Raw genomic sequence first — 144,179 nt, forward strand, 5'->3', positions numbered from 1 at the left:
CTTGTTTTTGCAATGACGATCATTCGCAAAGAAAAGGGCAAAAAAAATGCACATATTTTCAGCATATAACCTCATTTAAATACGTGCAAATAGCACAGAAGCATCGAGACGTGATTTGCTTGGTAGCACAGTTAAGGGTACGTATTTGGGGTTTTATTTCACATAGGCCATCCACGCCTCAGTTTTACCAAAGGACACCAAGGAGACAGCTTTAGCCCATGACTTTTACAATGCATTCAAATTCTTTGAATCGGATCCAACAAAAGAAGCTGCAATGACAAGAACAGATTTCTTTCACAATCCCCTCAAATGTGTGGTTTCAGTTGAAGCTACTTATACAATAAAGCTCAGAAGCTGCTGCCAAAAGAGACATATAGTGCCGTGTTTTTTTTATGTGTAAAAGGGGAAAATGACACTCATGTTAAACAAATCAGGAGCAGCAAGGAGAAACGACCTGGTCGAACGTGTGTGAGATCAAGAGGATCCTCCACACGGCTGAGTTAGTGTGTGGTGACAGCTCGAGTGAGTGGACTGGCCCGCTACGAGGCAGCAGCGTCAGCGGAAATGACATGAATACAATTGATCTTGGCTCCTCCGTTGGAGCGACCTTGTATATAAAGTCTGACAAAGGGTCAACAGCTTCTTCAGGAGAGGGGAGTCTTCTGCTCTGAGCTCCAGACGTTAAGAAGAAAGGAAATGCCATGTGGGATGGAGACGACACAGCCATCACCGCACACATTTCCCTCTGAAAAAGAAGCTCTTCATGTAAGTCCCAAATCCCCCCTGCGCTGCCATTAAGCAATTAACGCAGGTGGAACATATGGGTGCTGCAGACTAATGTAATCACTTATGCAAATGTAAAAAAAAAATCAAATTCAGAGGATTAATTTCGGCACAAACACGTGCTGTGAGAGATGTCACGTTTATCTCATGTGCAGATGGAGATCGAGACGATGGTTTCATCAAGTATGCCTGTCTCACAATTTGCATGGTAGATGTAACTTTTAGAAACTTGCTAGCTTTACATATGATATCACTGTTCAGATGACTAAAACTGAGATCAATCTAGTCATAATAATAAAAAAAATAATAATAAACTTTATTTACTTTGCACTTTTCAAATCAAGGTAACAGAACAGGAGGTAATGAAACAGTTCAAAAATACAGAAATACCAGTATGCCAGTCACTATATATATATATATATATATAGTACCAGTCAAAAGTTTTGACACACCTTCTCATTCAATGGTTTTTCTTTATTTTTATTTTTATTTTTTTCTACATTGTAGATTAATATTGAAGACATCCAAACTATGAAGGAACACATATGGAATTATGTGGTAAACAAACAAATGCTCAACAAACCAGAATATGTTTCATATTTTAGATTCTTCAAAGTAGTTGAATGAGAAGGTGTGTCCAAACTTTTGACTGATACTGTATCTGTATAAATATATACATATACATGACAGTGTATGCAGTTACAAAAATGTGCGTTATGTATTATGAATAAGGCTAGTTACTATGATCACACAAATCCTTTGTTTGTAAAATCTGATGTTATAAAATGTAATATTTGGTATATTATAAAATAATGCAAACAATGTTCCGAGCTAAAACAAAGTCACTCACAGACTGTGTACAAAGTTTTTTTTCAATACACGAGTGTAAATATGATTTGAGAGATGTTTGTAAATTTACCGTTCAAAAAGCTAAAAAGGGGATTAAAAGAAGATTCATTTCTATTGTTGGGGTTAAAATATGGAACAATTCTAATATATATGTAAGAAGGTGTAACTCTTTTTTGGTTTTCTAAAAGACTGTCTATAAAGCTATTTTTGAGGGATACAAGTCGGAATGAAATATATTTTTTCTTTTCTTTTTTATATATATTGTTTTCTTGAGGGTGGCTTGATTGATGGGAAAGTAAGATAGGCATATATAAGCTTAATGCTTCTGCCTATGCCTTTTCAGTTATATTGTATACTATTATATAGGCTGTATACACTGCATTGTGTGTGATGACTGAATAAAAAACATTAACTAACTATATATATATATATATATATATATATATATATATATATATACCCCTAACAGAAAGACAACATCACCTTTGAGGCTGATAGATCTCCAGTTACAGCACCCACTACCCATTGGTAGTGCATGACAGCTCCGCCACCATTGGTTTATGTACGCATGTGTCAATGAGAGGAAAATTGTCAATGCACCCATAAAAGACAAAGCGATTGTGACCATAAACTCATGTTGACGGTCCCAATGGCTGGTTTCAAGTCTTTAGTAGAGCATGATGTTCATTTAGTAAATTATGGTCCAATTTAAAGTAATATAGAGGATAAAGTAGGGGATTATTACATGACCTCCTCGCAGATTGAAAGAATGCACTCAAATCAGACTTAATAACTCAAAGTGTGCATTACAATTTTTTCATTTCCACTTAAACCATTGAAAATCTGTCCAACTCCTACCTGCCTTTTATCACGATGGTTAGCTCAGATTTTATGAGGTTAATAAATTAATGTTTACAATAGATTTCAAAGTCAACATGTGAGAAAGACAATTCTTGAGATAGTTTAACCTGATTGTTTTTTGTTAGTCTCCCTTTGGCCCCTCAACTGCAAAGCCTTGTGGGAATTAATATTTGGAGTCTGTGGTCAGAGACTCCTTCTATCAATCACACAAATTGCCCCTCACCTTGCAATATTCATGATAATGCAACCAATGACACAGCGTTAATTGCATCCATTTCTCACCTCTTCTGATGCTCTGACACACAGATCAGGAAGAGGCCGGATTCCTCTCGCTGCTGCTCACGCTCAATCCATCATCCTTCATCCTTTGTGTGATGGATGCTACATTCATGGAGCATTATTTCAGCTGTTTGTACCCCTCTCTGCCATTCCCAGTTCATTCCCAGTTCAGCAGTTCATATGCAATTTGAATTTTGTTTGGTAAGCAGACACAAACAGAACTGTTGTGCTCAAATGCACCAACCAAATCAGTTTTTGTTTTTGGTTGATGCATTGCCTTGCTGGATTTCCTGCGATTTTGCAAGTAAGATCATGCAAGATAAAATGAAAATCCATCTGGCAGCTACGGCGTGGTTAAGACGTATGTGAGACGACAATGGCAGCTCAGGAAGAGGTTAGCTGCAATGTAAACCCTCGGACGACTCCTCACTGTCAATGTTCGTCCACTGAAAGTGCTTGTTTTTGCCACTGCCAGGCACAGATTATTAAAAGGGTCTTCATGAAAACGACCCTAGGAAGTAATTAAACTTTTTTATTTTCCTTTCGCTTGATCTGGCCTGTTTGTTATTGAGTCATGTGACTTGTTTCCTGAGGACAATGGTTGGAACGTTAGCGAGAGTTGGACAGGGTGGAAAGCTTACATATAAACACCCCAACTTTTCATGGTCACGTCTCTACACTGCATGATGCTTCTTCCTGCATGGGCACGGTGTTTAAGGAGAGACTGCTACTGTAAAGCAGTTCATATTAGTAAAGTTTATAGAACAGGTTCGAGAGACAAATTAAATCAAATCCGGCAAAATAAAAAATTAGCAGAATAAAGTTTACTTACTGAACAGTTAAACAAATTTCCCTTCTTTAACTTGTAAAGCCAAGGAATGGGCTCAAAGCCTTCCTCTCAAAAAACTCTTCTAGACTGATGCCAAAACATTTTTTGTGAGAAATAGCAGGTGGAAAAGATCACTGGTCAAACTGGGGTGAACCTTCCAGGCAGACAGCCACTAATCCGGTTATTCCATGCTTTAAAAATACTCCACATGGGTGTAACAGTGAAATGAATCATTGCCTGTTCCTGCAGCAATGTCTTTATGTCGGAAAGAATTCAGCAAAACTTCTGCATTTCACTAAAACATCAGCAGAGCAGAACTCTCTATCATTTGATCCATTTAGTTGACCTTTCCCCGTAAATCACAGCTGAGCAATCTGATCGAACTCTGCAGAATGTTGGGAAAAAGTTTTCGGACTACAATGCAGAGTGTCCTTTTTGTGTAGCTGGGAAGCATCTCTGTGCCGGCTGCTGCGTGGTCTTCACTCAGCCTCCCCTGCAGATGTGCGCTGCAGCTGACAGCTGCGCCAGTGGCTGAAATAGAATGAGCGATTGGAGGCAAACATTTCTCGTTAACAATTACAGCTGAATAGTGATCTGAAGGTTAATTTGGTAATCAGTGCATCTGCAGTAGCTACAACAAGAGATGACATTCGTCTTTGAATGAAGAGACAAGGATGTTTCCCAGCTGAAAAGTTGAAAAGGATACAAAAGTGAGTTATTCAAACAGTAAAAACTAAAATATATATAATACCACATTTGATTTGTTTTAACTCTATTGGATTCATTACTTTTACAGGGCCGTTAAATTTTGATTTAGTTTTGAGTCAGATTCCTTGGCCTGTTGGGGCTGTTGGTGCATTTTATGAGGACATCGCACAGGGGTCGGGGATCATCACTCCTCAACCCCCAGCCAAATTCACAACTTTAAAGCACTTATAGATTGGAATCCAAGTCAATAATCACGGTCAATGAAGATGGTTGATGGTTTATCTATCAGAATACTTGCCAACCTCCAGACGTAGTAGCCTAAATGTTAATGATTATTAACCTAACACACTTTAAAAAGTGTGGAAACATCCTTAAAATGTAGCATCCTTCTAAATGGACAGTTCCCTTTCTTTCAGACAATTTCTTTAATGCTAACTAACTGAATTCTGTTTGGTGTTGAATGATGCTTTTATATAAGTTATTTTTGGCAATTTCTGTTTGATGAAATGGATTCCTTGTTCCATTTCCAAAGAATAACACACGCTGTTTAGGCTACATCCATAGAAAGTAATGTGCAAGCATGAATTATTTGGAAATATGTTCTAGTTAATTGTTGTGATTGTCTTCTGTAGCTCAGTATGTAGGTACAGCTCTACTCTTTAGGGGTCCAATCAAATGCAAACTGCCTTGACACAAATTGTTGGCACTCTATGTAAATTGTGCAGAATTGTCACCAAATATCAAATCAAAGCAGAGGTCGTTGTTTATCTGGCCTCCGAGGCTGACGACAGTTCTTTAGCACCATGCGCAAACACACTGTGAAAGCTAGTTTACATTCAATATACCCCGTCAAGGTCATTAGGGGACATGTAGGCTATACATCATAGCTGGTGTCTGTAAGCACTCCAGTTTTGTCTGACAAAGTGAACACTTCTGCCCCAATGTGTGATCCAAATTCTGAGAGTGGAGAGCTTTCTTTTTTTTTTTCGGCAGCTTTTTCCATTAGACCCATGGGGGGAACACCATACTAGGATCAATACAGGCCCCATTAGGGACCCCTATTGGGTCCTGGCTTCTGAGCATCGACCTGCCCACCCCACGGTCTGTGAAGAGACCCTACAGGACCCCGTCGGGCTGCCACGGTGGCTCCTAAAGGTTGCATCCCTCCCGTGCATTCTAGCTGAGCGCGTCATCATTACAGTCATTACTGGGATAGGCGCGTTTATCAGCTGTGTTTATTCAAAATCAAGCTTCCTGCAAAAGGGGGGGGGGAGACAACCAAGCAGCTGTTCGCCAGTAAGACCGGACTATTATGCATTCAGCATGAGAGCCGCAATGAATTGTGGCTGATTTTCAGAGGCTTTCCAAACGCCATCTTGCAAATGTGCTTGTGCAGAAAATAAAGCAGGGGAAAAGGGACAGCTGTTAACAATCGCTGTTTCGTTTTATGAAAATCTGCAGAATCTGCGCAGTCTAATCATTCCTAAAGGGATGGCATGTCACGCACGTTATATATCAGTTTGTAAGTAATCTCCTGGCAGCGCTTCCACCACAGCGACTGCATAAATACTCATCTATTATTTTGTTTGCCCGTCTCCACTCACCCGGGCCCTTTTGGGATCCTCCATCTATTCATTCTTCCATGAATAATGCGCCGCATCTCATGTCAGATGGAAAGATAATAGTGTCACAATGCTGGCCCACACATCTCCCGCTCAGCACAATTTACAATAGGCCATTCTGTGATTTTCCCCCGCCACTTCATGCCTCACATTGCTGCCTGGTGAGAGGGTGATTTTGCAGGGAAGCACGTACTGACCTTACACGAGCACACACCCAGTCAAATCACTCTTGTTGACTTCGAACTGCTGGGATGCTACTGATCAGTCCTGATTGGACCGCTTTTGCACGCTTACTGCAGCTCTGCTCACAAAATGCCGGTGTTGCCTTAAGGGAGAATGAACTTTGCTTGTGGTGAACCGGTTGTTCGACTTGATATGCAATGAAAACTGTCAAAGAGAGGGGAAATACATATGATATCTGAACACAACATTTAACTCATCCAATGCATTTAGGAGCAACATGTGGTTCAGTGTCACGCCCAAGGACACTTCGACATTAATAATAATAATAATAATAACTTTATTTATATAGCACCTTTTAAAAACAAGGTTTACAAAGTGCTTTGACAGACCTGCCAGCAAGACAGTGCACAAGAAACAAAATGAAATAACAAGTGACAATCAAATAAACAAATAAACAAACAAAATAAATAAAATAATAAAATAAATAAAATAATAAAATAATGAAATAAATAAAATCAAGTGATAATGGTAAAATATAGTAAACAAATATAAGATAAAATACCAAGACCAAATGAAAATGAACCAATAAAACGACGACATCACATAAAAGCCAATCTATAAAAATGTGTTTTAAGAAGTGATTTAAAAGAGATTACTGATTCTGCAAGCCTTATCTCCTCCGGTAGGTCATTCCAAAGCCGAGGGGCCCTTATGGCAAAAGCACGGTCGCCTTTGGTTTTCAGTTTCGACATTGACAGTAGGAGCCGGGGATCTAACCACATATGTTTCAATTGCACATTGTTATAACAATAATAGTTTCTTATTATAACATGACAAGCTTGTATGTAGTAATGACGTGAAAATCTAGTTATAAAGTGAAAAAACATCTTGGTATAACAATAACTTACCATGTAATATGTGCAAAATCATGTTAAATAGTATATTGTTATAACAAGGAAAGTGTATATATATATATATGTTATAATGTGGCAATATCTTGTTGTAGTGTGAAAATATCTTATAACTTAGAATGTTGTATAAGCTATAACAAGATAAATAGCATATTGTTACAATAAGAAAAGTTTCATAGCATAACCTGTGATGTTTGTATGTATTAATAGCGTGAAAAACCATCTTGTTATAAACAATAACTTATCATGTTACAAACGCTTTAACAAGATAAATAGCATATTGTTACAATAAGATAAGTTTTTTTATCAAAACGTGACAAGTTTGTAAGGAGTAATAATAATAGTAAAGATTTTTCACATTATAATGTCAAATTGATCAGTTTTTCTTTTTATGGCTTGGCAGCAATGTGCTTTCTGCATGAATTATTCTGGGCTTGGCAGCCGTCCCTCATTATTTTTTTGGGTGAAGGAAGTTGTCTGATTTTGAATCCGACTTAGTAGCACTGATGACATCAAGAATAACTATATAGAAATAGACAATGTTCTCTCTGATGGTCATGTTTACTTAGGCGGGTCATATAGAGGCGTCAGTATTAAACTGAGACCAGTTAAAATATCTTTAAAGTAAAAGTAACAACAGGAAGTTATTAGGAGTGTTTATCAATACCAATAACACAGAGATTACTTGAACAGGTTTGGAAACATTGGAGTATATCTTCTGAACTACTCCTATGTGGCGAAAAAATGTCACATGCCTTATGTTTCTGTTTCCTCCTGGCAGCCGAGCCGGTACCACATAGAGCTCTAACAGTGCTGTTGCAGATGAAGAGGATTTTTTTCACAAAAATCTCATTCAGTCCACTTTTAGTTCCAATCAAAACAAACATGCAGCACTTGTAATTAGAGTGAATATCAACACATAAACTATTCCGTTTTTTCCAAATGTCACTGCATTATTGCCACCCAAGTGAATCAGTTGAACTTTTCCAAAAATCACTCCGTGGTATTACAAAAGCCATTCAGTCTGATCATCAACAAAGACTCCTCTGCAAGCTGTTGAGGTCTGTATAGATGGCAGCAATTGCTGAAGACTGCTGTTTATTTGTGCCTACCAATAATACAGACCATCACCATTTCAAACAGGAATTACAAAAATCAAATCTTTCTCATACTTTTGTTTAGCTGCTCAGTAGACACTGGTACCTGCATGGGCAGGTTAACATATTTCAGGGCCCTAGTTTAAAATGGACTGTGGGGCCCCTTTTATAAGGGTTGCACCGATTCCGACTTTTTCAGACCCAATATCCATACTGATACCTCGGCTTTGGTTCACATGAAAACTTAACATTGGTTTGACATAAACCTTGTTGAATTGTAGTTAGAAATGAAAAGAAAGTTGATGTCAAAATACAACCAAACACATACCTTAAAGTAAGTATTATATGTCAAATTGATGTTAGCATTAGAACATATAGCATTTTGGTCACCCAAAGTCACATCCAAAGATGAAAAATGTTTGGGGCCAGCTGGGCTTATTCTAACCCCAATCATGAACTTTTCCTAAGCTTAAATACTTTTGTAAACCTAAAAAACTTAGTAAAACTAAGTTAGAAAAATGTTTTGAAAAGACACTATGTATGTAATGTGCTGATGCTATCTGGGTTCTTGGGGCGTCATAGTTGTCGGGATTTGACTAGTTGGGAGTGAGAATGTGTTGACAATTTAGCATAAAACTGAACTAATTATGTCAAAACGAGATTTTGACACAGGGAACTGCTTGAGGTCGTGCCGTCAAAATAAGGCAATATGTAGAACCCATTTTAAGGCCCTAATCATGTTTGTTGATATTGTGCTAACTCACATAAGTGCTGCATATTCCAAAACAAATTTTCAATAAAATGACAAAGAAATAGGCCTGGGGTTTTAACGATTCTGGGGCAGCTCCCCACTTTAACTGGTTGGTAATTCAGCCATGACATTATTCTCAAACCAAATTATATTATATGTTATATTGTAAGGTTCTATGTACAACATTCAAAGCATTAGTTTAGCAGCCAACAACTATTATCTATGTAAAGATATTATGGACTAATGTATACCTGAGCAGAGGAGGCAGACACTCTCCCTCTGTCTGTGTTGAAATCCAAGCTTTCTTCTATACTAAATACAATATCTGCTCATTTTGTTGCTGTGCCACTTCAGTGACCCTGAGTTAGATCAATAACATAAATCTCATCTCATTTTGTAATAAATAATAAATACGACACTATTATGGCCAAAGATTTAAGAGCACTAGGAAAAAAAAACTCCCAGTATATTAAAACATACATTAAAAAAAACATGAGAATTCTACATTCCATCTCTGGTCTGGAAAAACTATTACTGTAATAATAGTTTTGATGGGTTTAGGTTTGAAATAGAACAAACAATGAGACAAAAATATCATGGCAATAACACAAACGAGATGCTACACATCTAATTACAGCATGATAGGATGCAAACGCTTAACCCCATTTACATGGCGGTTGTGGTCGTGATTATCGTAGCATCAATATACTGTAATACAATTTCCATGTAGTGCATTAGTTTATGCGATGGGTTTTATTTTAATGAGCGATCTGCCGGGCTGGAAGCAGAGCTGAGCTACTCTCAGCGAGGAAGCGAGCTAATGGCAGCAGCACCATCACTCACTCTGCTCCACTGTGTCTTTGAAGAAACCATTGTATCTGCCAAATCCATCAACCCTTTCCCACAGAGGCATTTGCCAGCCGGCGAAATTGATCATCCACCTTGGGGATTGCGGACCGTAACGGGTGTGGGGGAGGCTGAGGGGTTGAGGGGGGGAGGGGCATATTTTACTGCCTCCTTAGAATACTTACTGCAGGACGGTGCCACAGCCCCCCCAGGCCATAAAGAGGACCCCATGAATCCAAGGCGAGCCAGGGCTACTCTCAATCAGCCCGAAGCATCCTGAGACACTCTGAATACAGACATTAGATGAATCGGACTGTAGCTGCAACACTTAATAAGGATGAAATTTCGTTCTGAGAAGAAAAGCAGAATGGCGTATGTATCGTTCTTCTAGGTAGGGTGCATTAGAAACACATTATCCTTGTGATTTGCCAGGAACAAATGATTGAAATCCACTTGTGGTGTACTTATCTATGCTATTCTTTTTTAATGACAATATTTACTGTCGGTAAGTTTCTCTCTTTGGAAAAGTTGTTTTATTCTGATTTTGATAGACTTTCAATTTATTACATATCAGTTGATGTACGGCTGCAATCCAACACATCTACATTGAAAACTAATATAGATTTTAACAGCTGTATACAACTAGCCCTGTATGGGTTTAATATGATTGCTATTATCGTTGTATGAACTGGCTCAGGTTAAACCCTTTTTTTCTTTGCCTAGTTTGACAGATTTACCAGCGTAAAATGTTGCGAAATTGCTGACATTTGCTAGCTCCGGCTTACATTGAATTTTCTGTTAGCACCTGCCCAAACCGTCAAGCGTGTTTTTATTCCTGCGCTAATGATGGAGGTAGCAAACAAGTGTTGAATCTGGCTTCTTTCTCATCACCGTTGAGGTTTGCACATGTGCAGCACCGATCAGACAGGATGTGGATGGGATCGGGTATAGCGAGTGACAGGTGTTTTTGTTTTTCCTGTGTAGCCTAGCTGATAAATGATGTGATACGGTGATCACCGGGGTGAAAGTCCTGTGCGTGTTTGACACACCCCTCCAGCCCAACTTCCAGGCTAAATGCAGACTTTATAGCTCTTCATAATACATCACGTCGTTTGCACTGAGAACGCCCTGGGAATTCATAGAAAATATGATCCGGACCTGTGTGGAGATCACCAACCTGCTCTCAGAAGATTGTATCGGATGATTTAACGCCACTGCTCATTATTTACTCATTTTTTCTCAAGTTGCCGTTCAGATGCCCTTGTCACTCAGGGTTCTTAATTACATCCGCCGTAATTGTTTATGCTGATTTGAGCGCCTTCGGAGGAATGGGAGCGCTTTGTACTGAACATATATGGTGTTTATCCTTCTAATGATGAAACCAGAGAGAAGATTAAGCCGAGAGACAATGTTTGATTTTCAGATTATTTTGTTGACTTCCGACACATAGAGCCCGAGTAGCTTCTTACTCAGGATTACACACAAGATTAAAAGGAAAATAAAGGCAAAGTTCTGCTGTTTGGAGAATCAAAAAGCACCTCATCATCTTCAACACTGCACACAGTGAGTTTGAACAGCTCTGATGGTGCGTAGTTATGATAGTGATGCATTTGTTGTTGTTTGAGCTCTGTGCTAGGATTTGAAATCAGTAAGAATACAATTAAAGTTAATTTGACGGTGTTTTCTGTATATCCACTTCAATTAACCAGTGCAACCCTCTTTATACATTGGCCTATACAATATGCCTTATACCTTTCGTACTTAATCCCCCATTTTAAAGAAACAAAATCTATTAAAACCACTTCCTGCCCTTGTGTGTTTCCCTCCTGTGTGATTACCTCCCCTGCCCTGATTAATTTCACCTGTCCCTCATTACCCTTCCTCCTTTTATCTGTGCCAGTTTGTCTTCACTGTTTCAGAAAGCCTTCCAACCTGAGTTCCCTGAGTATCTCCTGGTGTTATTTGACCATATTTCTGTATCTTACATGTAACCTCTGCCTAGAGTTTTTTTAAAGCCTTTGCCTGATTCTTTTTTTTACTGTAAACTGTTTTTGTCAAGTAAGAACTTTAATTTGGACTCTTTGTCTGTGAGTCATCCATTTGAGTCATGCAGCACCGTTGCCAGTGCTGCATGATAGCTTGAGGCCAACCTGTAACAAATGGGAGACCACAATATTGCGAGAGTAACAGTATTAAGTACCAATGTAAAGGAGTGTAAAAATATTCAGATGCACAATCATGATCACAATTATGCAGAAAAGCATTGTTTTAACAGAGATAAAGAAGAGAGTATTCACTCACCAAATGTATTATTAACATTTGAATTAGTTTTGGCCCCAAAAGAAGAATTCATTGATTCAAAAGTTTGTTTAGTCAATGTCCCCACAGTGTTACATGCCAGTGGATAATACTGTTGGGACCATTTATTTTTAAGTCCAGGTTATTTTAAGTGACCCTCGATCATTATTGAAGCACAATGGTACATTTGGGCTTTAAATATTTTGGGTAGCTGTTTTTCTTTGGGCCCTCTGCAGTCTACTCAGTGGTTAGATTGAATAGGTTTAAACTGTGATCTGTTAGTCCTTGCTACATTCAGCTTATATTTTAATAGTACTTACACTACACACTACACTACACTAACCATCTATTTCTATTGTGACCGTTTAAGGTAGCTGTAATGTTATTATAGATTATAGTTGTTCAATAATTGTACTGGAATAAAAAGTATATTTTCCTCTGAAATGTAGTGGGGTAGAAATATGAAGTAGCTTAAAAAATAGATACTCACGTAAAGTACATGTACCTCTAAAAACCTCTAAGTACAGTTCTATGGATATGTAGTACAGCATTACATTCCACTACTTGTGGAGTGTACTGCTGCTGCTGAAATGTTAAAACATTTTTTTTATCTTGTACCAGTGCAGTACCCATTCAGGTGGTTTGGGGCCTGGCATTTCGGAGCGAATGCTCGTAAGGAATAACACAATACAGAAATAATTACATAACTTGCCTGCAAATATTATATTTCTAGGGCAGATATTGTAAAATGTAGGAACTGAAGGAGTGGATCTGGTATGCGCTGCCTTTGTGAAGGTTAAAAGGAGTCATAAGGCTTGCAGTCCTGGTTGGGAGTTTTTATTATCCTTGTTTAAAAAAAGGGCCAACTCAACCATTCGGTTCAACGTGATTGGTTGATGCCTTTTATTTGCGATTCAAAAGCTCAGAAAAATAAAACGTTTTATCTGCGTAATATTCACGCTCTGTGTTGTCAGTTACTAATGAAAAAAACAACAGTTGGAAAAAATATGACGTGAACGTGAATAGCACGATTCGCACGGTTGTAACGCTAGTGTTAAGGACTCGCTGGGGACAACATGATGTGTCAGTTGGTGGAGCCCTGCACGCCCTTGGATTTGGCGCAATACACCCGCCAAGGGTGAAGTACAACGGACGAACTGTATGAACAGGGCCTAGCATATTAAGCTCACACAGGGCCTTGTATCCACTACGTATAGGATGAATGTCCTGCCGGCTGCAATGTCCAGAAACTAGGGGGACTATATTTTCTCCAATTTTGCAAACATGCAAAAAACTGTATTAACAACTCGGTCTGATTACCATCACCACTTAGGAATTAGAAACTTTCAACAATATCCGCAACATAATGAGAATGGATTGATGCTCCCCTCCTACAGGCACGTCGATGGCTAAACTTTTGATGGAGCACCAAATCCTTTTTAGGATACAGGGCCCCTTTCCCCAGAAATCGGCTCTATTTTTCTTCAAGACAAGGGCAACAGATTAGGCGTGAAAAGTCTACTTTGTTGCATCTGTAAATACCACATTATATTTCCCCAAAGGACACACCTGAACTGTGAAAAGCAAAAGCCTTTGTTTTCTAAATGGGTCATGATCTGTTTTCCCTGTGGAATCTAACAGGTATACCATTAGTCAGGCACGCACGTTCCTCCTAATCAATTTACACAGTTTAAACCATTCATCTCCATATCCCCGGTTGACTTCTATATTCGATGCAAAATGTCAGATACTGTAATGATGGCGAAGCGGGGCTCAGCATTATTGCAGAATTGCCAAATACAAATGATTTCTTTCCTGCTCATCTTCCTCTGGCAGTCTGACAGGTTCCACTGTTTTTCTGTGGCAGTGCATCAGTTTACGGAGAGGATGTAGATGAAGACATTTGGATATGTGAAGATCCAATATGTGATCCATTACAGGGTGGTGATAAGCCAACAATGGCATCATAAACAACTGAAATATTTATCTGCAATAAACTAAGCTCTATTTCTACTTTTGTGTGAAGGGGTAAAGCCATACCTGTAATGGTTACGTTGGCACGGTATCTGTGCCAGAGCAGATATGAGCCCTATACTAGCGAGAGCTGTTTTAACTCACACAGGCTCCGCCCTTTGGACTTTATGGATAATACTCTCATCCAATCACAAACATGCATCTGCCCATTGGAAATCTGATAATGGGTAGCTGGCCAATGAGGACTTCTTGGTTATGTTAAGAAAAAGATTGTTGTTTCGGTTAAGATAAGTACGTCCGCGATACAACGTTAAGTACATTATAGGTACATAAGTTAGGTGACGAATGTATGATAAAATAAGTCATGGTTGACTTTTGGTTTCACGTCGCAAAAAATGTCCTGGGTGAAAGTCCTGTGTTTGTTTGACCGATCCATCTAACCCGTCCTCATCTATATTCAAACTTTGTCGCTATTCAAACTACGTCACCGGGCTTCCTACTTTGATCAAACATGTGAATAGATTATAACAGCATTCTGAACCTACTAGTAGGTGTAGCCTGACTCTTCTAACCCATTCAATCGGCCGGTAACATTCAAAGCCTACAACCTAAATTGTGGTTGTCAACGGCAGGATGTCCTAACCATACATCCGGCTTAGAGGCAAAATAAGTAGGAATTTCCTCAAAATGTATGGAATGACTCACACAAAAATGATCTCTATCAATCATCACTTCCAACCCACTAGAAGAGCGTACTCCTGTATTTTCTCTTTTCTTTTCATTTTGCTGTGTTTCTGGATGCCAAACCCCCGTTGAGTCATGCTAATTTATCAGTCAGGCTTCAACAAGTGCTCAAAAATAATGGGTGAGTTGTTTAATTCTTTTTAGAAATATTTGGGAAATTTCCTACTGAAGAACGTTTTGAGGTATGGATCATCTCTGGTTGCCAGCCCATACCATACTATACTACCAAGTATACTGATGACAACCTTAAAAAAAGGATATGCTTTTGCACCTGTTGTTATATTTAACATAAAAACTAATGATTCATGGATTAGTCAATCAGAATGATCGGAAATGATTAATCATCATTCTTTCATATCAAATAAAATTTTACAGCAATGGGTTTTCTCACCACCGGTTACAAATCATGATGTTGTCATACTGTGATCAGTGCAGCATGACTCTTAAGTTGCATGTTCTGACATGCTGAACCTGGGGCAATAAAGGGAAGGGCCACCACTTCAGTTGGTTCAGCAGTTCAAGCCTAGAGAAGACACGTTTCTGTCAACAATTCCCGACACAGGAGAGATAAAAACAATACAGAAACCTCTTTGTAATATCTATGATCAACAAAGCTTTGTGTAGCTTTCTCACAACAGCATGCCAAGATGCACAGGTGTTCAGACCTCAGAGATAACATTTACCACACATGGCCTTGGATGAATGGTAGGATTTTGTCTTCGATGATGGGCTCGAACAAGTTCTCTTAAATTGCCTTTAACACAGTCAAGAGAACCATCTCATGTGGAATGCATTATTATGTGAATTTAGCAAAGAAATGGAGAACATCGATTGTGTTTTTACCCAGCTGTTGAACTTGAGAAAATCTGAGATACGTTAAAGTTAAGGTACTACCAAAACTTTTCATTTATATATTAATGAAAGAAAAATGGGACAAGGTGCAATGTAAACAGACCCAGCAAATAATTAAAGATGTACATGAAGTATATGACTTCAATGTCACTAGTGGCAGATGGAAACATCATCTTTCCTAAAATGTTTTGAATAAACCTGTTTCTATCACGTTTTTAACATGGTTTTTCATTGTGTGAGATTTTACTGAAGCTTTAATAATATGTCGTGCTGCCTCCTTCTTGAACGGTTAAATGGCACCGACTGGAGAATTAGCGCCACCAAATGTTTCCCTCAACGAACCAGCTCCAAATATTCCGTAATGGAAGAAAACATACTCACTCAATTGGCAGTTTCTTTTGCAGATTTCTGGAGGTTTGGAAAAACTTGACCATACACACAGAGGTGAGTAAACCTCTGATCCAGAGCTTTTGGCAATATGAAATGATCTTCAGCAAATGGATTGCGCTAATTGTCATGAAAATGAACAATTGCTGTTGCTAACACTTTTACCAAAGAAGAAGTCCCTTTGAAAAGTGTTGATTATCAAGCGTAACAAGGACCCTGAATCTGGAAATGGATGCTACTGTCCTCTGTTTTCATAAAATGTCATCAGTAATTTGGGTGAATCAACCCTGTAAATGCAGTGCTCCCAAGCTGCAGCTTTGCTAAAGCCTTGGTTATATTCCAAAACGGGGCACTTACAAAGACAGCTATGGACACCACAGACGTGTACTAGTCAGGGGTGAAAGAAGGCCGATACGGTCCGTTACCAAGCACCACTAAAAGATTCACATAAGCAACTCAGGAACCAACCGAGGAGCACATGAATGCATCACTGTCCATCATCTCCCAGTACCATTCTAGTTTTCTTCTAAATGGTTCCAGTTTCGTTGTGTTTTGTGCCCACAGACCTGCAGGTTTATAATTTGTTCTCGCTGCCATTCCAAAATTGTTTAGTCAACCTCCTGCAGGCAAACAGCAACTTGTGCTGCGGCTGACTATCTGTCTAGCTGTCTGATATCTAGCGCTGTGGGTTTTTGGCAGCCAGTAATTTCTTGCAAAAATGACAGACAAAATAAGTTGTGTTGCTTCAACAGCATAAAAGTGTGTGTGAGCATCTTTACTTATTTCCTAAACACACACAGTGCTTGTAAACGGTTCGAGAATATTTAGTTGTATTTTAGTTGTAATTCAATTGTATTTTAAAGAAAACAAATCTTTATGGATTTGAACATTTTGTCAGCATTTACTAATTTTCTCGTGGCACTGTCACCATTTAAATAAATAATTTGCTGTACATGATATCACATGTTTTTAATGTCATTCTACACCATACAGGCCTTTAAAATGTTTAACACTGACCCCAGCGCACATAAACGTATAGCTTTGGCTAAAGCCACCTAATGCTAATCCTGAGATATCTTTGACAGTTAAAACAGAACAGAAGGAACAGTGTAAAGTGAGTCAAAGTTGGTCACAGATTAAGAGTAGGTTACCTTTTAAGATAAGTATCCAGTTTTAGATTTTAAAGCCAGACCATAAGACAAATCACCAGAGCACTACTGGACTTTCAGACAGCAATACTTCTGTCTAGATGATCTATTAAGCAGCATAAGACTGTGCAGTTTAAGTTAATGGGAAGCGAGGCCTAGCCACAGAGAAATACATGGAACGAAGCCAGATTCATGTGAAAACCAAACTCACGGAGAGAGTGGAGCAGAATTGGAGACGGCATGTTGAGCCACTTCTGGACTTACTAAAATAAATACTAAAACTGCTGAAATACATGATCAGGATGGATCCATTCAAGCTACTTCAAAGAACTGGAATTTCTGGAAGATTAAAGTACAAAACAGGACAGTTTGGAGGACTGTTTGGACAGCCTTATCGTGCATGCATGTGCAAACAAGCTCGCGAGCATGTCCAAAACCTCCATGGCAGCTGCAAGGGGAAGATAAATAATAGAAAATATGTGTTGAATACATTTCCTTCCTCCATAAAACATTTGTAAAGCACATGTTTTGAAGACTTTAAATCCTGCATTGTTTACATGTCTGATGGCGTGCAGTTTTCTTCTTCTTCCATGCCTTTGTTGGCACAATGCTTGGCTCTTTTCTTGCACGTTACCGCTGCCAACTGTCAATCAGTGGAATACTGTGAAACCAGCCGCAGGAAGTGTCATTTCATCGCCAATGTGTGCGTGCCATCCTCTTGTACGTTTGCTTCCTAACAAAACGTCCTACCATTGGTAAAAAAATACTCTAGATACCTTCAACAAAGTAATGGTTTTGGTTCAATATGTATGTGTGTTACGTAACTTAAGTTCAATAATTAAGTAGATTATGTAGGGGCGCTCTTATTTTGAAAACCAGTCATATAGTCATAACATCAGCACATAAATAATGACACTTAGATGAACAGGTGTGTAGTGAAGCCTTCCCAGCATGCACTGGGGCAACAGATTTAGGGACATATGCCCCATTTTATTTGTGTTTCAGTATTGTTCCTGCTGCTTGTGTTTTACATTCTGCTCCACAATGTTTCCAGTGATGCTGGGTGCATAAATAAAGTAAGGTTTTCCCTAATGCTCATTCATTGAGTTGTTGTGTTGGTTTAAAGCTCGGTGCTGCTAATAAATCTCATGTTTGACCTCAGCCAGGGTTCTTCATTATTGGAAGCTCTTGCCAGACACAAGTCCTAACTTACAATAATGGAAATAAAACAGGGCTATCATTTTTTAGAATGCATTTAACTGTATGGACAATTTCCAATGTGGTTAAATAGGCTTTTCACACTGCATATTTTAAGCTATCCTTAGCCTGGGGCTAAGAGTAGACCCTGGGCTAACTTGGCCCCTTTTCCCAACGGCTATACCATTCACACAGCACTTCTAATAGTTGTGGGTAAAATGTCTGTAACAATTGACTACTTTTTACCTTCTAGCATCACAAACAATTTCTTTGTTACTTTAGCCATGTTTCACACTGCCAACTTTTAGCCTTGTGTTTAGGCCATTTTCCAGACGATAACCCTGCAAACTCAGTGCTTACCCTCTTTAGCATGTGTGAGAATTGTATCAATGTGAAAAGCTGTCTCAGCCCGGGGCTAACAGCTCCCTTAGCCGGGGGCTAAGCAGTGTGAAAAGCCTACAATTGTAGCATTCAAAGGAATAAATGTCAATGGCCATGTGTTCTCTTTCCATTGATAACATAACATAATTGTTAAGTTTGGTTAAATGAGTTTATGTTGTGGGCACTTTACTCTAAAAAGTATTGGTCATAGCTGAGAAAATGAGGACCAAGCTGAAGTTTTGAATATTTGGATTTAGGAACAAAAACAGTAGATAGATTTTGAGCTGACTTTAACAAACTATAGTAAGAATACATTTAATTTACTACAAATACAAACTGTAGTTCTAAATATGACCAAAACTCACATGGCTGTCTGATCTCAAGATTATTAATCTAAAAAATTGTGATAAAGTGAACACAACATCGGGTATGAAAATGAGTTAGAGTAATGATGAAAAAAACACTGCAAAGGACACCCAAAACTTCTATAGAGATTGTATTATATTTCCAAAAATATATGTACAGTCTATTACAAAGGTTACAAAGCAAAAAGAATTGTCTATGTAACAAGAAATTGTCTAATTAAATGATCTTACAGTTCTGCTGTTGGGGAAAATACTTTTGACCAGTGGATATTCTCAATACTTTCATCACAGAAAAATAAATAATAAATTGACAATTTGTATTACTGTACAACAAACTAAAAATCAAAAACAAAGTCAAAGTAAAGATGGAAATCCTATCAGCTGTCTTTGGTCCTAAATGAAAAAAAAAAAAATATGTACAACTGAAATCTTGATGGTTGACAATAATTCATCTGCAAGATAGAAAAATATAGTGCATTTTCAATGTATTCAGAGCTCTCTACTGAGTAATATGTGTAAAAAACAATATAAATTAAATGTACAAGTTTTACAATTAGTACATATACAAAGATCCCCTCAAATCTCGTCCCTCTCCGACACAATCAACAGTGCTGCACTCTTTGGAATCATCCACCGCCTCGACCAAAGCGGTGAAACTAATTTCCAACTGCTGAACCACAAAATTTGAAAAATAACTTCATACTTTATCTGCTATTCCTGATTCCAACCAACCTCTCTACATCCTGTATTTTTTTTTTTCCATTTCTTTTCCCATTTTGTATTCTTTTTTGTGTTTTTGCTGAAATAGAGCCACAACAAAACTTTTCTTGTCCAGAGTTGAGCAACCTGAAGTTTAAAAATGTGGATGAAACAAGCTGAAACGGACAATAAAGTGACTTCTGGCGGTGAAGGTTACAGGTGAGTGGGACGTCGAATCGATTGCATCCTGGCCTTAATCTCAATTTGGCTCGAACTGCTGTTTCCCCAACACAGGAAAAAAAAAAATTAGGACAGAGGCATTCTACCCTGGGGTGTAAAGGGGCCTCCAGGGGCCGGGTTTTAAAATCAGAGCGGGGGTGAGAGAGAGTGCTGCCTGCGAACCAGGGGAGTTTTGTGCTGACTGAATGACTTCATGCCGGTATTCAATTCAAAGGTCTGGCCAAGGCCCAATTGCTGAGCTCTGCTGTATGGATAAAGGGAGGGTGTGTGTGACACAAGGGGGGCTCAGAACCGGTCAGGACTAATTCCTGGTGTCTCCTGACAAAGGTGAGTCCCACAGTTGAAATGGATCCAACTATACATCCCACACTAAGCTGGATCATTCTGAAATCGCAGGTTACGTTGGGATGACAAAATGCAATCCACAATAGCTCTCTCAGGGATTTTACGTTCACTTCTTAAAAGTAGGGTTTAGGATGATTTTGAATGGTGTTAAAAGGTTATGAATTCATCCAAAATGCTTCAGAAGTGATCAAAAGCAATTGGCATGTACTACATTTTGATCATTTTAAATAAATCCTTGCATCTTTGTCAGTGAAATCAACTTATTATGTCACCCAGCTTAAATAAAAAATTGATGAATAAATCCACGGAAGTTGTAAAACTGACCAAGCTGTTAAGGTCATTCTTGAGGCAAAAGTGACAAACCCTTTTTAGTTTGTAAACACTGATGACTACCGTAAGCGTGTGCATGCAGTTTGGCAACAGATGTATAGAGTAAAGCAATAACTTATCTAGCCATGCAAGATAATTAACCACCCAATATTACAAATGCAACCTATAGAAATTATACTACGTTTTAAAACGGGCACTACAAACATGAGCATTTTTGATCAGTCCTGTGGTAGAAAACATATTCAATAGCTTGCAACCATAGGTGTGGTAAACCAAAACACATGTTGCTCTGAAACACTTGTGATGCTGCCGGGGTTCTGTAGAAGTCTAATGTTGGAATATCGATTCTGACAACCAAACTTGCAACAACCAGACAATTTGATGCTGGTAACAATTTAAAATTCAATGTTAAAGCTCGCTAACTCGTCTGGATGCGCAAGCATATTTTTGATGACTTCGGCTGTAGAAGGGTCTATACATTTTGCATTGTAGGGGTCGATGAGGTCTGAGCGGGCCATTGGCATCCAGCCCAAAAAGTATGACAATACGTGCTGACAAATGAATGTGAACATATAGTCTTTGCAGCCGTGCATGTATGGTGTCCACATCCGTTTTAAGATTCTAGTCCCTTTTATAGGTTACAGACTTTACTCAACATTGTCTAGGCAGGCTTACATCAATCTTGCAAGTGTTTTCAAAGGAACCTGGCCTAATGTGGATGAAGTTTAAGAGATAACCAGGAGAATGAAAAAAGCTAGTAATGGTTTTACTTTTCGTCAGTGAGGGAGAATGCTTTTTCTATGCATTCGAGATGAAAACACACAGATGTATCTCAGGTTACAGCAGCAGTAGAAGACGTGGTTGTAATGGTTTTCCTCTATGAACACCACTCCTGTTTACGTGACAGCTGAATAAATGCATTTTCTCATGAAAGAATACTGCACTTAAAACACTCTCAACATGGGAACGTTCTGCTTTTCTTTTTTTCCCCTTTTGCATTTGAAGTGGAGACAGATGGCACAGAATAGGTTGATTGGCTTTCGGCACATCTTCTGCAAAGCCCCCTCGTCTCTGTTCTCCACACAAAAGACGTATGGGAGAAAAGAGGAGCAATCTTAAGAGACACTTAAATGCATGTTCTGTCACATCCACGCCGGTGAGGGATGTGTGGCTGGGAAGCGTGAATAAATATGGGAGCCGCATGGCATGTCTACGGAGCTGGGGCGGTGGGGGGTTTATAGGCGCTATCTGCATCCGATTGGAGCTCTGTCGTTTGGTCCTGATTTCCCAGACCCAAAACCCTGAAGGGGCTCTTTTGATTTCTGGACAACGCGTTTGGTTTCGGAAGATGATGTCAGCATGGCTAAGTGGCACCTTTCTAGAGTTTCGAACAGGGCCTCTTTCATCTCTCCAGCCACCCAATTCAACATTTCCATGCCGCGTTTGATTTTCCACCAAACGTTTTAGCGTATCGCAGTGGCAAAATACGACATGATTGTTTCTTTTGATGACTTGGCACGGCCGACTTCTCTAGCATTTTTTCAAACTGTTATCGGGTCAAAGAGGTACATTCCTTTCGTTTCAGGCAATGACTGAATCTATTCCAAAGGGTTCGTCTCAGCACAGCACACACATGCTATAAAACCTAGCACCTTTTTAAAAAGAAAAACATCTTCAGACGAGGACCATTTCTACCTGGTAATTATTGCTCTGTTTAGTCCGTCTCTTCCTTGACCATTCACTTGTGGCATTAAACGATTTCACCAGTTCATGTTCCAGATAAAAAGACATCACACTACAAGGAAAAAAAATAGGGAGCTTGTCCACCCTTTAAATGAATGCAGAAAGCATTGCCACTGAAGTGCCTAAAATAGTGGCAATACTTAATCTAACGCATTTTTTAAGGCAGTATTACATCGTTCTTGGATCCACCCTTTCAAAATTGTACTTGCAGCTCGACAATGCACCGAAACGAACACTGTGCAACATGATGGCAAATCTATTTGTGGTGGCTTCAATTTCAATCAAATCTCTCAACGGTGCTGCAAGATCCTACTCAATAACCATGTAACCGTTCTGTGTTTTCCTGTAGTGAACACTAAGACAAAGGATATTGCTACTCTGATATAAAAGTATTTTGATTCGAAGAACAATTCGCCTCCTCAGTGTTGCACACTTCAGGAAATTCCTTAATACCTAAAAAACAATTGAGAGGTTGAAACCACGTAGGAAAAAAAAACACTCCCGTAGGCTGTTAAACAAGCACAAGAGGTTACCGTTTTCACTTCAACAGCACATGAAGGGAAACACGAGTCACTGCAAACAGTTCAAACAGTCCAGCATGTGTCAGCAGCACAAAAAGTACCTTTTGATTCTGCGCCTAAAAAGTTCCCTCTGCGTTTGGATAAAAGAGAGCTTACCCTGTTGTCAAGTCCAAATAGAAGAGAGAGAGAGAGAAAAACAAAAAAACTGCTGCGTGGGCCACAACGTGTCATTGTGGCAGACAGATAGAAAATCAACAAATTAGAAAGAAAAAGAAGTGAAACCACCGCAAGTAGAGACATTGTTTTGTTGTTTTTTTTGTTCTTTTTAAAGGAAATCCATAGCCATGGTGTGCACTTAAGTCATTCATTAAATTAAAGAAACGGAAGTGCCAAACTCCTTTCCAATGCTCCATTTGATATGTGGTTGAGTTCATAAGCGCTTCCCCCCCAAAAAATGAAAAAAAGGTGGAAAGAAAGTCATCTCTTCCAGGTAGTTTCTTTTTTTTTTGTTGCTGTTTTCTTTCTCGCCCTTTTCCTCTCTTGAGTGCCCTTTTGAAGAGGCGGACCGCAATCCTTCACTGAGGAACAAAGGAATGATTTCACTCCAGACACAGCCGGAAGAGTCAGACATAACAGATGTCCGTTTTTACTTCGACGATTATCCCGCTTACGTCCCAGGCACTGCTCCAGATAAGTTCTGTTTTTCTTTTTTTTTTGTGGGGTTTTTCGCCCCATCCGATGCGGCCCCCCCGGCCCGGTTCGTCACACCTGGACACCCGTGCCGTGAAGGTGCAGCATCTGGGCTCTCATAGTCTGTATGCTGCTCATGATCTTTTTCTGATGGCCCACCAGCGTGATCCCCAAGCTCATCACGTCCCTGGGAAGACAAGACAAGACAACACATCAATCAATGCACTGGACCACAGTAAAGGGGCAAAACAAGTGCCATTTACAGCCTCCGCTTTTTCATTATTGTGAGTAAAAGGTACATAAAAAAAGCCGCTAAAACGCAGCTGGCTAGTTTATGAATCTCAATGATACGTTTTTAACATCCATATCGAGGATGATGCAGCAAAAAAAAGTATGATCAGAAGTTTTGTTTTATGTTGGGAAGTATGTTTGGAAGTTCATTTGAACCCTTGACAATTTATAGGAATGCGGAGACAAATGTCGACATCTGATGGTCAGTTGGAGTTCTGAGTAAGAACTCAAGGGCAAACCACAGTCTGGGCTGACGCTCACATTCAGCCGCTGTCAAAGAGCAGGAATGCAATAAATAAAGTTCATGTTTGATACGGAACTGTGAAACACCATAAATAATGCATTGTTTCACTTGTTGTTATTCAGTTCTTAAATCCCACACGTGATATGAAATTGGGTGTTCAATTTGACCACAGAGAATAAAACTTGCTTTACACTGTAAGATTGTGGATCAGTCATTAAGCTTTGCAATACATTTTCAGAATGTTCTGATTTTGTCTGAGTGTCACTCGTAGGTGGTCTGCTAGTGAAAGTGAAGTGAAATTGGTCTGTGGAAACAGAGTTTCTCAATGACCCTCGGATTTAATTTAGTTTGGTCTTTGGAAATGTGTTTTTGACTTTTTATTCACACAATTGAAGTTACACATTTTCTGAAATATTTGTAAGGCAGTAGTTATTGTCGTATCAATTATCTAATACTTATTATGTTAAATTCCTTATTATTTATTTTATTCATGTATTTATTTATTTACTACTGACAGACTTAATTGCTTGTAAAATCACAATCACCGAATGTTTGCTTTCATTTAAAAGTCAATGTTATGTAAAAATAAATGAATAGTAAATTAAGCCACAATAAACAAAACTCAATTCTGTATGTGGATTTTGCCTTTAAAGTCAATACGTATAGGGAGGAACTATGCCATCTGAGCCCCTAGAGGGCTTTTAATGTGAAACATCTGTGCACATGTTGAGTTTAAATAAGGGTAGCAATTATAATACCACAATCTAGAAAAGATTAGAAATACTCTTTCTGATATAAAGACAAATTCTGAGCAACAGACCAGTGTGTATAAGAAGTCTCTGTTGTTGAACTCATGGAATTAGTGCTGTAGAAATGTACATTACCTAGGTTTTATCAGGACAACAGATAAACATGGAGGTCTTGAGTTTACATTGACAGTGAATTTAAACAGGAGCAAATCAATGAACAGAGAAGCATTTTACTAAAATATGTTTAGTATATACAATGTTAAATTGTATATAGGACAGAAATGAAGGCCTCTCTAAAGTTCTCTAAAGTTTGGGTAAATAAAGGCCTAGGCCAGTCATTGAAGATGTATGAAAACTTAGAGAAACTCATGAACCTCTTTAGTGTGGATGATATTAATGTTTTCTACTGATGCTTAACCACTTGAGGGCTTCATATCTACTTACTCGATTGACATCCTGGCCACAGATTCCAGGGAACTGTAGCCAGCCGCTGTGAAGTTGTCTCTGTATCGCTCCATCTTGATGGCTTCCAGCCACTCTCCCACTGAGCGGAAAGCGGTGAAGTCTGGTGTGCTCTGATCCAACAGTGGACTAATTGGTCTGCGGGATGAGCACAGAGTGATGTTTATGTCTCGTGTGAAAGGGAAACGTTCCGCTGAAAACACAATCAAGCAGGAGACGAGACAAAGTGACGACCAAAGGCATCCAGCGGTGCAGCAAATTGCGAGAGTGGGGGGGAGAAAGAAACTAACTGATTGGAGGCTTCAATCAATAATATTCACAAAGACATGCAGCGTGTCAGCTCGCTTCTGAAAAATATTTTTGTCAATATCTTTTCAATCTGATTACATTCCCCACATACAGTCTCCATATAATAAAGCACCTTTTAACCAGCTGTAACCTCTCAATCTCACCTCTCAAAGAATGTTCTGACTGCAAATAGAATTCATCTGACAAACGTCAGAGTGAGGTCTGGAGTTCCCACTGCACTTTAAAGTACCGAGAACTCATTACAGAGATTGATTTAAAAGCCCTGCTATTGACCATAAAGCCATGGAAGCTGCTTTGGGGTATCGATCCCCCAGGATTTATCTTTCATCTGTGAACTACAGAGGCTAAATCATCCGCTGGACACTTTGGATCATCCACTAATGCACTAAAATAAAAGTTCAAATTCTTTATTGTATGAAGCCACATTTTTTAAATGATTCATTTGGGGTTTTATTCCCTCACCTTGTACATGTTCCCGCTGGGGTTTTCAATGTGTTAGGGTTGCGGATCATCTTGTCAAGGATGCCAACTATCTGATCGAATTTGGGACGTTCGGCTCTGTCTTTCTGCCAGCAGTCCAGCATTAGCTGATGCAGGCCTGGTGGACAGTCCATTGGGGCTGGAAGACGGTAGCCTTCCTCTATTGCCTTTATGACCTGGGAAATGCAAAACAGATGGAGTCATTAGTATAAGCACTTTGTATCATTAGAATGGCAAACCTTTTGGTATCAGCCATTAATATCTCCCTGAACCTCACCCCAAGACTTTGGTATCAGCCTTTAGCATCTCCTTTAACCTAACCCAAAACCATTTAGTATCTTCCTAACCCCAAACCCTTTGGTATCAGCCTTTAGTATCTCCCTAAACCTAACCCCAAGCCCTTTGGTATCAGCCTTTAGTTTCTCCCTAAACCTAACCCAAAACTATTTAGTATCAGCCTTTAGTATCTTCCTAACCCCAAACCCTCTGGTAAGTAACCTGTAATACCTCCCTAACCCCAAACCCTTTGGTACTAGCCTTTAGTACCTCCCTAATCCTAACCCCCCAACACTTAGGTATCAGCCTTTAGTATCTACCTAACCCCAACAAACTTTGGAATTAGTCTATAATACATCCCTAACCCTAACCATGTACCATCTTTATCCTAACCCCAAACCTAACCCTTTAGAGTGAGCCTTTAGTACCACCCTAACCCTGAACCCTTTGGTATCAGCTTTCAGTATCACCTTCATCCCAAATCCTTCATAATTAGCCTTAAGTAGCACCAGAAGGGTGAGAACAAGCAGATATACATTTAACATTTTATTCTAACCTTTCAAGGCACTACAAGGTCAAAGTTACATTCTAAGTATTTAGTACCTTATATGCCCCATGAGTAAACAAAGGACTATATTTATGCAGCTCTGTAAATAATACAAACAATCTTTTCACAGTGCTTTTCAAATCTAATATATTATCACTCTGCATCACGCATGCAGTTTAGCACAGAGTTCATTAAAAGTCAATGACGTGAGAGCATTGGGTGCAGCGGGCACTTTCATTTGATTTGATTAGCTCCCCTTCCTTTATTGTGTGGATAAGGAGCTGTGTATGTTTCTGCATATATTCATCAGCTCTTTCAGTCAGGACCGCTCAGACGGGAATGACTCATGGAGGGAAAAAAGATGTCAAAACACTGAAACCGTTGGAATAAAGCAAATAACGTTCTTCCTGCATTCCCGGAGGATGTTTGCTGACATCTTGACAAATGCAAAAAAATTCTGACATTGATGTCTGTCAAGTAGCACCCCATACGGCACTTTAATGCCCGGCCATCTTGTTTAGCATTTCCAACATCTGATTGTTCAATCAGCAAGTCTCTGCTTTGGAGCGCCAGAGAATCTTAATAATGTTTAGGCCTGATGCTGTGGGTGTTAAACACCATGCTCCATATAGGAATCTTGAGGCCCGCACAAACTCTCATCTTGCCATCTACCATCAATCAAAATGTGCCAAATGTCGGACAATAAGGGACAGCTTTGAGTGGTCCGGCGCAGTAGGACTCCCTCAGTGGGAGTTGGCAGGAAAGCTGGCGACAGCACTCAGGGAACTGCGGGTGAGTTAATCATTATCAGCAATTTGTGCCATTTGTAAAAAAAAAAATTGTGGGACTGTGTTCTTTGAGGAAGAAAAGTCTGGGCAATGTCAGGAGTCAGCTTTTACGATTTACTTGATGGTAAGGCACTTAAAAGATACATTTTCTGATTTAATTACAGCACCTAAAAGATCCCCCGACATCAGATGTTTCACATCATCAGCAGTCAGGTGGGAGAAGATTCTTTTTTTTCCCAGTTATTTCAAGAGCTGCATTGCTTGAGCTGAAATATCTTGTTTCAATCGTGTTGTGCTTGACGGAGGTTTGACTTAATTAAATTCCTTCTATTTAAAAAAAAAAACTTGTTACTGTTGTAAATATCCAACATAAATCGTGTTCAATTCATGTACAACAAGAGAGATGTGAATTAATTCCCTCTCTTGCAGTAAGTGACTGTAGTGAGGTCTTTACATATTTCATTGACGGGTGTCAAAACGCCTATCAAAGGGATAAATAAAGAAGTACTCTATAAACTTTTGAACTGCACTTCATAAAGTTGGGGGGTTTGCGAGAGACAGATAAAAAAGTCAAAATCAAAGGTATTTACACAAAATGATGGCGGCAGCTCGAAAAAAAAAATGGATCCTAAACTTCCCATAATACAACCCATAACATATTCTCATTAAACCCTCCCCAACTGGTAAATGACCAAGGGCACCTGTGTAATACAAAAAGTGGTGTGATAATGGCCAGTTGATGCAGCTGCATCAAACTTTTTCATGTTGATGTGTAAATTTGGTGATTTGCCCCTTTAAATTTAGAGGGTGTCAATGTCTTTACATACTTGACTCTCATGTCTGAAACAAAGCAACGAGTGCTATGCAAACTGCTAAATATGCTTGAGTTGCTGCCTGTTTAATAGGTTCAACACTGCTACTCACACTGGTTTCACATTTCCATAAGTAATTATAAACTTTTAAGGGCATTCGAATCAAAAGCCTTCTGCATGACAAATTCTTTCCACTCCTGTTGTTTATATTAATAATAGCGTCGAATCCATGTTCTCAGGACTTAATTTCTATGCATGTCCCATTCCGGGTCTGTTTCTCCTTCAAATGGATTCAGACTGCGTGATCATAGCAAGACTTCTTGAACAAATTAAGCGCAAGGTTACCGTCCTGGCCGAGCTGTTCTCGTCAGGGTCAACCACAAAGTGGGAGTTTTGTTTGTGATTTTTATGTTTTAGTGGAATGACTTCATGAGATATAATGAGGGATGGATCTTGGGAAAGTTCCCGCCCTGTTTCCGATGATAGTTGGTAAAAAAAACGGTGTTCTCCCAGACTGTGCTGTTATTTGTAAGCAACACAGGATATATGTTTTAGAAACTCATTGAATAAATGATTGAAAAGAGCTAAAATGCTAACATTTTTCTTTTTTTCTTTTTTAGCTCAAGGCAACATCTTCAAAATCACTCGTCTTTTCTATTCTCTTTTTTGGGTGAGAAAACTCTTTAAAAATCAGCACATATGTCTGTTTTTTAATGGGTGTTTGGATATGAGTTAGTCCATCAGCAGAATGACAAAGTACCTCAATGGCTTCATACCAGGTAGTAACTTACATCTTGATTGGACATATCCCAGTAGGGCCGTTCCCCATAGGACATGACCTCCCACATGACAATGCCATAACTCCACACGTCACTTGCAGAGGTGAATTTGCGATACTGTATGGCTTCTGGTGCGGTCCATCGGACGGGTATTTTGCCGCCCTGTTCAGTAAAACGCAGGTCAGTGGTTGGAGTAAAGATCAAATTCATTATATCCTGCATCTTCCCCTAAAAACATCAATTAGAGAGAGTTTCACAGTTACACACATGGTACAAAACACAAAGAAATAACAACTTTCCCACAATCTTGAGCTAAAATACACACATGGTACAAAACACAAAGAAATAACAACTTTCCCACAATCTTGAGCTAAAATACTGCAACTTTCTAATAAGGCATTCCTTTATAAGGTGAAATATGTGGCTTAAGTAAGGGTAAGCTAATCATTTATTAATGTTTTATGTTCCATATTGTGAATGCCTGGTGCATTTGTAATAAACTCACTGTACACGTAAAAAGAAGGTAAAGACCTTTCCTAAACCTTAAGTTGTTCTTATTAATGACTTATAACTGAGTTATAAAGCATTAGTTAGTGATTAATTAACCATAAATAAGACATAAGTTACAACTTCTGAACCCTTCGTAAAGGGTGAATTGTCAGAAAGTTGCACCGAGACATATCTTGTTTTGCAAATTAAAAATGGTGCAGACAACTTGGGCGTGCACCATTGCCTCGGCTCTATTTTCATGCACGGGCTGTGACTTGATTAGAGGATTCAGACAGGGCTCTGGCTAGTGAGAGAGAGAGATAGCAAGCACTTTAATTGACTCACAGTTGTTGTGTAGACAGCCTCGGGATCGTCGTCGATCACCCTTGACAGGCCGAAGTCGGACACTTTACATACGAGATTGCTGTTGACAAGGATGTTTCGCGCAGCCAGATCCCGATGGACGTATCCCATGTCGGAGAGGTATCTCATTCCCGCCGCTATGCCCCGCAGCATCCCCACCAACTGGATGACTGTGAACTGGCCATCGTGTTTCTACGCAGACATAGAGAGAGAGAAAAAAAACAAAAAAACAGGCGGGTCAGCCGTCTCCGCTGACCATGTGGGTAAAATGTAGGTCACAGCACTGCAGCATCTCCTGCTCAAGATTTATGATATTTATGCGACGCACAGATCCTACTGCAGACCGCCTGCTCTTTGGGACACTCTCTAGCACAGTGGTTCTCAAATGGGGGTACGTGTACCCCTGGGGGTACGTGAAGGCACTCCAGGGGGTACGTGAGATTTTTAAAAAATATATTTAAAATTAGCATCCATTCAAAAATCCTTTAAAAATTGTTATTTAATAAATATTCAATAAAATATAAGTGTAAGTTCATAAACTGAATTTAATGCAACAATGCAATCGTCAGTGTTGACAGTTTAATAAATCAGACACTGATGGCAGAGTGCTTAGTATTACATCTTTCTTTCAACCAAAAATGCTTTGCGCTGGTTAGGGGGTACTTGGCTAAAAAGGTATTTCACAGGGGGTACATCACTGAAAAAAGGTTGAGAACCACTGCTCTAGCAGATGCAAAAGGGAAAGTTACAAAAGATGCTCTTCGAAGGTGACACTCACCCTGAGGAAACCATCTAATGAGCCGTTCTCCATGTACTCGATGACAATCATCACGGGCTTCCCTGGTGAACAGAAGAGATGGAAAATGAAGAGGGCGATCAATTCATAACAGAATTTGTTTGCTAACTAAATGCTTCACAATAAACAACCAATGCCCGAACTGCTTTAGAGTTATTTTTAGTCGCGCGTATTGGCTTTTAATTAAAAGTTACCATCTGCTCCTGTTATTACAGTGCCTAAATGAGAAAATGTTAAACAAGGACTGTGGCTAATTTAATCAGATATAATATCACTCTGACTACAATGCTTTTACCTCCCAAAGCTAAATATGCTTTGATGAAACTGATCTTGCAGGATTTTTAAGGGGAGACACCCCAAGTGAATAGGGTAATAACTCTAATTAATAAATGCCACCATGAAACTTCCCCCAGTTCATCACTTACATTATAACAGTTACTTTATTGTATTACAGGCTTTTCTGAAATTGCATGTCTAAATAGAAATTTGATACAATATCTTATTAAATATGTGCTGATTTCTATACATTTACAGAACAGAAATCTGAACATTGGATAAAGCCAGGTTCCAAATTTTTGTTTCATTTTGTTGACATATTAGAGTCAGAGGTTTTTACAGAGCGAATTTTTGATATCTCTTTGCATCACTGAATAAATCAGAAAGCACTGAGATCGTCAATAAAAATTGAAATGTTCGCAATGTTGTTTGGAATGAAATGCTCGGCAAGCCAGGCTATTAATAATAAATGACCAAAAACCTTCAAAATATGGATAGGAATGAAAGTTTGGTGTAGCTAAGTGCTACTGAAGTGGAGATTGATGGCTCAGAGGGATAAAAAACACAAGACTTAACAGGTGAATTGGATAAAAAAATTAACTAACTGATACAACCATGAAACTTTCCCTGTTGTATTACCAGTTTTCTGCAAATTGTATTATTGAATATGCAAATTATGCATAATGTCATGTTAACCTAAGGTGAATTTAAGAGAAATCTAGAGATGAATTAAGACCAAGTAGTAAAATAAACACCTGATTGTGTACTTTGGATGATATCTTTCCACTAGTCTGAAAGAAGACATGTCATGATGCAGTGCATGAAAAACAACGTTTTTTTTGCCCTTGAGTGTCTCACCTTCAACCCGTCTCATGGCATCAACATTGAGCTCACACTTTATATGTTCATTTCCCCCTTCAAGTGTGATTACCTCTCGTCACGACTCCCTCCAGATGCACCACGTTGGGATGGTCGAACTGGCCCATGATGCTCGCCTCGCACAGGAAGTCCCGCCTCTGCTTCTCCGTGTAGCCCACTTTCAGTGTCTTGATGGCGACCGACGCGTCCCGCTTCCCGGGCAGCTTGAGCCGGCCGCTGCACACCTCCCCGAATTCTCCTGTGTCGAGAGAAACCGTTAGTGAGTGAGGTGTGGTTGGGGTTAAAAATATAGAAATGAAGCACGTCACAATGACAAATTTATGAGTGTATTTTGAGACAAAGCAGCTGTGCAGCGGTGGAATACAAATTGGGAATGCGACATCTTGTTATACTCTGGGGAGTGTAACCAAGACCTATATTAAGACACGCTTGTGTTGCATAGAAGCTGTCATTGACCGCCTCTGTAAAATCCATGTGGCAGCAATTTCTCAGCTGTGGAAAATATCTCAGTGACTGCCTCTACCAGACGCAACCCACACGTTAATTGCAATAACTTTTTCCCCGTTTGCAATGGCACCATCAATATACAATGCATAAAGCCGTGTCAAGGTGTAAATATCTGGCTGTCAGTGTGATATATGAGAGCGCGGAGTGACTAAACAGCAAGGGGCTGAGAGAAATGGTGAAGGTGCTCACCTGCTCCGATAACCCGTTCAATTTTGATGCAGGAGGCGTCCAGCTCCTTGGCAAACTGATGGACGGCCCTGTTGGGGTCCTCGTAGGTCTCAGGGTCAATGTAGGTCTTGGTGCCTGGAAATTTAACTGTAGAAAGGTAAGAGGATTACTGTTATGAATAAATATGCATGCTACGCACCGGCGGGCACTTGACAGGCAAACGATTACTTAAACCCAGTGATTCAGAGGGAATTGCTGAGCAGTCAGAGAGCAGTGTAAAAAAAAAACCCCAAAAACTGTTTCTGTGCGGGAAAATCCATCACAAATGGGAAGCAAAGATTTAAGTAACCCGTAACCTGAGACAACCTCACTGAAGAATAATCTGTCCCCAACGGCTATGTTGGTTTATTATTATAGAACATTTCGTAAGGAACCAAAGAAAGGCTCTACTAATTTGAATAATACAAACAGCTGAAAACTCAATTGCTTAACCACCTTTAAAATCTTGAAGGGGACATATCATGAAAAACTGCTCATTAGAGTATACCACTAACGGCTTGAGGGCTACCTTTGCAGAGGTGCGAAATCTTTTCTCGCAAGCGAATCAGAGCAGACATGGCTTTTCAGGAGCGGGGCTTTAAGGGACAGGCGCTAAAACTGATCGTTTCTGATGTGGGTGAATACAGGTTTAAAGTATTAAAGCATATAAACATGTTCTAGAATAACTCAAAATACAAATATCAATCTGACAATGAGCATGACATGTCCCCTTTAATGTTGAATTCCACTTCACATTTTTCACTTTCAAAGCCATCTATTTGGATTTATGTGGTTTAAATACCCCTCTTTCCTTTTACAAGAAGGTAAATTCAATTTTTTCTTTAAGATTTTTTTTTGTTGTTGTAGGAATCCAGTTGGAAGATTCAAATATCCAGCCTTTCCTGTTGCTGAACTTGTCTTTCTTGGGTCATACGATGAGCCTGATAGGGTAGTTTGATCTGGTGTGTTCAGGCTCAATCGTGGATTGCCCCAGCACTAATGTTCCAAGTTTAAATTAGCCATTTTGAATCCAATTTGAGCAACCAAATTGATTTTTTACCTTCATGTGAATTTTCAGCTCTAAACGTGACCAAATGAATATGTGCAACTTGAATAAAGTTGAATATTTTAGCTGAGTTCAATCTTAAAATAATGTTGACATAAGCCACATTCAGGCATGGCCATAGATACAGTAGAACATTGCATCACTCCAGTAATTTTTTACAGTAACACTGTTATGAGAAGAGTTCATGAAGTGATAGTAGTAGCAGTTTGTAACCAATAAGGAAAACAAACAAGGTTAGAGGGAGGCCAGAGATGGGGTAGGGGGGGTTTACACTTTACACAAATGAACAGCAAATTACAGTATTATGCACTATTAGGCAAACACATCCACTCACAGGGGCGATTCAGCTGTGCATTTCAAATTCCACTGATAACAATAGGACCTGTCAACTTTAAAATTTAATGAGCTTCAGCCATAATACACCCGATAAACGTTGGACCAAAACAACAGAACAGAGCAGAACTGCAAGCTCATCCGTATGGAGAGACTCTTACTCTCCGTATGGAGGAGAGGCGACGCGGCCAATGCCAAACGCCGTAAATACAACAAAACTATTGTGCTCCGGCGAGGGGGACGCCAGCAGCCCAGATTTCCCTCCACTTGGTCCCATAATTGTTTCGTCCAGCCGAGATGTCAGCGGATCTGATAGGAGATGTCTTATCGCGGCTTCCTAGCCCGCTACATGGCAGACAAATTGGGTCCGCATGTTGGATTTGTGCTATCTGGCTTCTGTCGCCCTGGCAGCCTCTCGTCATTTGATATTGCACGGCGGATCGCTCCATTAGGGGCCAGTTGCCGGCACTTGAGTTTTCTCCCAGTTTTTTTTTTCTTCCTCTTCTGCAGGCCTGAGGTAGATCTGTCAGATACTTAGCATCAGCCAAACCGGGACTCGCCGACGCTGTTTCTGCTTTAGCCAGTACACATTGTGACACCCCCATGACCCTCTTGTTTCCAAATCAGCAGTTTGCCTACAGCGTGGATCATTACGGCTCCACTTGGGGAAGCAGTCTGCAGCTGCATCTCCAGGGGCATCATTAGGGGTGGTGTTAAAAGAAAAACACTCTTACCGATAGAAGGGGCTTAGAAGGAGCACCTTCCACAGAGCGTGCACCTGAAGCTCCATTCACTCAGCAGGGGTGAAAGTAGATTGAAGTTCCTGAGTACTAAAACTCCAACCTTCATCTCTTCATATCGTTATCATATAAATGTTTTGATGGCCACATGGAGTAGAAAGAAATTACATGACATCATGTAGAGCAAGTTATTAACTAAAATTTGAAAGTCCCACAAAATCATTTGGGATTTCAAATTTATAACAATTTGTTCTGTTTTAAACGACAACTAAATTCATCTGCCAGCAGAGTGACAGAAGTCGCAGGTTGATTGAACTACTGTCTGTGATGTTGGAATAAAACTGGAGTAAAACATCCCAATTTATTATAACATTTTACTTGTGAGTTTTTTGCAAGAAACCCACAGCACTTGATATAAGACAGTCAGCTGCAGCAGAAGCTGACGTTTTCTAGCAGGAGGCTAACGTAACAATTTTGTAAAAGGCAGCAAGAATGGATTAAAAACAGTGCGGGTCTGTGGTCAGAAAACACACCGACACTGGAACTATTTAAAAGAATACAAAATGACACGATGACGATGGTGCATTCACATCCTCGGATAGTCCCATTTTCCAGAGTTGGGTCTTTTTTTTACCGACACTGACGTGTTCAGGAGCTTTAATGTGGAAACAATATGAATTCATTTTCCCAGACGAAAACACATTTTTCCAAATGTTAAGACACCACATGACTGCAGCGCTAATTCCCTTGTTAGCTTAAGTGAAAAACATGTACAGACAGACAAACTGAGCTGTAAAAATAACCTCCTTGGTGGAGGTCACTGACCATATTTTGCCGTAACGTTAGCAGATGTGTGTTCTTGTTGAAATGGGATAAGTTATGTATCATGAACGTTGGTTTTTGGCAGGAAGCGGCAGTCCACCACCTCCTTCCCAGTACTGCCGGACCGTAACCGCCCTACTTTCATCCCTGTCGCTCACTCAAACCACCTGAGTTATGTCTCTTTTTCTTTCTTTTTTTTAAGAGAACACTCCCTCCTCCACGGGGTCAACCTCTCCTCCCTCCCTGACAGCTGTCACATTCACGCGTTGTAGTTCCCCAACGCCTTCATCTCCACAGACTGAGTCCAGCCAATCAGCTGGGCAGATGTTCGCCTGATTGTTCCCGGCTTTGACTCGAATCAAATGAACTGGGATCAAACGCTCACGCCTGTGGGTGTTAATGTTTTATTTTTTAATTTCAAGGCACCCCATCCTGTTTGGCATGCAGTGTGATTGAGATGTCCCTGTCTATGCATGTATGTGTGTGTGTGTTTGTACACAGACATGTGTGTGCTGATGAATGCGGGCACTCACACTGGAAGTAGAGCTCCTCGTCTCCCTCCTGATCTGCTTTGCTGTACCCGCAGTGCCTGCACGGGGGGAGGGAGAGGAGGGTGGGGGGGAAAGAGGTTGGCAGAATCAACTGATTGTGCGGAGGGAAACGAACGCCCTAAATTACAAGAATTTTTAATGCGGCAGCTAACACCGCGCATCACAAATCCTTCGAGGGAAACCCAGCTGAGGAAGCGGGAGCTGTGAACCCCCGACAGCCTCCACAGCCTGGCTCCACATATCTAAGCATGTCACATATCAAATAAATGCATACGCGGTAGAGGACGGTTCAACACGTCTTGTAATATTCACTTTTGCAATATGAACGTGTTGAAGGTTCCCCTCGAGCAGGTGTTTTTGCTACACAAAGTTGGTCTTTGAGCACGAACTGGGGGAAAAAAAGAAGAAAAAAGATGGATGACGTTTGGAAGGTGGAATAAGCCACAAGTGATGGACATGCACTTACTGCTGATGAAGTGACACGTGTGCAGCCTCGTCTCCACTGTTCATTCTGTTCAAACAGAACTCTGATGTTAAGGCCCTGTCGCTATGTCTGCAGCTATTTATGAACTATTTCGACTCAGGAAAAAGGTAGTAAGTGGGCCTTGACTGAAGATGTAAGTGTCAAATTACTGTTCTTAGGATCAAAAAGGAAATCTCTATAATATTTTTTTAGACTAAATTTGGCAAAGCTGTCAATTGACAATTGCGGTATAGAACACTGTAGATTTATCAAAAAAAGAAATAATGTTTTTTTTAAATTGAGGATTTTTTTTTTGCCTGATTGTGATTTTCTGTATGTTTCTGGTTAGACAAGAGTGCCTGTGTTTGAGAGATGCAAGAACAACTCTGAACATGTGACATTCTATTCTATGGTTTTCTTATAAATGTACTGATGATGTGAAACATACAAGCCAATTTTTACAGATATTATAATATACCCGTCACTTGTATTGTTTTTTTTCTTCTGGTGGAGTAGCTAATATAGATTAGCTCAAAAAACACAATGAAAAGTGTATTATTGTGCATTGTGTTTTGCATGGTCTGCATTAGCTGATCTCTAGCTCATTTTGTCGATTGTAATTCATTTTCTTACAAACTTTCATCGGAGATAGAGCTATCACTGGAGGGTGAAAGTCACCCTGTCACCAGTTTGAAGCTGTATGACATCAGCTTGACTTGACTTATGACTCAGAGAAGAAGAGGGGGGCAAGCTGATTCTGATGAACCCCAGCATTTAAAGCAAGTTCTTATGAAATGCCATTCGTGCAGATGAAAAACATAAAAATCTGTGCCATGCTTCATCCTGCCTTCCGGATCTCAAACACTCTCTCTCACACACACACACACACACACACACACACACACACACACACACACACACACACACACACACACACACACACACACACACTCACAGACACGAATGCAGAGCCAAAGCTCTCTCTCACTCTGGAGTACTTGTCTCATAATGGCTCTGCAAAAGAAATAGCTTAAAAATGTTGTCAAGGCTGGAAGGAGGGGGTGGGGGGATGAAAAAAATGATGCATAGCCCATTAGCACAGCATGCCACAAGATGATGGGTGTGCACGTGTGGGCTTGTGGGCGTGTGTGCATGCGTGTTGGCGTGCGCTTGTGTGACGGCAACCGCGGGGGGGCGCGGAGGCCCGTGAGTGACAAGAGAGGGCTAATTTGACAAGCGCAGACTCACAGGAGCGGAGAGTCAATGGGGCCCGCGAGAGCGTACCTTCTCCCGATGATGAAGCCGAACACCATGAACACCAGGATGATGGTCCCCGCCACGGCCACCACCGCTATGATGATGACGGGGTTCTGCTCGCTGGAGACGATCGCCGCTGACGAGATGGACACACACATATACACACACACACACACACACACACACACACACACACACACACACACACACACACACACACACACAACAAACAGACGGACAGACATGCAGAAAAAGACAAAATTCAGTGTGAACTTTTAGCACATCAAACAACCACAATCGGTGGGACATAAGGCGTTGAGATTGATAACTCCCCACCTCTTTTTCTCCTTCCCTCTGAGGAAGTGGAGGAGGAGGAGGAGGAGGAGGAGGGATTGCTTCTATTTTTGAGCCGTCCTCATACACACGGCTCTACTGTTTCAGAAAGTGGGCTTAATAGTCCCAGACGGCGACGGCCGATGCCCTTCATCTCACACAAAGACACATTCAGGTTGGATTGTTTCCACGTTCGGAGCTCCCACAGTGCTCGGGGCTGTTTTGGTTTTTTATTTTTTTGCGTCGACAACCTGCCGATCGCTTCCGAAGAGAGGCAATCGCAGAGGAGTCGTGTAAAGTTGATGCAAGATGTGTGTGCGTGTGGATGAGAGGTTTCATGCATTTTAAATCAAGTGGTTCTGCACTGTATAAATACTTGGAAGGAGTTAATTTCTTTTATTGTTCTCCTTTCTGTGGAGAGGGGGGGCTGAAATATGTGGGGACGTTCAATCAATTGTTCCAAGCATTGACAATATACCAATTGTGTGGTTTTTTGGAGGGGGGAGGGGGATTAAGAGCACTCCGCTGTCATATTGCCGGTTTCCCCTCTTGAGGCTACACTGCGCTGGTCAAGGACACTTGGACCGGACTGCAAAAACTTCTAACCTTGTCACACGGACACGCTCTGCATGCGGCGCGAGTAATTAATCTGTCCTTTTTTTTATGCAGGAATGTTGGATGTAAAGTGTGGGGGGGGGGCTAGTTAGGGTGGGCAGGTTGGATGTTAGGAGCCTCAAAACCAAATAGAAATTAATGAAAAGTCTTCTTCGTTTTTTGTCTCACTCAGGGAACCAAAGCGTGTTTCTCCAAAATGATGATATTCCTTTCTGTAATGTGGCACATACAATGTTTTTTTGTTCCCCGTTTTGGCTTAATTTACAGATGCTAAAGATTTGAATTATTGTTGCCTCATACCTCATGTGAATTCATGCCTACATTGTATATTATAATACCAGACATTATGATCCATAACACCTCGGAGCAGCATCTCTCACCTAAACTCCCCGATAACATGCTGCGACACTGGGGGCAGAGCTAATGTAGCTGATTAGATTTAAATGAGTTTATCCTCATGACGCTACAGTAGCTTGTCCTCGCGCTTTGGTGATTTCTCCCATGGTGTGTTGTCAGCACAAAGTCTAACGCAATTTCTGTTTGCTTTGCTTGGAAGCAAATTATTTCCCCGGGCTATTACTACAGGGGCTGGAGACGCTAACAGGTTGTGCTTCAATTTGGAGTCCAGAGTCTGGGTCCCAAAACTATGGGATGATATATAGGGCCATGGTCAGACTCTTGCTCCTTCAGGTGCTCTACATCGGAGCGTTTGGAAACAAAATGATGTTCTCAGTGGACTTTTCATTGGAAAGATGATCAGACGGGTGCTAGAAAACCAGGGTGAACACTGAAGAGGTGAAACGGTATCAAAGGATTTTTCTCTTAATGCCAAACCTACATTTTTCTGCTTTAACTTTCATACAGTTTTTAGGACACTAATCACATTGAAAATGTAGAACATATTTTTTAATAAATATAGAAGAAAGTATATCTATGCACCTCATAAAACTACAATTAATAGCCCAGTGATTTTATTGGCTCTCTGCACAGAACTCTTGCTAAGCAAAGACAAGGAAATACTATCAAATTGTTAATTTAAACCAGCATGCATATTACTTGTTTAAAAATCAGGCTGTCGAATAACAATAAAGTATGAATCACTTATTTGATCTTTCTCCGAGACAGTTAACGGTGCTCATTTTGAGGCACCCCGCATACAGACAAAAAACTTCTCTTTGTCCTCTTAAAACACACCTGCCTGGAAGTAACGAGGCTATTTGGCAAACCAAAAAGGTGTGAAAACTAAAAAGATAAAATGAGGACACTTTTATTTAGTATCCAGCAAGGTGACAAAAACAAGCACACCCAAAAACACGGTGCAGGAAGAAGAGGAAATATTGTTTATGTCGGTAAAAGTACAGTCTTTGTTTGACGAAGTTAGCACACAGTGAGCAATGGACTTCAAATAATAATATTCACAACTTGGATTAATTTCTATGACAATCTGTATTCATTCTTCTTTCAATCTGTGGACCGTTATCCACTAAAGGAATATATATAATCGAGGAATGGGCAAATACTTAAAAAAAGTGGTGACTTTGAAGTGGTCATAAAGTTTGTCTCTCTTGATTACCATACCGGTAAATCTGAATGAAATATACTTTGGTGCTCATGGCATCTTGACAATTAACTGAAAGATTTTCAAATTATAAGAATTCTTAAGCCATGTATTGCTAATTGTCTACATCCTTACTATACATGACACATGAGTCATCCACAAGTAAAGCAGTAGTAGTTGGAAACGTGTGTGGTGGTGCATGAAATCCTACCTGTGGCCTCCTCCTTAGTGGTTATCTCTAGTCTGGGGCCGTAGGTTCCGTATCCGGCCTCTGTGAAGGCCCTGATCTGGAACACGTAGGCTGTGCTGGGCTTCAGGTTGTTCACTGTGGCTGATGTGGACTTGGACCTCACCGTTGAGTAGACCCGGTCCTTCTGATCCTGCGCAAGGAATAAACCATGTTTAATTCAAAAAGTGAGATTGTCACCACATGGATGAAATAAAAGGACATCCAACTGCTGTGAGTCCATTTATAGTCCCACTGTCCGTTACAAATACTGCAGATATACTTCAGGGGATGTAATAACCTGCCCTAACCAAAAGGAATGAATGTGATTTAACAATGACTTGTACAATGAATCCAACTAGATTTACGGTGTGGTAATGTAAGATGAAACCATTCATATTTAGTCGTCATTTTAATATTCACTTTTAAAGAATCTCGCAATTCCATATGTATCATGGTACAGGGGTTACAATATATTGCAATTACTTTATGATGACTGGGAAAGTATAAAGAACAGGCCGCCATGTGCATAAAAAGGATCTGAATTTGCATTTATCACAGTCTCTGTAAAATCCAACATCATAGCACTACTTTGAGAGGACATATATACTGAGATGTCGTATATCTTAGTCACTACTTTATTAAATTTACAATCTTTGCACGTAAACTATTCATTCAAATTATCGAAACTGTGTTTTTGAAAATTGATTCAGTATCACAAGACATATTGCGATACTTGATATTTTCCCCATTCTTTTACACACCTAATTAGTATCATACGTTCTAAAGTTGTGCATAGCTTATAAATAATGTATTAGTTATTGCTAAGCCACAGAGAGAACCAGGCATTTATTTAAAACAGTCTTTGTCTCCCTTTTCATTTCACTTCCTTCACATTTACCTGTTGTCTTGAGACATTCAGTATGATGTGCATTTCCACAGCAATTAATCCGTCAGTACAACCGACATGCCATAATCACTACTCTGCTCTTCTGAGTTGCTGTTTTCTTAGAAATACTGTTTTTATCCACAGTTTCATTCCAAACGCATCTTCTTCGCAGTTTCTTTCTATCGCTGTTCAGCTAACTATATGGAAACTTCCTGCCCAGATGTTTCACATTAAAAGCCTTCAGTTTTTCTGTTGAAAACACAAACTCAATACAAAATCCAATCAGTGCTGTGAAAGTGTCTCTTATGCTGAAAGTACCATATAGCCTATTAAGCTATAGGAAAAAAAAAATATAGGCTTAATTTGAGAATTTACAGAATTAAGAAAACTTCACAAAAATGTTTTAGCATCTCTGTGGATTATCATCTCACCATTAGGCAGCCTGCAACCTAGAGCTCATAAACACACGTGACAAAATCTTCTTCATCAAAGGAAATCCATTTGGATGCACAGGGCTGCACGCTTTGTGTACGTGCTCGTCAAACTGTAAGTGTATTTTTGCTCTGCGAGGGCCCAAATGGAATGCCAGGATCTTTTAGGGGGTGTAGTTGTTGTTTCCAATTTTCCACTTTTACAGCTGGGCAGACCGCAGCCACGGTACGTGACATAGGAGACTGATTCGTCAGTGGGTTTTTTTTTGCGAGAGTCTGTGGCCGGCACAGGACTGGAGTTCTGCTACACCCCTGCCTTTGATTTTCGCTGGGTTAAACTCGCTCCATTAAACCTTTGCTATAAGGAGCCAATGTGTTCAGACTTGAAACGTGGGGGGGAGGGGTTTGTCAGTAAAATATACGAGGAAGGAGATAACGGTGACGGATTACTAATTCTGGCAGTGCGGCAGCCACGGACTATGTGTGTGTGTGTGTGTCTGTGTGTGTGTGTGGGGGGTTGGCTGTGAAGGCCTGATTAAAATCTTATGAGCATCTCATTCATTATTGCAATTACGAAACAATGAATGCACTTGCAGGAATCTTGTGAATTCCACTCACAGCCGAGCGGCAGATAGAATACAAAATGAAGAGTCGGCGGAAGTGAATTTGAAGATGGGCCGAGAGATGGAAGGGGAGGTGGGGAGGGGGCATTTCGGAGAGAGAGAGAGAGCCAATGGACGCAAATTAATCTACTGCGGAACTCACCTTTTCGTAGTATTTGATTTCGTACTCCGTGATGACGCCGTTGGGTTGCTGGGGCTCCTGCCAGGACAGCTGGATGCTGCGCTGCTGCACTTTCTCCTTGATGACCTCGCTGACCTGGGACGGAGCTGTTTGGGACAAGAAGAGTTCAATGAGCCGGGGGCTAAAAACTGACTTTAACCAACATGAACAACATTCACAGGGACACTTCTCAATGTTTACGCCTCATGATCGAAATTTAAATCGCAGAGGATAGCTGTTTACCCCAGCCAGTGGAAAACAAAAAATTGTGGATTGTGAATTGAAATTCAGCTCAATTTATTTCAACATTTCCAGCGGGAACAAGCTGACGCTTTTCTCTCTCTGATGACAGATCTATTGAGAAATCCTCTCAGAGGGATGTACCTGTAACCTTCCGACATCAGTCTTATGCAAACCGATTGTCTCTGGCTCTTTGCGTGACTCATTTGAAGTGTCTGGCTGCCTGGATTAACTGCTGCCACATTTAGATTCACTAAACAGTCTACACACTCACACACACACACACACACACACACACACACACACACACACACACACACACACACACACACACAGTTCCATCTTTTAGTTGTCAAGGTGAATGATAGTAATAACCTGAGCTGGAATTTAAAAGGGGCATATGCACATTTTTCAGGTCCATGCCTGTAGTTTGGGGTTTCTACTAGAGCATGTTGACATGATTTGATGTTCAAAGAACACTTTATTTTTCTCCTACTGTCCGTCTGAATATGCCTGTATTCACCCTATGTCTGAAATGCTCCGTTTTAGAGCCTGTCTCTTTAAGACACGGTTATGGTGCACCTTTGCAAAGGCAGTTCTCTGCAAAAAATAAACAATGAAGCTATTTATTTGACAGTGTAATGATATCATACTAGCAACACTACTACAGTTGTAATGTGTGCATCTGTACACGTCCTGTGTCCGTTTTAAAATGAAAGCCCTCCAAGCCTCTTCGTTTGGACAGAATCTCTTCATTTGTTAACACAAGGTCTTATATTCTGTAATATTTGCAGGACAATATTTGTTGTGGAAAATGTAGCAACTTGCACGGCTCTATAAATTAATTGGCTTTTATGTGGATTGTTATTTAGAAATGAGCACTCTCTTTTTAACTTTTTCAGTCTAAAATAAATATAAATGATATTACAATGAAATTACCTGAAACATTCTGGTAATTTCTAAAAAAAAACTCTATGTAGAAAGAAGGGCAGGCGACAGAAATGCTGTCGGTTTGGAGACCACAGCAATAATATACACAGCTATCAAACTAAGCCATATATTAAATGTAATTTAGGGAGCTCTTCAACCTGTTTCCAAAGCAAACAAACTTTTTTCAAGCATCATCTTAAAATAAAAAATAGTCTTCTTGATTTTTGTGCAGAGTTTAGTTTTTTTTTCCACTTGTTTCCTTGAAAGTTCTTGAAAAGAGTGTATTTTTTATTAGAAACAGTCATACTACTCTTACTTAAGAAGTTTTTGCAGTGTGTCACCACTGCTTCTAGTTCTGCAGTTGTGCCTTTCGGCTTGTGGTTCAACTTCCATTACCTTTACATCATCAGCATCTTGAATATAATCACCATCATTTTTACAGCACTTTTCTTAAAGACCCCAGTGAGAAAAACAAAACAAAAAAAAAACAGGGAAAGCTTTTTGGCTTACTAAACCTCACCCCAAGGAGATGATGCTTTAAAAAAAATGTAATCTCCACTTTAAACAGCCTCAAAATCCATTCTGTAAACACACTGTGAAATCGTGATGACTCATGCTGCTCTCGGGGCAAAAGCATATTAATTAACGCGTCTTAGAGAGTTTGAAAAAAGACGTCCTGGGGACGACGTGGACTCCGAAGTGGGAGCCACTTGTCAGAAGCTGCACTTTGATTCCTGTTTTCCCGGGTCTCTCATGGATCGGAGACGTGCTTTTCACATGAAAGGGGAGCTTGTGAATGACGGATTCACACCAAAGGAGATGGGATATTTTAAATGATGGCGTGATGATGTGAATTGGGGTTGATTTTTGAGCAATTTAACAAATGATGAAACACAACAAGCTTATGTTTCTCCACGGGCGTACCATATGGCTTTGAAGTATGTTTTAAAATCTGCAAGTTACAGTCTCAACCCTGACTGTGAACAGCGTCCAACAGGAGACAAGACCTCTTTCCCTGGAAGTTCCATGCCCAGTGACCCAGACTTCTAATGCAGCCTGACCCTAGATTGTTTTAAGATGACCCCGCCACTAATGACTCCGGCTGGATTAAAACCTCATTAGGCCTCATCGACATTCCTGACAGCGACGCAAACGACAGCGGACACCCAAGACCTTGTCAAAAAAAAAACTGCTGTTGTGACATGTTCCCTCATAATCCACCCAAAACACAGGAACAATGCATCCTTTGTCTGCGCATGGCGGACGGTCAAAGGGGACGATTGAGTTTTCCCTCCCCGAGTCACAACAAGCAGTTAGTGCAGCTTAACCTCATCCAATTTGGCTGCTTTCTTCTGCCCTCATCCAGACGGCGTCCTTGAAATATGGACCTCTCCTAAAAGCGGGTTTTTCAAGGTTTATAGGCACTAAATGATGCTTCTTGTCTGTGTTTACTGCTTTAATCTGACATTTGCTTTCATCCCCTGCAGACTTTTTTGGCTGCAAAGAGAAATACTACTTCAGACAGGATATATATTTTCTGTTAGGACTTGAGCGGCCGTTGAAAGAATGGATACATTTAGTTGCGTACTGGCCCAGCAGTCTGTTTGTATGCTTGTAAACTGAGTTCTGCGAGTGTTTTTATCTTTTATAAGTCTTCATTTGGAAATTAATACATTGCAACATCCATTTAAAGTACCAAACAAGAAATACATTTCTGATTGTATGGCGTTTCAGGTTAAAGATTACGCAACATGCAGTGTCAAATACAAATCTCCTTCAGCACCGTAAAGTGTATATCTTCTTTTATACTTTGGGATTTTTATTTATTTTTTCTTCTTCTCTTATGAAAATCAATCAATAAGAAAGAAAAATGGAGAACTGATGCTTATTTCAAGAAGTACAAAAACAAACACATTGATTCACCCCAAAGCTGCTGATGATACTATCCAAACCAAACTCTTTGCTTTAATCTGCACCGCTTCCCACCATAGACGAAACATACTGTAGACGTGTTCCTGTTGCCAAGTCTCACACTTGCCTTTGGGCTTGTCTGCATCCAGCTTTGGCCTTTAACTGTTTAAATGGGTTTGAAATGTCAAACATGTCTTCATCTAAAAAGGAAGATTACTTGGAATGGACACAAATAATTTATGACCAACACAAAACTATGAAGTTCAAGGCTCAATCCAGCAATTTAGTGTTTAAGTTCCATGAAGTTGGGGGACTCACAAAAGAATGATAATCCTGATTTTGAGTCCGTAGTATGTCTTAAGCTTCAAAAACACTTGATTCTGCACTTCCCATGAAGAAATTAGACCATGGATATATAGAAAGAACTGGATGCAGCATCCAACGTGGGCTCCCATTCAATCCTATGAGAGTTGCTCATTGGCTTATGAATTGGAAAAGTATTTTTGGGCCTAATGGTGTCAAATGTCCCTTATTTACTAGTATATATGAAGTCTTATAATGCAATGCAACTTTGAAGTTGACGCAACTGCAATTTTGTTGTGCTTGCAAAATAACAATAAAGTTCTCGATTGATCACTTGATTAAGACTGGTTCCTGTTGCCAAGTCAAACTAAGTATTGATCTTTTTTCTGCCTCTAACTTTGGCCTTTTACTTCCTCAAATCAATGTTTGAAAGGCCACACAAGTGCATATGAGTAATTTGCACTCTTGTGCTAATTGAAGCAAAAAAAATTATGGCTCTTCATTTCTAAAAAAAACCCACATAATTAGCAGTGATGCATAGTTGTCAAGCGGCAGCAGGTATATTATTGCTTGATCTGCGCAGTCAGGGCGCAGCATGATGAGCCACTTTTCCCACACAGCTTCTTCTCCCTCTCCAGAGTGTGACTCAGGCAGCAGATCTGCCCCATTTACCCCCCTTTGGCCCGCGGCTGTATAGCGGCGATGACTCAGCTCAGCCCCGCCCCAACCTTTCACTCCCTTTAACCCAGCCACGGGGCTGACAGAGAGCCCGGAGCCCCCTTGTTTCCACAGAGATCATGAGATCAGCGAGTGGTATTAGTACCATGCGGGGCTGAAAGGGCTATCATGATTTTTTGGGAATGGGAAAAGCGGTCATTCTCAAATTCACTGGGGGGTTTTGAGCGAAGACCAGATTTGAATGTTAATTCAAAAGTAAAACCTGCTCCTCTGGCTCCTCTCCGTCTCCCCCGTGGCTCACTCAGGTGGTCCATTAATGACAAACCGGATTTCAAGGGGCCCAGGACCAGCCAGCCACTCTCTGACTTTCAACATACCTGTGGAGCTTAGCGTGGCGGAAAATTGTATAATTGTCATGCCGCTCTCTAAAGAGACTGTTTGGGGAAAGGCATTTGTGCATCCATTTTGCAATATTAGAAAATGTGTCAGTGACCCCTAACACCTCCTCCTGTAAAGCTAACTGATCCAGAAGCCCAGTCGCTCACCGTGCTCTGCATCTGAGCGTCTTCTGAATACATTAGACGGCGCATTTTAATATCCTCCTCTTTCACTCAGCCGTCTGATTTTTGGACTCCGAGGCGGAGGAGCAGGTTATCATTACATAACCATCTTTCTCCGCCTGCGTGCTTGCGTCACGGACCGCAACCGACGCTATAAACTAATTTATTAATTACTGCTGATTTCAGGACGCCGTCGTGTGTCTTAAAGCCAACGGTCGCCGTTGAGGTGCGGAAGATTGCTGCCGTTTGATAGTGTTTGCAAGGTTTTTAACAGGTTTTTAATTTGAGACAGGAGATTACAATGTCTCCTAGGGAAAATAATTATAATAAAAAAGAATCCTTTGGGCCCAATATGGGCACATAAACAAACGTAAAGCACGGCATCCTTTCAATTCAAACACCGGCTAAGGGACGTGTTTGACAAAGGAAACTGACTGTTACACTAACTACTGGATAAAAACACGTTTGACACATAATAATGAAAGTCCTTTCATCATTTAAAGATTGCATAGTTCAGGAATCTACGTTAACACACTTGTTTTGCCAGCTGGCTCTGCTCTCCATCACAACACATCAAGTATTTCACACAATGACAGCCATTGATGGCTTTAACATGCTGGATAGGTACCATTCAGTTTCCTCTGTCGCCACTGCAGAGCTGAATATTTACAGTGCAGGGGAATGTGCTTGCTAGACTGAAGCCTTTTTTTTTTCTTTTTCAACACATCATCTCCAGCAGCCCGTGAAACAAAAAGCCTGGCGACAGTTTAGTTTGGCTGGCTTGACACTAACGAGGTATGACATAATCAAGATTACTTCTACTCCGTGTTGTGACTCCCATAACCGGGCAGAATCAGACTGCTCTTAAATGTTGGCATCTTTGGGGGAAAAAAAATTGACATATGAGGAGTAGGCTCAGCATGATTGTTACGGATACAAATAGTTCTCTTTGATGGGGATACAAATAGTTCTCTTTGATGGGGATAACGAGACATGACGTTAAAGGTGCACTCAAGCAATTTAATATTAGACTTCTATAAAGTTGGCAGACTCACGTGAGACAGGTCAAAGGACAAATGGTCAAAATTGAAGCATCAGGGGCTGAGATATGCCGACTTTTAGGCCCCATCACGAGGAAAGCAACTTTAATACCGCATCCTATATTTCCCATGATGCAAATTTGTCACATCTCAAACTACAATCAGGGGTGTAAAAGGCCTTTGAAATATCCCTTTATATTTTATATATCCTGACTTTTTGTCCTTAGCATGGAGACAGATCCAAAACGACTGGATCCTACATTTCCCATAATGCCACCAATAGCATTGTCTTGTGCATTGTAAATGCAGTGTTTGTTACCCAGGCTTTCTGTAGATTGTTGCCTGAGCTGAGACACCCCTTAATGACATCATCAGGGGTCATTTTCTCAGACTTGAAAGGACCCGACAAAGCTCCTCCAGAGCCACAGAAGACTAGTAAACTGACTTTTGTGTGTAAAATTGGTGGGACTGCCCTTTTAAGGTTAATGCCAGGCAGTATTGCTCATGGTTAAATGAAAACCACTTAAGCTGAAAATAAAGACTTCGCTCAAGCTGAGAAAAAAAGAAAAGAAAAAAAATGCTTGCATGAGTTGAGGATTGTACGTGGGTCGCTGGATTTGAAAGCAAATGTATCTTAGCAGTCAGCTCCCCACCCCCCTCCCCCCCTTACTATCCACCACTGTCTCAGAGTCAAACTGCTGTCTGCTCCTCTAAATGTAATGCTCTCCTGGTGGGGATCATTTGTCTCTCCCTGCACAGAGGATGCAATCTGCATTTTAAGACGGCAACCAAATTTCATGCGACCCCCAGCTGCTTTTTACAGCTGGAAAGCCTGCGCATGTTGGTGCGTGGGTGTGCGGCGGTTTACTTATCTATGTGAACCCTGAAGAAAAAGTCTCTGTGCGTGTGTTTGTGTGTGGGGGTGGATGTTATTCTGCATCCAGCGACTCTCCACCTGTCTTTTGGAGCTGGCCGGACTGAAACTGGCTTGCAGCTTAGCTCTGAAGGCCATTCATCCAGTGACTGGATAAAAAACAGAATTCCGTTTAGTAACCGCCGGTGAGTCACACAGTAAAGGATGGAGGACAATAATAGACCAGGGCTCTGATGAATGTTAACAGAACTGTCATAACTGGTGTGACAAGCTTCTTGCTCTTGGGCTACCAAGCCGGTGTCTCGCCGGTGGCATTGAGACTCTGCACGGCATAGCGTTTCAGCCAGCCGCTGCAGGCCTGCAACATGTCATGTCCGCTTGGATGCGAATAGGGAGAAAAAAGAGAGGACTGATGCATTCAGCAGCGCTTTTCGTTTTGTCACGATCATTGCTTAACCGTGGAGTTTGTCAGAGAATTTTAAAGGCCTTTTCAACCTTTCCGTAGTTCTAAGAACATAGCTCAAGGAACTGCACCTTTAATGTTGGTAGTTGGTACCTTCCCAGCAATAGAGCGACCATGAGTGACTTAAGTGTATGGTGATTGTTTGAGCACATGAGCCAATGCAGCACCGGCAGCCAACATTTCAAAAACCTGTTAGCCTTGTAAACATCAGACAACACAAACAAAAGCTTGTAAGTTAAAAGAAAGGAAGAAAATATCAACAAATGGACCGAAAGTCAAGTCCAGAAGTAAACCCACTGAAACAACTAGTGGGAGCCGAAGCTTAGCAGGCTAACCAAGTAGCATTAGCACAAAGGCTAGCCCATTAGCAAAAAGGTTAGCCTAGTAGCACAAAGGCTAAGAGTTATCAACGGCAACTATTTAGGTAAGTCACTACGAACAACCAACAAGAAGACATTTTGATGCAGCTAAAAGTTTTAATTCAATGTTTAAAGCTTGATTACGTCACTTCCATTGCCAACATGCGACCGCATATTGTTGATGACTGTAAGGCTGTAAAAGGGTCAATTCTTTCTATTTTCTGGCCAACAAACAAAGGGAGGTGTTCTCAAAGAGAAAAGTCTTTGTGTCCCCTCTCTTCTTAAAACAAACCTACACCCTTGTATATTACCCAATATGATCAATCTAATTCCTGTACAAGCTCTCCAATAGAAAGATCATGTGGATTGTGGCCAAACAATAGACAAAGCTGCATCGTGTCCTCCCATCAACGGCTAATGGTACCATCTCCGGAACATTTTGATGATCTGATGATTCCTATTCACTGCCAACACTTCTGGTGGAGGCGCACGAAATACCCTTGAACCAAGTGTGTTTGAAAATAGAGTTTTGAAAGAGCCGGGCAGAGGACGGAGCTCTCGCTGCATAACAATGCCGGCTGAGGCGGGGACACCTTTAGTGACCATGCAGGAGGGTCAAAGGCGGCCCCGTTTGAAAGCAATTAGCTGGGCCTGATATGAAGGAGGCCTAGGCTGGGTCTTTCATGTTCCATAGGGCTGACAGCTCCAGAGGTGACGGGATGATTATTAATACTTTTCTGACGCTTTCACTACTGACAGCTCAAAACAGCCATCAAGTTTCCCCTCATTATTTTCCAGTTCAAGCACCCTCCTATCATATATTCCCATCAATTCTCTCCATCAACAGAGAGGTTTCAAATTCAGTTGTCTAATTTCTTTCTTAAGCGCAATAGTCAAATGCTCATCAAATGATGGCTGGATGCGTTTGGCCATAAAGGAAATGCATTTGATGTCAATTCCTTCTCTGGCTAATAGAATCTCTCCTTGAATTCTCCCTGCACTCAAGCAAGTAAATGTTTTCTTGGTGTGTGATTTGCTGAGTGCATCGCCCACGCCTAACAGCTTAAGTATAGCCCCTGTGTGCTGCCGTGAAGCCAGGAATCAGAATCACAGTGGAAGGTCAGTGGGGGGAATTGCATTCATGCTACACCGACATGCACACACAAGGCGCACTGTGCATGATTGCTCCTCCAATGCCTCCTGACAGGGAGTTCATTTTAACCCCGCCGTGGTAGCTCCGCGCGGACCCTCGTATAATATCAAAATGCCATTCGGTGGTGTAACAGATGCAGAAATCATTGGTCAGCTATGTTACATAATTGTCGAGCCAGCGGGGACCCCACTTACTGACGAGGCACTCAGCTTTCCTGTGTCAGTGTCCAAATTAGGGAGCAGGGCTGACAGCCTATCATCAGCCACTCTTAGCACACTCCCTGATTTCTGCAGCTAGAATGGGGGGTCTGCAATCGGTATATCTATTTTTTCACTCACGTAGGGCAAGAATAGAGTTATCGCGACTCCATTGTAGCATGGCCGACATTTACATAATCATAACCCAGTAATGGTGAAATGATGGCCCTGTTCACACTGGGCTCTAAAATGCATCTCGGGGGGGTCCTTTCATGAAATGGACAGGTTAACACGCAGGTGCGAGTGAACCAAGAGTACACTGACAAATAATAAGGCTCACAGCGTTTGCCTTTTTTCTTCCAGGTTTTTACTGAAAATAGACATAATTTTTTAAAGGCAAGGTTTAAGATATTACTCCAGATTGCTGTTAATCTGATTTTATGACAAAAAAAGAGCTATATTCCTTTTTTTAACATATATGACAACAAACAAATATCCTTATTATGTCATCTGTGACAACAACATATGTTGGTTTGTATTGGACAATGTAACACAACAGACAATTTAGCAATAAGGCTGTAATCATGATATATTTTCACGATAATTATTACAATTTATATTTAATTATATTAATCTTCTATTTATAGATTTAGTTACCGTTTTCACCCCTTTCAAATTTATTATGGAGCAGATATTACATATGGAACTCAAGTAACAGAAATACTGTTTGCTGATGGTTAAACAAGTAGTTTCGTGGGATTTGTGAACCCCCCCAAAAATATATATGCACCTTTTTACAGCAATGGCGATGGCTAAGGCGATGCCTACGATGTAGTGGCTGTTCATAGAGTTTTTGTAGGCAGAGAAAAAAAGGATTCAAAATATCTTTATCGAAAATAAATCTTATAACTATATACTATTGTCAATTGGTTAACAACCTCAAATTGCCAAAGGTTGACATTGGGTGAGACCTTCTGAAAGGCAATACAAAAGGGCCTTCTGAGCACAGGGACAGGCATAGAAAAGCCATGGTAAAAACTATTCTCAAGCTGTATTGCCAACTGAAAATATAAGTGTCTCTCACAGATAACATAAAACATGCGCACTGGAGCAAACACGATCACAAGCGATCAGCTGAGACGTATTCCAATAAATGCCAGGTGTGAGGTGTAATTTCCCCCTCCGTCTCGCAGGAACCAGGTCATGTTTTCAGAAAGTCATAATGATCAGCTGGACAGATGGGAAGCAGCCATATGACTCAAAGGACAATGACATGGAACATAAATTCAATGTGCACTGCAGCTTGATTGTGCCAAAAACCATGTGTTTACCATGCACATAAAACTGAGCCCCTTGATTTAAAATACTTAACCGCTCACGTAAGGAACACGGGGCCGCCAAATAAGAACATTTGTTGACTTATTCTGGCAATCATAATTATAGTGACAATGCACAGCAGGCCGACATGTGTGTGCTGGATGCAACGTGATGTGAGGGTGGCGGCGCGGAGAGACGGAGCCAAACGCTTTGAGGTGCAGGGCTCATTTCAGGGAGGTCGCCGGGAATAAATGACAGGGTCAAAAACAGAGGAAAGAGCTCGGCGAGGTTTGTAAATAAACCTCGTCGTGTTCCAAGACAAAACGTTTACCATCTGAACCCACTTAATCAGAGCAAATCCCCGGGAACTGCCTGGCTGCATGACGCACAGCCTGATATCCTCATTCTGGATCGGCCCCGAGTTTACACCGAGATCGGCCGGAATTCATCGCCCAGACGGTCCTGATGAAGTCATAAAAAACACGCCATGCTTGTCCACGTCCCCCTTTTGATGGCGAGCTGTGTTATAATGATGCTATCTAACTCCCTGCTCGGCACGTGGACCGTCAAGGGAGAATACGCTGGGAAACAAACACACAGGCGCAGGCTGGATGAGAAATGAAGGCTCTGGTACTTGTTATAATGTACACGCTTGGTGTTGCTTATCCGCCGACTCGCTGACCTTTCCGCTACGAGCAGCTGCGAGGCATGTCTTTTCAAATACATGACCGGGCTAAGCAGAGATATGCGTTTGCATACACAGTGGCTTTATCGTTTATCTTAATAAAACAAAGACTGCGTCTGGGTAAAAAAAAGGGCCTGGACGTGGTGGCTGTGGATATTTACAGGAGCTGCTAAGCAGCCAGCCGGCCTTCCCCACCTCTTAAATGTCAAAGCACAGCCCGAGGGCCCCCTCATGCTCCAATCTAAGGCCCTGATTGGACATCTGAGCTCCATGGGGATTGATAAGCAAGATAATTCACGGAATGCGCTGTGCTGCGGACCGTCGGCGCACACCGGGTCAGGATCCTGAGGCACTGCTATTATTTCGAGGTTTCAACCCCCATAGTCGCACTTATCTGCGGCTTCACACAGAGGCAGCTGCTTCCATTCCCTTATTATCGCCGAATAAATCTAATGTTTGGCATCCGGCATGGGGAATATTCAAATAGCAAATTGAAGCCACCGCCGCCGTTTTGCCGAACGGGGGGGAAATATGATCGCTGAGGGCTGGCAATGGTAAACATCTGTTTATTCTAGAAATACCTCTGTCATCAGGATGGTGATCATATTAATCAGTGCTCATATGCTCTTTAATCACAGTCTTGGAGAGGCTCCATGCCAGGGAAATCATATCCACGGCCCCTCCAGCCGCCTCTGTAATTTTGCACAGAGCGGTCCAGTCCAACGCGCTGCTGATTGCCAACAGATCTAGGCCAGGCCTGCAGCTCCTCGCGACGCCATAGGGCTAAATCAGATCAGAGCCTGAGACAGGTCCAACAAGAACTTGCACAACTGCTGCTGCTGCGGACAGTTGTGCAAGGTGCAGAATGTTGTTCCCCAGGTGCTGGGTTGCGAGCACTTTGAGTCTGTCAACAAGTTCAAAACTCATGAAGTGAGAGCCACGCATTCCAAATTTTGTTATTCCAGCAACTTAGATGGCATTTTGATGTTTCATTTTATGAGAAGGCAATGAACAATCCAAATGCATCTGATTCACAAAAGTAAGAAAAGAGCAGTTGGCTGTTAAACCCCACTGACCTCTTCAGTACGGACTCATGCTGTGCAGTCAAGCTTTGTTCAGACCTACTATTATTGGAAGATTTGGGCAAAATTTTTGCAAAGACACCAAATATGGCGGGCTGAATGTTGCGAAAATGTGGATGAAATGATGAACAAGACATCTAAAATATTTCCATTTCATAAAATAGTAAAACCAAGGCTGGATTACCAACAAGGCAAAGTGGGCAACAACCCCTAGGAGCTACAAAAGCCCAAGTTCTCTGTGTGTCAGCTGGCTTGTGTTAATGTGATGAATTGCACATTTATTTAGAAACAGGCATTAATAAAACACAAAAGGAACATCTTGTTCTGAAAAATTGAATCCAATGCATAAGTGCCTTAAACCTGCATTATTTCTAATGGCCATCAGGGGCCCAAGTCTATGAGAAATTGACCTTAATTTTCACTTGATTTATCACCAAATACACAACAGCCGACGGGGCGAGTAGTATTCCTGGTTAAGAATGCTAGTTGGTCTCTGGGCCTCTGGGCAAAATACAATGGAGATATCATATGTCATCTAGACAGCTGAAACAGGAAATAATTAATCAATTAGTTTAGAATTCATAAACAATTGGTAGAAATGTGTTACTCATCTAAACGGAACATCTTGATGAAGCATTGCCTTCTGATACCCTTGTGATTCTGGTGTCTCTACTTTAAATGTATTCAAATTACCACAGGTACAGACTCTGACTTTACTTCTTTTATTTTTTTCTTTTAAACAAATCCCACACTGAGCCAATAAATGTCTGCTTCAAAGCTCACAACACCTAATTCTGCCTGGGAAAAAAGAGAAAGCTGAGGGCGATGATGACCGGAGAAAGTATAGAACTCATTTGACTGCACTCTGGGTTCAATTTCGACCGAGTGCATCTGCAGGAAATAGAGCGGTGCATAGCCAGAGTAAATGCACCTGGTGATAAGGGATAAGACTGGAACGCCCAGCCGACTCAGCAGCAGCCCTGTAATCAAGGGGAGGACCTGATGCTGGCAGCCACGCTCATGATGAGTAACCCCCCCCCCTGGCCAGACACTCCAGACAGGCCTCCAGCCAGACAGAAAAAAAAAAAAAAAAAGATTGCACAAAAGCCTACTTAGTGGCTGACTGTAGTTTTGGGGATTGGCTTTTTCTGTGTCTGTCATCAGCGCTGAGCTTTTCTATCACTCATCTGTCTGCTATGAGCTCACTTGATGTCTTCTTTATGCTCAGACAAAGAGCAAATGACAGGACGTGAGGGGAACCAGGCGGCAGCGCAGGAACGCTCACGACTGGGTGTGTTCGCCCCTTGCACTTGACAACCCAAAAAAAAAAAAAAAAAAACACACGCCAAGCACATTTGTCCCGGAGGAACACTTCTACGCCGACGACAGCTCGTTCGTATCACCGCGCGTAAAGTGTTGATCCGTTCAGTGATTGACCTCCTGAGCCATGTCTTTTTCTTCTTTATGTTCTGTTAACTTATGGAAGCAGCTAACTGATTGTGATTAATGGCCACCACGCACAGGCAGAGACAAGCAGTGACTCCATGTCTGTGGGACTTATGTGGGTTTTCATTTTTTTTTTTTGAAACAGCAAAAGTGTCGGTTTGCCACAACTCGCTGCTTGTAACAATCGGTGTAGATCAAATTCATAACTATGATTTATTATCAAGTGTCACGGAAAAGCTGTTTTTGCGGGTGCTAAAAAGCAGCAGAGAGCTGATCATTTCCAGACTCGGGGACAACGAAGCCTGCCCTCTAAAAAAAGCCTCGGAACGCTTTTTTTTTTTTTTTTTTTACCGAAACTGCGCTGAGTGATCGGCCGCTTGTGGAGACAAAGCCAGCTCTCAGGTTTTGCCCGGCTGAACTCGGCACCGATCGGGCCCCCGGGCTCCCTGTGCCCTACAAAAGGCACGTCCGTTGTCCTTTGTCCCACCTACGCCCCCCCACCTCCCCTATCCTGGCTTCCAGGGTAAGTGACTGGCTCGTAATCGCCGGGCAAAGAGTCAGATTCGCTGTGTGGAGAGACGCCCAGTAATGCTGTAACACCTGCTAGACAGACAAAAGAGGGCACCCACAGAAAGCCTCTTTCCCATTCTTTTTCCTGGCATCATAATGATGCCAGGCTTCAGGAATGACCTGTTGTGACCTTTGACCGGGGACAGAGAGAGAGAGGAGGGCTAGATGAGGTGGGAGATGCTGCCATGTGCTTTTCGTGTTAAAGGGTTAGTCTGCCCTAAAGCAAAATCTTGGTTAATGGTCAATGGGTCAACTGTTTATGGTGTTTTGAATAACTACAAGCCTGATTTTTACCACTGACATACAAAAATGTCTATAAAAGCTGGTCCTGAATTATTAGCTAATCTTAAAGGAGCTTTCTTAATGGCTAGAATCCGTCGCAGCCACAAGACTATTCCATTCAGGGTCGTGACTTTCACTTTTTCCTCCCACTGTTGCTCTCTCCACCAGTGCATTAAAACTCACAGCTGACAGCAAGAAGTTCACACCACTTGTCATTCAGGCTGTCAAAAGCTTGGGGAATGTAGGAAATCACTTACTCAGTGCTCACAAAACTGTGAATATCCCGAAAAAAAGGGGAAAGAAATTAAAATATTATATATTCAGTGATGTGTTGGAGATCACAGCTTGGTGATACGACAGAGCATCTGCAGCGTTGCATTTTCATTTAAAGCTTATGTTTATATTCATAATTCTAAGCAGATATGTTTATTTAGAAAAACACCTGCATCATCTTTGAACCTTTTTAGTTATTTTATCTGTGAAATCATTTTGCTGGGAAAAACAAAAAAACTTTCAAGTTCTTGGCGGCATGTGTGTGTGTGTGTGTGTGTGTGTGTGTGAGTGTCGAGTGAACAAAGCCTCATTCTTCAAGAGTCTGAGCGCTGGCTCACTATCATTATAATGATGTCATTATTGCAAGATAATTAGCCTTGAAAATGTATCTCGGGAAACAATCTCATAGCTTCTACTTTCCCAATCCAGCAAAGTGTCTCTGTTTCGCTGCCAACTATATATTGGACTCGATAATGACTCGCTTTCTCTCTTTTGGCTGGTTACAGGAATTTACCTCGCAATATCCGCCGTGATCACTTCGCCTTAGTGCGGGTAATACGAATAACAGGCACTCCTAATGAGATGTCAGAGATCATCAGCGAAGCCAGGGGAGGAAATGGCGGCGATATTGAGAAGGACTTCAAAAACAACACTGTGTGCTCGGCAACATAATACACCCGCCGCGCTCAAGGTGGCACCTCGTGGCTTTAAGGAAAGGGTTGGTTTTTTTTTGTTAGTGCTCTATTAGCTGTAGAATGTCTTCTCATTTCTGCTGTTTCGTGGTCTTTGTGGTGAGCTTATGGAGGGCGGCTTTAAACGACAGAAGCAGGGAACAGACGGCAGTAAAAAAATTAATGCGGGCTGAGCAGATGACTCGCTCTCCCAAAAAAGCCCATGGAAAGTAATGTACCTCCTTGAAGTCTGATTAAAGTTTGCAGATTGGCCAGACAAAAAAAAAAAGACTGAATCTGTACTTAACTATGTTGTTTTTTTTCTACAGCGTTCTATTTTCTTTTTAGAGGGGGAAGAAAAGCAGGTACGAAGTTGTCAAAGTGGTTCTTTAAGAAGTTTAAAAAAAGAGTAATATTTCTTAATCTTTCCCTGCTGCAAATACCGGGCTGTGGTCAAATAAATTCCCAGGCTCCACATGGATATAATCAGCAGTCGATGCCTTGAACACACTGTGTTGTCACCGTAAAACACCCGGCCTAACGTAACTCCCATTAGTCACACAGGGACAATTAAAAAAGCAAACAAAGCTGAAAGTCTGAATTGCCTTAATCCTTCAGTATTGAACTCAAGAAGAGTTTGCTGGGACCATACATATCTATATAGCGGGCTGCTGTGCAGAGCTAGTGTGGATTCAGGCTCAGAAAGCAGCAGCAGGGGGTGGGGGGTGGTGGGGAGGAGAGCTTAGGCTGTTTGTGATGCAGATTCCACACTAGAGGATGGACCACCAGCAGTGGGGAGCACAAACACACACATACATACACACTCATACAGTGTGCTGGTTTGTCAGTATATCAGGGCTGAGCACCAGCCTCTTGGTTGTGTCAGTGTAGCCCCCCCCCCCCGGCTCCAAACGAGAGGAGATTGATGGCACCTGGTTAGAGGGGCACTGATTCCAGAGATCCTCCCTGATTGGCTGCAGACAGCAGATGACAGAACAGAAAAGATCATGGAAGACAGCAAACTGGTTGGTCTGTCTGTGTTTTTTTTTTTTTTTTTTAATTGTCTGCAGAGAATCCAAAGTGATAGACCTGATAAAATGGTTGATGTTTCTACTTTTTGTGGCCCGTCTTAACAACTCCATTTGTTCCACTCAAACTACCAACCATCCTCAAGTTTGAAACACATGTATGCACATACAGAGTGTAGATTCTTATTTTATAAAACCCTGACAAGATTCATTAACTCAACCTAACTTTAGCCCCCAAAAAATTCATGTTAAAATGAATCCCCAACATACTTTGACAGCTATTTTAGTTGCAATTTGTGAAAAATAAAAGTTTAGCAAAAAGATAATTTCGAAAGGATAAGACACAAAGAAAGTCAAAGTTTTGACATGATACTTAAGAGTCAGTGTCTGTGAGTATACATGGATGGTTCCTCTCCAAATTAAGGCCAAATAGGGGTGAAGCACCAGTTGAAATTGGGCCAAAGCAGCTTAAAATTACGGGCTCGCAAATTGAGAGACAAAGCCTGACATCCTGATCAAGGCCTTTGGCTAGGTGTCGCATCATTGTTGTTTTTCTTGTGTATTGGTGGCGGGATTTGCCGCTACTGTAATTGGTGATCTCTGTCTGATAGGCGACCAAGAGACGAGGCTTAAGACTTAGTGGGAGGGCCCGGGCACCAGTTTGCTTTTCAGGGGTAGCGCTGAGCTTCTCCCAAACCTCATCCCAATTACCCTCCGAGGGAACAATGACAGACAGTGGCTTTTTGCCTCTTTGTGTCAGACGTCCGGCATGTTTGCTTAGCGTAGCTCCAATCCACTTTGTCACCAGTTAATTGGAGAGCGGTGAGTTATTCTAATGCAAATGCCAGACATGTTCACACAATTTAAAGCAAGCTCTACCTTCAGTTATTATGAGGTGCGAAAATAACAAAAAAAAAAGGGTGATGGCAGTCCGGGGGCGAAGTCTTCCCCTCCGGCAGCACACTGTGCATATTCTTTCAGTGTGTATTGGGGGCACTGACTTTACAGTGTGAATGCACTCGTCGACAGTGGCTGTCAGACGCTGCACACTGAATTCATCCCAAGTTATCAACTGCGATTTAATTTCATCCAGACAGCCGAGGATGTTATCTGTAATGTGTCAGATTAACAAGCCCATGCAGCTGAAATGCATCCAGTCGGTGCATTAAGTCACCGAATCTCGCAAGCTGGATGTAATTTAATTTAGCATAATAGACAAAATCAAATAACGTTCTGACATTAATAAGTGATTATCTCTTTTCCTGAGCACTAGAGGAGTGTTTTTACAAAAAAAAAACCTGCCTGAAAGCACAGGAGGTCTCCCGCAGGCCCTTTTTTTTTAATTCAGTCTCTCATCAAGACGTCTACTGCCAAAGTATACCGGTCTTAACACATTGTGACATACTTTTTGGCGACGCTCAACGGCGAGTCGCCAGTGCGATGGGGAAATGATTTGGGAGGAGTTTACCGAATTTAATTAGCTCGGTCTCTAAGGACACAGGCTCTTCCAACTTTCATTTAGATGTAATCTTTCTTCGGAGAATAGAAGAATACATTTCGGCACACAGTTCTCACAGAAGAATAGCATCCCAGTCTCAATGCTACAGGACATGCAGTAGACACTGGCTGCTTTGTTCTAAAAAGTGGCAGAAAAATCTGTAAAAATAACACTAACCTGCATTAAAATTGAAAATGTAATCACATTTGAGGCAAGGGATCTTTTGCGAAGTACCGCCCATGAAAGACCGACTGACCAATCATGGGCCAGCTCCGACCAGGGTCCAATAACTATCGAACTCTGCTTCTTAGACTCTCATGTTTTTTTGGATTTCAAACTAGTCAAGGTTAAACTGTTATATTGATAGTTAGCAGGGGAGGTTAGCTCTTCTATGCTACACTAGCTTCTGAAGGTATACTGGATGTATACACATGCTGCTTTTGCTTCTTAATGATTGTAACAGTGAATAAAGACCCACCCGGCTTTACAGGCACAGTGTTGTTCGCTAATTTGAACTTTGTCACTGTGATCTGGAGGCTTCATCTTCTATCTTTATCTTTTTAACCATATTTCACTGCTGAATCAGTTTGACATCCTAGATATATCCTTCAAATGTATCTTGTTAACCTGTCTGTCTGCTCCTCTATGAAATAGCTTTTTTTGTTTTTCTTCAGGGAGTGCCGTTAGTGACAGTGTGGGCTCCATGGTAGCTCTGACAGCTAGACTGAGTAGCAGCGGGGAGCGGGGCTTAATGAAGGGTAAATTCTGGGGTCATAATTTGGAGCTATTTTGGTACAGCTGATGATTTTTTTTTTTTTTTCTTCCATTGTGGAAGAGTGCACCTACCAGCGCAACTGCAGCTTGTTTTTTATGCCCACTTGAAAGAATATTATGGCTTGGTCTCAATCCCTTGTAGACACATTTGGATGATCATGTGTCATTTTGGTATATTTTTCTTTTGCTCAAAGACAACCGGCCACGGTGCCAACAACAAAATATTGATACTAATGATACAAATGTAAAAATAAGTGTTTCAGTGACGAAAGTAAAACTAGTGAAGTAATACTCTCCCGTTTATGCACTAACAGTTTTACAGACTATAAACTCATCGCAGTAGCCTTAATAAATCACAATGCAATACCATAGTTTTGGGTGATTCTGGGAATTGTAGAAAGCCATTGAGAAAGTGAAAGTAGACAGAGACAGGTTAAGCAAAATATCAGAGTGCACCAAGAAACTCATAACATCACAAACTGCAGATATGTAAAATTGGAAAAGTATCCAAGGATTACATTTCTTTCCTCTAAACAAATATTCTGTTTCCGTAAAACTGATTCTTCCTTTTTCTCTACAATCACTTAGTCACTCAACAAGTGAGTAAGCTGTTTCAGGTAACATCTATTTCCAGCTAAAACATGGTGTTCTCTTGCATTTTGTTCACAATCTCTTACATCACAAGGTTAAATGGGCAATCATTTTGTCCCAGAAGGACTCGCAAGTGCTTCGGTCAGACCAAAACACTTTTCGCGAAATCCTTTTCCCAGCTTTCCAAGGATGCAGCGGAATGAGCGGAGAGGGCGGCCCGGGTGAAAGAGATCATCGGATACAAAGGGACTCTTGGCCGTGTTACCCTGTCACAGCATCCCTCACGCCCTCACTAACTTCCCCGGGCCCAGATGTGAAGCCCATCTGCTCCACAGCCAATACCAACGTCCCTTTTGGATCCTCGATATCTTTTTACCGTTGTTTTATACCAAATGATTAAAAGCAGCCCGCCAGATGGCTGTCATTCGCTCGCTCTGCTTTGATAGCAAAAACTTTTTTGGTCAGCGCTGGTTTTAAAGCAGAAGCTGTACAGCTGAGGAAACTAGCAGGTGTGCAGGACTGAACTAAGTCTTGGTCGGGCCCTGAAAGAATTTGAGGCGACAGCTTTTGAGGGTCAAAAGGTTGTCCGTAATTGCCAGCGGCTTGTTTGAGTGGAGGCAAATGGACTTTCAGAATTTTTATTTTTTTTCCTCTCTATTCCTTTCTCCAAAGCCAAAGTGGCCTGCCACAAACTCATTATGATTTCCAAGTGTGATGATCTGAATAAAAGGGGAGGGAGGGGGGGAGGGGGTGAAGCAGGGGGTTGAAGACATAATTAGTTTTCCTCACTGCAGGAGACAGTATGCTGATGAGACAATGAAAGACAGGAAAAAAAGTCGAGCTGTCAATCTCCCTCGATTCTTTTCATCTCACAAAGCACCAGTGAGCAATGCTCAAAGACAAACCCCCCTCTCCTCCCCGCCAAAAAAAAAAAATCCCCACACACCCTGCAGCCGCAATGCAAGACTGCGTTACGTAGCGCAAACCTCTGCCACTTCCACAACCATAAACCATTCCGCAGACCTCTGGACGGAGGACAAAACAAACACTTTTTAAAAAGGATGCTCTCCAGCAAGCATGATCCAGGTCATGCGCTAGACATGAATACAAATGTTCAACCCCGCAAATAAATTCAACACCGGGCTCCATCTTTATGGAAGGTCTGATAACCCTGTCCTTCATGAATGTTTTGAAGCTGACTTACGAGTACAAAGTACACATAAAATGAAGAATAAGACTTGTTAATCAAGCAACCTACTCCTACTCACAGCACTTAAAAGCTGCTTATAAAAGGTTACTCCTTTAATAGATCACATGATTGATCACATGTACTGTGCTTGAGTAGCAAATAAGATGGGAAGATGTAACTTACATCTACCTTATTGCTCATTCTAAGTTCTCTCTGTGATGTAATATTCTTTAAAAGCCAATATAACATAAATTATTAAAGTAAGAAGAAGTAAGAAGTTATGGTCATTCGCAAGTTCATTTTGGGTTTCTACTAGAACATGTTTGCATGCTGTATTCACACTACTTTTGCCCATACTGTCTGTCTAAATGTACGTGTATTGACCAAGCAGCAACCTCCAGTGCTTTAAAGTGAAGGCAACGCATAAGCCTCAAAAGCAGCAGTTCCTCAAATAGCCGCCTGCGGCTGGCTCCAAAAGTGAGTCAATCCCAATAGACCCCCATGTTAATGTGATTTTTAGAGTTAGGCTGTGCCGTCACTGCCAAGGTTGTGACGGCCGGAGCAGCCTGCCTTGAGCTTTACAGCGGCTCTTCAGAAACCTACGGGTGATGTCACGGAAACTACTTCCATATTTCAAACACTCCGTGGTATTCACCCTCTGCCTGAATTCTTCTGTTTTAGCCCCTGTCTCTTTAAGTCCCCTCCCAAAAAACAAAAATCAGTCTACTCTGATTGGCTTGCAAGAAAAATATGGTGCACCTTTGCAAAGGTAGTTCTCAAGCCGTGGCTGGTGTATTCTAATGAGCCTAGATAAGATATAGCAAGTGCAGCCACATATGTTTTTTGATCTAGGCGGCAAAATAATATGTTCACGAGCACTGAAAGGTTTTTCAAGATATGTCCCCTTTAAGTTCATCTTTTAAGTGTGGAATCTTTATTTTCTATAGCAAAAAACACATGTCAGTTACAACTTCAACTGCAAATGAATTTGGGAATATGCACCCCTAAAGCACAATATGAACTGAACTGATAAGGTCCTCTAAAGTGGGTGTTACATTATTAGCTGTGTCAAAATAGGGGCTGATTTCTACTGCAAGGATCTACTAATCGTAGCTGGCTATAGGCTCAGGCAGATGTTGCTGTTTTCCCGTGTGTGTGATCGATAAAATGTTCCCTCTCCAGCTAACACGCTAACACTCTCTAGGCTACGAACAATCCCTCTGCACCACTGGACAAAATACCATCACCGACGGGAAACAGTGATCAAAGTTTAGCTATTGACTTGGAATTGCTTTTGTGTGGCTGTGTGTGTGTGTGTTTGTGTGTGTGTTTGTTTGTGTGTGTGTGTGTGTGTGTGTTGTTTTTTTTTGCAGTAGGGGGAATTCACTGCTATTGGGCACCTACGGCGTGCAACCCTGCTTGGCTTTTATTACCCTTGCAAGTCCTTTTAACTCCTTCGGCAGGAAATGAAACACTCGAATGGCTCTATTGCAAAGTGCTGGAGCCATTTGCAGCCAGGGCCGTGACATTCCCGAGCATGTGTTCCATATAAAGAGAGGCTCTGGGAGTCACAGGTGCATGCTGACGGGGTGTGTGTGTGGTATGTATGTATGTATGTATGTATGTATGTATGTATGTATGTATGTATGTATGTGTGGGTTTGATTGAATGTATATGAGAGCGGAGAGGGAGTGCAGGCGGGTGAGTAGATAAAGAGAGAGAAGGAAAGAGTATTTTGGTGTTTACCGAGGCCTTACAGTCACCCGTGGGCAGTAAGCCGGAGAGCTGTTGCATTCCAGAGCCAAATCCAACTGCCTTCACTGACCGGTCAATGCTTGAAAACACACAGGGCAACTTTAAATATGGACTGAAGTGCACTTTTCAGCTGCGAACATTTTAGGGAGGAAAAACAAGGATGCTGAGTTATGGTTTCTTTATTTCTGGTTTAGTTTTGCTTACAAAGCTGGCTAACAAAGCTTGAATAAGTCACCATAAGCTGCTGTTGCTTAAGTGTTAATGAACAAAAATAATTATAATCTATCCTTAGAAGTAATTTGGCGCTCCCTTTTGCAACTGCTGCACTTTTCTGATTAACACAGAAGAGTATTAGGGCCAGGAAAAAACAAAGTTCAAGAATAAAGTTGAATTTGTCAAGACTGAAGTCAAAATTGCAGCCTACGTGTTAAAGTTTGATTAAATCTCAAAAGGGAAATGCTTATTATCAACATTTGGACTTTATTTGTGAATGGGCTGTTATTCTCAAAATGTAAAAAATGCACAAAATGTTTTCTTATGGCTGGCACTTATACAGAAAGATAGACTTCAATCTCGAAATTTTGACTTTATTCTTGAAATGCTAAATAGAAAATGTATCTTCCTCCTCATGTTTTCCCCATATGCCTGTCCATAATGCTCTTCCATAGATAAACAATGCCAAAACAGAAAAACTGGCTTCCAATCTCCTATATTATTGGCAAAATTATCATTTTTTTTCTAAAAAACAAATCAACAGTTGAAGAAAGATGACTTGCTCAACTAGAGAAAACTGTGTGCTGCAACTGCTTCATAACGCTGATCAATATGTATACACTCATTGCGACTCTTTTGTTCTCAGGTCACACTGTTATTTGTCCCACGCTTCAACTGCCGCACCATACTGACTACCTAAATTAATGGCACTCACCGAGAGGAATTAATAAGTGTCCAACAAACTTGAGATGGAATATATTAGAGTTCCATTTTTGTCGACAGTGACATTTCTCATCAACTACCCCTCAGGTCTGTAATTTCACTGTGCGAGTACTCTGTCCTCGTGATCTGTCACCTTGTGATAGTGGCACGGAGACGGCTCTAACGCTCATAAATGGAAAACCAAAACTATCTTCATGGTTTCTTTCTGATTTAAGCCAACTGGCCCTCTAAGGGGAGCCACCCCAGGTGACTAGAAACAAAAACAACTAATATATATATATATATATATATATATATATATATATATTAGTGCTGGGCAACGATTACAATTTTTAATCGAGATTAATCGCATGATTTTCTGCGATTAATCGCAGAATTAATAATGAATTCAAAAGTATTCAAAAGTAGTGTGTTGCGCACTTTTAGTTTAAAAGTACTGCTATATGAACAAAAGTGCAATAACATTTGGTTTGCAAACACTTTAAACAAATAAGGTGCTTTTTAACAGCAGTATTCCCTTTACACAGTAGCAGTTCAAATATTTCTTGTAAATCTCAACTTAAACATTAATGTAATCAAATCAAATATAAAACCAAAGCTATTTGCCACTGCCAGGGCATTAACGTTTTCTTGCACTATCTGTGCTAAGTGTGCTGACTTTATTTGAAACGTTCCACTGCTGTGCAACATGAATAAAATGTTTCGCGCACGTTTCAGCAAAATGTCTGTCTTCTGTTTTCATTAGTCAGAGCATGTGAATACGGCTCCCACTGTTCATCAATATAATGCACTGTAACTCCGAGGTAATTATGGTTACCCAGCGATGTCCAGTAGTCTCCAGTGAGAGCAACAGTTGGTGCACGTTCTAACGCCGTCGCTTTTGTAGTCCTCTCCTTTTCATACAACTCGTGTATTGTTCTTGTGATGGTGCGTCTTGAGGGAGGCTCATACGTGCCGTCATTCGTTGCGATCCTAAGAACGTTCCTCAGACCGACATCTTCCGCCAATACTGATCAACATCCCACCCCTCCTGTGACCCATGGTTTATCTGTATGTGTATTCAGAGCCAGTGAGCAACGGACTTTCAAAATAATAATAATATTTTTTTTAAAACTGCGTTAATGCGCAATAAAATAATTGTCGGCGTTAATTAATTAATGCGTTAACGCAATAATAACGTGTTAACTTGCCCAGCCCTAATATATATATATATAACCATGAAACGTCCTAGTTGAGTACAGATATGAAAGCAATTAAATTGTCTATGCTTTTTTTTTTTTATTGGAATCTTTCTGAAAGTCTAGATATGCAAATGAGGCATTATCTTATTAAATATGTGCTTATATTTCGTGAGCCAGAAATCTGAACATTGGATACAGCCAGGTTTAAATTGTTGTTGCATTTTGTTGACATGTAAGCATCAAAGGTTTATACAGCAGAAATCTCTCTATCACAAAATGAATCAGAAAATACTGTTAACTGTCATGAAAATCCATTTTGTTTTAGGAATAAAATGTTCTGCCAATCAGACTTTGAATGATATGTGTGAGAATCTTCAGAATATAAAGCGGAATGAACCTGGAAAGTTTGTATGTGAGTGCTACTGACATTTTTAAAGATTTCTGGCTCAGAGTCTGAGAAAAAAACAATACTTAAAAGTATTGTTTTTTCAATAGAACGCATACTGACTGGAGACATTACAAACTGGCTTGGATGTGGCACGGCCAAGGACAGGACGGGTCTACAGTGGGTGATTAAAACCGCCCAAAACATCATTGGTACACCTCTACCAAGCATAGGTGATATTGATGACAAGAGGTGCCTGCGAAGAGCCCAAAGGATACTAATAGCCTGTACCTACCCCAGCCACAGCCTGTTCAGCTGCTGCAGTCTTGCAAGCGTTTCAGAAGCACTGGCATGGAGTATTTCCAGACCTCAGAGCAGCTTCTTTATAGACAGATTTGGTGATAGAGGATCATAATAATCTGAGCCTGGCTGACGCTTTCTTAACATTGCACATTTAAGGCATTTGGATGATAATTTCGCCCAGGAGTGACAGAGCAGATTATCAGTTGTGTGTCTTGCATAAGGACACTTCAACAGACCGCACTGTGAGGTGAACCTCCACCTCAGTTGACTGTCACTCCAACCACTGGGCCAGACTGCCGCCAACATGTAAACATGTGCGTGTCTAGTCAAACATATCAATTCCCGAGCTTCCTGCTTCTTGCTTTGCACAGATATCTTTGTTTGTTTACACAAGGGTTTAACATATCGGAAAAATACACACAGGCAAATTTAATATCCCCCAAAACGTTGATGAGTGCAACAATGCTCGGGGAAACTTGTTTAGTGGCCAACTTCTGCAAATAAAATGAAGAAAAATGAGTTGTCAAATGTGTCTGCTGATAAATGCGAGCGGCTGACGTCTGTGAGAGAAAAATAAGTGATTCCAGAAAGGTGAGGGTCTGACTGAAAAACTGAGTTTCTGTGGGGAAGGTAAACAGCAGATTGACTGCCAGAGAAAAAAACCCCAACAACATTGCCTCAATCTCTTTCTGCTGCCTCGCACAGGTCTGAATAATTAAAGCCGTGTCTTGTGTCTGCTCCGGGGGAACCCAGCCTATAGGACGAAGCTGAATGTGAATCAGTGTTCTCTTTTTAAACTTCCACATATTCCCAACTGGGGCCAAAACATCAGAATGTTGCAACTTTTCAGACAGCTTTCAGAAGGAAATAATATCGCTCCCTGCAAATGTTCCAAATTAATAACACTGCATCCAAACCCAGACAGACAGGGATGGAGACAGAGTTTCTGCTGAAACAGACAAAAATAATCCACCAAAAAACGAGTAAGTGTCAAAGTAAAACCTCTTCCCATTCCTTTAACATGATATTTCAGGGAATATTGTGGTTGCCCAGCCAGTAGGACTACCTGGTATTCAGCTGCTGGTACAAAAGAACAAAGAAATGAGGCTATTTCTGTGTGTGTCCGAACAACACGTATTCAATCTTAAGACACTTTTTGCTGATGTCTTGGTTTTCCTTTGTTCAACAACTGGATGCTGACTCCCCCTTTTTTTCTCTGTAATGTTAACATGCATGTTGCAGGCTGCATCTACATCTCTGTGATCCCCCAAAAGCTCTGGAAATATTATTTATTATATTGCTGAGATGTTAAACGAGATTTATTTGTTTTTTATTGATTCTTTTGAATTCAACTGAATTTATTTTACCTCGCTCCAAAAAAGAATCAGTGGCAAAGACAGCAGATGAACATGCAGTTCTGTTTATAATACATTTGAAATGTCCTCACATGTATGGACAGAGCGTTCAGGAGATGGGCATTCATTTTGGTCACACTCACCCTCACGCCTAGTGACAATGACGCCAACGGTATGTTTTCAGGTTCTCTTGTATCTTTACGTGGGGAATTCTAGCTCTAGATGAAACTCTTGTAATATAAAAAAAGGTTCTTGGTAGAACGCCATGGGTTGGTTTGAGATGAAACCCTAGAAATATGAAAGGGTTCTTGGTAGAACCCCCTGGGTGGGTTCTAGATGAAACATTTGGAATATAAAAAGGGTTCTTGGTAAAACCCCTTGGGTTGGTTCAAGAGGAAACACTTGGAATAAAAAAAAGTTATTTGTAGAAGTCAATGGCTTGGTTCTATATGAATACCTTGGAATTATTAAAAGGTTCTCAGTAGAACCCTTGGGTTAGTTCTAGATGAAACCTTTGGAATATAGAAAAGTTCTCGGTAGAACCCCCACATGTTTTCTGGATGAAACCCATGAAAAAAAAGAACATTAAGTATACCCCTTAATGTTCCAGGTGGAACATTTTTTAAAAGGTTCTTCCAAGCACCAACAAGGGTTCTCCAATGAGGCAAGGCTTGGGAACCTTATCTGGTAATAGTTAATACCTTTATTTCAAAGAGTACATTACTTATTTTCAACGGTTTATTAATCCACACTTATTTTTCTGTATTTCCAGCAGCAGGACGGTGTATGTGGGATTGAGTCAAAATAAACTACACTGCATGTGTGCGTTCCACATTTCACCCTGTGCAATTTATGTTTTCAATAATTTTTGGACAACAATGGAGCTCTGAGGCACAGAGGAATAAGATATATCAAGCTGTTATACACCCACAATACTTGTTAGTCATTGAGAAACACTCATTGCTGGTTTGAATCTTGTCATACAATTTGTAGGCAAGCAGAAAAACCAGTCCTGAATAACAACACAAGATATCTGCAGCCATCAGCCCTCTAAACCGGCACTAGTTGCGATGCCTATTCTTGACTACAGCACCGCACAGATGTGTCTGCCTGTGTCCTTTTCCAAGGCGGCGAAACGGCCCGTTGCTCTGACAGGCTGCCTGCACAGAGAGAAAGGACTGTCCAACGGCTGCGATAGGGGACCAAGTGAAGGGGAAAGAGGCAACACCAGCTTCTATGAGGGAGGGCCCATTCAAGCATGGCAGATTCGGGGGGGATTTAGGGAGCTCGTCTGCCTGCAATAAAAGGCTGAAACAGGATACTTGGTGAGATTAATTACCTAGATAGGCCACGATAATGCCATTTAAATGGGAAAGTAATTAAAGTGCACCTTCCATGAAAATTATTCATTGCTGACGGATTGGGTGACAGACAAATCAGGAGGCATTTACAGAAAAGCTACAGGTTAAGTGCTCCGAGCTGCTGCTCTGAGACCACCACAGTTTTATTGCAGCTGTTGAATCTCGCCGCTTTGCCCAGCTCTCATCAAATTACTGCGAGCATGTGGAGCATTCGGTGAGGGGGGGGTGAGAAGAATGGGCTCCCAGGTAACGTAAAACCGGGGACAAATGCTACAAAGGAGGATCCGCTTAACTAGAAAATTACACTGGCTGGCACTGGTCAGAGGGGACTGCTCAGAATCAATCAATCCTTCTGTTTAAGGCCACCATGGCAGATTAGAACACAAAAAGGGATAAATCAATGGCCTTATTGTTCCCCAAGTGTTACTTTCACAAATGCACTGAACAATATCCATTTAGTGATGATTAAGTGTCAATAACGTGACCGTATAGATTACAAGTGGGGAGCTGGGGTGTCAATTTGCACCCAACCCAACATTTATTATTTAAATGATCATTGCTCCTCTCTTGCAGTGGTAGGGAATTATCAGATCATGCAAGAAACTCTTGCTATCATCTTTTCTGAACTCCAGACACTTAACTGCTGGAGGACGGCGACGCAGATATTGACTGAAGCAGCCAAAACCAAACGTGAATGTTTGCTTCTCTTCAATGCAAGGGCACAGAGGATTTTTTCGATCAAAGTAAAAAATGTTTGCTCACATTCTTGTGTGCCTCAATGCTCCCCCCCCCCTCTCCTTTGCATTGAGATATTGTACTAAAGGGAATAGCCTGTTGTTCTCTTTGAATGTTTAATTAGGTTTGAACTTGAGGGGGACTGCAGTCTAACATCATTTTGCATTCACAGTGTTGCAAAACAAATGTAGCTAAGGATGGCTAGAAAGAAGCAGAAAAGATAACAGTGTTCGCTGATTTTGAGATTCCTCTATAGCCCTTTTCTCACTGGGAAAAAGCCCTGCCACAAACACACACTAACATTGTGCTTTTGTATTCAGTGGGAAAGGTTACACCCAGCATTCATTCCTGGGGACAAATGACTCTGTAGTCACAGGTATTTATCGGCTCCAGCTCTGATCCCTATTGATGGAAACAGGATGCCAAGGTGGAAGCGCTAATTTTAGGCACTTTTCTGCTGTGATTGTATGGGACTTAAGTCTGGGTTCATTTATAATAAATAAAATCAACAGGGATTTGGACAATTGGAATCACTTATTAAACTACAAAATATACTTTTAATATGCTCTCCTAAAAGCCACCAGACTCCATTAGGACGACAGTAACTTTACTCGATGTCAGAAAAAACGCACTTCATTAAAAGTAATAAAATACAATTCATCAAAACCATCTTCGCAAGTCTTTCTACCTTTCCAACAATCACCAACTCTGGTTTTAGAATTTGAAATCAAGATTGAATAATGAACAGATATATAAAAGAAGTAACCACCGTAACATTACTACTGGCAATGGGAAAGGAGGCTATCACCTATTTTTAGAACGTCTTCTGTTTAAAAAAATAAACATGCTAATGCTGTGGAAAAAGGATATAATTATAAAAATGTAGGGACTTTCTGAAACACACCCTGATTTAAAGGCAACATACCAGGTTCATTTTCAGGTTCATACTTTGGGTTTCCACTAGACCATGTTTACAGGGAACTTTGTGTTCCAATGCCAATACTACCATGCTATTTGGTATGCCAGTAAAGGGTTAAGTATGGGCATAGTTCCCCTTTAAGTCGCTCTTTAAGAAATCAGTGGAAAACACAAAACACTCTTCTTTGCTCCCTCTTGTGTGGTAGGTGCAAAATACTGTGCAGGCATTGTAAGGGGCTTTGCACCAAGAGGGGTCAGAATTTGGGAATTATGTCTTTAATTTCCTTAAATGTTTCGGAATGACAACCCAGGCATTCTGAGGCAATTTCTGGTAGAAACTCGCCATAGTCTAAATAATCCATTGGCTGTGTCACACCCGCTTTTTTCTGCTCTGACTCACCCGTAGAGCCTGTGGATACATCAGCGCACAGCTCAACTATTGTACAATTTGCTATCTGAGTGTAACAGGCTTTGTGCTGATGGCTAACACAAGCAGTAAACATTAAAATCAAATTCCACAGGCTCTTCTTTTCTCCCATTATATTGTTTATACCTCTTGCCAATCGCACCTAAACCCCATTTGACTGACTGTGTACACACACATTCACACACACACAAGGGTCCTGTAGCCTTTCCCACAACCCATTTCGAATCCTCTTTCTGTGCCCTTCTCCACAGCGATTTTCCTGGCTCAGAGATGTGAACATCCGCTTGAATAAATATTAACGCGTACTCTATGAGCAGTGCCCGCTCGCAAGTGTGCTGGATGAACAAAAGGCCCTGTTTACGAGTGCGCTTGAGGAAAGCTAAGGCATGGAGGGCCTCCGAGGGGCGGCTGTGCTGCGCTGTCGACTCACAATGGATTGCTGATTGAAACGCGCTCATAAGTTCCAGCGTACGGCGTTGGCGAAGACGGCGAAAATCCTCAACATGACTCGAAAAAGAAAAAAAAAATCTCTATTGAACCGCCGCGAGGACGGAGCTGGAGAAAATCAAGCTTATGAACTCACAGCCTCCACTTAAACTCATTTAAGACGGAGCTGAGAGGTAATTAGGTTTCTGGGAACAATAAGCACTCAGCACCTCGTGTTGCAGCTCCAGCCTCGCCTCGCCTTTGGTGTAATTAGGGGAGGTGTGAATTCCTCATCAGATGGATCGCCATCTGCATTCACACACTCGCGCGTTCATCCCCTCCAGTCCCGAGCTACGTGGCCCATGCACGCGATTACCATGCAGGAGGTGGAGATGTGGGAGCTTCTCTTCTATTTTTAAGGTTCTCTCTGCACTATGGGGCTGCGGCACCTCGCCACGAGAAAAGGGTAATCAATTCTGAATGAAGAGCCATAAAAGCTTTAATAATGCAGTCATTCTCTTATTGAGTGGTCCTGCACCCTCGCTCAGGAAGGGCCGATTGTTTTAGGAAGCTCCGGCGTTCCAATTACGAACCGCTGGAGCGTTTCCTAACAGCCTAAAGAGCGTTGGACGCAGTGAGGGTCCGGCGATCAGGACAATGAGCCCGGCAGTGTGGAGCTAATGTCCACCCGAGAAGGGAAACAAGAGAGACGCGTCACACGGCCGTCAATATCAACTGATTGCCAACTATTGACTTGCATCTCAGCCGAAGCTTGCAGAGCTTTGGCTGCTTTCTCAGAACTCAGCAACTGCCATCTTCTGTAATTTTAGACCCCCAGGTGTCCTTGATGGAGGAAGGGGAAATGGGGAATAGTTTATTATCACCAATAAATTCCATACAGAGGTGAGCACAATGTGATTAAAACTTGTGAGTACAAGTGCGAACAACTGCTTTAAAGGTATCACTCGTCCATTGAACGGATGGAGTTGGCGGACTTGCCCTCAAGAACTCAGAAGGAACATGATTAGTCCGGGTTTCAAAGAGGTGTTTAAGTATCATGGCCTAAAGAGTGCTTCAGAGACTAGTCCGCCCAAATACCCCAAAAAGCCAAGGCATGTTTTTCTTAAAAAGAAAAAGGTCACATTTACAAATATTGATTGGCAAAAAAATTTGGATATCAAAAGTTAATGGAATTAGCAAACAGAATCATCAGCTGTCTTTGTCCATGCTGACCAATTACACTGATTACAGTGTTATAGCTCTTACTCAAAATAATAAACATGACACCATCTTGGCCAAGAACGCCGCTTGCCTTCACAACAGCTAATGGCTAAATATTCCGCCGGGTTAGCTGAGTAATTGTCTGTTGTCAACGTGCCATGTATAATCATGAGTGACTCTCAAAGAGCGTGTGTTAATTGTTTTTTTTCTGTCTTTTTTTCCCTGCAGGTTGCCCTCTTCCCCATAATCGTCATGTCCTTGGCCAGGCAAACCCTCGGCACCTTCCAGCGCGTGTCTATGTCACGAACAGAGCACGGCAAAATGCATCATCCCAGACACCGCATCCAACACACATCCATTCATTAAAATGCACCATTCTTTCTGTATCTCTTCACCAATGCAAACATCTAGTAGACTGATATATCATGTTTAGTAAACTATTTTTGGTTGCAAACCACAGCTTCTGCAGATGTATGGCAGGTGAGCAGCTTAATTTAACATTGAAACAATGACATGAATTTGAATGGACAGAGAGACAGAGGTTATATATTCAGCTCGAGCTTCAGTTCTCTTCTTTTAATCACCACAGTCAGAGCACTCGTTTGGGCCAACTGTGTTTCATGGATGCTCGAGCATGAAAGAGAAATCTTGTTGGGTGGATCCATAGAAATAATGAATAAAAAAAGGGGCTTAAGAGTTTGTCACCACAAAATATAGCATTTTAATTAAGCTGCATTCCCCTGAGACCGCACTGCAAATACAGCTCTTTGGGTACCGCTGGGAGTCTGCATCGTTTCTAAGCTAATAATGTTGGCTACTGTATTGCTGATACACACGTGAAATTAATCTGGCTAATACGCATAGTGGATATATTACTGGATAATATCAGACTATGGTCATTAATGCTAATGGGGAATCATTACCGTAGTTTGCATATGAGATGTTTCCAAAATTAAACTGTCAATCAACTAATGCCTGCTCAGCTCCAAGGGTGAACTGTGCACAGAGTGGTTTGAGCCAAACATTTCCAACTCCAGCTTCAGGAGAAACATTTGGGAAAAGTGTGGTACATCAATTTCTTTATGCGAGTCATACAAAGAGATCAATCCCAATCTCTCTATAAAAAATTACGTTCAACAACAACAAAAGAGATGTGTAAACAAATATTTGCACTTTTATGGCGGGTTAAGTGCTGTAACAATTCTGGTTTCCAGACACTGTTGGTCTGCTTTAACATTACAATGTTACAATGTGCTATTTAGTTTTACGTAGGAGCCCTTACCTGCTTGTCCGGTAGCAATGCTGACAGCCGCAAACAGCCTTTGCGTGCGGCTCAGGTCCGACACCCCGTTGACAGCCTCCACCTCAAAAGTGTAGTTGGCGTGGGCGAGCAGATCCACGATGCTCACGTATGTGTCCACTAATCCCGACTGCGCAGGAGAGTATCCCACATTCGGCCCACACGGGACACACTCCTCGGGTTCCCAGCTGCAGCGTCGGCATATGACCCTGTAGGTGACGTCGTTGCGGCCGCCCGTGTCAGCCGGCAGGCTCCACTCCAGGCTGACGGTGGTCTGGTTGATGTTGTAGACCAGGTTCTGTGGCGCGGAGGGAGGTCCTGTCAGAGGTGGACACGGAGGAAGCCAGAATTAAACAACTGAGTGCCAAGGAAAGTGACAGCCAACAGTGTGCAATGACTGAATCTTTTCTTTCACTGTGCTCTGAGAAAGAAAAGGAAAAAAAAACACACACACTACAGGACATGCCAGCTCCAGCCCTAGAGCCAAACACTGACACTCAATTATAATAAGACTAGTACAGGTAGCCTACACTGGAAATAAGTCAGCTCTGGCAGGCACAAGGTCAGTGTTGGAGGGTTGTGAAATAAAGGAGTGGAGCCCAGAGTTTCAAAGGTGGATTCATTTTATAGTAGAGTTCGTGCAAAGCAGCGCAATGTCAGTTTCCTTTGTCATATTGAATTGCTTATGACATTTTAGATGTAGGGGGGTTTTCCAGTTTCAAGTCAGGCCCACTTAAACTAGCTAGTTATCACACTCAGAAACTTATCATAGTGAGTTTGTTGTCTTCTTACTTAAAATTATAAAAATTAGTTACCAAATGTCAAAACGCCCCCCACATTCTGCCATGATGACTCACATACAGTACCAGCCACATGCTGTCGTAATCATGCATGAGCACTGATCCTCACTTTATCTAGCTGCTAGCAGAGCAAAAGCTGCAATAATTAGGCAGCGTGACATATACGTAGTTCTACTTGAGGCTGCTTTATTAAGAAAATTATGTCTTACTAGCAGCTCTTGTAAATGTAACTTGACAGTTATTAGCGGACCTCAATTCCTTAAGTTCCTAACTAACATTCTCAAATCCAGTTAAATTTCGATTAAATCAAATCAAACCAATCAGTAAACGCTGCTTCATTTGACACAACATTTCAACGCTACTCATATCTGTTCTTTTGCAGTACACATTCAGTGGAAACGGAGCAGAAATGGCAATATGTAAGCTTTGACTTGCAGTTATGTTCTGTGCCACCTGATTAATAAAGTTTTTTTTTGCTGTTTGGTGCTAAGCAGATAGCCAATGGGTTCCAAATATATATATATATGTTTTATAAAAAGAATTGCCGACGGATGCTTAAGAGCTCCATAGAGCTGAATGGAGCATTTTGGAAACAACCTGATTTTTTTTTTACTCATGCATGCAAACATAGCTGCTGATTCATCCAGATGGACTTAGGGCTTTGTTTACATACCAATTGTTTGCAGCATCAAATCTGCAGCTGCTATGCAAATGATTGAGATGCTGTTTCATGGGGGAAAGCATCGTCCCTCCCTAAGTCTCCCTATTCTCCAAAAATATACAGCTAACACGGCAGGAGATTATGGCTTTACAGGGTTGCCTTGGAGAGCTATATCATACAGACAGCAGGACACTTAAAGTTAACGTCCTCCAAAAAAAGACTCAAAGACTGACTCGCCCACAGGATTTATGAACAAGATTTAAACCTGGATTATCACCGCCCTGTAACTGCCGTATAGAGTTTCACTTGACACACAGTAACGACTAGCTCTGCGCCATCGTAAGTGCATGGGACCACAAAGCCTTTGCCTGTAAATGTTCACGTAACTGCAAAGAGATTAGCTCGTCTCGTAAAACAATGAATAACAAATTGCTGCTTTCATCTTTCAAATTCCAGGCTGTTAGCTTTTATGGCCCCAGATGTTGATATGAATTAACTCCCCCCGAACACAGTAAAGATTATATGACTTGTATTCTTTGTTTATGAATGCGCTGAAAACATCTTCGTTCTGCTCTCTGGGAGGTTTAAAAACCGCTCTGCTTTTCTCAGGAAATACTTCTTAGAGCGAATCTGGGGGAGGGCCTGCACCACTCGTTCAATTTGTCACATTAACTTAAGAAAATGGGTCATGCATATGCACCAAGCCCAAAAACTGCTACCACAATATCCAGGCTCATTAATACAGCACTTAGGTTGTTTTTCCCTGTTCCACCCTTTAGAACGGAGGGCTCAACGGGAGACATCCATATTCATGATTATCGGGCGAGATAACAGACTGTGGACTGGGAAGATGAAAGAGCCACCTGTGGCAGGTGAAGCGGAGAGGAGTGACTGCTGAAAGCGCCACTCGAATTCAGCCCTGGCACTGACAACCGACCCCGCGCTCTCAATCTTCCCGGCAGACAAAAGGGAGGGTGGGCCATCTGCACTCGGGACACCCACGCACATGTGCACGCGCACCTTCCCGGTCTGGATCTTTTATCCCCACATTTCCATGGCCACGGATGATAACATCTCATTCCGCCCGTGCCACTCTCGTTTGGGTCCCAGGTGCCACAGATCAAAGCGGCGATATCTCGGCAACAAGAGGCGAAAGGAAATGAGATTGGACTGACCCTGGATCTGTGTGACCTCTTGTTTTTTTTCAGGTGCACACCACCTTGAAGGGTTTCTTCCTCCTAAAGTATGCTTCAAACGGGATGCTTGTCAGAACACCTTACATCCAATACTCTTTTCCCATTTGACACCTCGCATTAAAATGCGTTTTGGGTGATTGGGTTGCAATCGGATAGTTCTTGATCACATGAAAGTGCAGGTGTAAATGCACCCAAAATGCTTTGAGGGTGGACTCTAATCCTATCAATCCACATGGCCTATAACAGCTAGGCCTCTGTGATCGCTAGTGGATGTGATGTGCGGGGTTGGACAGATTTGGAAGCTTAGCCGGGACTACTAGAAGTTAATCAAGGGTTCTGGGCGAGTGGGTCAAAAAGTGACAAATCAGCAAGGTAATTTGTGCTACCATGTAAAGTTGTTTGTTGACGGGTCGGGTACGGGGGTTTGATTAACGCATATTTTTTGCGGATCAGGCAATGCGGACTGGCTCTCATACCTGGTTGGGTTCACTCACTTGAACCATTCACCTCTTTGAGCTCAAAAGAACGATCAGAGCTCAATCACAGCTCAATGTGGACACTGGAGACACATTTGATTAGCCTACCAGGTGTAAATGTAAACAGGTTAAATCATATCTAGATAAAATCCAGATACAAAATGCAGTTCAATGCAAGGTGTAATGGAGGTCTCCCTTTTTGGGTGGAAGCATCAAGTCTAGGTCCCACAAGTTTTGTAACAGACAATCCTAATATGTGTAGAGTAGAGTTAAGAGTGGTTTTGAACTTCTCTCTCAAGCTCTCTTAATCATTTGTCATTTGTGCAACGTTATACGAACAACGCCATGAATGAACTTTTGCGGGGAGACTGTCTGAAAGTATATTGTTCCCACTGGACAAAAAAACCCATAAACATCAGCTAACATCTGGCTTTGTTTTCAGTAGGAAAGGTTACAATCGGCATTCATTCTTAGGACAAATGACTCTTGACAGCGTGGACAATTTTCGGGATGTGACTGTTCGCTAACCCTGTTTTTCTGATGCGTACCTTACATAGAACTTCACACACCTGTAAAAAAAACTAATAACATGGTGACGTGGTAAGATGACACTAACCACTTTTCAGAATGATACTGATCCCCATCTTCTCTTTCTTCTTCCTCTGCCTTGGCATCACTCAAAATATGCTCTGTCTGGACTTTTAGCGATATGAAACTCTGCCCCCACTTCACCTACAGCACGGATTTGCGCTGCAGCCTGAGCCTTCCTCTGCCTGTCTGTCTGCTCATACTTATAGCTCAAGGGCTTGTCGCTCTTCCTCTTCTTTTTACTACTTTTTTTTCCTGCTCTCTGTCTCTCACTGCCCCCACTCTGTCTTATCTTTTCGTGTTCTCTGCTCTCTCACCCCTCCACCCAGTCAGGTTTCATTTCACGGATTAGCCCCCACAGCCTGAAATGTCTCAATCACTAGCTGGCTTCCCTTTCCAATGCTGTGTCTTTTTGTCGTCATAAATATGGAACACGTGCATGCACAGTTTTGGTCTCCTGCCGCATCATTTGCATGCCAACGTGGCGCAGAATTAGAAGCAGACCAAATTGCTCCAGAGCGTAAAGGTGGTGAGAAAACATTCCTTGGCTGCACAGACCTATCCCCTACATCTAATAATCTACCATATAGAAACATAGTATGGCATCGGATCGTCTTTAGGTCACGTTTCAAAGCCCGTCTCCACTCTGTGCAGAGTTGTGAGACCTGAGTAAATCCAAGCTTAGGAGAGAAGAATCCGGCGCTTATCTGCCTTGAGAGGTGCTCGGGGGTTGCCTTAACCCCTCCACAGCCTATTAGCCGGCTCTGCTCTAATTGGGGAGCGGTGGGGATGGGGGCGGCAGGGGTGAGTGGCATTCAAATCGCCCATGAGGTAATCCTGGCTCTACAAATGTGTGTGTTGTGACCCCACCCCCACCGTGACCCAGCCTCTAATGATGCGGCCGCAGCAGGACTCATGTGAGGGAAGCCACGCAGGAGAGAAGAAGCCCAAATAAGTTCTGTTTTAGCCGAAGGGCCTCCGGATGTCGTCGTAATAAACCGAATTTCAATACCATTTCAGTGCCAGGCTGAATTCAGTCATAGATTTGCTGCTCGTGCAAGCTAAAATTCCATTTCAGCCTCTGGAGAGAGCATGATGGCACATGGACAGTAATAAAAAAGTAAAAGGAAGGCATTCAAAGACTGTGTTTAAACAATACACAATCTTAGAATAATGACCACTGTGATTATTCAAATTGTGAGCAGGATGCTTTTACATAAACTCTTAGATGACTTATATGGGGTGGAATTTGAGAATCTTGTTGTGATTGAAGTGGCTGCAAAACCATATTTGCATAGCCTTTTGTAATTATGATGAGGAGGAACAAATTCATGCAGCAATTTACATAGAATTTACATGTTCATGATCAGGACCTGGACAGAGAGGCTTTATGTTTCAATCGCCATTGTTTCCAATCAAAACGTCTAAGTTAATGATAGCGTGACTTTCAGATTTGGTCATTTTCGTGATACGTTGTGTGCTTTCCCCAGCATTGATCTTAGAGGATTGCTTTGGTTTATTACATTATGGGTCTTATTTTCTAGTTTTAGCTTTCATTAATATAAAGTCAACTTTGTTCTCACTAAAGAAAAAAATGATTAAGTGCATATAGATAATGGGTGGAAGGTTTAATCTTCTACTGGGCATAGTGAGTAACTGCCTGGAGGCCTGGATCAATAAATCTAAGTTTGTACACCCAAAAACAACAGTGTATATGGACAGCTGTTGACAACTGCAAACAAGACAAACATGTAGTAGTTCTGTTTATTCTGCTTGGATGAGTTGCACGGACAAGTCCAGACAGGACTGTGAGGTCACAACTATTTGCACCAGCGGACCCTCGCATACTCTCAGGGCTCCAACTTACTTGAGCGGTAGTTACTTTGTAGAAATTTGATCAGTTGCTAATTTGCTCTGTCCATTAAAGCACAATATAAAGTGATATAGTAAGGGCAGTCTTTCTACTTCATACCATTACCACACCTCCGTCTTAATACCTACATATTCATGAGGTCCTGTTTTGTTGAAGGATCTTGTGTCAAAATGTAGATTTAGCATCCAACAATCGTTTGAAGATAAATTGCTTTTATAGAACATATATTTAAATGAAGTTGCTTTCCATCAAAATATAACCAAAGAAGGGGGGGGGGGGCACAGCTCAGTGTTACTCAGAGGCCTCGCTGTTGGTTCATCCAGCCCTGACCGAAGTATATGCTGAAATGTGGGAGCTTTGCGACGTTGCTACAGCAAGGTCTGACGGGGGCAAGAAACTCAAGCAGTCCCACTATCAGACAGGTTGTAAACAAACTAACAGTTGAGCCACATTATCTAAAGTGAATGCACCCTGAAATGTTGGTTTTACTCCCAACGGCGCAGCAATGGAAGTATAGCAGGATGCCCGAAACAAGGCGTTGTGTATTAAACTTGAGTTCTTGGTTATGTTAATCCGGGCCTTCAGACATCTGGTAGCAACACTAGCCCTCTACATTCTGCAGCCCTTCCACAGTCCCCTAGCAACTCTAGGCAGGACGGACCCTGTAACAGACGTCAACTTGTCGAGGTGGCACATTTTTAAGGGGTGGGGGCTGAGAGGAGACGACTTCTCACAACTGCCCTTCTCAGCCCCCTAGCTTGCACCAGCGCCACTCGCAGCTGTTGCGTGATTGATGCCCACTCCCCAACCTGTCAACAACTCCTGCCTGTGTGTAGCCCTCTGGGGAAAACGCCTCCCCATGGCCGTCCCCCGTATATCTCTAATATTCTCACAACTTTGCATATGAATGGCGTAGACAAACGTCCTGAAAAAAACAAACGCATTTTCATCCTTCCACCCCCTCTGTCTACAGACACATTGCATGGGAAACAATGTATCTGGAGCTATATGTTTTTGGAACTTCCTCCCTCATCTTTATTCAGCGTTGATTCGGCTTAACATGTCCCCACATTACATCTTGTCTCATTTCCTCTCAAATCCACATAGACACTTTCTTAATCTCTGTGTGCCAGAGATCCATCTCACTGTTTTGCTAAGGCCTACGATACGGTGGCTTTACAAACTCCTATTTAAAAAGAAAAAAAAAATCTGTCAATCATGCTATTTGTTCAGGCAGTGCAAATTCATTTTCAATTACAACTCACTCCTGGTCTGGATGAAGCTTGAAAAAAAAAGGAAATCAAACTGACTATTGGTCACAGTGACTTAATCCAGCGATGAATGAGGAAATGCACGTACAGGAAGGCTGCAAAAAAAAAATTGTGCCGGGTGATTGAGGAGGAGAGCAAAGCTATTCATAAGAGTTGAAAATACATATTTACATATAGTGGTATGGGGTCATCAAGTGTAGACCCAGAGTTAATGAAAATGAATAATGGAAAGTGTGCATTAGGCAACTTCAGTAATTACTACGCTACTTGGCCAAGGTGATTACCCAGAGGGGAATAGCCAGAGGACACAGGAAAGAAGTGGGAACTTTCTACTGCATGCCTAAGTCCTGTGTGGGATGTTGGAGTGAAGCGTTAACAGCTGATTAGGATGGTTGGAGAAGTGAGTAATGGACCTGTCTTTTAGAACAGGATCTGTATGGTTGCCTCCCCGCTACACACAGAGACTGGTGGTTTGTGGTCATTTGCCGGCCTCAAATTAGCTTAGCCTGAGTTATGTCCTTGTTTGTGTCAGACGGCGATGGGCATGGAGTTCAGGATACCAATCTGAGCCCTTTCTAAGAAGTTTATGTGTTCAAATTGAGGTCACGGAATTCATTCACCAGACACTACTTATTTTCAATTTCTACAAATTCTTCTATCAGACGTTCCTACTTGTCTGGCTTATTTGTCTCTTCATAAGTTCTTTCTCAACAGCAGACAGCGCAGCCACAAGTGACTGTTTCGGGATAATGCCACTTCAGCTGCTTTAAAGACACCATCATTAGGAGGTCTGACTCAGAGCAAAAGGAATCTCACCACAAGCAGAAAACAAACACATCTCCTGCTGAGCTACGCTATGTTTCCTTCTTTTACATTCGAGATACAACCATAGAAATGCTAACATGTGACATACTATGAAGGGAGAGGTGGGGCAGAGTCATTGTGCTGCAAGTAAGTCTCAAGTCTTTGCACTAAAGTCCCAAGTCAAGTCCTTACATTTGACAGGCAAGTCCTGTGTCAAGACTGACAAGTCCCGCATCAAGTCGCAAAATAAGACTTACATGTCCCTAGTCAAGACTTACAAATCCCAAGTTATGACAGAGGAGTCCTGAGTCAAGAAAGGCAAGTCCCAAGTCAGGACTGACACGTCCCAAGTCAACAAAGGCAAGTCCCGAGTCAAGTCCCAAGTAAAGACTGACAAATCTTGAGTCAAGACTGACAACTCCCAAGTCAAAACAGGCGATTCCCAAGTCAAGACTGACAAGTCTCAAGTCAAGACTGACAATTTCTAAGACAAGAATGACAAGTCCTGAGTCTAGACAGGCAAGTACCAAGTCAACAAAGGCAAGTCCCGAGTCATGTCCCAGGTAAAGACTTAGAACTCACAAGGCCTAAATATTGAGGTCCACAAACCAAATGGGTGAAGTCAATGTGACTATGTCCACCTCTTCTATACAGTCTATGGCAAGAACATTACCAAAACGTGATTATAGCAGCATTTGATGAATATCTGTTTCCCAGAGGAACACTCTATATGCTCAAAACATGACTAGCAAAAATAGAGTGCCATCACTCACTATACTTTTGTGGTAAATCCAGCCCACAGCAGCTAAATATAAAAAGAAAATGGCTGCCTCTCTAGACAGTCCACTTGCTCATGTGCTGAGGGAGCAGTTAGAGACAGACCCAAATACTGAGCACATTTCTTCGAAATCTTGCAAACATTGAGAGGAAAACAGCCAGCTAAAATGCAAAATGGAAGCTTGATATTTCGATGACAGATAATGCTTGTAGAAAACCGTTGCTCATTAACAACGAGAGAGAAAACTTTCTTATCCAAGTAATGATCTATTTTTCCTTGCAAACCTCTATTTTGCCCGCTGTTTTAATGTGTTTTTCTCGATAGTAGTATTCACTTTAATGAACCTACACCCAGCAGACACATTACTTTTCCAACTAATAACGGAATTCTAAGAATCTGAGAAAAAGTGCAAACTTCTGAGGCATCTGCCAAATAATTCATGACCAAAGAACACACCTGTGCACTGACAATGGGTTAAAAATAAATGGAAAGAGTTTGGCAGAAACGAGCTGCTTCACAGACCCCTATGAATGACATGGAATCCTTTTATATGTCATATTTACAGTATCAAATCCAAAACTCCAATCCATGTAATCCTGTCTTTGATTCTCCAATTCAATGCCCAGACAAGTCAAGGCGTCGCTGGTGACGTTCTACTATTTGCACAATATCTCACCAGCAGTTTCTCTCTGACACACACACACACACACACACACACACACACACACATTAGAGATTCTTACTTGGCCTACTTAACGAAAAAAAACGGCACTGCTCGGGATGAGAACCGGGCATGCAGATTTTCCCCTTTACGCATATCTGTTTTTGTTGTTTCTCATCCACATAAAAATGCTACAAATAAAATCACCGCAAATGTTAATTTAACCAGAGCTTGTTCTCAATAGATATGTGAAAAAAAAAAAAAAAAAAAAAAAAAAGAAGAAGGGGCTCGTATTTAGCAGCCAGAAGCCTGTGGCCATATCCAGGAGTCTTGTGATACATTATCAGTAGAATGAAGCTGGCACACAGATAAGGTGCAGAGATTATGTTTAGGGGTGCTGTTTACCTCCAGAGATAAAGCAGAGTGCTAACATTGCCCCGCTGGGGTGTGACACTCCCTGTTGCACAGTAGCTGAAGGCAACAGGGAAAGAAACAAACCCCTACTCCAGGAGCACCTTGAAATAAACTTGCTTCAGAATGGATTTGGAGCAAATCAGCCCCACCCCTTTCAGACCGAATTCCCCCCCCCCCCGGCCTGTGTAAATAAGCCATCAATGGCTGTCACATAACCGTAACACTGGCCAGGACAAATGAAGACGCAGGGCGCTGCCGCTGCTGACTGTAATTGCAATCTTTCAGACGGGAAATGGCAAATTGCTTCTCTCACCATTAGCAACCAGCTAAGACAGAAAACAGACACGGAAGCCTGCAAACATAATTATAATGACACGCTGGGAGGCAGAGGAACTGCCACAGAACACATCTGGGGCCTTCATGAGGCCAATGCGGACTGACGGAACAGGTCTGCCGTGGGCTCTGGAGTGTAGTTTTTTTTTTTTTTTTTTTTTTTGCCTTGCATGTGCGTCTGTTTAAATTCACATCCCAACAAGTGCTGTGTTTGCATAGCAACGGCATGGCGGATACTCACTGGTGCAGGCCACAGATGGAGGGTCAGAGAGCGCTCGGTAGTAACCGTCCTCGCAGTCGCAGCGCCAGGAGCCCTCGCGGTCGTTGAAGCTGTGCGCTGGACAGCGAGAGCACTGAAGGTCCTGGGAGGAGGACTTGTAGAAACCACGTCCGCATGCTGTTGAAGGAAAAAAACAATAAACAAAAGGATGAGGTCAAGGAAAAGAGAAGAAACATACCCTCTTTGCACAGACAGTTTTATTTGTCATGTTATTGTCAGTTCCTCCCAAATCCTAGCATACTGAAATTTGTTAAGCCCTCTGAGGCAAATTTGTGATTTGTGATTTTCGGCTAAACAAAATAAATTTAATTGAAATCCCTATATTCAAGTTTCAGATCATCGGATCCCTTGAATTTGGTTCAAAGAGGAATTTGGTTCAAAGAGGAATAATGACCAAGATATGTGTTAACTAAGCAGTCAGTAATGGGTTAAAATGGCCATGCTGGCATGTAAAAAAAGAAAAATCTATTACACCAACCCTTAACCAGAAACCTAGAATTCTCACAGTTTTTATTTAGTAAACCCCGGCAAAGCCAGGTTCACAAAGCGTTTATATTCACAGACAAACGTCTCCAGGTGATATTTAATTCAGTCCTGTGCAAACACAGCCTGGTAGAGTCGTCACTTCACACCTTAACACCCATCATGAAGAGAAGAGGGCATGACAGAACAAACCCCTGTACTTGCATCTTGGAGCAGCCAGTATTTCAGTCTCCACCTACCTCCCTCGGGCCTTTTATCAAGTAGACTGAGAACGTAAAAAAAACCCATCTCTAATCTCCCGTGTAGGCATTCTCAAGGTGAATAACGAGGCTAATGAATCCTCAGGTCAGTGGAGGGGTCAGACTTGTTTATGACAAGTCCTATCTCTGAGAGGAAACATTCTTCTGAGGAGCGGAGGAGATGAGCGTTAACACATCGAGCATGAGCTCATGGATCATTTCAACATTTTTTACCTTCGACCGAGACGGTAAACAAACCTGATGGACTGACATGACTAATCAAGGAGGACTCAGCGCTGTCTGTGTGGTGGGATAGTCATTTCGCTGCAGCCCTGTCTCCTAAAACATGACACTCCCACACAGCTTAACTGCAATTACATTTGTGTGGGGAAAGGTATTATCTTTCGGATTATGGTTGCAGTTTTAAAGACTTGTTGTAAAATGAAAAAAAAAAAAAGAATAAAACCGCAACAAAACTACTTAGTTGGGTTTTGTGAAACATCATGGATCTGCTTATAATAAGTTTGTTGGTTAAGTTATTTGAGTTACAGACGTAAACTTAAATGAGACCTTGAGAACATTGACCTTTTGGTACACGAACAGCGGCCTCCTGGGTGAAAGTCCTGTGTTTGTTTGACCCATCCATCCAGATTTGTTATATGTCAAAAACAAAATGAATCCAGGACTAAATACATTTTCCTCAAACCATAATTGGCAAAGCAGTTTCATTGCCTGGGAGCGTAACTTTCAGGAGACTTTCAGGCTGTCATACACTTATAACAAAATTATTCACCCACCCACCATTTCTCTTAAGTTACAAATGACTCCCATGACAGCGAGCAACGACAAAAGATGGAATTTAAACGGCAAGAAAATACTGACTCGTAGAAACTTGCATGCATTTGTATGGAGTAAAATGTCTATTCTGGGTCTGGCTATTTTAGCCTCGGAGTCGACTAATCCGCAGTGACCGGCTGTGTGTGCAAAACCGAGCTCAGCCTGGCGAAAAGAAGAAAAATAAAAGGGGGCTGCAATCCAGGCCACATGATTTCTTCAACAAATCTGCAAGAAATCTATACTTCTGTGAATAGCTCTGCATACAAACTATCAAATTATACCCAAAATGCATTTTTCATGAGCCGCAAGGGGAAATGAGTAATAGTTGACATACCCCAACCACCCCATTACAGATCTGGGTTCTGCTATTTCTTTATTTCCGTTTAGTTTTTTTCAGGGAAATACATGTGTCAGGTTCCGGAATAAGAGGGATAAAGGGATCTGAATTTTTTCTCGTCGTACCACTTCCAGAGCGGTGTGAAGAGGAGGCCGGGGCTCAGGGTATCCCCGTTTCAGGGACATGAAAGCCCTGTCATTCTCCATTTATCGCACTGCCACGGCCTCGTGAAACAAGATCTTTTTTTTCCTTTCATGAGGGGTGAAAGAAAAAAAAAGGACATGATTTTATCTCTAATCTTTCTTTACCTTTCCGAGCCGTTAATTGAAAACAGAGCCGTGAGGAGGCTCTGCGAGCGAGCAAGCGGATCTTGAATGCTGACCGGGCGAAAAAACACATACACAGAGAGTGCTTACTCGTCATATTGAGCTGCTTTTTGCCGCATGTTTCACGTCTGATGAGCGATAGCTTTTTGACAAATGGGGAAGGGAAGCCGCGTATCTGATGCGGAGTATAAACAATCCCCCCGTGGATGTTGGTGATGACACTGGAGGGCTTTTCTCCCGCAGGTTAAAGAAGTGTTTAAACATTCGGATAAGCCAGCGTGTCTGTTTGCCGTTGGGTTTCTGAGAGCTCATCTGCTGGGTGGCCGCTGTGCTATCTCCCAATGCGACGACCACCACCACTTCAGCAGACAGGAGCATCCAAACCTGGGATTAAGACGAGCAGAAGGCCGGGGGAGGGGAGAACATCTATAGTTAACTTTATTGGATAACGCCAATTTATAACCTCTTATCATCATAGCTTTAACAGTATTTATGTTAATAAGACATGTGCTTTCTCTCCCTAAATACCAATTCCAATACCCAAACTCAAAGTACCGTTCACTGATCAATACCTGTGCTCCTTCTCCCCAAATTTAAGAGCCTTAGACATCATACATCTGCATAAAACAAATAAATCAATAAATTATTCATCAAGTTCTGAACAGCAGTTTTTCAGTTTTTTTTTGTTTTGTTTTTTAACTCCAGCTGCCAAAGGCTTTTGTTAAAAAATGTAATTCATTTTTTACTGAGGCCTTCTCCTTTATCAAACTTTGAGCATGTAACAAAACTATTTTTCCCATTCAACTGTTCAAAACAAACCTCCTGTAGAAAATGTCTAAATTTAGGTCTAGGAAAAAACTTTATGGCGTCAATCTTGCAGTTTTTTTTAAATTAAAGGGTAACTTTGGTATTTACAATGTGTTTCCAATATAATCACATGGGGCAACTCCTCACGTCAAATGTAGTTGCTTGGTATTGCCACTGATAACCAGACTGTCAACCGAAAGGTAAAGAAAAATGGTTTTATTTCATTGTAAGGTCCTTTCCATGATTATGTCAGGCACTTTTAATAACAATCCGAGCCTGTCAAAATACAATAATATACCCTTTTAAGTTTTAATCAGGGACATGGACCATGTACAGAAGCATCACTCTCACACCAAGAGATGCTTTTGTACCAGATTAAGCCATAAACCCAGAAGCTAATTGTGCAGTCCCTGGGCAGGTAGTCACAAATGTTAGCTGAACATAAATCATAATTTCATAATTTTGAACAGTTTCACATTAGAGGCCAATTACCACCTTTGTATCAAAAGGCATTTCTTACAAAGCAAATGCGGGAAGTGGCGTGGTATTAGCAGTGGCTTTATACATCGCCAGCTCTCGGCAGCACATTGACAGAAACTAAGAGAAAACCATTTAATGTGAGCAATACTAATCTGCTTAAAATGGTCGGTATCGGCACCAGAGCTAACATAACTTTAGGCTTGTTTACAACCTCTATGATGGTGTTTTCTTGCCCCATAACACTGTTTCCGTGTGCCCTAAGAGCCCTGTTCAAATAATCTGGACTTGCCCTTTAGCTACAGCAAAACTCAGTACATTTTCCATGCTTTTCACTTAATATTTCCCAGCAAAAACCCATGCGTTTATCAGCGCGTCCAACTGGGTTTTGGCACCCGGAAATGTTTACAGAAGCAACAAGGTGGCAAATGAGGCCTCAAAAAAAAATTTAATGCCTGTATGACAAGGGGCAACTAAGTGCTTCTGCAGCTCTCCCCACCGCTGGCAGAGCATTGAGTGACAAGTACAAACACAGCCATCCTGATCCCGGCATTCCAGTCCAGGCTCACACTGACTCGCTGCTGGCGTCTCTCCCGTTCCTGGCACCAGACGCTGAAGAGACACCCTCAGTCCGAGATGGGACGATGATAGTGGGTGAGAGGTTCTTTATGGACCGTCCCTTTAGCGACACTTTCCCTTTAAGTGGGGAATATCTACGAAGCGATCAAACCAAGTCTGTTAATGCAGCGGCTTTCTATGACTGACACCTTACTGGCATACGCTGACACACAAACATGTTAAAACAGTGTACGAAACTACATCCACTGACTTTGACTGGAGGTCTTAACAGTCCAATGTGTAATTACATTTGTAAGGATGAAGTGTACAAGAGTGACTTCTTGGGTTAAAAAAAAAGAAAGGGGCCCATTTACGCAAGTCTGGTCCTCTTCTGGCACAGATAAAGGCAGACTAATGGTTTGCGCTCGTTGAAACTGGTCCTTTAAAAGAAAAAGCTCAGCGGCAGACACAACAGTCGGCTTATTTACGACGCTGAGAAATTAGTCAGTCCTCGGAGAAGCGGGGTTGAGGTTTTGCAGAGAGGAAAAAAAAGAAGTTGTCTTACATTCTAGCCAGTTCCTCGGCAGGCTACAGAGCCCAGCATCTGTAATTTCCCTTCCAGTGGTCAAGCACTTTGATTCAGTGAGGTGTGGGTGAGGGAGGGTGGAGGGGGGACGACAAGCTGCAGTCAGCAATTTTATACAGAGGGAGGAAGAGGAGAGGTCCTGGGAGTAGCGGGGACAGACATAATCAAACGCTCCTGTGACTTTGGTGTCTCAATCACAGCGCACACACACACACACACACACACACACACACACACACACACACACACACACACACACACACACACACACAAACACACACACTGGAATAGAGAATAAAATAAAGACCTTCTTATCTCATGCAGACACACACACATAGACAAAAAAAAGAAGACAAAAAACAATCCCTATTTTTCTAAGATCGGTTTATTTCTCTTCCCCTCTCCGAGCTGACCTTCTTAACATTCTTGAATTGCATCCAGTTTCTCACACACTTTGGCAGTGTCATGACACTCCGGGGGTGAGGGACAGAGAGGGAGGAGAAGGGAGGGAGGAGGAGGAGGGAGGGAGCAATGAGTGCTTATGCGACAGCCTGACATATCCCCTTCCTGGCCAAAATAGAAAATAATTATCCCCCTTGTCTGGGAGGTGGCGGTTTCTCTTTCAGTTAATCTAGTGACTTTGCTGGAAGACCCTATTCGTTCTCTGTGTAGCTTTTTTTCTAGCTTTCTATGTATTTGTCAGAGCTGGTTAGTAAAGTCAAATGTGGAGAACAACGTTATGATCAAGTGTCGGAAGCTCTAAAATGTTGAATCTGACCAAACCAGATCAAGAATGCAGCATCACATTTGTAGTCCCGTTCTGACCAAGCTGTCCTTGTTACACTGGGTGTCTGCATAGGCGGACGTGTGGTCCATGTGGTCGGATATATTTCGGGGCTGTATGCGTATGTCTTCAGAAGAAGCGGACCCTTCCTGGAAAGGAAAGTGTCAGAAAAAGTGTTGCATTGGTGCCGCCATTCAGAAACTGGAAACCGTGCTTCATCGCTAGCTTACAACCCACAAATCCAATCAGGGTCACAACCCTTATTACTACTGAGCCTGGATAACTCTAGCTGGTCCAAACAGGGCAGCTGGGATATTGAGTTTCCCCCCCCCATCTGTCTCAATATTGCTGTGCGACAGTGCTGCAGTGTGGGAAACGTGGGAGATTCCCTTTTTTGATTTTTAACAGACTGCCAGAGCCGGAGTGCGAATGACTAGTGTGGGCTTTTTCTGTCTCCACGGTCCTAGCATGATGAGTCCTGTCAGGGCCCCTGTCTACTCCTGCTGCTGCCCCTCCCGTCCGGCCTGATTATGTGTTAAATCCGCCCGTGTGTCGGGATGGATGTGGAAAGAATGCGCGCGGGAAGGGGAGCCGAGCGGGGCCGGCCGAGACCCAGGGAGAGCGGCCTGGAGATAGCACCCCATTAGAGTGATAAAAGAGGCAGAGGGAGGAGAGCGGCCGACAGGACCGACATGCAGGGCCCCCGCCGCTGATGAATGCCAGGTGGAGCGGGTCAAGCGTGATAAAGGAAACAGCTTATTTTCTTATTGATGAAAAAAAAAAAAAAATCATAGCCGCTAAGATAGGGAAACGTCTTTATAAATATCAACTCTACAACACACGCCCGGTCTGATCTGGAGCCTGTCGCATGTGGTTTATAGGAGTATGTTTCCTCCCAATGTCTTTTGTCTTTGTCTGCAGAAACTATACATCCAATGCTGACTTGGCCCTTTCATATACCTCTGAACAAGTCTGTGTATCATCTGAAATGTTCCCATATCTAAATTGTTTCTATCTGCTGGTGCTCCAGCATTTCAGGCTGTATTTCTGATACTGGTATCGGGACAAATCTAGTTAATGGTGGCCAGGGAGCTCATGTTTTTGCTTCCTGGCAGGTCGACTTGCCCATGCTCAAATGTTAAATGTTGTGTAAACCAGGCGGCAACCTCCGGTTCTGAAAAGTAGAGCAAATCCAGAGGTGTCTTAAATCGGCATTCCCTCTAATGTCCAGCAGGGGATCAAATCCTCTGGTTGCAAAAATAATTCTGATTGTATAGAAAGTCAATGAGTAAATACTTCTCACTTGATTTTATTCCCTCAGTTCTCAATCGCTAGTTTCAAGTCTTCTTCAATACAGCATGATGTTCATTTAGTAAATTATGGTCCATTTAGAGTCAAATAAACCATAGATCAGGGTATGATTTAAGGTGGGCTACCTTGTGATTGACAGGTCGCTACCAGAGCGGTATACGTCCTCTTTATGTAACTCGCTCGCAGTCCAAATATGGTCACATTCATTCACTGGCCGCAAAAAGCCAAGATGGCAACTGCCGTAATCCAAGATGGCGACGGATAAAACGCCCAACTCTAGGCTTCAAAACAGCAGTCCAACCCTCTAACCAATGCTGATGTTGTGGTGAGTACTACTTCCACTTCTTATAAGCAGCCAGACGAGACGTTGGCCTAAATAAAAATCTTTTTAAATGACGAGAATTGAGGAATGCGTTCTCCTTAAAACGAACTGATCGCTTCTATTACATTGCGATCCGTTGTTAATACTGTCATAATAGTTCCCTGTAAGCTATTTCAAAATACCCTGTGTACCGCTGAATGTTCAGACAACCATGAAATGTTGTTTAAAAACCCCAACTCCTGCCCATGTGCTTTTCCTTTTTTTTTCTTATACTTCCAGGGGCATGCAATTAGAGTCTGTGACCGTGCGTCGCGGCTATATAGAAAGATGTCAATAGCTCAACGCAGAGCTTATTCCTTATGCATTAATGCTGCCTGGGGCCCGTCTGTGTGTGTGTGTGTGTGTGTGTGTGTGTGTGTGTGTGTGTGTGTGTGTGTGTGTGTGTGTGTGTGTGTGTGTGTGTGTGTGTGTGTGTGTGTTGCTCTGATTAGATGTGACTTATGTTCTTTGCCTCCAATAAATGGTAGGCCCGGGTGTGGACATTCATCAGGCTCTGTTTACTGGCATTTTATGCATGCTGAACTATGGCTGCATCTCTTTTTTATGGACTAAAGCCTGTGGTGTTTTCCCCTACAATGTAAGAGGCAGTACATCTTGTGAGTAATTTCTGAGCAACACAGGCAGGCAGACCTGGGAAAGAAATAAAGAAATAAAGAAAAAAAACTCCTAGCCGAGTATATTTCTCCTACTTGAAAAGCCAGAGGACAGCTCAATTGATCTCGTCTTGCGGGTGATGTGTTGACTTTTGTAGCTGCAAAGGTTTTGGAGGAATCAAGTGCACCTGGAAGGAAGACGTTATTTATTGAGCTCGCCGCAGTGCTGTTTGACATTTTTGTTCGTAGCATTGCATCATCTAAACTGCGTTCAGCGTATTCTAATATCATGCTTAAGAATTATTTTGTTATTGGGTTTTTTTCTAATTTGTCATATTCAAACATTGTTTTTTAGTCTGATCACAGGAGGAAAAAAGAAAGCTGCAGGTGAATTTTTTTTTTCTCTTTCCTCAGAGCCTGTTTCAGCGCTCCAAATCTCTCTTGTTATTCTTCTTTCAATAAAGAAAGAGACGCTCAGCAGCTGGGTTTTTGCCGGCAGACATGCTAATCTCCCACTTAAAACAAAGAAAAAGAAAGGACTGATGCTGTGGTGAAAGTCTTTTTCACGGGTCAGAGATTGTTTTAATGTCAAAACTCCCTTCCAAAAACAAGTTAATTTTCAAACAAGCGACACATCCCGAGGGCATCGTAGGAGGAAGGGGAATCTCGGAAACGGCGTCAAAAAAGGCCCAGAAAGTTTAAACAGTTAGGTAATCTGATGTCATAGTGTGCTGGATCCTCCCTCCACCCCACACATACTTGGAATGACTCTGTCTGGCTGCCTGCAACACTCCACACATACAGACAACCAGCCCATTCATCCGAGGTACCTGTGCTTAGCGGGAGATAAGTAGCTTTTCCATGAGAAACAAAGAGAAGATTAGCATTCCCTTAGACTGTGTTGGAGGGCATGTAGCTTTGCCCTCCGAGCAGGGAACACTGAAGGAGTTTTAGTTTTTTTTGCAGCAAAGATCAAAGCCAGACACTGATTAAGTTATCCTCCAAAAAGCTGAAGCTAATGCTCCTGCTATGGTGTAAGTACTGCTGCATCTTTACTTGAAAGTGGGACAATGTTGGAATGAAAAAACAACACTTCCATCAGGTCCAAGTCAAGAAAACCGTCACTTTTATTCTTTTAGAATTCAGTTTTTGTTTCAGATCACCCTCACAGTGAAACAAGATACTGCAGGGAGTGATACAGAATGTTCTCACTGACCTTAGTGGAATTTTAAGGTCTTTGATTCCATGTCAATACAGTGGAGGTATAGTCCCTATAAAACTGCTTCAGTCTTTGTGGATTATCCAGAAAACCAAAAACAGTGTTTCTGGGAAGAGATGGTAGTTTTTGTATGTCTTTCATATACATTTTTTAATGCTTTTAACACAACCAATGGTGTTAATTCCTCTAAATTGTATTGGTCTGGAGGCAGAAATACCTAAAACTAATAAAACAAAATGTAAAAAATCTAAAAATCCACATGGCAAGACCCCTCACCTTCCTAAAAGATAAAAAAGTGTTTTTTGTTACTGGGTTGAAGCGACCCAATAAAGAATATGGCTGGTGATAATCTTTATGTTTCTTCCATGAAAGACCAACACTTTATCAAACTATGTCTTTTATTTAGAGGCAATCCCTCATACACTTCGCTGCTTCTGTAAATACTCACTAAATTAACAAATGTGTATCAGTCCGCAGCTGAAAATAGTCCCTTAGAAATCCACTATTTCCTCCTGTTTGAGTAAGAATTGCTCAAACTACAGTGACCATCTGTTTTAGGAAAATTACTGAGACCTTTTTCAGATATTAAAATGTATATTTCTTAGCCATTTTTTTGACATCTTAGCAGGAACCACTGGGGTGGTTATTATTCAGAAACAAGCTACAGTTGGTTTTGGTCTTTTCATGTGATTTGTTGCCAAAATAATGTTTTCATCAATCTAAGACCATCAAGCAAAGACATCTACAAATGTTTTGAGTGAAATATAAAGGTGGAAGTAACACAATCTCAAAACACAGCTGCTTCCGCCGCATGACACCTGTTTTCTCTTTTTTGGCTCTCCTGTTGATTTACTGCATGGATTTGGAGTTGGACAATGAAGGGCATTTTAAGATTAAACCTGTTACTTCTGTGAATTTACGGCCTCTCACTCAGCCGGAGCAGGAGCTGCATATAGAGTCTTCGCACAGTCCTCTTAAGAGGGCTTCTTTGAGGCATTACGCGGATTGAGCTTTTTGAAATAGATTCTCAGTGACATGGAAAATGTCCCCACATAATCGTCTTTTGTTTAGTTCATTTAACTCGCATGGAAACAGCAGAGGTGGGGGACGGGGCCACCTTTGCGGCCACCTTTACTGGATGAGGTGGTCAGCTCTAAAAAAGGAAAGTGAGCCGTGCTGAATGATGGGGAGGACTCTGGATTCAGTGGATGAAAGCAGAGGGTCCAAAGGTCTGACCGATCCAAAGCCCCCTGCTGCCCAAGCGAAAATCTCCCCTGAAAATGTCCCCAGTCAGCAACTGAGCATTATCTCTGAATTGTGCCAATGCCTACCGAACCCACAGTGACCCAGCCCCCCCCCCACCCACCCCTCCTCTGGTCCCAGAGCTGTGACAGAAAAGGCATGGAACAATGTTGAACTAGCTGCTCGTCACTGATGTGGTCAGGTCTCCCCCGATGCACAAAGATGGGCTTGGCCTCAGATGCCCTCAAGTGCTTATGCAGCTCTGGACTACTGTTAAAGGGTCAGTTCATCCAAATTACAAAAAAAAAAAAAAAAAAAAAAAAATGTGTTACCCGTAGCAGTATCATGTTAAGCAGATATTCAAGATAGGTAGAGAGAAAATGAGTCATTTTCTTTATGCTTAAGGAACTTTGTTGCTTTTTTCTGACATTTTGTAGACCAGACAATTAATCAAATGGTCTAGAAAATCACTGGCCGGTGATTACATGATTAGAATAATTATATGAGCCCTAAAGTTCTTTATTATCGCACGGTGGTTATGCAATAATTGGATCCCTCCTGTTTTGCTAAGTCATTTGAGCACGAAAATCTCTGGAAGTCCCTGCAACACAGCCATCCCCACATCACATTTTAAGTCCTGCTTCCTCTGCTCTGGATGTAGGTGGGTAAAAAAAACCAAAAAGTGCCAAGTTATGTAATAAGTTATCGATTCTCCTCTTAAAGGAAGATTGAAGTACATGGCCAGGGGTTCTGAAGCCTCCCAGAGGACCCGCTCCACCGACAACCGGAGCCCTTCCCCGCTGCCTCTTCAAGGTGGCCAGAAACCCCACGGGGCCTCGGTCACATATCACTTTCACCCTCATGCCACAGGGACGTAACACAGAACACCGAAGACATTGTCTTCTGACATGGAGTTCGGCTGTCTGACCGCATCCCTCTCTCCAGCAGTCAGCGGGGCAGGCAATTACAAAAACAGACATCTGTGCCACAGTTTGGTTAGCTTAAAAAAAAAAAGGGCAAAAGCTTAGAATTGCAAGGGGTATTGAGGCGCGGATCGATGGAGATGTCTGAACCTGTTAGTGCAAGTGGAGATGAGGGCCAACGCACTGCGGGGAGGGCTCTTTTGTCATGCAGGGAGAGAGGGGGGCCGGGGAGGTGACTCTGCTGGCGATCAGGGGTCAACTGCTGCGATCATCCATCTTCCGTCTTGACAGTGTCCTGTCAGCCGAGGTGCTCATGTTACTAAACACAATGGGCAGGCCTCCTTTGTGGCGCTGCGCTGGTCTGCAGCCATGTGTAAATGAAGTTAATATTCACTGACCTCATGCACGGCCACATGCGGACCCCTGTGTCACCTTGGAAATAACACTATCTGACGAAAAGTCACAAGGGTCTCCCTTTTTTTTTTTTATAACAAAGTTACCGGCATAGCTGACCATGTGCCTTTGTTTGGGTGAGAATGAGGACTGTTTACTTGGATTTTGTCTATTCATGGGATGCAGCGTAGGGCCTCAAATTTGGACTGGCAGGTCAGATTCCAAGACCTGGATACTGATTAGTCATCACTTTGAATGCTGACCTGAAATAGCAGCTGGCCACAACTTGCGCCTAAAAGGGAAATACCAACGTCAAACCAGAACGACACACAATGCACATACTTAAGGAATCAGCAAGAAATACTCTCCCAGGAGATATCCGTACCTCTGATTCTCATTGAGGGTAAACGTCAATGCTTAGGAATTTCAATAGGAATGTGATCTTCCATGTGTCAGACCTTCCAACAAATCTTTAAATTTAGACTTTTCCACTCGCTACCTAAAGAAGCCCAATTGATTATCATCAGCACATCACTTTTTTGACAAGACAAAGGCATAGAAAGTCCTATCACCATCGACCCATATTTATATAAAGATGTTTGCACTATTTTGGAACACTATACCAAGCAAGTTCAGATTGTGTAAATCTTTGATTTGACTAGATCATGTTGATCTTTACTAGGACATGTATAGTACTACTGACATGCCAACTGTTGTTGTTTGAGTAGACTAAATTAGACTGAAAATAACAATTTATGGCATGCCTGGCTATATAGTAACTATGCAATAAGCAGGCCAGCCAGGATAATTATGTCATTGAATTATCGTACCATATATATGGACATGGCCTTGATATTTTTACGCTATCGACCTATCGGACGATATACAGACATGACCTCGAACATTTTTACGTTATAAACTCTTTGTACAATAAATGTACGAGACTGTGATCATTTTTACGTTAGCGACTTTTCGTATGACTTCGACCGTTTTTGCTGACCTAGATATTGCGCATTGTGTTTACATGTGTCTGTTGTTTTATTTTACTTTTGTTTTATTTATTTCGAACATTTACAATTCCAATGTCTCAATATTATTTAGAATAAAAAGTGAATTGCTCTTTGAAATGCTGTACTAATTTTTTGTAATATTGATTATTTAAATTATTTCTTAAACGATATATCATGAGTTAACGTGACAGACCCAGGAATGAGCCTGTATTAAAATTAGGTGAATACTGACCACAAACCACGCACCCGGCTCAGTGTTAAGAGTAACAAACCAAAAGGTTACTTGTAACTGAAAAATATACTCATGTGATTTGTTTTTGATGCACCTAATGGTGTTTGTAGTGGAAACCAGTTGGAGCAAATAATTAGTCATGACAGGCCTTTTGTTTTCCTGCCATTGTTTTAGCATGCGACTTGGTGCAGTTCACATGAATGTAACTTTGAGGCAAATATTTACCCAGCCAAACAACTTTGTGAATGAGCCTCCCGGTGAAAGTATTTTTCTTTTTCACTTCTAAAATGAGCCATTTGTGTTTAATTTGACATGTTGACAGGGAGGCCGAATCCCACAGAAAGCACTGCTGGCACCAGCTCAAGCAAGTGTATCCTGAGAAACAACATCTTCTTGCTTTTACAAAAAAGGGGATATTGGATGTGGTAGTAAAATAAATACAGTTTTATTACAGCTCGCCAAATCACTATTTTTAAGCATTCTGCCTTCTCTTCATCCTCTGAGGAGGTAACTGTGGTTTTGTTTCTACTAATGAGAATGTATTAGATTAGTGCACAGGGATACAGAGGTATCTTGTGGTCATGAAGACAAGGCTACATTCTGTTCTCTGTTAAGCAACATCAGCTAAAATGTAACAACCTTTTCATTGGCCTTTTTTTTTGGTCATTTGAACAACCATTGTTCGCTTTGCTGCAGAAAATTGCTTTGAAATCACTATTTCTTTGTCCTGTCCACTGCATACAGCATATAGAGCACAGAGAACATTTTTTCTAGGCCAATGTAGGAAATCAGTACAAAGGTAAGTACTTTTAAGACAGTGGGTGCAGCAAGATAGTGACTGCTTAGGGGTCATCACCAAATACAGACAAACAAATGAAGTGATAGTGCTGTCACGAGTCTCAGATTTTAACTACGCATTTATCGAGGCCAAAAGAATTACTGATAATGATATCTTTACGGTATTGGTAGAAAAATCTGTCAAATTCACCTTTAACCTTTAACTTTTTCCTCCTTTTTTGGGGGGGGATGAATTACACTCAAAATCTTTATGTGGAATTTTTTACATGATATAATCACGTGTTTTACTAACTTGTTATCATTATTTCATGTTTGAATATTACGATCATCATCAACTGTGTATTAAACATCAAAATCAGAGATATGTTATCAATAAGTCAATTGACTGTTGGAACCCTAATACATCCTGGACATCCAACTGAAACTCGTATATGAAAGGTATTTAGAGCAGAAAACTATTACTTAAATAATCTTTGAGATTTTCTAAGCATAAAGTGCAACACAAATCAGCACCAACTTCTCATATTTTCTGTTTTCTTGGTTGGACGAAAACAACGCATTCAAAGACGTTGCCCTCGATTATGAGAATTTGTAAATGGACGTTTTTTTTAAAGAAAACAATAATTGATTGAATCATCAGGACAATGGCCAATATATTAAAAAATAACGATTATAATGTTTAAAGAAAAAGTTAATGGTATCCTCTTTTTATTGAAGTCTGTGAAAAGTCAGAAAATAAAATTGAAAAAATTCCAATCAAAAGAACGCAAAATTAAAATGTCTTCATCAACAGTCCAAAAAACTCACATATTTACATTTACTATGATACGGAACAGATAGAAGCAGCAAATCCTCACATTATAGATAATTTACTTAACTGATTTAAACCTGAACAATTCCCCATATCTCATGTCACAAAGTCCTCCCCAGAGTGATCAATTTAAGTACACCGCCAACTGTATTGGTAGGAACATCCTGAGCAGAGAATAGCACATCTGTGTGTCTGACTGCTACCTGCCAGGCCAAGACAACAAGGAGGGAGAAGCCCTGGGCTGTGGAAGAATGCAACTATTCACAGGAAGCAGACACTGGCAGTGACAAGATGAGCTCCCATCCATCACCAATTTATTTCAATCTTGAGTGATTTAGGTCCATTTGGGTCTCTTGCGAATTCGAAGCACACCTGTCATTTGCATAATTAAGCTCTGGAGCGGTTGTAAAAGACAGCCATTTGGTGTATTAAATTCACTCCTTATCAATCAGGGGGAGCGTCAAGATGCATGAGGACCTCCTGTCTCTTGGCTTCCTGGCTTCATTTGAAATGCTAAATTCCGGCTTTTTTTCCTCCAGGCCAGGAGCTCGGACTTGCTGCCTGGTGGCTTCCGTACATGTTAGCTGCCGTGGTCAGACTCTTGACAGCTCAGCCCCCCCATGTCCCTTGGGGGGCTCAAATCATCAATCAGTCTCCAACTAACTTCTGTCCAACTCCCTGACAGTCAAGATGGATGGTGCCAGCGTCTACAGGATGCTGTATCCTCTCATTAATTCTCTTGTTAGCATGCACCGATAGCAGAAAGATAGAGCCTTGTTTTATCTGTTTTTTCCACCAGATAGAGGCCTCTCGCTTTCTCTGGTTCGAGGGTCAACAGTTAATCATTTCCCAGCCACTGGTTACTTAGTGCCACAATGATGTGATGTGTCAAAATTGGACAACATACATTCCCGGGATTGAGCGGGAACAAAGGCTCCAATGTCCCCCCACAAGGGCCCTCTCTCTGTCCCGAACGACTCCGTGGCTCCACGGCGGCCAGTGGCCAGCGCTAAACAAGACCAGCGGATGAATGGGGGCTATTTTCCACAACACGCACCGCTTCGCAAAATGAAGAACCCGCGGCAGGCTGCAGGGACACTTCAACTGGCCTTTTTCAACACCCATTACACTGAGACCAGTGAACGCAGCAGGCGGGGGAAAGAGGAGTGACATTTACTGCCAAAGATTTGCCACACAAAGAGTTAAAGAGAGACAGAGACGGGTGGGGTGGGAGGTGGGGGGGGGGGGGTGGGTGAAAGACAAGGGGTCCCTCATCGCTGACGGTGATGAATGAGTGGATCACAACACGATTTCGGAGGAGGCCTTTCGCATCAACAGAGGGGGGGCTCCCCAAATGACATGACTGACAGCTCAACGCTCCACCTGCACCCGCCCTCGGGCGGCATGTTTTACTTGGCGGCCATGTTGTAATCACAGCACACAGCAGATACTAGAATAACGGGGTAGTCTTAAATCGACAGCATGCCAGTCAAGTCATTCGACGGCTAGGACCATTCATGTAGTCCCAGGATTAATTGCGAAATACGATATTATTGTCATTACAAGTCAATTTTATGCTACTATTCTAATCATGATTTAATATCATAACAATGCAAGTAAACCCTTTCAAAGAGCAACAAACCTTTAATTCTTAAGAATAATCAGACATTGGAATACTAATGTGAAAATAAAATATAATTTATAAATTAAACAAATAAGATAAAACCACACATTTTGCCAACATCTTGCCAATCATTTTTTTTTATAATGGTAAGATTATCTGTTAACACAAGTTCATATCAACATATAAGCTATAAATTAGATATAAATACCAACAAATACAGTCCTCTAGCATTTGGCTTAAACCAATAAATGTTCCCGAACCAGAACCTTGGATGATAAATTGACTTTCCAATGGTGGAATTTGTGGAGTCCGATAATGTTATTGTGATTCCATTAGGGCATGTCGATCAAATGTACAGAAAAACATTTTTGAACAGTTAAATGAAAATGCGCACTGACACTTGAAGACGTCAGTTTTCTTTAAAGTCCCCCCCTTCTCCAATGTTAGAATAAGGGGCTCAGCATTAACTTTTGTAACTTACGGAACCCGAAAGTCTGACAATCATACCCATTTAATGCAGCAATTGGCAAAAGGTGTATAAGTAGGTCTTCAATAGTAGTCATAGTATGTCTCAAGCAACCTTTTTAAATTTCTCATACAATTATTTCCATCACATTCTGTGTCCAAAAAAGATAATAAGTGAGCACTGTTACCCCCATTTTGGAAAAAAGATGTGCTTTTGCGCCGCAAAGAGAAGTTGGTCCGAGGGTCACATTTTTTTACGGTCACGGCCACTTGGACTTACTGCTCTGCCTTTTTTCGGCCGACAGCAATACTTTGAACGACTTTTTTAGATTGTGCTCGGGGAAACTACTGTATGGAGGATTTAATGTCAGTGGCGCCGCCTGAAGAAGTGCTGATGGTGCACCGTGATTCTCATTTTATTTAGATTAACTACCCCTTAACACAAAAAGGCCTCTCATGCGTCGGTGGAGATAAAGCTCATAAAAAAGGTGCGGTGTCAAGACTTGAATTTGATCCACATGCAGACTTTAAACAACCTGAGGGTCGGTCCGTTGCACTGCTGTCTCTATCCTATTTGTTTTTCGTTGACACGCAAGCGGATTGATTAATAGGGAGATGCAACAGTCATCTGTTCGCAGGGCTTTGCATGAAGACAAGCTAAGGAACAGTGGCTTAAATTACTTTGTAGCCGGAGCTGTTAGTTGTTATGCTGTCGCTCTCCCTGTGGAAATAAACAGTGTGTTTTTTTTCCCCACAAAGGTGCCCAACTGGATCTTCTATCCACGCATATTAAAACGACAAGAACAATATAAAATAAATATGAAAAAAGAGGAGCTCCTTGCGGCTGAACATCAGAGACAACTCGAGGCGGGCTGTGTTGCTCTAAATTACATGGCCTAATACATTTCATTAACACACCTCCCTCAGTAGGGTCCCTAATGGATGACAGCGTGGCATAAAAGCTCGTCTGCTAGGGACACTAATTTGTTCTTAGACACATTCCATTCAATTATTGCTGGCTGCTGCTCCTCATAAGCTGCTTAGATTGAGGTTGCCCAGGAAAAAAAGAAAAAAAAAAAGCTTGGCTGACAGGGCAGGCCACTTAAGTTGTGTGACCTAACTCACCGCCCCCCCAATTCTAATCCACATTGTGATTTTTATCTTTCAAATCAGGTGCCCGCTGGAAATAATCCTCCCGAGTGACAGAGAGCACGTTATTGTTAATTGTAGCGGCACGATCCGGCACCACAACAAGGCAGGAGCGAGTTGCCGTCGATGGCTGTATTTGCCCTTCCTGTTCGGCTCCTTCATAAATATCCCCGAGGCCCTGAATGCCACAGTGCGGCCGGCTATTTGTTTTGCCTTTCTGTCGGGGTCGTTTGGTTCCTGGGGTCGGAACGATACGGAAAAAAAACTGTCCGGACTTCCTCTAGACCTGTGTGATTGTCTTGGTTCCGTGCCAGTGAGGAAGACATTGGAGGCGTCGGAGCTGATTGGCCAAACTCCAGTTATTGTTTAATCCCAGTGTCAACACAATGACAGTTATAAAGAGCCTAGTAATCAATTAGCACTTCAGGTATTACACTGTTTGGCCTCAGTATTTTATCCATCTTTGCTGCTGTCAAATGAGCCGCTGTAATCCCATTTGCCAACACAACTATTCAGCAAGCGATGGCCAAATTACCATTCACCTGCTTTGCATAATCAAATCACAGATATTCCACAGTTTATTGTGTTTTTTTCTTTTCCTTTCTTGGAACGCCTTTTGTTGTGTGAAATCCAAGGACGCCCCTGACTTATTTTAAAAAGCTAATTCAAGAAGGAACAACAATGAGCAAATTAAATTACTGCTAAATAAAAAGAAAAAGGTACTCACGTTCACAAGCGTCCCCTTTCTGGTGAAACCCAGCCCTGCATATACATTTCCCTATGGGCACGAGCCACTCCCCTTCGGCGCTGCAGTGCATCTTGGGAGAGTTTTCGGCTTCCTCCTCGGCATCGCTCACACACGCGCCCTCCACCTCCACCAGGGAGGAGAACTCAGACCCCGTCACGGTGTCCGGGAACGTGGCCAGGTTCTCGATGATGGACCAACACTTCTTGTAGTAGACCTTGACAGAGACCAGGGCGATGCACGCCCCCACGTCCTGGAAGGCCAGGTAGAAGCCCCGCCTGGACAGGGGGCCGATGATGCGCACCTCTGTGTTTAGCTTCATCTTCCGCTCGCCCAGGTCGCCCTGGGTGAAGCTCTCGTCCGCGGCGATCGTGTCGATCTTCACGTACTGGTTCTCCCGCAGGCTCCGGCCCATCTCCGAATCCGTCTCCTGATAATACAGGTTGAATGTCTCCTTGCAAGTGCCCACCACACCGGGCAGGCTGTTACAATCCCTCAAGGTGAACTTCAGTTCCACAAAAATTCTCTGGGCAGTGCCCTTCTCTATCCAGTTAGTCCGAAGCCAGTTATTCTGATTTGGCTCCATGACTTGGCACACCTGGTACGTGCGGATGGGCGTGTAGTTCTCGTCCAAGCCGCTGATCTCTTCCCACTGGAAAAGAAGAAGACATTTGTGAATGAGCGCGTCCATTAGAGGAGATCGCCATGTAGATGTGAAAGACCTAATAAATGCCAATCAAACTGTAGGTGCCTACTCTGTAAATAATGTGACGAAGGTATAAGAAATAAAGTGATTTCAGACTTTATTGTACACAATAAACTGTGGTGAATGAAGGGAAATTAGCGGTTTCTTTTAACACACAACCATCTCCGACAAATCAAGTTTATCTGCTCCTGCTCCCATTACTTATTTAAAAAAAGGTTTCCCACAGCCTGCTTTTAATCAGACAAGCAGGTTGGAAGTGGGTTGCCCAAGGCCCTTTGTGCTCTGAATGTCAAAGGCCGGGAGAGCATTCTTTATCTCTCTTTGGAAGGGGGGGGGAAATATCAGCCGCTGGTCCTCATGAAAGTCCCAATGCCATCCTCTAAATATTATTATTCCCGTCACAGATGTGGGACATCAGAAAGGAAAGCTGGAAAATAGATAGATACGGAGAGAACCAGTGTAATGCAGACATGTTCTGGGCGGACTTACCCCATTGGGAGGATAGGAGATCCACTCCAGTTCTGTCTGCTGTGCCTTGGAGTCCAGCAGAATCACTAGTGACAGGAAACCGAGAGAGGCAGGTGGTTAAATCTCACCGGGGACACCGGGGCTGCGCATTACTGATAGGCCACACATCGATACCTATAGCGCATATACCCGTGACCTAATTTCTAGCAGCAGCAGCTAAAGCGAGAACATTCATTAAGATACATATGCCCCTGTGAAATATAGTGTGTATATATATATATATATAAATATATATATATTTATATATATATATATATATATATATATATATATTTCAATGTGTGTGTGTATATATATATATCGACAAACACACATACACTCACACACAACATTATATATGGACTGCAGCAGACAGGTCCTCGTGTCTGCGGGGGGAACTTTCTTTCTGGGAGACAAATGAAGACAGTGACAGTTCGCATGGAGAGGAAATAAAGAGCCCAAAAAACAGACGCGCATTAGAACGTGTCGGGAATCATTACGCGTAATATTTAAGCGCATTTACGCATTTAGGTTTTTACGCATCCGTCTATTCCAACTCACTGGTGGGAGTGGAAGTTGTTGCGTTAAGGTCAAAGCTGCTGCTGCTGCTGCTGCTTTTCATCCGGACGCACACACGGCACATGCGCTTCAACTCAATAACATACAAAAAACGGCATGTTCGCTGCTTTAACCTGTGAGGGGAGATTTGTCCTGTTGTTATGTTACGGCTGGGTTTTTCCATCCAAAACATGGAAAGTTGTTTTATTTAATGTCAGCAGTGCAGATCCATTGTGAAATGAGCAGCAGCAGCAGCAGCCGGGACGCATCGCCGTAGAAAAAAGAATATATAATCATGCTGTGGTTATATTTTTTTTTACAGGAGGCTGGTATGGAGGTCTGCGACAATCCCGCAGTTTAAGCGCCGAGGAATTTACAATTCATATCAGCTCTAACGTCCACGGTTATAACGCTGTAGTTCTGCTGGTGAGAAAATCAATACCTGCCATTGTGATTTTTCTGTATTTACGCATGACATAATTTCACTTCATTCAACCAGAATACGCTCGACTAAAAAGTGCCAATTTTTCCAGCCGATATTTAAAACCCTCCTCTCTTATTTTTTGATGTTTTACAGCTTTGACTCTGGAGCGTCTCGCTGCAGATTACGGCTCTCCGCATCAATCCGCCGTGTTTTCCCCTACATGACACGGACAGTTGAGAGCCGAGGCCACTTTGAGGAGGAAATAACCCCTCCAGAAAACTGCGTCCAGACTGAGACGGCTCACTCACTTCACGGGAAGGAGAGCCTCGCTGGGACGATCGATCCGCCGATATTAGCCTATCCAGTTTTCTCGTGATTTATTGATAATCTATAACGAGTTATGCCGATAACTCTGGAGTTAAATGATGATAATAATAATAATAATAATAATAATAATAATAATAATAATAATAATAATAATAATAATAAAAACAACCCCCACGTCTATTATCCGTGTTCCAAGGCGTTTCATTGCCGTGCGTAAAAACACCGAGAGGTCGCTCGGCAAAAAAGCCCCGGGAGCAGACGGCGCTGTCATCCCCGCACACCGGCCTCGTCTGACGGCGCTTGGTTTAAGAAAAAAAAAAAAAAAAAAACATCCAGCTATTTGAATACATAAAAAACATCGCGTGGGTATTCAAAGAGGAAATGTAACCAAAAAATAAACAAGGAAGTTGACCTGCAGAATTTTTGGACACCCGGGGGTCTTTCCCAACGCGACGGGATGAGAAGAGAGTCCAAACTTTCGGGAACTTACCTTCCTTCGCGTTCTGTGCGTCTCCGCTGTCTACATAACAGCATACATGAAGGCAAAATGTAATCCACAGACACTGGGTAGACCTGGAGAGCATGGTGCAGCCGCGGATTTTTTTTATTTTATTTATTTTTTTAAATCTAGACCGTAACTCTCTCTGTGCCACCGTCTCGCGTGCTTCCCATTGACGACACTGGAACCGGCTCTATGTACAACAATCCGCTGGTCCCCACTCAAATAGCGTCTGCTGCCGCTGGGAGGAGACTGTGGCTCCGGAGGTGCCTGTCAAGCAGACGGGCGGAGGGATCCTCCAATCGCTGCGCGGAGACGGAAGCGGTCAGGGAGACTGGGGGGCCAATGGGCGCGCGGAGATGGATGGGGATTTTATTTTTGTTTGTTTGGTAGGGGGAAAGGGGGGTAGGGCGCACGGTGGAAGAAATGTCACAACTTGGTTCAGATATTTGGTTTGGTTTTTTTTTTACTGGAAAAGGGCACGCTATAGTAAGGTTGTTCCCGACAAACACACACACAACATAAAAGCAAATGACTGGAGGATTCTGGGTAGGTTGAAGGAGCCCCACAGTGTTTAAAGTTTGGATAATTGTCCTGTTATGTCACGTTTAAAACTTTGTTCCATGTGACTTTTGATTGGTCTGTTTTAGGACAAAAAACTCTTTCACAAATACATTTTCGCATTTTCTGTTTTTTTTTTTTTTTTATTAAAAAAATGTCTTGTTTTTTGCTGACATACAACAAACTCGAAGCTCAACACTTCTTTGCTCATTTGAGTATTGCATTATTTTATTCACATATTTTAGACTTATTTCTTCCTGGCATGTGAACTGTGTAGAGTAGCCAGGAGGATGAGGAGGAGGGAAGGTGCCAACCTGTCACAGAGGCAAACTAGAAGGGCACATCGGAGACCGCAGACCTCGCTGAGGCCTTATAGCCCGGTCTTCCATGATATGCAAATCTGCAAGCGCACAACATTATAAGTCCGGATATATTTCCAGAAAATAAAATAAAAATATAACAGTTAAGATGCAACAGATAAACAACCAAAAAACAAATATTTGACACAACTCCAAAGCAAAACATAAACATTTAATTGAAAATTACTTAGTTCGGGTTTCTGCGTCTATAAGTTATCCGACAGTAGTCAGCCCACAAACGGAACCACTGGATGGGGGTAGATTCTTCACAATCAGCACAGAAGTGGAGAAAAAAAGTCAAATCAAGTTAATCTTGTTTTTCCAAACATGGAGAAGGTAGAAATAGATTGTGGAGGGACAAAATGACAAAAATACAGCACAAATGTATAACTACGCTGTCTTTCAGAGGCTGAAAGCTTTGAATATTTCTAAACTAAACAGTCTTGAAATTGCATACATTGGGTTGACTGGAAAGCTGACACTTCCAATGAGCCCAAATGCATTCATGTGAGATGATGTTAGTCCCAATATATTTGCCATTTCATAGTGAGACCATTTTTTTAAACTTGATGTCACTGTATAAAATGACCTGTTGTGACCTCTAGGATTATCACAGACTCATGCAACTTAAGACCAAAAGATAAAGAGTGAGGGAATCAGGAGGATGTATGGCTTTCCTAGGCATATGGACAATAAGAGGGTTTCTGAGCAGTTTTAAGAACAGAAGTGCTCGCCATCCAATTATCAATCTAATTATCTAGTAGTCAGAAATGGTTGACTTTAGCACCAATTCTCTGTAACAAATGGTATCAACACAACAATTGTTGAAACAATTTATGTGACATAAGTGAGCATGGGAATGGCCATCATATATTTCCATTATAATGTTCTAAGCCCTTTAACACTCTCACAATTCATTAATTCCTATTTATTTCTATTTTATATCCATAAGAAGCTGAAACACACTGCTGAGCTGCATCTCAAATGAATCAACATATTTCCAGCTTTCCAAGATGTATACCACTACTATGTTGCATCTACTGTTGACCTGCAATCTCCCTTTAAATGCTCTGTCCCCCCCTAATAAAAGACAAATATGGGTCTATTTTGGTCGCTTAGGGTGAAGCAGTTAAAGAGTTTCAGACACCGTGTAAAAGTCTTTCCATTCAGCTCCTGGATTCTAATTTGTGACAGCGTCTTTAACGTTCGAGCCAAATGGCGAGACACTAAATGGTGTTTTTAATCTGTGGAAGGTCACCTTAATTGAGGGAGAGTCCCACTGAGACGACAGCACCTGATTCATTATTGCTCTGCTGCTTGAGAGACTAAACGAGAAGATGGAGGAACCGCCGGGGGTCTTAAATAATCGCAAACAAAGATAAACAACAACAACAACAACAACAAAAAACACAATTAAAAAGTCTAGTTAATTTCCAACTTTCGTGGATGACTTCAAATATCACTTAAAAATTAAAGCATAAAGCGGAGCTCATTATCCCTTTACACATACAGCATTTGTTGCAGGTCACTAATTAATCTTCATCACCTCCCAACAAGCAAAACAGCTGTAATTATGGTCACAAATATTGATTAATAAACTGAGTACATAGAAATGGACAGAAGCAGACAAGGACTCACTTCAAGGTTTATTTACTTCTGCTTTTCTGTATTTCTGTGTTTGTTTGGCCTGTTTATTATGCAAATTGCCGCTAATCCTTTTTGCCCTTGATACACAGCCCAGTCCTGCATGAAAGTGTTTAACTAATGATTGTTGAATTAATCTGGATTAATGTTACCTTTATCATAAACTGTCTGTTTGACACTATCACTACACCAGTATCCGTCAATTTATTACAACTTGGGTGTTTTATTCGTGGTTCGTCCATAGCTCCCTTGATCTCCAATGTCCTGTGTGATGTTTCTGAGAATCTGGGGATTTTAAAGGAGCCAACTACACATTACACAATTACAAACCAGTGCACATGGTGATTTTTTCTTTCAGCCTTGAGGCCTTTACACACCGGGGATGTGACGAATAAACGTCAGGAAAATACAAAAAACTTGTTTATTCAAAGGTTCCCATAGATTTGTGCAAATAATGGACCAACTACACGGTTCATATTGACCAAGAGTAGCATCGGAATGTCTGTCTGAGCTAAATTGTTGCGTAATCTAAGCTACTGCAAGCCATTTTATTGACGTTCCTTTAATGAAATGCTTTAAGTGAATTTTAGTTCCATCTCGTAAACAATTACGCAGTATATAGGGCTAGGGCTTTTATTGTGAAAGGTCCCCAGGAAGAGGGCTGTGCTCTGAAGCAAATTTGAAATAGTGGCTAAACCATTGCATTAGAGCGTCTGGGTCACGTGATGCCACTGGTCCAAAAATACTTTTTCCCATAGACTTAAATTGGTAAATATACGTCTGTAACTCATATTTATTAGATCGACTTCCCAGTGCGAACACTTGATTATCCCGTATTTAAATCATTAGGGTCCTTAAAGTGTTAAAATGCACTAATATTAATCCTAATAAGTGCTGTAATGTATGTTTTGAACATGTCTGTCTTGCACAACGTGATTGGTTGATGCGTGTTATATTTGCTTTCTGTTTAAAAGAACTACAACAGTAACAATTCGTCAAAAATGGATGACAGGCAAAAACATTTTTTTTCTCTCCTAGATTTATCAAAACACCTTATTGTCAATCGACTATTTATTTTTTTTATAGCTCAACTCATGAGATGGAAGCCGATCTTGTTCTTAAAATGGGAAAAACAATGTCCGATGGATGCATTAAAACAACGACAACATGGTCAATAGCAACCATGTGCTAAGTGCACTCTGTGCTGACAAGGGTGGCCAGGAAAGATAAAGAAGACTACTATTTTATTCAGCAATATTGCTGTGATACGTCTTGGGCACTGCTGTTGACCATCTGACAAGTCCATCTTTTAAACAAATTGTATGAGCCTTTCAGTTACTGACATATCGAAGTTACAGGATCCTGGCTAATGTTTCTTGCCCCTTCTGACTTTTTAAGCAATGTTGTTATGTTCCTAGATTTCATTCATGTCTTTGCTGATAGCTCTAACTCTTTGACTATATTGGAAGCTGTCTGTTTCGCATCATTGTTCCTAACCTAAACATGCTCGCCGTCGCCGTGGCATCCTCTAATTAAAGCCTTCCTGTTATCCTCATATGGAAGTGACACTAAGCATTTAGAGCTATTATGCTCAGCACCGACGGTAATGAAGCCGCCGTTGCCTGGCCTTGTCGCTGCCAAATTGATTGGCGAACAGTGGGGAAAGTGTAATTGTGCGACATGTCAAAGGTCGCAGCCGGAGCTGTGATGCTTTTCGTGTCAGAGCTCCAGCACCAGCTCCGTGACAGGGGGACGGGGCCTTGTCAAGCTAATTTATTTCCAAGGGGAGTGCTGTTATACTGGGCAACAACGGACGAAGGAGTGGCTGTAAGAAGAAGATGCAGCTGTTGTTACTGCAAACTGTGGACTGACACTCACCTAATGGACCCTGTTTTTAGGACTCCCAGCTGTGTGGACAACACTGACGATAGACACGATGGAAATACAAGTGTATCCCCTTTTTTGGGGGGGCTTTTTCATAATGAAGAATACTTTTACAATAGTTAGCCAGCTCTTTGCCACCATATTTTGGGTTTGAATGACCAGAGCTTGTCATTAAAACCCTGTTAAGCAACCCAAAGGGAAAAATCTTCTGACATTGAAGTGGATCAACCATTCCTTTTTTTTTGTTGTTCTGGAGGAAATGGTTCCCAGGATTTTTTGGCCAGTGGAGATGTCCAAAATATCACCAGCTCAAGTGGAAAGTTTAAGTGACTCATGATGGTCCAAATGTTTTAAAGGCGTTTTTAAATCCCAAAAGAAAGTGTATGCTGTACATATTATAAAGTCCACACAGACAAGCGTTTACAATTTGTCTTTCCCCTTTCCAGAGAAATCTGTTAAACATTCGCCTGGTGTCCTCATCAGCAGGCAGCACTTAACTCCTCTACCAGTGTTTCCTCCCCTCTAGGCTCGAATTACCCGTCTCAGACTGCCGCTGAGATGTGTAAAGAAGTTTGAGCTACTTATGTACACAGTTGTATCTTGTTCCCTTTGCAACCTCTCGGGCTGTGTCAGTAAGTGTCGTCCACAGCCGGTTAGGGCTGAGCGCAGGCGGATCCAGGCATCCAGGAGGCAGCTTGGGTGGGGGGGGGAGCAGTCTGAAGTCTGACTGTCAGGCCCCACCGGAGGAAAACACCACCCAGAGCATTAATAGCAGCCATGAGAAGCAGCCCCAGAGCCCCCCCCCCCCCGTCAAATGGCGGTTTCGGTTTTTGCAGGCAGGCAATTTGGTTCTTTTTATAGATCGGTAATATGGAAAGGCCATCCCAGAGGAAATCTCAAGTGTTGAAAACTCAACTGGTATTGTTGTGGGGCAGCTCAAAGCCATTTGCACCTGACACCAGTTTTTTGTTGATATAATCACATTCCTGCCGAAGACGGTCCGCAGACTCCTGGTGAAGTTTTAGAATTGCAAAGCACCGGAGAAAAATACTAATCACGGCACACAAAATGTGCCTTGAGTCACAATTATGAAAATGTGTTCATCGGGGAAGTACAACAGAAAGCCACGTTTCTCTCTGATCCAATTAGGAGATTCAAAGAGAGTGTGCAGTTGTATTTGTTAAGCACATTTCTGTCTGGAATGTTGCTCTAGTTTTTTTAAAGTTATACGGGCGGAGGTTCTTAGTGTGTTGCGTCTTAGTTAATGGGTCACAGGATGTGTGATATTGCAACTTCAGAGTGAAGAAACTATCGTAGCGAACTCTTTTTTACGGCACCACAGAAATAAAATATATATTTTTGCTGTAATTAAGGGAGGAACTGCAGCCAGAATGAAAAATGAGACACAAACAGAACTAATGGAGCCTCAAATGACTCGACATTCTCGTCATTAATAAAACACAGCGGTACTAATTGTAGCCACAATGTATCCAAATTAAAGCCAGAACCACATGTAAAGACAGTCCTTTTAATGCTTCCTTGATATTGCCATGCAAATTAAAGTCAAAGTGCTAATTAATTGGCCTTGCTCACACAAGAAACTGCGTTTATAATCCAATTTCACATTATTTGAGGATCACGGCTCTTGTTGAGGCTCGTCAGCGGCCTACAATGGCGGGATTGTTGAAATCGTTGTTGACAAATGAAGATAGCCAGACGTCTACACTTAAGGGTAACATGTGGTCGGCTTCACTCCACATCATTCATGTTCTTCGACGCGACTGGCTCTTCCGCCGTCACTGTGTTGTTTGTTTACTTAGGACTGATTAAAATGGCTTCCCTTTTGGTCGAGACGTCTAAAAACAAAATAGTGAAACGTGAGGAGGCCAGGAGGGCAGGAGCTCCTGTTTGAATGCATATGTGTCAGTCTCATACCTCAGTTTCTTGAAAGATTTCCTATGTAATCATCCACCACATGCCCCCACCATTGTGTTTGAACTAGGGCCCCCCAACCAGCTTATAATTGTGTTTGTAAATTATAATTGTCTAAACTGAAAACAAAGAAAAAAACAAAAAAAAACAGACAAAAAAATTAAAAATCCCCAAATCGTATTATCGCTCCCCCTCCCCTTTCGTGTTATAACATGGACTATTCCATTGACCGCGAAGACGAAAGACCCAATGTTGTAGGTTTCTAGATGTTCTCAGTCTCAGTCAACTCACTGAGGATGCTGAGGAAAAAAGCAAACGTTCTTTGGTTTATTTTAAAGAGCTAGATATCTACACATCACTGACAGAGGCTAGCTGAAACTTATTTCTCACATTCTACTCTTTATTTAGTATGTATTGAACGTAATCTACACGTGTTAGCTATGAGCTAGTGTGTGTGTGTGTGCTCCTGCATAAAGCTTGGTTTATACTCGCTGTTGTGAATCACAAGGCCTTGACTTGTGCACAGATTGTAAAGCCCTCTGAGGCAAATTTGTAATTTGTGATTCTGGGCTATACAAAATAAACTGAATTGAATTGAATTGACTTCTTTATTTACAGTGCTTAAACAAAGGAAATAAAGTAGTCCTTAATTATGATATATGAGTTTACTGTTAATGACAATCCCTCCTCGGCCTTGTAGAGATTGGTTTATTGTGTTTTGCCGGTTACACTCTTTTTCTTCTTGCTTCTTCACAGCTGTCCGTAAGCTCTCTGGTGTTTCTGAGAATAATGCAACAAACAGACCGTTGAGCATAAACGCCTTTGCTCGTAGGTCTATCTCATTCCCAGTTCCTGCTGAGCTTCGAGATCAGTCAGAAGCTGTGTCCCAATCCAGCGGCTGCAGCCTTCGGAGGAACCAGCCTTCGCGGTCTACGTCGGCCGGGTCCTTTCAATACCGTGAAGGCTGGACCGAGCGGTCTCTGAAATGAGACGGTCTGGTCCACAAATTATTTCCTATTTACGTCACCAGCTTTTCGCGCCACCACCCTTTTGCCGCTCCTGTCTCCTAGCAACCAGCTGCGGTTGTCATAAAAGAGTATTAAAAAGTTAAATATTAAAATGGACGAGTTGCTGTAAATAGCGCAGCAGCTCTCGGTAGCGTTAGTTTGTTTGTTAATAGTGTCACGTAAATTAACCGATCATTTTAACATAAGTGTGATCTGATCAGGCCCTTGTTTTTAGTTTTAACACTTGTATCTGTAAATATTCACTTGAGTTAAAACCCAATAATTATATTTAAATGTGAATTCTCCCGTTGCTGGTCCACTAGTCGCCATGTCGATAAAAAAAAAAAATCAACTTCACCGGCACGCAATGCATCTTGGGATATGTTGGGCCGCGAAGGATCCATCAGTTGTATCCTCCGAATCTGGGAAAAGTAGGCTGCATTTGTCGGCCGCATTAGAAGGAGTCGACGAAATGGGACAGCCCCGTCGCGGCCGCTGTGACATAATCGGTCTACAAATGCACCCTCCGAAGGATGCAGCCGCTGGATTGGGACACAGCTAGAGTCTTTTTTTTCCTGGACTCACCCATTTCCTGTTTGCGAGTCTCTCTATTGGTGGAGTTGTCAAACGCCTAGGGAAAAAATACTGTCTATTTCTCAAATTCCCGCCGCTTATGGCGTGTTTGCTTGTGTCCAGCATTAGCTACGTTAGCTGTAGCCCATATGCAATTATGCTTCAATTAATTTGGAACAATGCTACTGTGAAATAAAAAAAACAAAAAATGTATTCAAAGAATAATGACATTTACAGTGACGATTTGAGCTTCAACAAGCTATTGACTTAGTCGACATTTTTTGGTTAATTATATATGTCCAGGCACAACTGCAAACACAGTGGGGTGATAGGATTGTAGGATTGTCCAGCTGCCCGTTCGGCTGTAAATCTTGTTTTATGAAGTGATATAGGATTAACGAGGCTCCACGGGGCTCATATGGCCCTGCTCAGGTACTGAACACTTCACACTGTTACTGTATATCACCCCGATCCAAATGCAGCAACAGTGTCGACTTACTTGGCCATCTCCTATAAATGAACTTCCTCGGCGCGGAGGGTTCCAGTGGCTGGAAAGAGAAGAAGGTAGCCCCCCCTCGAATCTGAAGGATGATCGTCAGAAAAGGTGTTTTATTTCACTGTTTCCCCAGCTGCCAGTGCTGTGAGGCTGACAGCATTCAGTTTAGGCCGATGTTCAGCCTTGTGTCCAACGGCTGTCCACCGTCCAGACGCAGCCTTCGGCCACGCTGCCAGTCTGGCACTCTAGACCCCTGAGAAAAAGATGTATTCTTATTTTTATTTTTTTTCCACAATTGCTCTTCAATCAACTGCTCGCACATGTGTTGACCGTTTTAGCACACAGAGAAAGCTGTTGTAGGCCTGGGTATGGGAAAAATGTATGCTGTATTTTGCCACTGGAGAAAGAAAAGTTCATATTAGTGCTTATCTCCGTTTTATCCAACAACATCCAACAGGCAAAAGACATTTTTTGACTTAATCACTTCTTTGTGGTAAAGCGCAAAAATAATGGCATGCAAGTATATTAATGTTCCTGGAAAAAACTGAAACATGCAGTGAAGTTCATGCCCTGTGTTCTCCTGTCTCAGATACATATATTGCTGAGAGGCACACAAAAGTCAAGTTTTTGCCAAAAATAGTTTGCCCTGCATATCATCTGGACACTCCGCTAAGTAGTACTTTAACGCAGTAGTTTTTCTCCTTTCTTATTGTGGCAGTGTTATTGAGGTTTACTTTATAATGTGGAAATCGCTTACTAAAAAGCGTCTTTGGGCTGTGGTGGAGACAACCGGAATCAACTCAAGTCCAAATTAAGCCAATTCCAGTAAATAAGCAGTGGAAAATTGAGCCATCTATCAAACAAAGCTGGAACAAAGATTTCTGTCATTAGCATATTATTTCCTACAGATTCCATCAGAAGAATCTTAGGTACGCTAGTCACCTTTGACTAGTCAAATTTGGTAAAAATTGTCTTTTTTTGTGAATTTCCTTTAATTGATGAAAATATATATATTTCTTTAATTTGATTTATTTGTCACGTAACTTGCGTACTTCAGTCACAATACTTCCCAAGTTATTTAAACGCAAACAATTATCTTTTCCCAAACCCAACTAAGTAGTTTTATCACCTCAACCGAAGTATTTCACTATCGTTTCCTAAACCTAACTAAATGAGGCTCTGGCGTAAGTTCCGTCAGGAAGACTATACTCTTGTATGCCTAGGCTTGTATATTATTCTCATAAATCTGCCATTCACTACTCACGCCTGCTCACTCATAATATCCTTGCTGTCATATTCCAGAGGCTGTCAATCATGATATCAGCTGTTTAGATCAGCCGGTCTCCTCTATCCAATAGCATAGCAACACAATAACTCTGTTAGCCTATCATCCTGCTGCTGAAGTAGTTTTGTTGCCCTAACCTAACTAAGTGATTTGTGATATTTTCCTAAACCTAACTAAGTAATTCACTATCTATTCCTAAACCTAACTTAGAATTTTTTTTGTCTGTTCTTAAACTTAACTAAATATTTCACGATCTTCCCAAAACAAAACCAAATAGTTTTGTTGGGTAAACCTAACTGAGTTGTTTCCTGTCAAGACAGAAGATTATTTTGAAACGACTGTATGCAATATGCAACGAGCCAAAATTGACACATGTTGCAGGCGTTTGTGGGAAAACGAAAAGTTACTTTTTGTAAGATCATATAAACTGATATCATACAAACTATCATACAAACTACCAGGTGTAGTTAAAAAATTTAAATAAAAAAAACAAGGATAGTTGTATGCATGAGAACAGGCTTAAGCACTGCATCCCTGCAATCTTATCTAATAAATTTACCCTAAAAGTAAAAAAAATATCTTCATCCTCTCGATGAGTCAGAGCAAACGTGTAGAATCCTCAGCAGGTCTCAGTGAGGCCCACAGCTCTGCAGCAGGCTTGGGTGAAACTCGCTATCATTATAACATCAATCGCCACTCGCCTCTCTTAAACTCCTTCCTCATCACCACTCACTTCGGCTGCAGTACATCAGCACTGACTGAGGTGGAATACGGGAGCAGGTAGTCATCCTTTAACTCCGGCCCAAGCCCACGCGTGTGTGTATATATATTAATGAGACGCCACTGGCTAGCTCCAAACTTTCCAAACTCGTCTCTGTCATTAAAACACCCCTTCGTGCACTTTTGACTCCAGATTCCATTCTCCTCGCCCTTTAGGGGAAACAAAAGGGATTATGTAAGATTTATAGGGATCGGCCCCACATCTGGCACCAACCTTCTTTTTTATCTTCTGATTCAGATAATTGTTGGTCGTAGGAGTAGGGAGCTGGGAGGAAATGCTGAGTGGATCGTGTCTTTGAAGCAGAAGATGGACTGCATTCATACACAGCTCTGACAGTACGGGAAAATGGAGATTATGCGCCTCTTTCGAAATTCGTCCTCTTCTGTATCCATTTGAGCTACTGTATCATGCTAAACGATGCAATTAAGTACTTTAACTGGTTATGAAACAGTATTATTGAAAAACTGATGCCTCTGTATGCATAACATAAGCAAACAAAACCATCAGTGAGAAGGCTGGCTATTTCTATTTAGTTATTCTTAATGGTACCACAAAACCTGACAACCTTCACTCATTTATAACTTTATTTAAAAAATATAAAAAAATTGGTTTTAGATTGAACTATATTTGATTGTGTTTATTTTACTATTATACTTATTATTAGACGTCACAAAGTAGAACAATTTACCATACCTTGTTATTTAGTTTTTCTTCTAGATGTGATCATGTCTACCTTAAAAATGAGATCTCACTCTTAATCGTATTTGCCTGATTAAAGCTTAGATAGTAGCTTTAATTTTGTGTTGACAAAGGTGGTAGTGTTTCTAAGCATCAGAGTCACTTCAGAAAACTTCTCATTTAACTGCAGCAGAGACTATTTCATAACCATTTTTAAGTTCCTCACAGTAACTTGGAATAAATGTTACTTCAGTGAAGAGAACTATTATTTGCAGGAAAACATTTGCTGATTTTAAGAACTGTCTTTAAGAGTGCTGATCACTTTCTGATACAGCGACCACTCTGCATGAACTCCTTTTTGATAGGTATTTAAGATGTGCCCTTAAGCCTCTTTCACAGTTAAAGCCCGGATTGACCACGCTGACCTTTGAGATGCTCCACTGCAAACAAACATTAAGCATCCACCAGTATCGTTTTCATTAAAATGTAGAGGATGCTGTTGCGTCGTTGTAATTCAGCCTTTGACTATGTTTACATCGGCATTAATATGCTGGCGGCATACTTTGACGCAGCGAGAGGTCACTGTTGCATGCCCACTTCCCAGAGTGGCTGAATTAGCATGCGGAAATATGCCACTTGTTAACTTGGGTGACTTTGGGATCCGTGTGGCTGTCAGAACCATGGAGGCAAGACTTTTGTTTGTTGTTCTGCGATGTAGATAAAGGGGGGTACTATACTATACTCTGTAAAGTGTATTTGAGATGATGTTGAAAAATGGAAAAAGCATTGATAAAAATGATGGAATAGCACACAATATATGTCCTTGGCTGACATAAAGATTATTTTTATTTTGTAGATCTTTTTTTATACTTTACGTGATGGTGAATGACTTTTATACTGAACCCCGATGACTTTCCTTTTTTTTTTCTGTCACAACTATCTCGTCATATTATGCTGGAGCCTCATTAGAATAAACAGCTTTACAAATGTACTTTATTTGCATATACAACTGGTAGCGACAGATTGCAGAGTGAAAAAATGAGCAAGGAGTGGGTGAGAGACAGAAACCTCAACGGTCTTTTGAAAAAACACAATTCAACCAGAAAGCAGGATAGAGGCAAGAATAGGATAAAAAAAGGAAAGTTTAATACTCAATCAAGCACAAATGAAGGATTAAAGGGAGATTAAACAGAGATACAGGCAATTAGGGATGCAATATGTGAGAGGAGGAGAGTGAAGATGTTATATGCAGTCAATAAAATAATTTGGTAATAAAGATGAACAAATTAACATATACTTATAATTTACCGAATCATTTTAAAATCATAAACAACTAAATAAAAGTAGAAAAGGGGCCAAATGAGAAACTTTTCGATTAATAAGTGAGAAGCCTAAAACCTTTTGCAGACCTTTTTTTAATGTGTTTGAAGGAAGGTGGGGATTGAAACCGCACATTTGTGATTATGTGAAATCTGTCTGCGTTCCCCGCTAAACAGAGAAAGACTGTTCATCTTCCAGGGTCTGCAGCTGGGTCGCCCACTCCCCCTGAAAAAAAAAGCTAGCCGACATGTTTTATTACTTCCCTATAGTAAATCCATATGGATTTGCACCCTTCATTCCATTACAGTTCGCTGTCACCAAACATATCCAGTGTGAAATACTGTGAAGCCCATCACCTTCCATGTTTCCTGCATAAATCCCACCACTATGCATATAAGCGTTTGCAAGAGGAACTAGTAATGGGTTTATTAAAGGCTGTTATGGGATGTCAGGTAGGGAGAGAGTCTGAGACATCACCACAAAAAAGTGTTTTACAGAGGCTGTTATTCCACAATGAGAAATATGCTGCGTGAAATTTGTTTCCTGAACAGCATGGATAAATGAAGTTAATCTATGATCAATATTATCAGCCGATTGAATGGCCGTTATCAGCGGTTGTCGGCCATTAGCATCTATTCACGTGGTTGAATGCTTTTACAAATACAAGGAGATGACGCCGACCTTTAGTGGCTGTAGTAATTATGCGCTAAGAAGGAAGTCAGGTGGCAAGTGTAAAGAGCAGCAAAGTCTGTAGATTGCAGGTGGTTGAAAGCGATGGGGTCCAAGAACCACAGTACCATTACCCAGACCGCTGTCATGTCCCATGGGAACTCAACGTTGACTTATTTTGCTCAACTCTTGCTAGATAACTTACGCGAGGACATTTTATGTCAGGGTTCGGACTTGGTTTAAGTGTCCAAGTTAGAGTTATTGGTTAGGTTAATGGTTGGGGTCAGGCAATTAGTTGTGATGGTTGAGGTTATGGTAAGGGACATTGGGATGCATTATACACATTTAAGTAGTTTTGAAAGATTCACAATGTCAAGTCACGCATCAAAAAGTTGCAGCTGCCGTTAGCCTTTGAGCGGCGCAAAGAATACAATTATTTTTACTCAGTCATAAGCTATCTTACTGCCTAATTTGCTCAGCACAAGTAAAAAAACGAAATCATTCAAAACACAATCAGATTGCAAGAGGTTGCTCGATGCATGTGGAGACGCATTCTGAAGAAGAAAACGTTGACATTTTGACGTTAGTCACGTAAGTCGTTCGCGTCGTTAGTCACGTGACTAATTTGCGGTAGTCACATACGTAGTGCAAACCACGCTCTTTTTCTAAAACTAACTTAATGGTTTTGTTGCCTAAACCTAAATTCCTGTGAAGACGGAGGTTTATTTTGAAAAGACACTTTGCATGTAACAAGTGTATTTTGGCACACCATCCCTGACGGGTCCAAAACTGACTCTAGAGCACACGTAGAGCGACATAGTTTGAAACCACTGACCACACTGCGTTATTAAACACATTGGTGAGTCGGCTTCTAGCACAGATGTAGTCAAGAGTGGTTTTGTTTCCCAAGCCCTAACTTCCTCTGAAGCTGGAAGTTGATTTTGAAAAAGACAGTGTACACGTGACGAGCGTTTATTGATACGCCGATTCTGACGCATCCAAAACTGACGCTAGAGAGGAATGTAGAGTGTCATGGTTTGAAGTGTAGGGACACCTGAGCAAGCTGCAGTATTTTAATGCATTGGTGTGAGAATGTGTTGTAATGCCAGGTGTGTGTGTTTGTGTGTTTGAGTGTCGATGGTAGGCCTGCTTGAATGAGATCAGACAAACACAGTTTTGTCTCATTTCAAGGAAGGACCTGAGGGGAGCAAACAACGTGGAATCAAAAGATAGAAGCAATAAAAAAGTGACAGTATGATTTGTGACTGAGAGGATGAACACGAGGACGTAGATGCCAGACACAGAAGGAGATAAAGACACTGATACGGTTTATGATCCAGAATATGCTCAGAAAAGGCAGAGAAAGCTTGACCACGGTCGGGATCGTCAAGACAGGGCACCGCACAGAATTCCCAATAATCGGAAAAAGCCATACTTCATACAATGCTATCAGATAATTAAATCTCTAAACAATTGTGCCTCACATCGTCTTACATGTCGGATTCAACATGTGAAATCGAAAACTGACACTCCGGCCCGAGGACGGGGGCGCTTTATTTGTCCAGACGTATCGCAAAATCAGAGGACAATAAAGAACAAGAGAAAGCACTTATTCCTCATTTCAAGCGCTTTGCCTAATAATAGCCTCCATATAACAAAGGGAGTGTGAAAAACGCACTTCATGAGGCTAGAGCTGTTGTAAAGTTATATTTGCCGTTAAATTGAAACCCTGTTCCCTTGACATAATAGATAAGGCATCGGAAAACCATAATAAGTCATTTTAACAGCTCATCAACTTTGCGGTCGCCGCCAGCGCGCGCTCTGTTCAACACTTTGGTGGCTCAGGGGTTAATGTTGGACCTGTCAAAGCTGCCGAAACGTGAGTGACGTCCCGTGATAGCTATTAAAACACATTGGCACCGAAGCATCTCTCTCTCCACGCAGGTTTATGAAGATGAGTGGGGGGGTGTGAAAAAATGTGTTCTTTTTTTTTTTAAATGCGCCCTCTTTTCCCCTTGGTGGTTTCGCACAATAATTGTTTTTCCACACCCTTGGGCTAGTCATCAGCGTAGCTGCCACATCACCACATGATATTCATGATAATCCCATTAGTCCCTCCGTTGCAGAGTCCCAAAACTTTAGTGCAGAACGCGATGCAGTGGATACAGTGGTTTTTAAATGTGTTGATTGCCTCTTCGCTTTCCTGTCAGGGCTTGGTGATCTTTCTAGATTTACAGCTTTTCTTCTTGTATCTGATGACTTCAGGCAACAGTGGAAGCAAGCTTGAATCCAAGCGCTGCACAGGCATGCTGATCTGAGTACTGCTCCTCCTCCACCTCCTCCTCCTTCTGTGTTGAAGACATGCTTTCAAAATATATGCATACATGGCCCTCAGTGGCCAAACGGAGATGCCCACTGTGATTTCATATATACAGTAAAGGAACTGTGTCCCCTCTGTACAGTTTATGGCAGAGAAAATGTGTTGCCTCTACAAATAAACAGCTAATTGAGATACTAGAGGAAACTCTCCTGCAGCTCATTATTACAGCAGCATAAGTGTCAGCACTGTAATACAAAAGGCAGTTTGTCTATACATCAAATATGTTTTTGCTTCCAATTAAAAATGACTAAATTACATTAATCCTGAGCTCTTTTTGACTTCAATAAATATCTCATCCTGCTCATATTTTTTATTATATTATCATATTAAATACCATTCTTGTTTTCTAATTGGCACAAATACACTTAACAGTTTGGAGGAAATGTGTATAAAGTGGTGCACAAGACATCTTCAACATTTCCATTGTATGCAACGGTGCAGCCATTTAAAACAATCGTGGAGTCTTATATATATATATAATATTTCACTCAGTGTACACATCATGGAGCATCAATGATTTTTTTTCCAATCGTAATGCTACCTTAGGTAGAAACAAAATGGCAAAAACTGTTTGTCAAAGGGTTAAATTATGCTGCTTTTATTTTTCTCGATACTGTTCTTGAAACATCTATTTCAGATCGACAAAATATTTTAAAGGGGACATGTAATGCTCATTTTGCAGGTGCATACTTGCCTGAATATACCTTGGTCCACCCTCTGTCTGTAACCCTCCGTTTTAGCACCTGTGTCTTTAAGACCCCCTCCGGAAAAAGCCCAGTCTGCCATCATTGGCTTGGGAGAAAAATATGGTGCACCCTTTTGCAAAGGTAGTTCTCAAACCCTGGGTGGTATATTATAATAAGCATGCATGTGACATAGGAAGAGTAGCCAAATCTGAATGGCTTTTTGAAAAACATGTTTTCAGTTCTAGGCAGCTCACAAAAACTGATCACTTATCAATAGCATTTTCTTCTCCACCACAATCTTTTATTTCATATAATCCTGGCATTGAGGAATGCTTTTATCAGACTTTTCCTTTAAACCAAACCTGTTGTTTCCTTCTTCTTCTTCTTCTTCTTCTTCTTCTTCTTCTTCTTCTTCTTCTTCTTCTTCTTCTTCTTCTTCTCCTCTTTTCTCCGTGTCCTGATTGTTGTTGCCATTTCTCGTCTTTCATGTCCTGATAGGTATCTCTCTCAGCATTCTCTCCTTTCATGACCTGTCACCGACACTCAAGCATGAAGAGTGCGAGCTGTGAGAGTGGGCGCGTCAACTTTTTTGTGCGTCCCACCCACAGAATTTCCACACATGGATGAGTCTCCATCCTCTCTCATGTCTTTCATTGCAACTCATAATCACTTGTTTAGAATACCAAATATCCCATGCTGACATCTGTCACATGCAATCGCTCGTCTTTCTGATGTCTCGCAGTACTAAGCAGTTCAGACATCCCATCAGATTCCTGTCAACTTTATTTTTACCTGCAGTTTGTCAACGCAAGAGTTACAGCACATACCTGTAAGATGCTGTAGCTTCCTGGGAAATACAAAAAGTGTTCAAATGTACGTAGGGGCCCTTAAGAAGGTGGACTTTAAACCCTTTTTCCACAAAAATTAACGTGTCTATGTTTTAAAATTATTTTTCCATTGCCACTAGTAGAGTATACCTTTCCGTCTTTTCTGGTGTGTCACGTTCGACATCACAAAATATTACAGAGGTTACTTTTTTTATGCCTGTTATTTTTTCAGTCTTACTTTAAAACTTTAAAACCTGAGTTGGTGATCGTTGCAACAGTTGAACTGCTAATGAAGACGGTGGTTTCTGTCGAGTTTGAATTTCTGCTTCTGTCAAAGGAGTCTTGTGTCTTTGAAGAGAGCATATAAGGGCTGTTTCTTTTCATATCCAACTCGGTGAATCAAGAATTTATTTCCACCAAACCGGGGTTAGTGATTGTTGGACCAGTGGAAAGACCAATAAAGAGTGTTTTGAAGAGTTTCATTTCCTGTCTCTGGTGTTTTACAACAATCAACAAGGTAAAATGGTTGTTTCTGTCAATGGAGTCTTGTGACCTTGAGGGGAGCATAGTTCTGATATATTTTGTACGTTAATGAATTATATCAATTGTCCATGCCTGTTGATTTTATTTATTATATATTCATTTTAACCTACATCACATTGCAGCGTGGCAAGAAAGGGGCTAAAATGAGCATGCAACCTGCACATCATGTTTACATCACTGCCGATCGGAACTGAAGCCGATAAATACCCATGGCTGCTACTGAGTCATTTGTGCTGGGAAAGCAGGCTGATTGTAACCTTTTCCACTGAAGGCAAAATATATCAGTGGGTGTAAGATGGGCAGTGACTAACATCTCCATAAAGAGGCTCTGGTGAAATGCCCAGGTGGCTCACTTTCTGGCCTTTAAGTACAAATTTAGTGTCAGATATTTGTGGCTCTACTTCCCATTTCCCTTTATATCTCTATGCACTGTGAACTCTTTAATAAAGCACAAATGTCACGAAAATCTTCTTTCAAAGGGCTCTGCTCCAGAGGTCATGGAGTCATGATGCTTCCCTTGGAAGAAATTAAGACGACTTTCACACATATCTAGGATCGTTATAGTGTTTATTCAATAGGTCTCTCCTTCCAAGACTTTGTCCAACAGCAACAATCTCAACAACTACAGGCCAGATTGCTCTGGAATCTGATATGGGTTTTTAATGGTCCCCAGAGGGCAATTATTGATGACACCCCCCCCCATGACCTTTTCTACAGCATCACTATCAGGCAAGAATTTCAAAGTCTAATAGGCAGATCGAAATGACATTACTGTCCACATCCATGCTCCATAGAGAATTAGCCCAGAAGGGTTTACCTCAGTGGGTTAAACCCTTTGACTTCAATGACCCCTTGGCATTTCCAGCATCAACCTCAAAATCAGTACGTACATTCTTTCCACTTGACAAGATATCTTAATACCTTAACAACACATAAAAGAGGTTGCGAGTCAGTGTCTTCCACATTGACCAAGTTGACACATGTAATTCATATTACCAATTTCACGTCAATTGATGACAACACCACAGAACCAGCAGTATTATCAGGCAAGGTTGCAAATTAGGCAACATCTTTATATATTACAGACGCTGTCCTGAAGTTCAGGCCAGGTGTGAACAGAGCCTAAGACATTTTCTGCTATTTTAGTCCAAAAAAAAGCCACCCACTCGCACATACAAGTGCATATACTCGACAATCCACACTGGATTCATATGTTGCATGAAATTTGGAAAGGACAGCTCTGACTTTGGCAACAAAATGAAGCCAGATTGGTTTTCTTGGATGTTTTCCACTTCTTGTTAAACCATTTTTTTTAATGAAGTGTTCTGTGCTTATTATAGCTCAGGATAAAGGATCTTATGCAGGATGATGGATGTCAATATGCTCAATATTTGTGGAATTTTTAAGTATATGACAGCAGCCAAATAATAAATTATATGACAAGACTGGGAAGCAGACATTGCAGCAAACAGGCAAATGCCACTTATCACAGAAATAATAAAAAACATTCCATGATTACACATTAATACATAATACATTGCTTTTATGCTACAATGAGTATACAGCATGCTGAATGTCACATTTAAAAAATAATCAGTGTCTACCATTGTCATTCATAACCACCAGCGTATGGTTACTGCGAGATATAAGACAGTGCAAAGATAATTATAAATCAGTGGCAATAATCACATTTCTTTTATTGCTTACTGCTGGAACAAATCAAAATTTTACCCACAGCTGGATCGTTTTGCAGATGGGTTTGGAATTATTAAGTGCACCAGAATATGTTAAATCACATCATTCACTCGGGAATTCTCTGCTCTTCATACACTTACCAATGCATTAGTTATACTTATCATTACTCTCCACTTTGTTAGAAATGATGGAATCTCGTATACGGTTGTGGTTGTTAAAGCTTTCACACTGCGTTCATGTTAATGTGTGTGAGAATAAGCATTCAGTTGCTCTTCCCAAAGCACTTCCTTTGTTTGTTTCAGGCTGCTGGAGGTCCACCCATAGTCCCTGTTACAGGAAGTGGCGTTTTGCTGCATTGCCATCCAGACGAGTAAGCAAGCTTTAAACATTAAATTAAAACCGTTAGCAGCATCAAAATGTCTGATTGTTGCATGTACAAATGTCAGAATGGATATTCCAACGAAGGACTCAAGTTCTACAGAATTTGGACAGCATAACGACCGTTTCAGAACAGGTGGTGTTTCAGTTTAATGTGTGACTTCGTCCATTGGGGATTTCAGCCGAATGCGTACGTAGTTGCTCGTAGTAACTTGCGTAAATGTTTGGTGTAGATAATAGACAGAGTACTTAAAATGGTTTGAAGGCTTTTATGAGGACACCTACACGTTCTGTTGGTGTTTTTGTAATTATGAGCAACCATGGTGCATTTGGCTGAAAATTACAGGTAATCACAGTCACTCCTAAACTAAATGGCTGCAAGCTATTAAACTTGTTGTGAAACTAGGACTAGGACAAAAATGCTTTTGTTTACAGCCCCCATTTTAAAGCTCTGAGTCTAACTCAAGGTGTTTGACGCTCTGTTCATGCCCACAAATAATGTAGTTGTAAGGATTTAGGACGTATGTCCTGATTGTTTCCAAACTGTAGGGTCCATGGAAGCTGGCTGCCTGAAGGACCAGAGCTGTTTATGGACCATTTGCCACAGGCCTGTTCCATTGCGGGTAATGGAGGGGCTCAATACTCGCAAACCCCCCCTCTGCCCAATCCTCTGTGGATACACTAACAGCCACAGCTCTGTCCACCTGTGGTTCAAATCCATCGCCCACTTATCTGTGCTCCCCCGTGAGGAGGTTTTTACATGCACTTGAGTGTGTGCGTTTTAAATAACTGTACTCAGCGATCACACAACCTGTCATCATGAGCAGACTGCCGTGCCCTGTTTGTATCCCAGATCTGAGTAACGTGGAATACATGACGCAGGGTGTTAAACTGCAGAAGGGCTGACTTAGTATTGGACTCTAGTCTGGACCTGTATTCTGACTTCACCACAGATGATACATTTATGAGGCGTCTCTACAGTAAATCCCTTAATCACTCAATATGCTCTGACTCAAATAAATCTGCAATGATATGCTGATATTACAGGAAAGGAAAGGTATTTGTTTTATTTTTTTTGGCTTTAGTATGTGACTCATTGGCTGTGCCGCTGTGATGTAAGTACAGCAGATCCTGAACAGCTGTGATGAGGCATGCTTCATGGATAGAAAATGACACATCTGCGCAAACAAGAATGTTTGCAGAGATATGAACACATTGCATTTTGTTCACTGCCGCAAGGTGGCTACAAGATACTGAAATGTACATCAGTCTCACATGGAAACCTTGTATTTCTAGTTTTGATAATTATTGTTTTTACTTTATCTTTTGAAAAGTTTAAACAATATTTACAAAAATAACCTTTGGTAAAGCCAACGTTTCACTCAATCGCCAATGATTCATATTCACATATTGTGGCTGTCTGTCAAAAAAACTAACATCATTCATCATTTCATCTGAGTGGCTTTTAATATTGATTATGTAAGAGTACTTTGAATTTTGACACTGAATATGACTATGTCTGATGCTGATTTAGCATTTTACCAATTATTCTGTCACTATCATCTCACAGATTTTGATTAACCCAAATTAAAGAAACAGCCAGCCAATCAATCAGTATTTAAATGCTCAAAATTTCCTTGCAGTGCAAAAAAGATAGCACTTAATCTGTCTGAGTAGGCAATGATTACTTCATTATACACACTGCTGTCAATAATGTCGAAACCAGCAACAGAAGACGAGTGATGTTTGTCAGCCCACTCCACAACATTGGAGTCTCACTTGGTTCAATTAATCCACACTCCCAAAAAAACAACAAATGGTGCTAATCAGGCTGATATAAACATGATCAAATAAGTGGAAGGGTGTGTGCAGAAGACATTACAATAATGAGCGTGACACTCGCGAGTTACAGTAAATCAGCTGCTGGGCTTGCCTTATCCTAATTTATGCACTTCAGAGGCCCCGGCAACGTCTGCCGGATCAGGCACTCCGGTCTGAACTCCCATTGGTCACATGGCACTTATCTCAAAGAGGATTATCATTAACCTCTGCGTACTGGACAAATTCCCCGCCCCGGCTCCCTCGTTGTCTCCACCTAATTATCCCCAAGTTTAATTGGCCAAATAAATCACTGCTTTGCCATTAACAACTGTGGTGCGGCATGGCGTGCCTTGGACTAAGTAAGCAAATAAGGATATCGACTCCCGAGGTCATCGGGACGTATTGGAGAAACAGCAGCGTTGGCTGAGGTAGGATACTGTAGTTTTGTATCATTCCAGCTGGCTATGAATCCCAAGCACCCCAAGTGCTGAGGTGATTGGACCATTGGAGAATTAACTTCACTGAGGTACAGTGCTGCTATGTTGTTACTGAACCTATAGTGCTGTGATAGGGTTTTAAAGATGAATCTACATTCAGTTCCAGTAGCAACAACTACTTTGCACAGATGCAAAACCAGTAAATTACATCCATTTAACAATTTCACATCATGCGCTATTTCACAATTCCCACAGTTTAACACAGGTGATAATCCAACAGGGCAAATAACAGTTTTCCTTCACTTGTTGTTATACCCGCTCCTCAGTTTGAATGCAATTTCAGTTTGGGTAGGTGTTTGCCAACCCAACATCTGTCAGCCACTGGACAGGGCACTGGACAGGGCCTACAAATCATTATTATTCATTATTTGTGCTTCTAATATTACCACTATCCTCATTATTGCCACCATTACATTATTGCTACCATTACTATCAACCCATTAACAAGCATTATCCCTATATGACATCTATATTTGCATTATTATGAAATTGCTAACTGCGTTTTAAATCAAATTAAGAAAGAATACAGAAGAAAATACATATGCAACAAGTATTATTCTGAATTCATTTGAACATAGCTTTGGTGAAAAGGGATTCTTAGATCCTGCGGATGTAACAGGGGTGAGAAATGTGAGTCTGTTAGAACTCCTGTCGCGCTCCGAGCACATATCAAGCGGGTAAAAATACGTTACGTTGTTCAATCGCCCAAGTTCTCTCACACAACTTCCCTTCTCCGCATCCAGTTTAAGACTCTGGTGCTAGCCTACAGGGCAGTGAAAGGAACAGCTCCTTCCTAGCATCCACCCGGTCACAGCTTTTTTCTGTCCTGGCCCCTCAATGGTGGAATGAACTCCCCACTGACGTCAGGACAGCAGAGTCGCTGCCCATCTTCAGGCGCAGGCTGAAAACTCACCTCTTCAGGAAGTACTACCCGGAGCCTTCCTCGAACCTGAAATTCCAAGGGCAAGATCGGAGGCACGAATCTCGTCTCATTTCTCCGCTGCAGTAGTTTAAGCGTCATGAATGGCCCTCGCACCCGGGCGGATCGGCCGATTGTGTGAGCCGCAACCCGCGGTGCTTCTCACCGAAATACCTTTCTAGATCTGTCACAGATGAAACCTGTGTTTAATAAAGGCAGTGTGTTGTCAGCTCATAACCAGAAAGAGGTTGTCACACCGTAGCCGCTTATCCAGGGTGATTTTCCTGCTTCTATGCATCTGCTTAAGATTCCCTTCAAGATGGGATTCTTTTTCTTTTTTTTTTTCTCTGTCTCTTTGTGAGTCAGGAAGTCCAATGCTTAAGCGAGCAGCAGGAGTCCTGTTCCGTGTGGGAGTATATGTTGGGGAGTAAATTGCTTTGACACATACTTTACCAACTAGTTCTTTGTGATGGAAACCAATGAATAAAAATCAGAAGCTATTTGCTGTCCAGAAATGAATGGTGAAGGACAGAAGAGGCTCTTTTGAATCCGTCTAATGGGTTATTGACTTTGACCCCAAGGGGAATATATTTGCGGATATGGGATGACACCATTTTTTACTTACACTAGAGTTCCATTAATAGAACAATCCAAATGGTTCTACACCTCTATTTTCTCAACATTACTCTCATTTGGAATGCCTTGGTTACCGGGTGGTTACAGCGTTACGCCACAGTACAGCAAAGCCTTGGGCACAAAATTTCCATTGGAAATTTGGCTTGTGGCTCAAATGTTTTGGTGTGAAGGTGTGTGTTTGTGTTCATGCCAACTGGAAAAAAGAAGGTGGGGCATTGAAAGTGGCCCTTTTACAAAAAAGGTGGAAAGCTTATAAACAGAAATTACATACCATGGCAAGACTCCTCAACCGTGTGGGAGGCATTATTGGTCTCAGCAGAGACTTTCTGTTTCAATGGTGTGTGTTAGATCTGCCCCCTATATTTACACCGTGCCCTCTTTGACAACTCATGGACCATGCATACAGGCATGGATGCATGTGAGAAGGTGGTAGCAGCTATTGCATATCGCAATTGTTAATGAACATATTGGGAAAGATGCAAACTTTCTTATTTTATTGTATCAACTATACAACAAACACATTTTTTTTAAACTACTTAAGATGTTTTGAGGATATTTTTTGTGAGATTACTATGATGTATGACATATAACTATGATGGGTTTTTTTCTGTGATTTTCGGCACTGATAATGTATTTTATCTTGATTATGTATTGAGTCCCAGCAGGAGTTTGTTATAACGCCAGCATTATGTAGCCAATTTGGCTGCTATGTTTACCTTGTTCTGTTGGGCCATTTGCCTGATGAAAGAAGAGAAGGAGAAATGCATGCAATGAGTTGTCAAAGAGATTTCTGAGAGAATTGTAGATTTTGGTGCTCGGATGGCGAGCGCTTTTGGAAAGTGTTTTTAACCCCTCATATCACTCATCCATAACTTGGGGTAGAAACAGATAATGACTGCTTTAATACTTTTTCCATAGTGGTAATCATCTCTAATGATATTAGTATTGTACCTGCGTACCAATTATTTTCTACATGTGTATGTTAATAGCTTCATTACACACTGTCAGATTTATGGAATAACATACCACTATTTTAGTTATCAGTGACGTTGTGCATCGTTATTAATTATTCAGAAACTACACCAGTGATGGAGGCTGAATTTGAATAGTTGACAAATACTTAAATGTCCTTATATTTGTGTGTTTTTAGACCTCTTAAGAATGTTAAATGGGGAGGTTGTAATGAAATGTTACCACACTTGAACAGGAACAAGAAGCGGATCCAAACAGCACTTCAGCTCTGTTTATTGAAGCAATGTATGTGTAAACGAGGATGGATTGGCAGGAATGTGGGTGTCTTTGAGCAAAACACATACTGGAAGCACGCAATTCTAAATATAACATGCAAACGATGATTGAAACCCTCATTTGTGAGGATTCTAAAAATACACTTTTTGAATGTATGCATTCATCTCCAAGATGCATACATTCAAATCGACACTTCTTCATCTGGCATGTGGCGCCCACACGGTTAAAAGAGAGAATGCCCATACGAAAATAAATCACCTGCGAGCCGCCATCAGCTGGCTACTTCCTCTAAGTTGAATGGCATTTATGATTCTATTAATTGCCACAGTCAAAAATCCCATGTCAAAGTTTGTTTTAATTATACAAAACAGGTGTTGCAGAGCAAGATACAGATAACGAAAACCGTCAACCACATTTGCAAAACAATGCACATAATGCGGCACATTTGTCCGTCATTTAAAAGACTTTGCATAATTATGCCTCAGTTGAATAATTCTCCATAATTACCCATGCACTGATGCTCACCAAGAATGGAGCAGGGTGCAGTAAAGCCGTCAGCGAGAAAGTATATCTGCTGCAATTGCCGTCCAGTCTTTTTAACCTCCAATTTGAGAGGCCAAATGTATTTGAGTCCGCATTGTGTTTTTGAATCCTCATTTGGGCGTCACATTGTTGGAGGAAATGCGGGAAATTATATCAAATCAAGCTAATGAAAAAGAGTCCATTCACACCGAGGCGAGGTGAAAGGGGTGGCGATTTGGTGCTGCCCACATGGGCGTTTACTCAGCGTGAGCTCACACAGGGGTCACTGACGTTGCTGGCGTCTCCGCTTTTCTTTTTATAATGGCAGTAATTGAAGGTTTGATTGGAGTCAGTCGATTCAAATGCCACATGACCTGAAAGCCATTCATTAAACACTTGAAAAGATGTTCATTATAACAAACTTAAGTTTAAATAAAAGTGTCTTTTATTCCCCCAAAAGCAGCAACAGAGAAACCTGTGATTAAACTGTTATTTTTCTTGTCAAGGTAAAAAAGAGGAATTCAGGACCATTTGGCCCGGAGAACCTGCTTAAGCCATGGTCAAGGTCCAGTCAGTTCTAGGCAGCCCCACAGGACCCACAAGGTCTGGCTGAGATGTTTTGAGCCCCAGCATTGTCAATTTCTGATTCCTGTCTAGGAGAGGTAGAAACAGACATCCCTGTTTTTTTTTTCTTCCCCTCCTTTCTCTCTTTGAGCAGGTGCCAACACCTGAAGGTAAACAACATACAGGAGGGCAGCGGGGTCAGAGCAGCGTCTGGACTCAGACTCTCCCCACAGACCGAGCCTGTCAAAACCCGGATCTGGCCTGTCTGGAGCGCTGAGCGGAGCTGAGCCTCCGCGGCACCTGGGCTTGACACCGCGTCAAGCGTAGGGGCAAGGACTGTCACAGAGGAGGGGGGGCCGCTTCCTGAATCTCGGCCTGAGTTTTAGCATGCAGACCCCATGCTGCAGGGCTCATGTAGTCGAGGCCCCTCCAGTCAAAGGCCGATGACGGCTCGCGTGGCTAAACGGCCGGGCAAATGAACCCATAATCCCTTGCTCAAAATGTATGGGCAAAGGGGAGAGGACAGGGGTCTTTGCTGGTTTCGTAGAGGGGTGCCCGGAACGTACCAAGGTTTGGGACAAAAGGAACCCCTGTATCAGCAATCTCATCTGCGGCCCTGCAGGTGGCTTCCCACAATGCAAACTGCTGTGGAGGCATGCAGGGCTGAAAATAACAGAGGCTGTGCTGCTGCTGCAGAGTGGAGGAACAAAATACACTGTCAAAATAGTATCAGTGTCAGAGTTATGGCGATCCATAAAACATATGAAGAGTGAACTGATCTGCCGCACAGCAACCTCCTCTGAATAGGCGGGGAAACAATAGATCTATTCACTCTATTAAATCACCACATCACCTGCATATCTTTTCCTCCTCGTATTTCTCACCGACATACTGCTCTGCTTTGAGATGTTATTTATCACATCTTGCACTTTACTCACACTGCTCATAGACATTTTATACAGTAGGTTCAAAACTATTTTGTCCTCTAAATATTATATTCCATATGTTGAGTTATCTTATTTCGCTCTAGGGGATCTTAAACATCTACCCCCAAAAATAATTAAGCATCCTTGAGAGCAGCGTTACATTATGATAGCCATGGCAACAGTACTATAAACAACTGAAGGAACTGCAGGAACAGCCTGTAACGCATGGGTGTATCCAGGGAGTTGCCTGGGATGGCATGGGCCACCCCTGAAATTTGAAAGGCAACCGCAAATGCTAAATAATATCCAAACTATGATTGGCTTGACTGGCTTTCTGCCTGGTTAGTTTGAACCAAAATATTCTCACTACCTACTCGTCAAATATCAACATTTGGTTAGTGGCCCTGCACCTTAAACTATGTCGCTACTTGGTTAGGTTGTGGTTTCAGTTAAAATAACTACATTTCTTACGTAATGGGTGCTAGCAATGTAAGGAAGTTGAGCAACAAAACTAAGGTAAAATAAGTCATGTTTGTTTCACACGGGACACAAACAACAGTATCCTGTGTGAAAGTTGTAGCGGACTTTCTCGCTCTTCAAACTACATGCTCTGACCGTCTAAAACAGTCCCGGAGGGGTTTACATTGGAGTCAGTTGAAACCTGCTGTGTCCGATACAGATTCTAGAGGGTGCCTCATGCGCCAAGGGCCACTGACCAAGTTTCAGTATTTCCACGATTGACACGATATTTGTAAATCGTGGTGATGAGTTAACGGGTAAACAAAATAGACATTTGTTCATAGGTGCAAGGAGGTGCAGGAAAATAAAAGGCATAATGTTAATAATATAAGTAGATATGAAAATGAAAGAGATGGCAGTGTATGTTATGGTACATGTATGATTCCTATAGCGCCACAATCAGGTCAAAAACTAAGTGTGTCCAATACATTATGACCAAAAACCTGCAGAACTAATGATATTCCCATCAGCTTCATTTGTACATTGTGGTTAACGCTAATTAGCTAGCATAGTTAGCATGCTAACAAGCTAAGCTGAGATGGTGAACATGATAAACATTATAACTGCTAAACATCCGCAGGTCAACATTATTTTTGTGAGTATGCTAGCACGCTGATGTTACCATTTAGCTCAAAGCACTGCTGTGAATAGCCTTACACAGCTGCTAGCATGGCTGTCTAATTTCTGCCAGATGCTTAGACATATTTTGGTTTTCTAACCGCTCACTACAGCACTGAATGGCCTCCTCTCCAATAATAAGGGGCTGAAACATCTTGGTTCGCCCAACAAGCTTTCTCCATTGTTCTTCTCCAAAGTATTGGTTGTGCATGCAAATGGAGCAGTGAAATGGCGGTAAAAGATGTATTGGTCGTTTGGGTGATGTGACGACATGGCATATCTTATTGATCGGTCACAGTCGTCAGCGCTGAAATTACCAGCAACTTTTTAGCTTTCAGTATTACCTCCTTGATAAGCAGTGCAACAACAGAACCTGTGACAATGGTACATTATGTTTAAAATTCCTGCAGTGGAAAAGGACTTAATAGTAAGCAGTCACACATTTAGATAGTAATCAGGGCTTGTAATCACAAGATTGTTGAAATCTGGTCACAATGCAAAGTCTGTTCTCGTTTGTAGCTATACCTACAAAAAGTAATGCACTATACTCCATTTATAACCCACATAATCAATTCAGATGTAATCCACGTAATCCTGAGCCATGCCATGGTATAAAAAAACTAGAAAGTCAGAGTAGGAAGGAAGTCGGAGTGGCTGGATGGGACTAGAAACAATGGACTTTTATCCAGTAGACTGCTGTTAGTGTGCTGTGTAAAACCGGAAGTCAACTTTGACTTTATTGTTAAGTTACTTTAGTACTTTAGTACCACAACTAATCAAGTATATACTTATTTTAAGACACAACTAATCAAAATATACTTATTTTAAGACACACTAGTATCTCTTCCTCAACCTAACCAAGTGGTTTTGATGCCTTAACACTGCAGAGGCTTGCTGGACATTTGTAGGAAAACGCACAAAAAATAACTTAATAACTTTTCGTAAGATTTATACCATTGTATGAGGATACGTTGCAATGCAAAGTATGTGGATTCCCAAAGCAGAATTTTGTTATTATTTGGCAATTTCAGTCAATGAATTAAGAACCAGGCCCATCAATCATGCCTCCACCGCAAGATACCGTAGTATCTATAAAGTTAACTGCAGATACATGTAAAATTCTTCATACAAATCATCATCATATCTCAAATACCTTCCATGGCCCCGCTGCAATACAACTTGATCCTACTTGGCCTGATCAGACTGATAAAATCCAGCTCCTGGATCAGGTCTCAAGTACTTTTTCTTTTTTCAAGTGGAACTGTGAAAATCTCTACTGTTGGTCCCAAAGCAGTAGCTAAATGTGCCGTTTCCCCTGTGCAGCTACAACCCCAAATTTAAACATTAAACTACTGTCACAACTCTTGTGGTTTACATATAAAACTTTATCAAGATTCAGAGTCCTTTGAGGAGACAAACAGGTCAAAACATATACAGTTTATAATTCACAGTGTATGTCATCATACTAACTTGAAGCCAGCTGGAGCTGAGCCGAGCCTTCTGGCTGCGAGTGAGCTTCTCTATTATGAAATGGGACATATCCTTTCAAATTGTTAATCATTCTTTTAATCTGGTAAACAGCTCTCAACTTGCTCCTCCGTGTCCCGCTCAGTCGAGAATGAAGTGCAAAACAAAAAGGCCACACGCAGTTTCTCTTCAGGGCAGTGACGATGCAACCCCAACCAACACATAGAAATACACATACACACACACAAAAGTGTGAAAAGTGTTGCACAACATGCAACAGAAACAGGACAAATTCACATCCACCTACTCTGAGACATGTTAACAGCCCTGCAACAAAATATTAATTTAAGCTTGATACTTTATCTTTTATTTTCTCCTCGAAGAAACAGAGATATGTTCTGACAAGAATGTTGCACTTCCTAAAAAGTACCAGTTACTGGCTGCAGCAACAGGTGCATTTTTGGCATCAACAGAGTAGAAAAAGAGCTAAGAATAAAAATAGCTGAAGAGTAAAACCTCATCAACAATAAATCAAAAGAGAATAGTTTGTCAAGAGATCCCTGGCTCAAGCAGTGCAAAAAGTGCGCAGTGATGACTATGATGCTCATAGGATAATATGGCATGTGGTAAATTACTACAGATGCATGTTCTGATTGTAAAGGGACAATTCTTGATATTGAATATTCTAAAACAACTGTGCAGTGAATAAAAAACATCAAAACATGAGCATTTGCTATAGTTTTATCACCCATTAACCCTTGTGGGTTGTCTCTAGGTTGTCTATATCAAAAGAGTCAGTCAGCGCTATGATGGTAGCATTCTGAAAATGATGCATTACACAATATCTCCATCCTAGCCAAGCCCTCCCATTTTCTCCAATCCCACATACCAATGTCCCAACACTTACCAACAAAATAAATAAATACAATGAAACAAGAGTAGCCTAAATTGCATTTTTTTAAGTATGTTAATAATCGAAAAATAACTTTAAATAAAACATAAAAAAATGATTTGCAGTCTACAGCAGTGCACTAGCAGCTCTATGAGGCTGTAGTTAGGGACAAAGGTTGAATTACAATTTAACATCAGCATGCCGATAATGACAATGGTAACAAGCTGATTAAGCTTCCTTTTATCATAAAACTGTATTTTTCATATAAATATATGAGTATATATATGTCGTCTTTGTAATCCTACTATTTGGTAAATCAGTGTCTAAACATCAGTCTTTCCATGATAGCAGTTAATGTTGTAGCATGCTTTAAACGTTGAACAAATTAGCACTAAATGCTGCTAAGTTCAGTTCAGGCTGATGGGAATGTCCCTATACATATATACATATTTGGTCATGAAGCGAAGTGAAGTTTTGTCTTGATGGTGGAGTTAGAGGAAAAGTCCGGGAACTACCAACATCAATGGGATGCTTCTTGGGAAAACTAATGTCTCTATCCTATTTCATGGTAATGCATCCAATAGTTGATGAGATGCTATAGTCTGGACCAAAGTGGTGGACCGACTGTAAAAAGGAAAATAATTCACTTCCTACATCTATGTGGTTTTAAGATAAGAACAAAATTGTACAGCACATTATCGATTTTCTGGTGACTAAAACCAAAAGACCTAAACTGACATCAATGACTAGAGTGTTAGCAGTGAAACAAGCAGACTGCAGATTTTCAGCTTGCCCTTATTGAACCCAGTCCAGACCCTGAGGTTTCACATGTCTTTCAGGAGAAAGTGAAGCAGCAGAGTTTCTAATCCCTAGCTAGGTGGCCAGTGGCATAGTCTGAGAGAGATTAGGGCCTGCTTGTGTATCAGCTTTAACATAGTGGACCGGACAAGCACCTCAGCCTGACCTTTTTCACATCCCTAGTGGGCCAATTGTCCTGCAAATCACTAACATGGCAAGGATCATGTTTGAGCAAGAGCTTAACAGCTCAGGGGGCCTGCAGGACGGGTACTTGATGACTTATTAGAAATAGAACGAGGCGTAGAGAATAGAATAGTTTTGCCCAGTCCCACCCTCCATACGGCTGCAGATGGCTCCCAGGCTCACCCCGTTCCCATGGTGCTTGATTAGTTTGTCATGTTGTAATACAGACATGTGGGAATGCTGACAGCTAAAGTGTGTAAATGAGACAACTGGCTGTATCAAATGGTGTTTGGTTATCTTTTCAGTGAGGGTATGTTCGCCCCTAGCTTTGGTTTGTTCAAACTCTGGAACCTTTTTCTCATCTGGGTTCATTTGGACAGATTAGAAGAGTGCAGTTTGTTAGCTGAGATAATTGGCTGATACTAAAGCTTTTTCACTCCTTTTGCTTTTTCCTTTGAACTGGAACGTTTAGACCATGAATCTAACTTTGCACATTGTGGCCTAAAAAAAGCACCCAATCTGCTTGGATGAGGGTTAGCCTATTGTCAAGAGGTGTAAACTAAAATAGCTTTGGATCAACCTTTAACATAAAGAAATGAAAGATTAAATGTTCTCCTATACTCAATGGTTAAGAGAATATTAAGGTGAACAGTCAAAGTATGACCCAAACCGTCTGTTGTGAACATTCATCAAAGTTTACAATTTGACTTTCTGGTTAAAATCTGACATACCATATGGTTTTGTTACCCAATGACAGACCGTTAGCAAAATTAAGGGTATGGTGACTCTAAGTTCTCCCTCCAAATACAGTGGTAGCTGATCTGGATAAACTCAGCTTGGCCCATTTTAGGAGCTCATGTTGGTTGGTTTAAGCATTCTCTGCTGTTCTTCCTTTGTTCAATTACTTGATATCCTGGTTGCTAAAAGATGCAATTGTAAAACTATCCTTGCTGTTGTTTTTTGTTGTAGTAATCTTTGTTACGTGTCATCACATCGGCTTCACACTGACATGACAGATAACCCGAGAGAGTACAAGGAATTTGCATCTACCATCACCTATTGAACACGTAGCACCCACCTTTGGTTCCAGGAACGTGTTTCCTCAATTGTAGGGGAAAATTGGATTTTTCTTTTCCTTGCGGTTAATTCACGTCAGTATAGATTTTTCAAACTGAGGTTTTTTTCATAATTTTGCATTGTAATGATACGTTACGTTGTTACATTATGTCTTACGTTACGTTTTTACATTTTTACATTACGTTGTTCAGTCTGGTTGTTAACTTGCGTTGTTAGGCTACGTTGTCACGTTACACTGTTACGTTATGGTGTTATGTACGTTGTTACGTTACGTGGCTATGTTACGTTGTTATGTTACGTTACGTTGTTACGTTACGTTGTTGCGTTACGTTGTTGCGTTACGTTGTTGCGTTACGTTGTTGCGTTATGCGTTATTACGTTAGGGTTAGGGTTATCATTGGGTAACAAACTTACGTTGTTAGGCTACGTTGTCACGTTTCGTTGTTATGTTATGGTGTTATATACATTGTTACGTGACGTGGCTATGTTACGTTGTTATGTTACGTTGTTGCGTTGTTTTGTTATGTTGTTACGTTATGCGTTATTTTGTTATGTTATTGTGTCACATTAAGTTTTTACGTTAAGTTGTTAATTTACGTTGTTACGTTACCTTAATACTTTACGTTGCGAACCTTAACCAACTACTATTGTTGCCTAAACCTAACGACGCACACAGGTCGCCAGAACGTTAACCATGTTTCATTGTGCGTTTCTCTAAACTTCACATGAAACCTATTAATGAAATGTATTCTTGGTTCAGAAACGCCGACATTCAACATATCCCGTGGTTTTCATAAACGTACAATGCCAAGTTTCTGGCGACTAGGTTGAACATACAGCTTACATACTTGGACGTATAATGTCCTATAGTGTTCATAATAAATGTTGGCCTGTAGTTGGCAGTCACCTTGTAGATCCACTGGATATATTGTGAACTGGAGTATATACTGTATGTATCTGACGCTGTTGGGGTTTAACCACAGTCTGGATTTGAATGTATATCATTTTTTCATGAAATGCAAATATTTCGTTTCTCAGCACCATCTTGCATGTTTTTCCACTCTAATATCTTGGCGTGACAACTGGTCTCATAAGATACAGGCCAGCGTTGTAAGAGAGTTACTTCCTCTCCAGGAGGGAGGAAGGAGATAAGGAGTGAGGAAATGTTAAATGGAATGAGCAGGGATTTTCTGTTTTGGGATCCACCTAAACTAATGGAATCTTGCTCCAAAATACAAGGTTTCATGGGCATAAAAGGGTAGAAATTGTCATCTGATAGCTAGGAGTTGATGCTTGAAAGGCTTAGCATAACAAAGGGAGTGTAATTCCCAGTCCTCAGTGATGCTTATAGTCAGCTATTTCTTCAAGCATGTTTAACAGGTATGAACACCAGCGAGGGTAAATGGCCTGAAGTAAGTCCATTATGCTTAGCTAAGGTTACAGACTGTGATCAGATTTGTTTTGACGTGTCTTCAATGGCCAGACAGAGCGAGACGAGCGTGCAGGTATTCTGCCTCTTCAGCTCCATCACATACAAGATGCGTTCCTCTGCAGAGTAGCTGTCATGGTTCTCCGGCTTTGTAGTTTCACGGCTCCTAGCACAGCCTGTAGATCATCACCATTCCCCTTGCCTTTAAATGGGTCAACAAGGTGATGTGAAGTAGCTCATTGCCTTGGGTTGATCTCCACTAGAATTTCAGATATGGTTCTGTGGTTTGATACACTGGTAGTGAGGTTTAAGGGGTTAAGTTTAAGTGACCCCTCATCACAAGGATATAGAATAAAAAGGTTTTGTCAACTCAATATATATATATAATGTGGCTTAGAGGCCAAAAGGTACAACACGTATCTCAACAACTTTGGTCCAAACTGAAATAACTCAACAACCATTGGATGAAAAGCCATGAAATTTGCTTAGATATTCATGCCTTCCAAGGGGTGAATCCTAAAGACTCAAAATTGTTCATAAGCACCATGACATTTGCCTTGGGCAGTTTTGGCTTTTAGTGACATGTCTTGCTAACTATTGGATGGATAGCCATGAAATTTGGTTCAGTACTTTGGTTTATGACTTAATCCCCACAAAACTAATGACATGCCCCTCAGCCTCAGTTGTAGGTTACTCAGGGTTTGTGCTAATTAGCAAATATCTGCATGCTGACACAATAAAGATATGTAAGGGTTTATCTCAATGCAGACTCACAGAGCTGCTAGCATGGCACGAGACTATTGAGCCGTGTTATTTTTGTGTTACCATTAGGAAAAGGGGATGGTACTTGGTAACTGGCACTTTTTGGTATCACCTTGGTCAAGGTTCCAAAGTTGCTGAGCTGATACTAGCATGGGGTATCAGAGACCATTGATTGGTCAGAGGGAATCGTCTCTAGCAAAATACGGGACAGTCTTCATGATCCTGCCGTTCTTCAATAGCCAAGAGCAACTGCAATTTTTGCATTCACCTGATCCAGATTTTATTTAAAATGCTATGGCGTCCAGCTGACCGAGTGCAAAAGTTTCCTCTACTTGGTTGCCAGTGAAAGAATTCAGAGGGTCCCGTTGAAGATGATGTAACCCCAGTTTCAAGCAGAGTCACTATGACGACCAGTACAAAATCTGATCAGTGACATCATGGTTAAGCACTAATGTGTATGGAAGTACACTTTCCTGGGTCTGAACTGTGACAACAAGGATTTACCTGTGACCATCCGTGTAATTTACATGCCAACTCGTGTTAATAACCCTAAATCATATTCTGGGTTTGTGTGTGGAAAAGTCACATTGATGCTGCATTGTAAAGTGTCTATACTCAGTCTGCAGGGTTGGCCAGAGCGGCACTCCGCACTGCAGACGTCGTTCCGCTGCTGGAGGTGGTCCCTCACTTGGCAGCAGATAAAAGTATTTTTTTTATTCCCCTGCAGTCTGAGATTAAAATGCATGTAAACTGGGCCTGTTTCCCTTCATAATTTATCCATGACACTAAATTAGAATATTAATCTTGCTGTGGAAAATTCAAGATAAATTCATTAACTATCTGTTTGTGTCTTATTTCAATGCCCAAGGCGCTCTGTGGACTTTGGCCGAACCCACCATTCCTGATAATGAGACTTCATTTCAGCCTCTGTATTGGCATCCATTACGTGCGTGTGCATGTGTGTAAATGTGGATACACTGGATGCGCGTGGGTGGGTGTTGTTTGAAGTCTGGATCGACCCGACAATTAAAGCAACAAACAACCTCTATATGGGGGATGTGCTGATGAAAAAGAAAACTGAAATTTGTGTTAAACAAAAGGCAGGATCTTTAGATCTCTGAGTTGTGCGTAATGACTGCTTCAAGTTTAAATGATGGAAGAAAGGTCTTCAGAATGCTTGAGTTTTAAACAGTGACATCACAATCTTTCCACACTTCTCTGCAGTCAGTTGAGATTACAGCCATTGCAGCCCACAGTGCATAAACAGCTTAACTTAAATGTGTGGATAAGCTTCTGACAATAGTCCCTTTGTGTAGATAAATACGAGCTGAATATTCACAATAGCCTTTTGCCCATGACCAAAAAATACAATCATATGAAGCTCCAGAGCTGCAGGTGACGGAGGCAGTGGCTTACCACGGACAAATAAAAGAAAGTGACCCGTTGGGTTGCTTTGCGTGCCGGTTGTGATAGTGACTGTTAAGGGCACAGAGTCTTTGCCGCAGCAGCTGCAAGTCTCAGCACTTTTGAGTTGATGTAGCAACAGAGGATTGACGGGGAGGCTGCCCGAGCCCCGTTGGGCTGTTTGTTAGTGTAAGGCATCTGCTCTGTTTGTCAGAGAGATGCCCCTGGCACTGCACCCGCCTTCCTCCACCAACACAACACTGTGCAGCGTGGCAGCAGGTCACCTCTGCAGGGCCTATACAGCATCCAACTACACAGTGAGATACAGAGAGAGAAAGAGAGGAATTGTTCACACGGCAGCTGAAAGTCTTTTTTTTCTACCCACGGATGCAATTGTGTTGAACATCTCCTGATTTAAAGGGGCCATTCCATTGTTATAAAAATGTTTTAAAGACATGGTTAAATAATTCTGTGGCTTGCCAGTGGTGATCCTAATGTATTCAAATCCAGACATAACATTTTAGCTTGAAGTACATGTGTTTTGACATCAGAATGTAGCTCTTGAAAACATTTTCCGACGCGACCTAATGTTGGTTTGTGCACAATGACGTTCTACATTTATATATATATATATATCCTTAACCATAGGCCATAGGGCACGGAAGCTAAGCAATGCACTGCTGTTGACACAACGTTAACTCGGATCCTAAAGTCACACAATAACACAAACAGACTGACCAATCTATGCATCTGTAGACCAGCAACTGCTGTGATTTGGGAGGTAAAATGCTTTTATCAAAGGAGTCTTGTGGCTTTGAAGAGAGCATAAATAACACCATCAATTCCCCGTCGGCAAAGGGTTGTCTGAAGGTAAGGCAAAGCAGTAAAAAAAATATATTCTTTATATGGCATAAACTAATATAAATTTTTTAGATGGCTTAAATTATTTCCATGCCGCTTCCATCCACAGTCGCATTATCTTTCCATCAGACAGCCCTTTCCCAAAGGGAAATTAAAAACAATATATAGCTCTCCTCAAAGCCAAAGGACTGCATTGACAAAAAACATTTTACAGTCGTTTTACCTCACAGATATGCGAGTATACATACAAACCCACTTGAAAAAATCAGAACCAACCCTTTAAGTTATTTCCAAACTTCATGGTCATCAAAGCACCAAAAGGAACTAGATTCCAAAGCAAACTATAAAAATGTGCTCCAATAGCCTGATATGTTTTAACATTGGTTTGAAACAAACTCCAAATATATTACATGTTTTGTCAATATGTCACATATGAATAAAAAAACCTCAAACTGTGTTTGAGACCAAAACAGAGCAGAA

The 144,179-nt window shown here is 41.5% G+C and overlaps 1 protein-coding gene across 6 annotated transcripts; it reads right to left on the reverse strand.

Annotated features, from left to right (window-relative positions):
- Positions 1-23,705: 23,705 nt before the first annotated feature.
- On the reverse strand, positions 23,706-106,943 carry epha7 (eph receptor A7). Of its 6 annotated transcripts, none has more exons than XM_054618838.1 (17): positions 106,850-106,943; positions 105,033-105,097; positions 103,820-104,489; positions 85,468-85,623; positions 75,354-75,689; positions 42,937-43,061; positions 40,837-41,005; positions 38,111-38,255; positions 36,382-36,437; positions 32,870-32,995; positions 32,226-32,411; positions 31,001-31,062; positions 30,205-30,414; positions 29,383-29,532; positions 26,151-26,344; positions 25,362-25,517; positions 23,706-23,820 (listed from the first exon to the last, which is right to left on the reverse strand). In XM_054618838.1, exons 1-17 carry the CDS (start codon positions 106,941-106,943, stop codon positions 23,706-23,708), a joined length of 3,015 nt encoding a protein of 1,004 aa, XP_054474813.1. The 6 variants fall into 6 exon arrangements, with proteins under 6 accessions (XP_054474813.1, XP_054474812.1, XP_054474817.1 ...); XM_054618837.1 differs by having other exon boundaries at positions 29,383-29,598; XM_054618842.1 differs by having other exon boundaries at positions 32,870-32,983; positions 38,147-38,255; positions 106,850-106,918.
- Between the last annotated feature and the right edge of the window lie 37,236 nt (positions 106,944-144,179).

Source organism: Anoplopoma fimbria, chromosome 18 (genome assembly GCF_027596085.1).
Source record: "Anoplopoma fimbria isolate UVic2021 breed Golden Eagle Sablefish chromosome 18, Afim_UVic_2022, whole genome shotgun sequence".
NCBI classification, from domain to species: Eukaryota; Metazoa; Chordata; class Actinopteri; order Perciformes; family Anoplopomatidae; genus Anoplopoma; species Anoplopoma fimbria.

What these genes read in the sequence shown, in the direction of transcription:
- epha7 (XM_054618837.1), bottom strand. Translation starts at nt 106,943, where the DNA reads ATGCTCTCCAGGTCTACCCAGTGTCTGTGGATTACATTTTGCCTTCAT. An exon ending in AAATCAAATACTACGAAAAG is followed by an intron (nt 41,006 to 42,936) that starts GTGAGTTCCGCA and finishes TTCCTTGCGCAG; the next exon opens with GATCAGAAGGACCGGGTCTA. An exon ending in AGGCTGTCTACACAACAACT is followed by an intron (nt 29,599 to 30,204) that starts GTGAGTCAATTA and finishes TGATGTTTTTAG; the next exon opens with GGGAAGATGCAGGATATAAT.